Source organism: Semicossyphus pulcher, unplaced genomic scaffold, assembly GCF_022749685.1.
Source record: "Semicossyphus pulcher isolate SPU_LCO1_2020_fin unplaced genomic scaffold, fSemPul1.0.p SCAF_13, whole genome shotgun sequence".
Classification (NCBI taxonomy): domain Eukaryota; kingdom Metazoa; phylum Chordata; class Actinopteri; order Labriformes; family Labridae; genus Semicossyphus; species Semicossyphus pulcher.
In genome coordinates this window covers 28,244,951-28,389,129 of record NW_027211637.1, presented here as the reverse complement: position 1 = coordinate 28,389,129, position 144,179 = coordinate 28,244,951, and the positions used below count along the sequence as shown (strand labels likewise).

General features: G+C 42.0%; 4 protein-coding genes across 7 annotated transcripts; all 4 read right to left on the bottom strand.

Moving 5' to 3' along the window:
- Positions 1–25,036: 25,036 nt before the first annotated feature.
- On the bottom strand, positions 25,037–48,099 carry nfatc2a (nuclear factor of activated T cells 2a). 3 transcript variants are annotated; one of them, XM_069660421.1, is made up of 10 exons: positions 47,947–48,099; positions 45,100–46,030; positions 44,824–44,992; positions 41,438–41,640; positions 41,176–41,348; positions 38,216–38,356; positions 35,167–35,222; positions 34,891–35,050; positions 34,100–34,804; positions 25,037–26,903 (listed from the first exon to the last, which is right to left on the bottom strand). In XM_069660421.1, the coding sequence occupies exons 1-10, from the start codon at positions 48,002–48,004 to the stop codon at positions 26,848–26,850; spliced, it is 2,652 nt and encodes an 883-aa protein (XP_069516522.1). In that variant the 5' UTR covers positions 48,005–48,099; the 3' UTR covers positions 25,037–26,847. The 3 variants fall into 3 exon arrangements, with proteins under 3 accessions (XP_069516522.1, XP_069516520.1, XP_069516521.1); XM_069660419.1 differs by lacking the exon at positions 47,947–48,099 and adding an exon at positions 46,378–46,510 and having other exon boundaries at positions 34,918–35,050; XM_069660420.1 differs by lacking the exon at positions 47,947–48,099 and adding an exon at positions 46,378–46,510 and having other exon boundaries at positions 34,106–34,804; positions 34,918–35,050.
- A 10,797-nt stretch (positions 48,100–58,896) lies between these two features.
- On the bottom strand, positions 58,897–95,924 carry LOC138589874 (probable phospholipid-transporting ATPase IIA). Of its 2 annotated transcripts, none has more exons than XM_069660348.1 (28): positions 95,857–95,924; positions 93,039–93,183; positions 90,778–90,891; positions 90,583–90,691; positions 88,764–88,822; positions 87,821–87,872; positions 86,681–86,775; positions 85,729–85,809; positions 84,839–84,914; positions 84,318–84,394; positions 83,979–84,139; positions 83,743–83,885; positions 81,957–82,069; positions 81,055–81,264; positions 78,183–78,344; positions 76,439–76,531; positions 76,224–76,307; positions 74,693–74,863; positions 73,384–73,482; positions 70,814–70,903; positions 70,395–70,539; positions 68,644–68,708; positions 67,333–67,488; positions 65,601–65,665; positions 65,284–65,392; positions 65,125–65,182; positions 63,152–63,355; positions 58,897–60,742 (listed from the first exon to the last, which is right to left on the bottom strand). In XM_069660348.1, the coding sequence occupies exons 1-28, from the start codon at positions 95,922–95,924 to the stop codon at positions 60,606–60,608; spliced, it is 3,141 nt and encodes a 1,046-aa protein (XP_069516449.1). In that variant the 3' UTR covers positions 58,897–60,605. The 2 variants fall into 2 exon arrangements, with proteins under 2 accessions (XP_069516449.1, XP_069516450.1); XM_069660349.1 differs by lacking the exon at positions 95,857–95,924 and adding an exon at positions 93,331–93,374.
- Positions 95,925–98,943: 3,019 nt separating this feature from the next.
- sall4 (spalt-like transcription factor 4) lies at positions 98,944–104,826 on the bottom strand. Its single transcript, XM_069660683.1, has 4 exons — positions 104,659–104,826; positions 99,860–102,304; positions 99,474–99,775; positions 98,944–99,378 (listed from the first exon to the last, which is right to left on the bottom strand). The coding sequence occupies exons 1-4, from the start codon at positions 104,723–104,725 to the stop codon at positions 98,944–98,946; spliced, it is 3,249 nt and encodes a 1,082-aa protein (XP_069516784.1). The 5' UTR covers positions 104,726–104,826.
- A 34,781-nt stretch (positions 104,827–139,607) lies between these two features.
- Positions 139,608–142,688, bottom strand: zfp64 (zinc finger protein 64 homolog (mouse)). The gene is made up of 6 exons (XM_069659660.1): positions 142,667–142,688; positions 142,365–142,532; positions 142,125–142,271; positions 141,894–141,956; positions 141,557–141,808; positions 139,608–141,473 (listed from the first exon to the last, which is right to left on the bottom strand). The coding sequence occupies exons 1-6, from the start codon at positions 142,686–142,688 to the stop codon at positions 140,059–140,061; spliced, it is 2,067 nt and encodes a 688-aa protein (XP_069515761.1). The 3' UTR covers positions 139,608–140,058.
- Positions 142,689–144,179: the final 1,491 nt, after the last annotated feature.

The window sequence follows — 144,179 nt, the reverse complement described above, 5'->3', positions numbered from 1 at the left end:
GTGCGGCTGCAAAGAATCAATTTGAACTCGCTGCCATCGGCCTTAAACCTTCTATGAGGAATTTTAACCGGTTATATAGGAGACTGAATTTAACAATGAAGACTCATCATCACTTAAGAACGCATAACAGAGCATCAGGGAGAAGATTGACTTTTTTAATAGTACGTTTTAATGCCCGTTGCTGCTGTCGCTGCTCGGATCCGACAAAGTGATTTCCAGGATGCACAACGGAAGAGCCGGTATTACCATTTTCCCTGGCAAAGTTTTCTAATGAGAAATACATCAGCCAGTTAAAAGGAGACAGGATGAGATATTTTTTTAGAGAATAACACACACACACACACACACACACACACACACACACACACACACACAAACAAACAATCTGCAGGAGCAGCAAATAGATAAAACAACTTTGTTCCCAGGTGCCGCCGAAATCGAACCAAAATTAAATTTTGCTTTCAGGGTAAAATATCGCCTCAAACTTAAATCTTAACAAACACATTTAAGAAGTTTAATAAGGAGTTTATTTGAAACTTCAGACGTCTGCTGGAACTTTTTTATTGGCAGTTTCACGTCGCAGGAGGCTCGAACTTGATACTGCTTAACTTTGAGACAAAAAGTTTGGGAAGCATTCGTTTAATCTCTTGGAATGTGTTGTATGTTATAAACTTATCGAATGTATTTGAATGTTGATTCTTAATCTGTAATCATTTAAAATAATGTGGTCAGTGACAGTTCTTTACATCACTGTGAGGTGCAGGGAAGAACGAGTAAAGAGAAAAAGAAAAGTACAAAATCATACTTAAGCTCAGTGATTGAGTAAGTGTAGTTAGTTGGGTTGTTAGTGGTTGGGTTACAGATACCAGTGTTGACGCTACATACATTTTGCAGCAGCGGCCTGCCCCGATATTGTCGCTGCTTACAAAGCTTATAAAAAGGTGCAGATGTCATTGGTAACGCTCGATCGTTTTGATCGCTACGTCATTAATAACATCCCTCGTGCACACGCGGCTCACGTGCTGTGAGAACTGAATTGTGATAGAAAATATTTAACTTTTCTGACTTACTTAAAGGGACTGCTGATGAAGACAGTCAACAAAGCAGACAGACAGAGACACAGACCAAAGACAAAGTGACCAGATTAAAGTAGATTGTGGATTATAACTTAATAAAGTGAAGAAGAGAGTTCAAATAAAGTGTGGAAGTAAGAAATAAGCATCTACAAAGAGAGTAAGTCTACATGTCATGTGCTTCTCACAGAAGTCATTGATATATACGATTCATTAATTACAAAGCCTCAAATCTATGACATGAATTTGATTTGAGTATTTTAAGTCCACATTTGTACATCCATCTGTTACCTAGTAAAATATTTATCTACAGATATTGCGAGCTAGAAAGAAAAACTGACAAGCAGCCAATCAAATGCATCGCATCAAAAAACAGGCCAATCAGATCTAAGTGTCATGCATCACTTCAAAACAGCGGTGCCAAAATTTTTTGTTTAACCAGAAACAGCCGTTGGATCGCTGACGACAAAGCCACCAGACTCCTTTGACAAAAACATTTTACCTCGCAGAACACAGGACCTGCTGGTCTACAGCTGCGTCGTTACACGTCGTAGTTCGGAATCAGACTAAACCTTTAAAACACCACACAATAACACAAACAAAATAACCGATCGAGGCGGTCGACCATCAGCAACTCCCGCTCTCTGAGAGGTAGGATCTTACTCTTCAACAAAAGGTCCATCTGTCCTTATTTTGACACAAAACATGTAAACACAGTTTCATTTTAATTATAAGTGCGAGCTGAGGACCTTTACATTGTTCCAACTGTACAATCGTTCCCTCTCTTCCTTTTCAGTTCACGGCATAGGATGCATGTGTAAGGTAACCTTGGCAACATGTGTTTAGTATAACAATCAGCAGGTTGAGTAAGTAGAATATCTGAGTACTCTTTACGCCTCTGTTTAGAACACACTGATATCATTAAGGTCTGAAAACAGCTCAGAAACTAAAGTATGATTTCCACCGTCTGTAAAGATCCGAACCAGATTGAGGTCCAGGTGCCAGAGAGACACAGCTGTGTCTGTTTGTCTGAGATCACTCATAATCCCGACTCAGCCTCCGCAAACACAATCGAGTTGATTTGGCTTTGCAACTGTCAATATTGTAGCTTCTGTGAGAGCGAGTGCATGATGAAGATAACCTCAGTATGTGCTGGAATCAAACAGGAGCCGGATGCGTCGACAGTAAAGCGAGACGTGTTACCACGGAGCGGAAGAGTCAACGTATGACAGCGGGGAGCGTGTGGGAGGTGCCTGTGACCTCGGCCTATTTCTGACAGCTGACAGGTCGCAGTGTTTGTTCAAACAACACGCTATATTCATGAGATACACATGGGAAAAACACCGAATAGGTCCTCCATTAATAAGTCCCGTGCAATCACATCAGTATATTGAATTTCTTTGGTAAATCTCTCTGGTATTAAATGTCAGGGATAAAAAGTTTTCCTCTGATTATTTACGTGCTCCTGAAATGTTAAGTCGTCCACCTGGATGCTCTAAAAACCAGGGATCCATCTGAAAGCCTCGTTTGGCAGGTGTACTGGTCCATCTGCGGTGTGAACCAGTTTGGATAGTTACTAAAATAGGAGCTCATTTTGAACGCTCGCCTCTCGAAGTAATGGCTTATTAAGCAGCATTGTAAAGAGTCTGGTGAGCACACAGTGGGCTCAAAAGGCTTAAAAGCAGCCGGATCACACAGGCTGGAGAGGCTGATAAAGAGGCTGATGGTAGGAGTAACACCATTCATCTCATTCAAGTGCAGGGTTTTAAAATTAGCCTGATCAGGAGCAAAGAAGTGGTTTATTCTAACGGGCACTATCACACACATACACACACCTTTACTGACACCTCAGTCCACAGCTGTCATTCACACACCTCCACCTAAATCCCAGTTATCAAAGTGGAAAATTGCTCTTCTTACAGAATCCCAAGATATTCCACAGTCCATATTTCACAGTTAAACAGACCATGTGCTGCTTCTTTAATAGAAAGATTGAAATGCAAACTGGGGGAGCAGAAACATCTCAATCTACATGTAAAGTGAGATGAATCACATTGCACAGTGCAGATGAGACTCTGCCCCGATCTAAAGTCTGTAATTACTTCTGCACTTTGTCAAATGTCACCTTACTAACGGTGCATTTTTACACACTAATTTAAAGTCGAGCTGAAACAGCATTTCGAGAGTATCTAGCTTCCGTATTGTGACGTATCTCCGAGTGAAACAGGACGTGCAGGCGGGACATATCATTAGAGGGATTTGATTTGATCATTGAGAAGTGGGCGTAGACAGACGTTCTCCACAGCGCAGTAGCTAGCTAACTGACCGAGCGTTCTTGGTGCCCTGCAGCTAAATGTTGCAGATTGATTGGTTGAAATTGGTTGGTGCTAACTTACGTAAGCACACGGGAATTATTTTTTTTTTACAGGAAGAAAAAAATATCGAATTTTGATATAAGAATACGAAGATTTTCTGTATTTTATTTGGCCTATATTGTCAAATAGATGCACAATATTACCGGGGATGTGATCTAAAAGGATTAAAATGACATTTTCATTTCACCTCGACTTTAAGCACATCTCGTTAGCTTACACATCTTTAAACTTATCAAAACTACAGAAGGAGGTGAAAAAGTTACTACATATTACTCTGCATGAAAAATGCAATATATACCCTTATCAGCGGGGTGCTTAACAAACTAAAAGTACTATTTATGGTCTTACCATGCCTTTGCTTTTTTCTCCTACCAGCATTACTCTTTGCAAATTAAAAGCATCTGTCTTTATGATGACACTTTGAATGAATGTGACTAATGTACATTTATCTTCTGTTCTGCACTTAAAGTATGAACTATCATTAATCTGTCTCACTCATGGAAGAATGATGATATTGTTGTAACATTTTATTGAGTTAACTTTCCGTCTTTTGTTCAATTCTGCAAAACAATTCAGTGCCAAATATTCCCAAAAAACAACCAATAAAACTCCTCTCCCGATGCATGTCTAATTAATCATGGATGCACGATTCATTCAAGTGTAAGTGTCAGTTTGTCCCCCACAAACGCACCAATCGCAAGGTGTTTGCACGGCAGTGAGACCCCTCTACCTGTCACCAAAATAAAACATGTTAGAAGAAGGGATGCAGACCTATTCAGAGACAGAGTACTGTATCATCACACACAACAACACAGGGAGCAACAGATTTAAGCTCAAGAGGCGCGTTGGTTACACGCCGAGCATGAAAGAGGATATCTCAGTATTGATTTCAGCAGAGTTTAGAAAAATCCCCTCACACAGAGAACTCCCACAGTGAGAAGCACCGGGCCTTCAGTTTCACAGTATGACTCAGCACACCTTCGTCTCCTCTCACCAACGCTGTTTGTTAGCCAGGTGAGCAGACCTCTGAAGGTGAGAAGAGGAAGTGTACACGTTTCTTCCGTGTCTTTGAATGAGTTAAAAACAGAAATCAATGTCAGGAAGTCGATAAACACAAGCTGTTTATCGACTGAAGAGCAGAAAACACTCGGTTTGAAACACTGTCATGACAAGTCAAAAATAAATCTAAAGCAATGCTACTTTCAGGTAAAAAAAATAAATAAACGTTTTTTTGGTCAACATAATAAAAAAGCAATTTTGCTTTATCAAAAAGGACATCAGAAGCTTGGCTGTCCAGGGAGGGAGAGAGAGCCCGAGGAAACCTGGCTGTTATGTATTTCCACCCAGGTGCAGCCGGTCAGAAATCCCAGGTGGGCAGAGACCCCTAAAACAGCCTATGGCCCACTGATGAAAGCCTTTACATTTGCAGTATTACAGACTGGGTGTATGTGGCGAAAATATCACAAGCGGCGCCCAGTTAGTGACACGTTTTCCATCAGCCAGCAGTGGTTGGTCTGCCAGAGAGGGTAGGCGGAGCTAAGCGGCTGCTTTTCCATGGCCGTCAAACATACAACACTGTCTGGATATTTCGGAAGTGTGCTCCTGCAATTACCGTTTATCGCCAGAGGTGCCGCCAAAGAGAAGGAAACTGAAATCTTAGAAATTGGCACTTAACATTAAATATTTGATGTTTGATATTGACGCCTTTTGGTGCCAAATTTTTATAGGGACAAAAACCTTTTTTTACCACTATAATGTCTATTTTATCTTCTGTGTCACTGTTGCAATACAGAAATTAAGGTGCAAAATATGAAAGAATTCTTCCTGCAATCCAGCCTGAATCAGTCCCTTTGCTGGGATCAGGATAATCCTGATCGTTTGGATCAAAGTTATCCCAATCCTACTCAAAAGTTTTGAACAAACACATACTGGAGGTTTAAACCAGACAAAAAACACAACTGGATTAATTGATCTAATCCAAAATCTTCTCAAGATACGAAGCCTCCAGTAGCTGTAATCCGATCAGATTACTTCTGACAACTGGGCCGAGATGATTCAAACTCTCACTGTCAGTGTGCTGTACAGTCGGTGGCTTCTCAGCTTGGTAATAAGTCACACGAGACAAAAGCAATTTCCTCTGCAGTAACTGCTGAAGTACTTAACATGCAGCGAGAGCAACAGAGTAACTCCTGAGTTAGGAAATAATGAGAGTTAGAGAGTGCTTCTGCTCCCACTATCAGAAAAATAACACTGTTTAAATATACTACAGTGTATACAGAACTGCTGCAAACACGAGCAGAAATTATACAGCGAGATCAATCTATATAACTGCACCACGATGGAGAGAATACAATTATCTCCCTGCCTCACACAGAACAAAGTAGAAAGCACAGTTGGCATGGTATCCACATATCTGCCGCTTCAGTATCACACGTCCATGTCAAGAGTTCACAGGATATGATACCAAAAATAGCGACAGGTCTTAGCCTCACAGACAGTTTTTTCTGCTTTGGCTGCAGAATAATGATTTCTGTGCTCATCACTGTGTTATTAGTGTTGCTATTTCCACGGACAAAAAGCCTCCTTTCCTCCCCGCTTCCTCTCCAGAGACTGTTTGTTCAGTTTGACCTGCATGACTTCATCGTTAATTCCCTTAACAGGCTAATCTTAGCACTTAAATTGCTGTTAAAGCAACAATACCATTAGCAGGCTGATATACGGACTGGGAATAGATGTCTGCGTCTGCTGTTTATGCAGAAAAACCGTAATCCTTCTTTAATCCCTGTTTTACAAACTAAGCCCGTAGCTCAGTCGACTATAAATGCAGAACATTGAGTCTCCGGGACGACAGACCTTTTTCACAGAAGATATTTTGACTTATAGCATCAATTATCAACAATAGCTCTGTTCCACTGAGTGCTCCAGGAAGCATATGGAGCCATCTTTCTACATAACACACAACAAAAATGCTTTAACTGCCCCAAGTAATCACATTGTATCTCTTCATACACCTCAAAGTGCCAAACCTTTCCTCTTAAAATGTAATAATTATTATCGATCAGAAAGCACTGACAAATCCATCCATCCATCCATCCTTCCATCCATCAATCTATACCTCTTATCCTGTTCAGGGCAATGACTGTATATATAGATGGACAACGCGTCTCCATCTGCTCCCATTGTATGTAATTGATGCCAAAATAGCTCCTGTGATAGGCGCTGCCATCTTGCGATGGTGACGTCATATGGAGCCAGAGTCTGCGCAGTAGAGTTCGGTGAGTGAAGCAGAGGTAGCCACTTCCACTAACCCAAACACACACTTAACTTACTGAAAATAACAGCAAGGATCCCGCACACCAGCGTGTTTAACAGCAGAACAGCGTCTCTGTGTGGGTCTGAGGTTAAAGTTCACAGGTATGGAAACTTCAATGACTGTAGTGATTGTTTTAGTTACGTTTATACTCGCTGATCGTCCTCCGCTCTGCTCACCCGGAACTGATCGGCTGCAGGAGTCGAATTTGTCAACAGAGCTGTCAATCATCATTTTGACAGCATCAAATAACTAATTAAAAATAAACTTGTCAGAAAAATGAACACTTGGACATAAATCAGCATGATAAGAACTAACTATAATGACAGAAACCATGTTTGAGAAAAATTTGTCGGGCGTGTATTTTGATTTTATAGTTTGACTCATGTCCCATCTGTTAACATGGAGGAGGCGGGCTTTATGAGCTATACTGCAGCCAGTCAGCAGGGGGCGCCCGAAATGTTTTGGCTTCACTTTTAGGGAGCTGTCATGTCGTCCATCTTTTTATACAGTCTATGGTTCAGGGTTGTGGGGGGGCTGGAGCCTATCCCAGCTGTCACTGGGTGAGAGGCGGGGTTACACCTGGACTGATCGCCAGTCAATCACCGGGCTGACACATAGAGACAGACAATCTTCCACGCTCACACTCACACCTACGGGCAATTTTAGAGTCACCAATGAACCTAACGAGCATGTCTTTGGACTGTGGGAGGGAAGGGAACATGCAAGCTCCACACAGAAAGGCCCACTATGTCACAGGGATTTGAATCAGGGACCTTCTAGCTGTGAGGCGACAGCGCTAACCACTGGACCACCGTGCAGCCCACAAATCATCACGTGTTTCAGGCTATATTTGTTTTACAGGTGACCCATATACAGAGGCTACGGTTCTTGACGCAGCCTGTCTTTGCCTGTCTTTGCTGCATGTCAACCCCCGCTCCCTGCTCCCCATAATTCTTGTCTCTCTTCAGCTGTCCAATAAATGAAGGCGGAAATGCCCTTATAATTATCTTAAAAATATATATATATACATCAAGATAAATTGAATAAGTTGGTGTGTCCAGGCCTTGAGAATTGAAGCTGCTTGATTGGAGACTTTGCAGTGCTCTAAGAAGCACCACCAAGTTACTGAAAAGACTGTAGTTAAAAAAAGACGTGGTGAAGCCGACAAGCGTTTCCAGGCACCATTATACAATATCAACACACATAATGATTACCGACAGCTAAAGTTTCATTGTTATGATGGTCCCTGATAATAGGGACACATTCAGTAAGTATTAAATTATGTAAGACTTCAAATTAGAAACCAGTGTCTCTGGTTTTTATGCTCTACTGGATGTGAATTCTCCTCACTGCGTCTCCTTTAACAGCCCGAATAATTATAAACATTCTTTGTATTAGAAGAAACGTCACACAAATTAAAGAATTCAGATTCCTGCAGTAAACACACTGTTCCTCTAATCTTGACACACAGTGATAAGGAACTATTTTGTGTAAGAAAGCTTGGACTCCATCTGTGCAGCAGCTCTTTAGGTTCTCGTCCTGCTGACGCTGAGCAGCTGATGACCTTTGGCTTCACAGGGAGCAGCAGGACTCATCCCTACGGAAGCGCTGTCATACCATGGTTGGGGGAGTTGTGAAAATGAGGAACAAGTACTGTACATCTTCTTGAAAATGGCACGTCAGGCCACTCTGGTGCCGAGGTCAGAGACCAGAATAGCAGGAGGAGTGCGCTCATAAACACACCTGAGAAGTTCCTTTTAAGACCCAGCTGATAAAAGACGTCTGCAGCACAAAGTGCACTCATTCAGTCTCAAGCAGCATCCGGAGCTCTGCAGGGTCTGAATGGAGGTGTTTTTTTTAGAACTGCAGGGATTTTCATTGAATCATGAGGCCTTATTTTGAAGTAACTGTTGCAGCATTACCCCTCGATCCCACATGATCTGTCTCCGGCGCGTTCCGGGTCCGTCAGCGGCGCTGCTCATTTGGAAATCATTCCGTGATTTTTTGTACACTACCTAATTAAGAGTGTTCTTTTTTCGAGATTTCAGTGTGTTGATCTTAAAATAAACGGGAAAAAATGGGATTCTGTACCGGGCTGAACATGGTGTTTTATTTTGAAATGACCGGATGTGGAACGATCTGCTCTGTTGAGCTTGACGCGTGTTTGAAGCGGCCTCGGTCAAAAATAGACCCGGCGCTTATCTTTAGCGAAGCAGAGCAGAGACACGCTTCTGGGACACGCCGGAGACGGACCACGGCACGTGCTGTGGAATCACTATCATTGACTTGAATGGGCGCGATCGACTCCAGAGGTTGCAGCGCACACGAAACGCGCCGGAGACGGATCCTGTGGAATGGAAGGGTTACTCTTCATTTGCACAATCCATGGCGGGCCATCAGATATCCAAATTTGGGACTCACTTAAAGCAGCAGTTTCCAGGATTCCTGACATTCATTCTATTCATTTATTCACAGAGCATCAGACACTCAGGATGCAAGGTGGATATAATGATGAGCTGGTTGGATAGAAAACAGCTGTACACTGAATCCTGAGGATCAGAGCTGAAGACCACGGGGTTAAAGGAGCTTCATTTATTCAGGCTTTGAAGATTAACATGCCTGTGTGAAGAAGTGAACAGTCGATGGGGAGTGCGGAGGAAAGGCACGTGTATCTTAATTCTTGTTCAGTTCTTTTTGGAAGACAGCGATAGGTTTTATATCAATGTAAAAACACGCTTGTATAGCGATGAGAGGATTACCACTTGATTCTGCAGCATCCCTTCTTGCCTGATATCAGATTATATTATAACTCATTGCAGTCTGTTTCCAATGGAGTGATCGTATTTTCAGAAAGAAATCACAAGAAAAAATCTCGGGGGAACCGATGCCAGCTTTGCAAAAATACTGGTTTTGCAGGGATTTAAGAGACGAGCAGAAGAAACTACATTGTTGGGCGATATGGAGAAGATCTGCCAACTATGTAAAACAAGCATGTTCTGTGACACTCACTGGTTTCTCGTTAGTTCCCCAGCGTTGCTCATTAGTTCTGTGTTTTTTCCCCTCAAATGAAGAAACCGCTAATTCATGTTACAATGCAAAACCAAAGCAAAGGAGTGTTGCTTTTGGCTTTAGCGAGCTTCACAGCCAGTTTCAGGTGCTTTGATGTTTTGGTTCACTCACCATTCTCACACTGCAGTTTTCAAACCAAAACTATGTCTCTTTCAGAACATTTCCTTTATACGATACCTTTACAAGATTTCCTTTCGAGAATAACTTTAATACAAGTGTCATTTCTAAGTAACGGGTTTGAGACGGAACCTTTTGTCACGTTTATGGTAAAATAAAAAGGTAAAGGACCCAGGTGCGGACTTGATATTTAATTAAAAATAGAAGGCAACAAACAAAAACTTACTTATAGAGTCCCAATCCAACAAAAAGGTCAAACAAAACAATTAACAAATAATCCACAGGAAAAGAACGGCTGGTCAAAAAACACGAGGAGCCACAAGAAGCAAGGACACTGGTAACACTGAGAAATATACAGGACAAATGGCTACGACCTGACAGTGAGACGGGGGAGCACAGAGACTAACGGTGTGTCCGAAACCGCATACTATCACACTAATCATACTAATCATACTAATCATACTAACCGTGACGTAAAATTGAGTATGTCATGCGTTCTCATCTCATAGTATGCAATTTTGTGTTTGTTTGGCTAATCAGACACAGGTGAGACAATCAAGGGGCAGGTGAAAACAATAAGGGCAGGGCACATAATGAAACAGGCGGGAAACACACAAAGGCAGGAAGTGGACCAACATGAGAGACAAGGTGACAAAGTAAAACAGGGAAAGCCTAAACCATGAAATACACATGACAACAAGTGACCAAGAAAAAACAGGAAATAATATCTGAAGCCCAAAATACAAATGAAAAACATAACTAGAAAAACTCATGACACCTTTGCGCGAGAGAGCTCTAAAAACCCTCCAACCAACGGAGCAGCACAAGGCAAACAGAGTGAGCAGATAGCTGTTGAATATCGGAGCACTGAGCAGCTAAAGAGCCAGATATATTTCCATTACACGACTCCACGTGAAGTACAAAGTTGCTTCAAAATGTCTGAAACAGGGAATGAAATCTGCAGCTGCCACCTTCTAATTACAGGGAAACGTTGGCTGTGGCAGGTGCATTATTTTTCTCTAGTCAGGGGTTAAGATTATGTGATATACTCCACTTTTATGTGAGAGACTTCCTTCTCAAACTGTATCTTTTACAAATCCCCATCCAGCTGAGGAACGTGTGATCAGAAGCTCACAGAGCTCCTGAAGCAGCAAACATCACGGTGGTTGACGTCTGTTTCCGAGGTCAAGGCTGAACTTTTCCTCTTGTAATGTGACGCAGACGCACGTGTCACAAAGAAGAGACCGTCTGAAAGTCCTCTCTGGATTTTAAATGCGACCGTCACTCGCAGCGCCTGAAACACTCGAGGAGCTTTGCAAAATGATCCGCTCCTATTTAAAGAATTCTTATCGCAGAAGACAAGACGTAAATATCCTGCGTTTGAAGTTTAATTCAGTTTCTATGGATACCTTATTGTTGCTATGTGACAGAGTTGGAAGAGCAGTTGGAGCTTGTATGTAAAGACATGTGATACATATGTGCCCTGTGTTCATCACAAGAGGGAAACATGTTGCTTTTCACATGTAGATGACAACAGAGAACAGGGACATTCATGTTGCAGAATCATCGTCTGTTTCCTGCATTTTAAATGTCTATTGATGCTAAAGAGACTTTTGACAATATGTTATAGACTTAATGTAAATCTTTTTTCCAGAAATTATGGTTAGTAATTATGCTGATGGTGAGGATTAAGGCTGAACTCTGAATATGACCCGTTTGTCAAAGGGCTTAGATCCACTGAAAACCCAATTAGTCGAGGTTCGTTAATTTAGTAAAGCTGCTCCCTGCTTTTTTGCAGCCTCTTTGTTTTTTTCTTTAATCATTCTGAGTTGCTGTGAAGCCTAATCACAAAAAACAAAGAATTACACGGGTGAAAAAACACAAATATACAGAAAACTCTTCTCTTTTCTCCGTCTCTCTTCCTCTTCTCTTCCCGCTGTTCCTCCTCTTTTGAGTCTTCTTCCAGTGTGACGAGTCGGCGTCTGCTGCTAAGGTTTGCCTGCCCTGAAAACAGCCCTGACTCGCTCCACTAGACCTCTGAAGGTGTGCTGAGGTATCTGGCACCCAGACGTTAGCAGCAGATACTTTAAGTCCTGTAAGTTGTGAGGTGGGGCCTCCGTGGATCGGACTTTTGTCCAGCACATCCCACAGATGCTCGATTGGATTCATTGTCGTGTTCCTCGAACCGTTTCTGAACCATGTTTGCTGTGTGGCAGGGCGCATTATCCTGCTCGAAGAGGCCACTGCCATTAGGGAATACTGTTTCCATGAAGGGGTGTACTTGGTCTGCAACAATGTTTAGGTAGGTGGTACTTGTCAAAGTAACATCCACATGAACGGCAGGACCCAAAGTTTCCCAGCAGAACATCGCCCAAAGCATCACACTGCCTCCGCCGGCTCGCCTTCTTCCCATAGTGCATGTCTTTTCCAGGTAAGCAACGCCAGCTGGCCCTCCACATGATATAAAAGAAAACCTGATTCATCAGACCAGACCTCCTTCTTCCATCGCTCCGTGGTCCAGTTGTGATGCTCATGTGCCGATTGTAGGTGCTGCTGGTGGTGGACAGGGGTCAGCATGGGCACCAGTCTGCAGCTACACAGCCACATACACCTGTGTGTTCTGACACCTTTCTATCAGAACCAGCATTAACTCTTTCAGCAGTTTGAGCTACAGTAGCTCTTCTGTTGGATCGGACCACACGGACCAGCCTTCGCTCCCTACGCGCATCAACAAGCCTTGGCCGCCCATGAACCTCACACCGGTCCCCCTGTTTTCCCTCCTTAGACCTCTCTTGGTAGATACTCCCCACGGCAGACCGGGAACACCCAGCAAGAGCTGCAGTTTTGGAGATGCTCTGACCCAGGTGTGCAACCATCACAATTTGACCCTTGTCGAAGTTGCTCACATCCTTACGTTTGCCAATTTTTCCAGATTCCAACACATCAACATCCAGGACAAAATTTTCTCTTCCACTTTCACTACCCACCAACTGACAGGTGTCATTGTAACGAGATAATCAATGTTAGTCACCTGTCAGTGGTCATAATGTTATGGCTGATCAGAGTATTTATATATTCATGTACAGATTTTGTAAAGCTGCTGCCAAACAAAATTTCCTTATATTCTTTAATGCAATGACAATAAAGTGCATTCCCTATCCTATGTCAGTGTATAACTCAGCAGGCCTGTCTGTTGATCACTATGTCTTTGATTCTAGCTGTGCAAAATAACAGCTACTCTCTCGGTGCAATCTGTGCAGACTTAAGTTTGCTGGTTGGTAATTACCACATGAACATTTATTTAGACACACGGTGTGTACACTCACAGACCCTTCAACCCTTTCTATGCAGAAGTATGGGAACAAATATTTTATCACCATTCCTGCAGCTGTTTTGAGCAAAATAAGCTGGTAAAACAACCTTTTTAGATTTATTCACATTTCTATTTGAACGTGTAAATAAAACCAGGGTGGATTAATAATTCAACACAAAGTAAGCAGTAAAATGTCGACTGATCAAAGACTACTCCTACGGTTTATGGAGTTTGAAACAAGACTGCGCTGCAGAAATCTCCCGACTCAACGATGTCCACATATCATTATTTAACTTAATCATTTTGTACATTTCTCTTCATTCACACGCTACATGTTGTTTTGCTTCTGTGCTTGTTTTCTGGCCCGGCGAGACTCTCAGGGGATGTTGGCTCACGCTATTTGATTTCCTGCCAAACTCGGAGCCTCTGACCGTCATTAAAATGTGTTATTTCTTCATGTACAAGGTTACTCGCACCATTTGGACTCGGAGAGACGCGGCCTCTGTTGGATGTAAATGAGCTCTTGGACTCGACATATAAGTGAGACGCAGGAACAGGAGGCTCTCACTGTCTGTTCTCAACTCGGCAGATGGATTTATTTCGCCCCTTTTTTTTTCAAAGACAATATGGACTTTCTTAAAAAGCAATGGGCAGTTGGACTCGTAATGACAGAAAGGTCAAGATGGTTCATAAATACTTAAAGTTCGTTATAATTCTCACCTCAGACAGGGAGCACAGGGAGCTCCGTGCGGAGAGTGGAAAACATCCGAAGGCTGTGAACAGAAATACATGTCTTCATTATTTTTCTAGACAAGGTACAAGTAAATAATTTGTTAAATATTACCTCAAGTTTGGTGGTCGAACTGTATGTAACTGTTAACTCATATAATCAGATAGCTTTAGGGCAGAAGACTAAGGAACTACAGCCACAGACAAATGACCACAGAAGCTGTTCTTAAGACACAAGCGTGCCGGCATGCTGATTTTAAGCAGGTAATACTTACCTTTGACACTGCTGATGGAATGACAGATGATTCAAGATGGACTCTTTTTCGGACTCAAAAAATGCATGACTAACACTGGGCAGAGTTTAATGTCCAGTCCAGGTTCGATAGGTCAAACAGAAAATCGCTCACGAGGAAAAATGCTTGAACGAGGTTGCCTCGAAGGAACACTAAACAAACTGGCAACGAGAAGGAAGGCACACGGTATATATACACAGACAATCAAGGGGGAATAAGACACGGGTGAGTCCTATTGACACAAGAGGCGAGAGACACAAGGAGCAGGAATCTGGAAGACAGAAACTGTGTCCCACTCCAGGGGCTGCATCCTTCGAAGGACGTATTTGAAGGCCGACTGCGTCACACGCGGCGCGTCGAAGGCTGTCCCATTTCGAAGGCTCCTTCAACAATGCGTCCTCCTTTTCCCGGCCACAAAGGATCCATTCAGTGCAGTGTAAGTAAGTGTTTGGGGTTTCAACTCAATCAAATAGCTGCGATACGAATGTTAAAAATAACAAAAGCCACGCAACTTTAGATATGATAGCTAGTTAGCCTGCTAGCCACCTGTTGCTAGGCGACAGGAGCCTAGTTGGTGACGTGAGGTTAAGGACAAGCCAATGACCCTTAGTAATGTCTTCTTTTCAAGCAGTAATGAAACAATAATGACCTGATAGTTTGTGAATTCATAATTGATAGTTCATAAGACAGGTAGAGTTCACTCGTCGTCCCCACCAATGTTACAATGAAAACTACGCCCTTAGACGCAGCTAGGGTGACTTTCAAAATAAAACAGGAAATGACAACGTGAATATAAAGGGAAAAAAAGACATGACTGTGAAACCTGACGGACTGTGTGAACCTTTAAACAGCAGTGTGTTCAAGTGTACAAAAAGCAAGTTTCTCATGCAAGTTACAAGTTTATTAGTAAAGACGTTAACTATCAATTAGATGTGATCACTTTTATTGAAGACAGCAGAAGAATTTTCCACCAAAAAATGTTTTAGTTCCATGAAAAGAAGCTCCTGGGAGTAAAAGTGTCGAGTACTTAGGTGGAGCAGTGGCTTCTTTTCTTCTTTTAGCATGCAAACATATTCTACATAACTAAACACAGAGAAAAGGTGAGACTGATGAACCACAGTAGATCCATATATAGAACATAATACATGACGATGGAGCTAGATGAAACTTCAGGGTCCATCTCTGGGGACCAAATTTGTCCAGTCTGGATCAAAGTGTTGGACTGATCCCCAGAAACACACAGCAGGTATGGTTTAAACTTTTGAGACATTGTCCACACTTTATATGGATTTATCGTGAAACAATGTAAGCCTGTGTATGTGCTGTGTTTAGTGTTGATGTGTGTGTGTGTGTGTGTGGGACTGAGAGATAAGCACCATCGTTGGTCTGCGGACAGGAAGAAAGTAGTTTGTAACTGGTTTAATTTCTGAGATGAAACCACAGATGCCACTTTCCTTCTCCCCTGAGACGTCCCTGCAGCTGAGTGCTGCTGTAATGTGAGAGGAGCGCGTCATTTAACTTACAGGCAGCGCTGCATGCCGGACCACCCCAAACATCATCTCCATGACAGCGATTAGATGGTAACACAAGACGCACAGAAACACCCCAACGCCTCACACCAACAATACGATACTGCTTGTGTGATGTACAGAAAGTATTTGATGAGGTGAAAACAAACAGCCGATAATACAGAAGCTTTACAGATAACACAATGTGACTGAGTCAATGGTGAAATATAGTCAGGCAGAGGCACTTCATCAGCACTGATGCCGGAAAATGAAACCAAATTGAAATTAATGTTACATTCAGTGTTTTATAATAGTTTTATGATCACATAAATCATCCATCCAGCCATCATCTATATCGTTCATCCTGTTCAGGAGCTGATCCCAGCTGTCATTGGGCGAGAGGCGGGGTACACCCTGAACTGATCACCAGTCAATCAAAGAGAAAGACTCATACGGGCAATTTAGAGTCACCAATGAACCTGACGAGCATGTCTTTGGACTGTGGGAGGAAGCCGGAGCACCTGGAGGGAACCCACGCGTGCACGGGGAGAACATGCAGACTCCACACCCTACGTCCGAACCGGGATTCAAACCAGGAACATTCTAGCTGTGAGGCTACAGCGCTAACCACTGCACCACGGCGCATTATATGGAGGACCAAAGCTGCCAACCAAAATAAAGAGCTCTATAAATAAATTAGTATCCCATTAAATGTACCAAAGACAATATAAAATATAAATGTACTCTAGGCATTAATTAATATATAATATGGGGCGAATATTGATATTTCTTTATTTTTATTTATATTCATATATACATATATATATATATATATTTATCTTGCTATATCTGCTGACTATTCTTTATTCTGTTTTTCTTATTCTGCACTACGCAGCTCAGGGAGATGCCTCGCTGTTTCATTGTTCAGCACGATGACAATAAAGATTTGAATCTTGAATTTACCATTGTTTTATTGCCCTTTTTATGAATCTTCCATTCAGCTCAAAGTGCTTTATTTACAACAGATGTGAGCCTCATCGGCCCAAAAGGGTTGTTTCACAGTCCCTGGAAACTTGGTGCTAAAGGCCCATTGAGACTACATCAATTAGCAGTTAGTTCATTTTCTATTCACAGCCTGTACACCAACATTTCTGACCATGTCTAAATGTTTAATCAACGAGGTCGGCTTGATGATATCACAAGTCGAATTTGTAAAAATAAAATAAGGCAAGTGAAATGTAATCATTAACCGTAGGCACTTGAACTTGCGCACTGCCCTCCCTCATAATTACTGTTGAAGTGTATGTTTGTGCACTTAACCTGACCGTCCTTGCGCTGCTGCTCGATGACCTGCAGTGCTCTTGAGAGATTTCTTTAAATATACATATTCAGCAAGGACATGTGAAAGTCACGAAGGGATTGCACCCTGCACTTTTACAAATGAGCTCTTGATAAATGAGGCTTCCCTTTGAGTTGTTTTGTTGCTTGGTGTCATCATAGCTATTTATAGCTCCAGTGGTATGTGATATTAGTTATCAAGGACATGGACTGTAACCAGCAGCTTCTGCTTTTAAAGGAGAAAGAGGAAAGAGGAGTCTACAGCCATGCCAGTGGCTTGGGGTTGCTGTATTTTTATTTTTATTTTTATTTTTTACTTTTTAGGCCTTTATTTTTTAGAGAGGACAGTTGATAGTGGCGGAAATGGGTGAAAGGAGAGTGGGGATGACATGCAACAAAGGGCCGAGGGCGGGAGCTGAACCAGGGGCCACCGCCTCGAGGGCTGTAGCCTCTGCACATGGTCGTCGATTTAACTGCTGAGCTAAACCGGCGCCCAGTGAAGGTTTGATGAGCTAAATAATAAAGAATTAAAAGCTAGCACACTCACAATGACAATGCTACATCGCTGATGTTTAGCAGGTAATTTTTCACCAGAGTCAGCATCAAGGCTAAAGTGGCAGCTGTGGCTTCAAACACTCCACACTCGGAGAGGATGCCTGACTATCCAGTAACCATAGATGCACACTGAGAACAACCAAGCTCCACACAGAAAGACCCCAGCCAGCTTTGAACCCAGTGCTAACCACCACACCATCCTGTGAATATAAAGTGTGAGTATATATTACATTATGATCATTTTAAAGAAAGACCCTAGCAAGGGTGTTGTTTGTTTCACCAGGGGTTGGATTCAAACCTGCATGCGAATGTGATCTTCAATACACAGGATGGCGGATCTGTCCATTGGGCTAACTGGTCGGCCTTCCTTGAGGGGATCGTTTCGAGTTTGAGAATAATTGTCATGTTAAATGAAGGGGGATCATGATGGATGGTCTGGCTGAGGTGGGAATCAAACCACACTCCAGCCTCCAGCAAGGAAACCCAACTATCCAGTGCCCATAGATGCACAACCAAGCTCCAGACTTAATGGCCAGACACCAACCTGCTGCCCCGCAGCACGTACATGTTCAAGCATTTCCCTTACATTGTAAGTTTAAAGATAAAACTTGCAATATTTACCTGTTTAAGTATATCTATTTTCCATGACATGATGACATCTGAAAGAAAGAGCCAAGCTGGGGATTCAAACCCAGATCCTTTTGGCTGCAAGGCAGAGATGCTTACCACCACGCCTCTATGCAATCACTGCAAGGTTTACCGGCAGTATGTACTCTCCTATCTCAACAATGCAACATAACATCATATAAGATACTATATGTGTGTGAGGGGTGAGGCCATGATGCATATGGCACAATGCTCAGAAACTAGCATATTGCCTGCACCCACACACATACACCCACCTTTGATTAAAGAAAAAACAGTTCACACCCGCTGTGGCTGCTGCAAGTCATTCCGGGAAACACAGGAAATTACAGTATCGAACAAAGTTTTATTATAAGGCATGTTTACGGGAAATCTGTACAGTAGAAGGAGAAGAAATAACTCCAATAGAATAACTCCTCTTCATAATATCTGTAAGGTTATTACTACAATAAAACATCCGACTGCAGTAATATTATTGCAGCTTTGAAAAATCTCAATATTCACTTGTTCCATACAAACCGACGAGGTCTTTACAATATAAACTCTTTATATAACTCCAGAGATTTTCTATGAATATCCAAATTACTCCCCTGTCAGGAGTGGACCGCAGTGAGAAGGAAGCATTATGTAAACACGGCAACTCTGACACGGAGCCGCTGGAGGAAACTAAAGACATGAAGCGGCGTGTTGCCTGTGTTGTTGTTGGTGGTGGTGGGCGGCAGCTGTATTTACCTCTGCAGCCTGTTGTTTCCTCTGATTTAATGAGCATCAGGTCCACTTCAGAGCTGATGTCAGCGTTCACCTCAGAGCAAGAAGTGGCTTTTCACCAACTGGTTATAATAGATAATAAATAAACATTGTGACAGTTTGGACAGCTTGTACTGCTCTCTGCACTTGTTTTGTAAATAAAATGTTGGTGACAAAGTGCTCTACATGAGGACAATTTAACTTTGACATTGGAATACTAATATAAAATAATTGGGTCTCTATTGTAGCATGCTGTTAGTTTTCAAGGGGATGTTGGCCTAATTTATTGTCAAGTTAATTATTTCACAGTGTTACAGAAATATTGTTGTATTTCAAGTATATTTTTAAAAGCAATATTTACTTAACTTTGTTTCTGTCCCACTGTGTATTCTGTATATACTTTATCCTAATTTTAATTTACAGATTCTACATAATAATGTATTTCACAGTATTACAGAAATAGTGGCGTTTCGTAATGATCATCGTCATTACGCGATAGGTCAGTCGAACTACAAGCGTACTACAAACGGAAACCAGAAAGCTTGCCTTCCCGCACATCCGCGTCCCTGCCAACAGATTCTACATAGAAATGTAGCTTCTTATTCATCTCTACAAACAGACGTCTGCACGCAAGTTCAGCGAACAATCCTTTCTAGATCTAAAATTCAGCTTGAGATAAATTCCCTGACGCGGTGTCACGAAAGCCGTTCAGCATTAAGATTTCCCGAGTTCCTCGAACGCATCAGAAATGATCAACCCGACCTCCGTTCAACAAACGAGCATTTTAAAAGTAGTTTTCTTCTCCTCTTGAGGGCAGACCGGACAAAGCTTGCATTTGTACTTTTTACTAACCTGCATCATGATGTTGAAATTTCGGCAAAGGTAAGTCCCGTTAATTAAAGTAAATCACAAGATAAACGAGTTCTTTTTCTGTAATCAATGCAGCACTGGGAAAAGGTAGTCGTTTATCGCTAACCGCCGATGATGCCCCGGCATGTTCACAGGTGTGCACATAGGTTATATTGTCATCAGACTATAGCCGATGGGATCCGAGATTGAGTAAACCCTAATTTATTGAACTTATACATTTATTTGGGTTTATCCCAAGGCTAAGCTTTTTATAGCTAGCTGATGATCTAGTTAGCGAGCTAAGCTAACAAGCCAGGTATGTGGAGTGGAACGACAACAAATGCTAATTTTTGCAACATGTAAATAAAGTACAGCTGAAATTTTACTCACCGTAAGAGCAGGACTTCTTAGACGATCTGTCAGTATAAAAACACAGCAAGCCATGTTATTTGTACGACTTTGGCATTAAAAAACCTCCAACAGACTACAAAAACACAACAACAGCAGAGAGGTTAGTTCAGTGACAGAATTAGCCGAAGTGACAGCTAGCAGACCGCTAGCAGCCCCTCCTGTCACTCAAAGTACACACGCCCCTAATTATGCATGGTATAAAGTTATACAAACCCCCCTCAGCCACCCACATAGTTAACATGAGCAGGGTAATTAGCCATACAGAGTAAAACAGTTATGTAACAAGCTATGAACATTTGTAAATTAATTATTCAGCCCCAGAAGTTGGCCTTAAGGCTGGTGCATTTAAACTACAGTCATGTTGTTAATTATAAAATGCTCCATTTTTACACTAAGCTTAGCTAACTCCCCCCTCAGGCTGCTTCTCAGTAATGCCGACTTTGCTTTCAAAACACACAGTGTAAGAGCAGATGAGAATAAAGAGGCTTACTGTGTTTGTTAAAGCTGTTTTTGCTCTTTTGTCTGCTCCTTAATAAATATTTTAAGAGCCTCTTCATGATGCAAAAAAACTGGGACTTTGTAAAGGAAATAAATCAAGCTTCACTTTTATAATTTCAGGATGATTATGTGCAGACTTCTTCATTAGAAATTAAGTACTAATTGTAAAATTAAATAAGATACAGCTGAAGCATTAACAAAGCTGACGAAAGCCTACAGCTGTTTTATCAAAGAAGCTTTTGTGAGCTGCAGATACTTCTTTTATTAGATTCAATTTGCATCTCTGAAGTGACTGAATTTGCCAGTTCAGTGGTAAAAATGCACCGTGTATAAGTATTCCCGTTATTACTCCACAGAGGGAGCAGCACTTGTGTTTTATAATGGACTTCAGTACCAGTCTCTTGATTCCAGTGGAGTGCTGTTGAACATCTCCTTGTGCTTCTGATTCACATTCACAGTTTGTTGTCTCCCTCTGCAGGCTGTTTGCAGAACTCACCACTTATTTTAGTGTCCCTATTGTTTTAGCTTCCTCTAGAGGGCGCTGTTAGGCTACATTTTGGTCTCCAACATTTGGGCAAACTGCTTCTTAGTAAAGGCAGCCGAGTATCAGACAGTGCAGGACTTTGAAACATAAAAGTTAAGCCTGAAAACATAGCCAAAGGACAGTCAAGCCTGAATTGATTGAACCTTGAGATATAAGTCCTTGTATTGATGAACTTTCTGTTGTTAATGTTGTTGTCATTGTTGATGTTGTGCTACTAATTGGGAAGTTAGCATGTTTTGACAGTTTGTTGTGTCAGGATTGCTGTTTGCTTTGTTGTTTTTCTTATTGTACTTGTGTGAGGTTTTGATTTTTCTACAACTGATCTTTTATCTCTGTAACCTGCACATCCTCCACCCAGGGCCCACAGATGAAGAATAGTTTATATATGGTGGCCCTGAAGGTCAAAACACAACATTTCAGAAAATAAGAAGATTCACAAGATACAAAAACATTTTATAAGAAATACAGCAACAATTACTACGGAAGCCCTGAGCAGACATGCAGCCATACATTTTATTTTTCTGTGATAATGACTTCATTTCAGTTGTTTTCTCGAGATCTCAACTTTTTCATCTTGTTATCTCGACATAACTAAGCTGGTTTTCTTGTGATGACGGGATCATTTTCTGCCGATCTAGAAAACAGAACAACAGGCTGGTCACTGTGATACCACAGAGACATGCCATGCTGCCAAGTTGACCAAGTTTCTATGTTTGTTTTGTGCTTTTGCAGCTCTGAGGATACGAGTTATGATGTTACGGTGGTGAGATAAATAAGTCAAAATCTCAAGAAAACAACTGAAAATTACTTGTTATCACAGGAAAATTAAGTAAATAAAATGTATAGATGCATGTCCGCTAAGGGCTTCTGTAATTTACCAAGCACATCTAAAAAACAACAACAAAAAAAAACATTCACAAAACACTACGACAGTCCCTCATTTTCTCCTCGGAGTTGTTTTACCTAATTGTGTTTCTCAGGGTGAAAGTAAGAATATGTTAAAAACTTTGAAGTTTTCGGCTCCATTAAATGATTAAGATTGCATTCTTTTTCATGACACTTAAAACAGCATTCATCATTTCATCTTTATCCTTATTTGGAGAATGTTTTGATGCAAAGTGCTCCACCTCATAATTTCAATAAGACTCCGTACTTTAACAGTCAGCACCTGAAGTTCAGGAAACTGAGTCACGTCTCTGAGAAAATGATGCAGAGTTTTTAAAAGTGTCTGCAGACGGACAATGTCACCTTTCTTCCACACAAACAGCCTGTTATACCGCTGCTCTGCAGCTGACCCTGACACGTTTAATGTGTTTTTTTCCTTATTTTCAATGCTGTATCAAAACACCTGAGTAATGGGATGAACATTAATAATCTGAGTTCATTTGTGGGATTTAACTTCCTGCCCTCTGTGTCACGATGAGCTCAGTCCTCTTCTATGTTTTTAAACAACACAAAAGCGGTCTGAATGAAATGCCAAGCTCATCATGCATTTCATTCTTGTTTGATTTCTCACAGTAAATCTGTACACGGTCCGAGCTCATGACACCATCGGGCGCTAAAGGGCGCGTGAGTCATCGTAGCATATCTGTATGAGGGGGCTGTGTGAGACGGCTCAGGCAGAGAAGCCCACGTGCTGCTTTTTCACCCGTGATGATGTCATAACCAGAGACTTCCTGAACACAAGGTTCATTCACAAAGCCCTCCTCCTCCCGACACGGGGACCAAGCACCAAACAAGCTGTCGCCACGGCAACTACAGCCTCCGGGCATGTGAGGCCCCTTCGTGTTGTTGTTTGCTGTTTGAGGGAGGAAGGAGTTGGAGACTGTGTGTGTGCTGTACATGGACGTGTGTGTGTGTCTATGTAAGTAACACATGGTTTATAGGTTAAATCTGTAAATTTGAATGTTATATAAATTATACACAAACATGCTGTCTGTCTGCTGGTTCAGGGCAGGACAGCAGCACCTGATGAGTCACCGTCTGCTGTTGGTCTGCTAATTCAATTTTCCTCTTATAATAGATGGCACAGAAAAAAAGGCACATCTGAGCTGTCCATGCTGGACACACTGAGAGGACAAATACTCCTTTCAAAATGAAGGTCCAGCTTTAAAATGTGTTTCACTAAAGTATAAAAGTATTAGCATCAAAATATTCTTCAAAGTGCTCATTATGTCGAATGTCCCCATTTCAGAGTAAAAGTTTTATGTCCATCCCTTTGTGTTGCAGCAGGAAAATATGGCTCTAACTTTGTTTTACTTTTTAAAACACATTTCTCATTATGCATGTTCTCCCCGTGCATGCATGGCTTCCCTCCGGGTGCTCCGGCTTCCTCCCACTCCACTGGTGACTCTAAATTGCCCGTAAGTGTGAGTGTGAGCGTGAAAGGTCGTCTGTCTCTGTGTGTCTGCCCTGTGATTAACTGGCGATCAGTCCAGGTGTAACCCCGCCTCTCGCCCAATGACAGCTGGGAATGGCTCCAGCCCCCCAAGCAACCCTGTTATTTCTCATCATACTTCTGGGTAGTTTTTGGATTCCCCCCATAATATAATTATTTATTGATTGATTATATGTTATATTGTTAATCTGAATCGGTAAAGTAACTAGCTAATAAAGAGACAAATGTTGTGTCATAAAAAGAAGAAGTTTAAAAAGTCAGAAGTTAGAAAATGTAGTCTGCTACTTTCAACAACTGGCCCTCAGAGCCCACAAATATATATTCCTGACAGTGTTGTCGTGCTCGAGTCCAGGACTCGGACTAAAGCACTGATGACTCGGACTCAGACTGTTACTTGAGCATTGACTGCATTCGGACTTAGAAGATGGAGAGGAGTCGTGGGACTTATTTATTGATTTATTGATAAAATAAATTATTTATTATTTATTTTTGCTAATCTTCACACTAGTCTACGACTATTATTGGCATTGTAAACATAAGTATGTGTCTGTTGTTGTTCATGTAACAAGGACATATGTTGTTGTTGTTGTTGTAACAAGAACATATGTTGTTGTTGCTCTCTTTGCCTGTCTCTATCCTGCATCTCCTTCTCTCCCATTTTCGGCCCATCCATTCGAGGCAGATGTTCACTATGAGTCTGGTTCTGCTCGAGGTTTCTGCCTGTTAAAAGGAAGTTTTTCTGCCAATGTGCCGAATGTTGCTAAGTGCTACTCATGGTGATTCATGTTGGGCCTCTCTTTCAATAACATAACAAAGAGTCGGTCTAGACCTGCTCTTTTTGTAAAGTGTCTTGAGATAACTCTGGTTATGATTTGGCGCTATACAAATAAAATTTGATTGATTGATTTGATTGATTGATAAGGACTGTTTTTGAAGGTTTTGTAGTTTCAAGCAAGGTGGGTTCACTTTCGTGCACGTTCACCTGTCGTCCTGTTCAGCAACAGTCCCTGCCAGGATGCCTAAAGAGGCGCCTCGATTCGTGCATTTTGCTTTCAAAGATTTGACAGCAAATGAAAGCAAGAGCAGCGCACCTTGACTCGGACTCAGGTAATGGGGACTCGACTGGGATTCTTCTTTGGGGACTCGGACTTGAACACTGGGGACAACTCCACATGGACTCAACTACAGCACTGACTCATGCTAAATATTCATAAACTCATGACAACAACTGCAAAGAAAAGATGTATGAAAACAAGGACACTCATGATGAATATGTTTTATTTATTGCTACTTTAAGGATACAAAAATAGCATGAAACAGACTTTTTCAGGAGGCACAAGGTGTTGCAGACATGAAACATACAGAGAGATTTCTTTAGATAACAAACGCTGAAACAAAAATATAAACTATTAAGGGGAAACATGAAAGTTTAAGATAATGTGTCAGAATTCCCTTTAGAATAAGTTGTTATAAAACCAATAAAAGATACGATGATAACTGTAACATAATATTACAACATACAACAAATCGTTTCTATTTAAATCTACTTAAACTCTATCTTAACACTCATGGACATTTTTTATCAAATATTTACAGAAAATGGGAAAATATTTAATATAGATTACATTCAAGAAAAGTCAAATGCACCTGTGCTGAACTGGCTCAATTAGATTATTAGCTTTACTACTATTACAAAATAAAATCGTATTTTTCATCAAATAGGTCCCTTATTAAGTATTAAACATTGAGATTCAGTCTTACTGTTTTACTTCTATTTCATGTTTTCTTCACTTCCCTTTTGTCTCTTTACAATAAGGCACTTTGACGAACTCCAATCCAGTCAGTGAAACATTTAAATATTACAAAAATATGTTTTTAACTACTGCTTTTTTTCTTTAACGCACACACAAACCCCACACACTGTATTTTCCTGCCTTACAGTGTGTTTAAAGTATATGTTTTTTTACACTGGCAAGCATGAAGCTCCTGCATAGGCGTTTAGCTTTGAGTATACTGATTGTCAATATGGATGGACTCAAGTTCAACTATACGCAGAACAAATACACACAGTACACAGAATATTTTGCGATTAAAATTAAGAGCAGTACAAATATTATAAACACGAGTTGAAAAAGCGAGCCTTTAAATTTAAGCGTACAAAACCTCTCACCTCGCCTCACATGAGTCCGATTTTTAGAAACATTTTTAAATAGTTTTCAAAGCTGGATTAAGATGAAAATCAACACATATAAATCAGTTAGAAAACTGTGTATCATCTTTGGCAATATCACCTGCATATAATCCAATATATATTTATTTATGAATATAAAATGGTACATTATTCACATGATTCCACTATTATATAAAAAAAGTTTCAACACGGACCTCCTGTTTTTGAAAGCAGTGCATATCAGGAGGCGTCACAATAGTTCTTTATGTATTTGGTTAAGGCAGTGTGCGCTTCACTTCAATGAGAAAACTGCACTTTAAGATGAGATGATCTGCATGTAGGCATGTACAAGTCATTAGTTACACACTAAATACACACTTTGTGCAAGAAAAATGTACAAAGAGATGACACACGTTTGGCCACAGACATAAATGGATCATATTTGGACAGAATTTTTTGGTATTTACTTATTAAGCTTGAATTTTCTATAATTTTGAAACTGCTGCATGCTACAAAACCTTCATTCACAAGTCTAATTCCTTTTTTTGGTGTGCATCTTTTAACCCTTTGTAAAATAAAACAGAACCCAAACTTCAAACAGGAAATAAAAATGAAACATAAGGCACTTATTCCTCTTGATTCTCATAATTGAAACCTGTTAGGTTTGTCGCCGTGACATTGTGGGTCGAATGTTTATTGCGGGAAAACATCCAAAGCAAACACAGCAGCTGATATTCCTATCTCTGTGCGTAAAGCAAATGAGGAAGAGAAGGTCTGATTGTTGGTGGATGTGCGTCACCTCACTCGAAGGTTGAAGACTTTGGTGCGTGTGCGTGTCCGTCTGTGTGCGTGTGTCCGAGGGGGAGAGAGGGGGGGACACGTTTCCTGCTGCGGCCCCTCCTCTATGTCTGCCCTCTGGCCTGAACGCCGGTCAGATCCTTGCTTATGATCTCATTCACTGCAAAGCAAAGAAACAGAAGGATGTTAGACAGTGGCAGGATGTATTCAAGCCCTTTCAAGGTGGTGTTAAAAAACTTCCTCAGTGATTTAATTATTATATTTACAAGAATGTTGGTTGGACTCATAAAGGGCCGTCATGCAGCAGATAAAGGATGCATTAATGTCGTATAACCACTAGAGGTAGAGCTTTGCAGGAGCCTATGAGCGATTACTTCCTGTTTCTAGGTTGATTCTAAGTGTGTGTTTACACAACAACAGATGAGGAGGGGGGTGAAATGAAAACTTTCTGTGTGGTGGTTCTAAAAATAAAATAGTCAGTCTTGATGTGTCATGTATTTAAAATAAAAATCAATATTGTGATTCTCTGTATCTGCCAACATACATTTGCATTCGACAGTGTATTTGTTGTGTGAGAGCCTCTAAAATAACCCCTGTCACCTGAGCGGTAAAGTAAAGAGGAACTACCTGTGACTGTATGAGTTTGCTAATAGCGTAGGTGCTCACCTGTTTAAACACAGTCACGCTAGGAACAGGTAGCAGGAAGGAATGACGAGTATGTTGTAACATGCGTCTCTGCTGAGCTCTTTATCTGGAAGCCTACTGTGTGTAACTGTGTGTAACTGTGTGTGTGTGTGTGTGTAACTGTGTGTGTGTTTTTGTCCACTGGCACTCGGAGACATTGTGTGCTGGTGCCACTGCTTCCACTGTGCCTCGGGGAACTCATTAGGGTCGATGAGTAATATAAGTATTTCAAAATGGGCCAAAAAAGCTTTTTGCTGTAACTCAGTCATTAGAGGATGGCGTGTCTGTGATTTTGTAACCACGGTAACGGGCTACACTTTGAGAATGGGTTTTTCAACATATGTGTTACAATGTGAGGGGTCAGTAAGTAGTAGCAGTTTTTAGTATCTATATAGTTTTGCTGCGACATGTGTTTCACAGTGTGTTGTTCCTGTTTGGTTCAAGAGTTCAACATAATAGGAAAAAACTAAGGAAGGACTTCTCTGTAAGCAAATGAAGCCACAGCAAACAGATAACTAGCTTAGCTTCAGACGAGAAAAGAGATAAAACATGTTTGGCTCAGTATGAATGACAAATTTTGCGACTATTTTAGAGGTAGAGGGAGTTAGCACGTGTTAGCTTTATTCAAAGCCTTGATTTACTTAGTTGTGAGAATAAGATTGCAACTATTAAAATGTTAAATTAAATCACACACAGCAGCATCTCTAAGCAGACTATGTAGGTCAAAACAGCTAGCAACAAAATTAGCTTAAAAAGGAGGCGCGGTGATAGCATTGTCTGATTTAAGATTAGCAGTAACAACAAGAGGGTCAATGGATAGAAAATATTATTCTTTGTTGATGTGATAAAGTGCTATGACAACTGCAATGAAGTGTTTCGTAAGCTAATGAAGCAATCAGGCAGAGATTCCCTCCATGTAACAAACTAATCTTTGTCCATCTCTCTCTCTCTCTCTCTCTCTCTCTCTCTCTCTCTCTCTCTCTCTCTCTCTCTCTCTCTCTCTCTCTCTCTGCTTCTCTATCTGATCATTTGCAGATGTGAAACAGAAACAGCCCACACAGTGGCAGCTGCTCAACACTGAACACATTTTATGGCCCGAGCAGCATCTGAGAGTCGCAAAACTGCAGGAGCAGCCAAACTGGGTGCTCTGCTGTCGTCACAACATCAGCGACCCTGTTTATTTTAGTCTGTAGAGGAATCCCCTCTGACACCTAAGGCCTTAAAGACACTTTCATCTCCCCAGCGCTGCCACAGGGTTTTTCCTGAGTATAAAACACGCTCAGAGAAGCAGCAGGAGCACCACAGCGGGGCAACATACAGTGGGGCTTTACTGCATCTAATGAAGGGTTGGCACGGGCCTGCTATTTAAGGCTGGGCCCGGGGAACACTCGGGCTAGTCTGTTCAGTAGGTGAGCGTCTGGCTCCTGAGTTCTGCACCAATGAGCCGCTCTGTTTACCGACGTTTGGAGGAGAGAGAGACACACTGTACAGTAGCTGTCTCTGCACACTGCCTGCAGCAACCTGGACTGTGTGTGTTTGTGTGCCTCCAAGTATTTGCATGTTAATACAGTGTATGTGTTTGTGTGCAGAAGGGTGTACAGTACGTTCATGACTTGTAGATTTCGAGAGAGGCTGATTGTAATGACAGCTTGAGGCTGAAAACGATAGAGAGAAAAGAGAAAGTAGACGAGTGGACCGACAGCAAACCACCACTCTAACCACAGATCGTGTGTGTCAGTGCTCACATATTTCAAGTCTTCGAACAATGATCACACACCTACATGCACACAGAAAGAGTTATTGACTGTTATAGTCCCCTTTCTAATATGATTCCTTTCCGAACAAAGGTTCCCAAACTTTTCAGACCAAGTACCTCTCTGTACCACTTCCCACATTCCCACTTTCCATTGCAGATACCAACTATGTGAGCCGCCATTTCAACAGTGCATTCATCTTACTGCATCTAGCTAACGTTAATGTTGCTAGTTCATGCTATATCAGACAGCACGCCATGTCCGCCTTACATTTATTGTCCCAGGAAGCTGAATTCTAAATACCAGACTTTTCCTTCAGCATCACGATGAGGTTGACATTTGTAGTTTTGAGTGAAATATCTCGATAACCATTAAATGCAATGTCGTTAAAGGGGGGGTGTTATGCTAATTTCAAGCTTCATATTTCACCTGTGGAGAAGCTTAGCATTTAATACAAACTCCTCATTTTTCTCACACTGGTGCTCTGTGCAGGCCTTAACACAGCCTCTGCCTGAAACGACTCAGTCAGCTCTGTCCCTTTAAGAAACCCCGCCCCTACAGGCCCACTTTCAGCTCTCTGAAGCCTGGTGCAGCGTGTGGAAAAAACTGTGTGAAACCTGGCGTTCACAGCAGCCTGCAGACAACACACTTTTACCTACAGATTTGAAAGTTTGCCCACGATTAGTCATAACGTCCAACATTGTAACGTTATATATACGACTTAAAATGTGAAAAAGCATAACACCCCCTTTTTAAATTTGGTACACACATTGACGTCTCTCTCAGGATGAACTCTAATAAAACTGGTGATCAACTAACCCTTAATATAGCACTACCAACAGGTAGGCCTGCACGATATGAGAAAAATCTGTGATGTGTGATGACAGTTCCTTTTTTTTAAAAATTATTTCTTTATTTTTTGGCCTTTATTGAGAGAGAGAGAGAGTGACAGTGGATAGTGTCAAAAGTAGGGGAAAAGAGTGGGCCTGACATGCAGCAAAGGGCAGAGGGTGGGAGTTGAACCCGGGGACGCCACATCAACGACTGTAGCCACCGCAACACACGATTTAACTGCTGAGCTAAACCTGCTAAATCTGCTTAGCTAGCTCGGGCTTCATCTGATCGAATCAAAATGGTGTGAAAGCCATTATACCCAGGGCTCCATCCGATAGGTAACATTCACACAGGCTGAGTATGAAAGCATGACTTGTTTACATAATATAAATGTTCTTATTCGTTGCGATACATTCAGACTTTTGCAACGTGTTTATTGCGACGATCATATTGTGCCAACGAGGACATAGTGATTAATTGTGCAGCTCTACCATCAGGTCAACGTTCCTCTATGTCTTATATATTGATTAATGGAAACACTGTAAACCTGTGTTTCCTGTTACGTGCTAACAAGCTAATTTAAAGCACCGAATAGCTAAACAAAGATGAGCTTAAAATTCACATGTTAGCGTCACATAGCGCTGCTCTGCCTACGTGCAGCCTCAGAGATCTGCTCGAGTGGCTGCATGCTCTCACTCTTGTTTCCCCCCCCTTGTCTTGAAGTCTAATCGCATCTGAAAGAGTTACAGAAGAATTAACACACTTGTTGAATCTCATACCGTACAAATGTGCAGTGATGTAACGCACAAAAACATACTCAAACAAACGTACTAACACCACGTGTTGACTCTAGATTAAACGATATAAGTGTGCTAAATCAGTCGTCGTGTGCTCGTCACTACGGTTGTAGCGGAGTCTGGATACGGCTGAGTTGTGTATTTGATTAAGCCTTTCAAATGGGATGGAAGTGAGCTGAGACTAATGCGCGACCACGAGGCTGTTGCTGTGTGCTTTATCTCTGCTGCCCTGATCTCTACCTGCTGGAACAATTTCACCTGCTCCACTGCCTCTGGGCTTTATTCCACACCCACTAAATCTGTCACTCTCTGCCTTTGTGGGCCGTGCCAGTCGCTCTTTTTTACCGTTTTAACAAACTATGTGGCACTCAGGGAGCTATGCAAAATCATGGTGCTGCAAGAGGCAAGGCAAGCTTCCACAGGCCCCTTTCTTCAGTTATCTACCAGCAGACGTTGGGGCACACGCAGGAGGCATGGGAACTTGTGCGCGGGCTGATAAAAGCCCCTCTGCGTGGGCGAAATCATGAGCAAAGTACAAAATGAAATACCTGACTTTCATGTAACACTCCTCACTCAAGTTGACACAGTTCAGACACCTCGGAGATGTGACAGTTACCGACCACAACACGGTGACGATACCAGGATGTGGCTTCACCCCCATTTTTCTTAAAGCGACTACAAACTGAAACACACATCTCGTGAGTAATGTTGACAATCTCTATTCGGTGATAGCCCCAACTAAAGATGATTGTGTTGTGGTCTGGATCATATTTCAACACCTTTGCAGTCAAACTCGGGGGATTTTTTTTGACCATGTTTGTCTTCTCACCTTTTGAATGCTGGGAAGTCCCTCTTTTTTTTCCTCATTTAATGATGTGGGCAGGCGAGTTATCACCTGTAGGACCGATAAGAGGGGGGCGACTATCACGCTGTGGCTACAAATGCGTTATAAATATGATTTTAATATTCAGGGATTTGGTTTTAAAGACGTGCTAATCATTATAATGTAGTTTTTGGGATAAAAGGAGGCAATTATAAAGAAATAATCCTGCTGTTTCTTTTTATGAGATTTCCAGAGAAAAGGTAGTGTGCTGTTTGAATAAAAAATGTAATTGAACAAAGATGCCGAGGCAACTCGGGGAGCTGCCTGGCCGTCATCTCCTGAGGATGATGGGAGGATCAAACAGGAGGCTACGTTTCACTGTGCCTCCGGCTCCTTGTTAATTCAGCAGCTCACAGCCCTGTTGCTGTTTACTGCGGAGGGAAACCCTGCACGTCCCATCCAAAAAACACAAATTCCATTGCTGGCCTTTTTTCTTCAATTCATTTTTTCCACTGAAACACACACACACACAGCCCCTTCCCTTTTCCTGCGAACTTCCCTCCACCCTCCCTGCTATCTTACAGGGATCAGGCTGGATTTCTGGAGGAGAGCAGCTGCGAATAGGAATTTCTTGTGCCAGATTGGCAGAATCCCGCGGTCGGAAAAAAGGCTAATCCTCTAGTGGGTTCCCCCACAGAATCGAGGGGCGTAAGGCCAAGGAGAAGCCGCGGCCAACTATAACAAACAAAGAGGCTTTCCCCAGCTCTCCCAGGCAGCCCGTTCCACTGTTTGACAATGGTTGCCATGGAGGTTGTTTTTCACTTCATAACAGTGTCAACATGTCCGGGCGGTCAGGAGAGTGACACTTTTTTCTCCCTCCCTCTCTGCCCTTAAAGCGAGAGAGAGAAAAAAAACTTGTTTCCTGGTGTGTGGCAGTGCCAGATGAACCCCTGCGACCGGCACAATGAGCAGTGGACATGAAGGCAACCTCAGACTGCCTTTAAGGCTCACCTGGCCGACACAGACGTAACGCTGGAGTCGCTTCATTGTAAAACGTAACATAGTTTGGAGAACCTTTAACTCCAAAGCTAAGCAGAGGTTCACCCTGCTGCCTGCCGCTGGATGTGGCCTGACATTAATTCAGTCAGAGGCTAATGGGGTTGACAAGCATAAGTATAAACATATGACTCAGAATCCCTGTTATTTCCACCTTGAGTGGAACATAACTACACCTCCTGGCAAGGATTGTTTTAACAGTGCGAGCCTGTTCTGTTGGCTTTGTTCTGAGCGATACTAAAGCACATAGATCAAACCGGAGGGTGTGTGTGAAGGAGATGGAGCAGATATTGTAAATATCCTTGAATTGTTCTGAGGCAAAGTCGTGTCTCTGCTGGAGGGTCTTATCATCCATCTATTTGAAAGAAACTAAATAGCGTATATCCATCACTTATCTTCCTGTCGTGTTTCACCTTAGCTACACTCAGCTGATAGAGACACTCGGGCTGCTCAACAAATCCCCTTTTCATCATCATCGGGAGATAAACTGTGCAGTAAACACGTCGCCAGAGGTTGTCTGGAACGTAATGACTATGAAAAACGTGGTTCATTTTCTTCCTATTGATAGGATGGTGAAGATAAGACAGGAAATGTGGAGAAGAGAAAGGGGGGATGACAGAGGTGAACCAGCAGCCAATGTGGCGAGGACTTTTGTCTCTGTGTATGGGGCGCCTGCTCTACCGACTGAGCTAAACCAGCGCCTGGCTGGTACACTTTAACACGTCATGTATGACATGAGAGCAGAAAGCATGAGAGACAACGGAAGGTGAGCTGGTTAAATAAGTAACTAGTAAATAAAGGTACATAAAGGTTTTCTTTCTGATATTTTAAGTAGACAATTTGATTGTAAGTTTATCCGTTTATCCTGGGCCGGGTCGCGGTGGCAGCAGGCTAAGCAGGCTGACCCAGGCGTCCCTCTCCCCAGCAACTTTTCCCAGCTCCTCTTGGGGCATTCCAAAGTGTTCCCAGGCCAGACGGGATATATTATCCCTCCAGCAGAATCTGGGTCTACCTCAGGGTCTCCTCCCAGTTGGACGTGCCCAGAAAACCTCCACAGGGAGGCACCCAGGAGGCATCCTAATCAGATGCCCAAACCACCTCAACTGGCTCCTTTCGATGACACAGAGTAGCGGCTCTACTCTGAGCTCCTTACCCTCTCTCTAAGGAAACGCCTGTCAGCCGCTTGTATCCACAATCTCATTCTTTCGGTCACTACCCAAAGCTCATGCCCACAGGTGAGAGTTGGAACGCAGACCGACTAAAAAAAGCTAATTTGTATGTCATGTCGTCGTCACGATACTGAACAATGTCATCGCGCATCGCAGGTCTTTCTAATCATGCAGGCCTTAAACACTGAATGACACAACAAGCTCTCCCACTCACACAGAGTATAAAAGCATGAACTTACACTCACCATCATCTAGGTAGGCCTGGTCCAAGTTCTCCTCCTTCACCGTCACCCTCCTCTGCCCGTCTCCTGGAGCCTCCATCTGCCCCGTGCCCGGCAGAGCCCGGCCTTTCTGCTGCCCCTTCGGTGCGTACGGCTGCTGCTGGATCACGGTGGGATAGTGCTGAGGGTGGGGCACTGCCGCCTGAGCCAGCGGGGGCGTGGGTGAGTGCGCGGTGGCTGCTTGCGGGGAGTAGCCATCGCAGTAGATGATCTGTTGGCTGTCAGGCTGCGGAGCGGGGAGGGTCTGAGGGTCTCCTCCTCGAAGCAGGTGGTGGTTGGTCGGGGAGAACTGGATGATGGAGGGGTGCTGGCCTGCGCCGATTGGAGGCTGAGCCGGGGAGCCTGTGTGGACCAGGACTGACCGGTGGGGGTCGGGCATCATCCCTCCTGGCTGCTGATAGAGGCCGGGGCTGCCACTCAGGCTCTTTCCCCCGCGGGAGTAGACGATGGTGGGGCTCTGCTGCTGGAAACGTGCGTCTTGGTTTGGCAGGCTGGAGCTCAGGCGCTGGCAGGAGGCCATGCCCGGCACCAGGCCGTTGTCTGGATGGAGGACGCTGCGAGGGTTATGGAAGTAGGAATGAGGGGACAGACCCAGGATCTGAGGCATGGCGAAACCCATGTGGTCATCATACTCATCTAGAGGCTCGGTCTTTATGGATGGAGCTGTGAGGGTCAAAAAACGCTGTGAATCATTCATGAATATTTTCCATGTGCTCACGATAATAATAACCATCATGATATAAGCATACCACATAGAAGCTGAGAAGCAGTCTTACATGCCAGAGGTGTGTAGGTGAAATGCTGGGGCTGGCTGCGCTTCCTCTTGCCGTTGATGACGTAGAAGTTCACTTTGACGGGATGACAGGCGGACGTGTCCCTGTAGGACGGCACCTCCACAAACAGCATACTCTGCAAGACAACACTCTGTCACGTGCCAGAACTCACCTTTGTGTTTTAACTTCACTTTCAGATCACGACAGCGGGCGTGTTTGGTGTCTTTTTACATGCTGGTGTTTAATACGTACCGGCTGGCTCTTGTCTTTGTCCACTGTGGCCTCCATCTCCCAGATTTGCTGCCCATCTAGGAAGAAGAGAAAAGGCGAACTGTTAATGTGGGAAGAAGGTTGATTGTTTCAAGATGTATGGCACAGCGGTAAAACACGGCAAGACCTTAGCTTGCAAACTTGGAAAATGCTGAGTCCTGACAAATCGAGACAACCTTCATACATACGTTTTATTCAGTAGATTTGTAGCCAGCTTGAAGGCTGTCTCGCAACAAGTCTCCTTTTTGATGCACGTAGATATCATCTCGTTTAAAATAACTTCCTGTTACACCACCGTGCACACATACAGTTAGATGATCTGTAGTTTAACACTAAACATGCACAGCTATCCCCGAATCTGTGCTGTGAAGACACGCCTCCTGAACGCTGACTGAAACGTTAGCAGGGACGTGATGAGAGCTACAAGCTCCGTGTCTGTAACCATTATGGTTTCTGTTACATCACACTTCATCAGGTCACACTGGAGCTGTCATTCAGGTGAGTGGAGGAAAGAAAATGCAAACTCCATGTGTGCTCTAACACACGATCCGCCGTGCGCTGCAGTGAGATCTGCTTGGACGTTACTGTAGGTGGGAAACCCTCTGTCAAAACGGCTAAATCACAAACACATGTCTGAAATGAGTCAGCAGGGGGAAGGGGGATTCCACGCGTGTTGCCAGATTTTCTTCTTTTTTTCTTGACTTTTATGATCAACTCTCTCCACGTCTTACAAAACGTGATGACTACTGCTTTCTTGGCTTTAAGTATTTGTTTGCAGGGATACCCCGACGCTTGTTCTCCCTCTGGGGATTATTGTGTAACAAGTGGGAAAGGGGGGGAGGAATAAGCCGGAGAGAAAGCCAGAGCAGGCTCGACTTGGCCGGGAAAGCTTTCCTTTCCTCCGTACAACCCTCCCTGTCGGAGCACAAGAGCCAGGGGAGCTGCAGCCAGAGGCAGCTGTCTCTGGTTCAGAGGGATTTCACAGCTGCGCTGGTCCAGAACTTTGTGTCATACAGAAACTCTCCAAAACCATGGCAGTCCCACCTCGTAAGATTTCTTTTTCCGTCTCCGTCTTACTATCCATTACTGTGGTGTGTCGTAACAGAGCGGCAGGGAACCCCGAGCAGAAAAAAGGAGGAAAGACGACGGGTCCAACTTTTACTTTAGGTAGCCTGTGGAGTGCCTGCATTTAAAGCCAAGAACTCCGCTCTCAGACAGCAGTGGAGTCAGTGAGTCACGATATCAGACAAGCATTTTAACACAACAGAACCAAAGAGCAGCAGCTACCGATAAACAGAACTGTCTGTTTAACAGCAGGTGATACACACACACCTCACTCTGACATTAATCCAAAACAACTCTGGATGTGATGACACTTCACAGAGCTGTGCGTACAGACTGAGGGATTCAAGTTACAGTAGTGCGACTGACCTTTGGCCTTATGCAAGTGACACGAAAGCACTGGTTGACTATCCCCACATAAACGTGTTTAATGCACATTCACACGGGCCAAGCAAAAAATATCTCCCAGCTATGATGTCAAGTCTCTTTGCATCAGATGCATGTCATTTATCTGATAATCTGTCCAGATCAGGGGTCTCGTTCAGGAAGCTCAGCCGCAAATCTGGATTTAGTAGCTCGCCAAGAGGTTCACAAATCTGACAACATTAAATGCACCTTGAAAGCCTCTTATACGCAGATCCACCTCCTCCAATACAAAACAATAGGATAAGCTGATCAGCTGTCAATAAAAACCTAACCAATCACAGCAATGTTGCAGCAACCTCCATCGACAGGTCGGGTCAGTTATGCTGGATGCTAGTCGAGCTGAAGTGAGGAGTTCGGTGCTGTTAGCCTGTTCAGCCAGATTTATGATGGACAGTGAAGGCGGCCACGGCAAGAAAAAGCAGAGAACATCCTGTTTCCACGGTGAGTGGGAACGTTTTTATTTACGAATGTGAAGGACAAGTGTTAGTGCTTCGTCTGTGGTACCAACGTTTCACTCGACAAAAGAATCAACATGTGGCAGCAGTTGCAGCGCTGTAATGCAAGTATTTTTAAGTAGCTCTCAGATGAAAGAAGGTTGGAGACCTGTTGTTCAGATTTTCCTCAACTGGATTTGACATTGGCATTTCAGATATCTATCTCTGATATTTGCACCCAAAATTCTGCCAAAACTCTCTTTCATAAAGTTACACTAATTCTCGAACAGGAATGAGGCAGAAAAAGGGACAAGAAACAAAATATTTTGCATAAAAAACCCCTGAAAAGACCTTAAATCACCAAGAGGCAGAGTCTGTTTGTTGGAATATGGTAGCTAAATTGTCGATTTTTCACAAACATGGCCGATTCGCACAGGATTTAAGATCAATGAAAACCTGTAATAATAATCATAACAATAATAATAACATCTGCAATAATTACAATTTACCAGGTCCTCAAGTAAAAATAGTCCCCTTGCAAAATGGGCCAAAGCCATCAAATATCATCTAAATTCAAATATCAGACTGTTTATGGTACAATCTGTATTTCACTACCAAAAAATCCTTCAATCCATTTGTGTCAATCAGAGGCATCGACAAATGTCCCTGAAACAACGCTTCATTTGACAGCAGGGCTATTAATCACGTAACAACAGGCCCGTCTGAGCGGTGATAAGACATCATGGATGTCAGAGAGGAAGAAAAGGACAAAAGGAAGTGAAGCTGCGGCGTTATCATCTGGATCATGCAAATAACTCCTGCGGCTCCGTCTACACAATGACGGCGGTGACGTGTGAGAGCTATGAACTTGTCACACCAACATGATTACTTGTGAGTCACTGTTATCACTTGTGCTGCGTCCTTACTGTGACACGGTGTTGGGCAAAAGCAGAACCAACAGACGCACACAGACCATAAAGATTTCATAGATGCAGTCATGGGTTTGGTTTCCAGGCAATGTAAACCTAGACGCTGCCAAACATGAACATTTGCAAACTCTGACTCTTTCCCACTGATTGGAAGTGATGATGTGATTTGACGGCACTCACCCTGGGTTTTCTCCATAAAAATGACCTTGGAATCGGAGCTGAAGTTCTGCCCGGTCAGGATCATCTGCTGGCCTCCCAGAACGGAGCAGCTGTCCATATCCTGCTTCTCCACCATGGGAAGCTCGTGTGCTGATCGCTGGGCTGCCGGGACACACAGAGGGGTGGGGTGTTGAGTCTCTTTTCTGTCCCACTTTCCCAGTCATACACACTTTCTAGCATACGATGAAACCAGCTGTTGACTACAGCAGAGCTGAAATGATCATTGATATATATTTTAAGACATTTTTCAAGCAAAAAATGTGACAAAAACGACTGACGATCGAGAAGTTACTGTTCATTGTAATCTAACACCTTTGGTCTTTGCACAAAACAAACATTTGAAGCATCATCTCCAGTAAGCTGTGACGGGTATTTTTTTCACTGTTGTTTTGACATTTCGTTCACTACAGTAAGAACAAACATGCAACCTGCAATTTCTCACAAATGCAAAACAACCTTTTACCAAGAAGTGATGGTGTTCCGCAATAAAAGGTGACGCTGACTCATTCAATCTCTGCCCACGCTTTCAGTTTTAATACGCAGCAATACAAAACTGTCAAATCACAACCCGGGAGAGGTAATGAGGTTTGCGTTGGTAAATTTATACAGTAAAGGGCAGGAGAGGAAGGGGTGGAAACAAGAGGAACAGTCTGATGCAATGTGATAAAACAGCCCTGCAATAAATACCATGTACGGCATGTGAAGCTTCAAATCTGCCATTTAGATCTAATTATCCAAGTGTACAAAGAAGACAAAAATGATGCACATGACATCAAAAATATTCCCTTTGATTAAATTGGACTTTAAGATATAAATAAAAGTTCTAAAGACCGACTGATATTGAATTTTTAGGCCCAAACTAATGCCAATTTTAGAGGGGGAAAAAAAATCTCATTTCACGTTTTGAGCTGGAACTAATGTGTAGCTCTTCTTTGTGGATTGTGACACTGTGAAAGTACTCAAAAGGCAGCCCACGTAAGACTAGGTCAAAACCTAGCATGTGGCTGACCGCATCAGGTGAATGTGTGCTTCTGTGGGCAATGTGTTACAAGGACTGTCCTCATGAGGCCGATGACAACGTGTTTGAAAGCAGGTGCGTGCTGCGGACGTAGGTGAGGACAGCGGACGAGCAGTGGACAAGCAGCCCCGCCTACTCCCCCAACAAAGTATCCAGAGCCGTATAGACAGAGAGTCGCGTCAGTGGAGGTCCAACATGCTCCATGATCCGCCATTGCGATGTCGCAACTCTCTCTCTCTACGAAAGTACCGTCACTCACTCAGTCAGTTACTCTAGAAAAACTAAAACTAAACCATTAAGTTGGAGGATGCTCTGCTGGACAATGAGAGTGATGACATTTTTGAATCAACCTAAGCATTGTTTTCTGCATTATATGTTCTGTTAAAAAGTTTTCAAATCAGCACATATGGGAAAAGAAATACACCAATACTGATATATCGGTAATCTGTGGCTCATATCGGCTTGGTAATAGCGTACAAAAAATATATCAGTCGAGAGGTACATTCTGAGGGCTGTTATTTCTTAATAACAGTCATTGTTATTTCTTAATAACAGACCGTTGTTATGAAGAACAGACCGTTGCTAGGGATCTAACTAAGGGACTAACTGTAGTCGTATCAATCTTCTGACAGGTAAATTTGACGTTGGCTTGTTTAAAGAGGGAAAAAAAGAAAATAGACGAACATAGCGGAGAGAAAGCACTAAACGTTAAACGATTAAAAACTGAAGGCTACGACAGAGAGATCTACAAAAAGCCGTTTAATAAGCGGGATAATGTACAGTGAGCAGGTTGTTATTGCGGAGGAACCCCTCAGGGTGAGACAAGACCCCTCCGCTTCCCATCGGGGTCCTGCTCACGCTGTCGGGGATCCATTCTACGATAACACCCTGCTCACTAAACATTATCTCTTACACAATGATGACTTTGATCAAGCTGATTATGAATTCACATATGTGCACTAGGAAAGGGGAAGTGTATGTTAAGGTGTGTATGTCATGACAGTAGCTGTCAGTTTAGTAGACACACCGGACTGTAACAGTAGTGTTGTTTCCTCATCTTAAATTCACCCATTAGCTCAGCTGAAACTCCACACTCACTGAGGCGAGCTGAGGTGTCGACAAACAAACCCCCGTGACCTTTGAACAGGTTTGTTCGCCCTACTACACCAGCTCGAGGATGAAACGAATCAGACAACAGCAGCGGGGGCCCTGCCTCTTCAAACACACCGTCTGACACAGTCTGACAGTCTGACAGATGTACCACAGGTGTCATTGTAAACAGCTGCACGCTCCGTTGGTTCTCACTGACGCCGATTGTTCCTGAAGTTCATCATACGACAGACAGGAACAAACTATTGTTCTGCTCCTTCTGTGATCGGAAAACAGATGGGAAATGATGCTTATAAAATGACACATTAATCTGCGTCATGACTTTTTACAATGACAGGAGCGTGTTTCACGCAGCCTGTCACGACTGATGTGACGTCTTGACCAGGGTGTTGGTCAAAGCTTAATAAAAGGCCTTCTTGTTTGACTTTTGATGACACCAGCTGCTGTAATAACTCTGTGTACACATGCACTGATGTACCCAAACACAGATTTTACTACTCCGCACATACAAACAGGTACACACACACTCAAACACGCAGCGCCCACCTACTGGATGGAAGCCCTGGCTGCATAAAGATGTCTTTGTGTGCAGGAGTCTGGACTATCAGCCCAGCTCCAAACTCATTTGAATGTGGGTTCCTTTTTTTTATGATGTTTATTCTGCGTAAAGTTTGACCTCAACAGGAAGCACGCACAGGGATTAAACACACCCAGCACTGTGCCACTTTTAAAGAGGTAAAACAGCACGAGGAGCTTATCGTACTGTGAAAGTGATTAATGTGTAGCTGCTTACAACATTCGATGGGGTGCGAGGCCACTTGTAGAGAGACGTGCTGTCCTCCAGGCTGAGGTATGTGCACACGAAACACGAGGCGCACGCGCGTGTTTTTCCGACCGACGTCGGTCTCGCCCTTCCTCAGCTCGATGTCGGCGTTCCTCAGCTTCAGGATCCCGGCACAGTCGATTCTGTGAAAGCCAATAAATATGTAAGCCAACCTTGCAATGGAAGATGAATATGTAAAGTGGGAAGATGATGCATATTATTCTAGTCTTACATTGCTTTCATGTTGTTCTTTGGCTCCAGGGGGATCTCCAGGACTTTGGTGCCGTGGATGATCTTCTCATAGCTGGTGGTTGTAACAGTTTTGCCGGTGATGCGGTGGACTTGGTAAAAGGCGTGGGGCTTGAGGATGCGCTCGTCGGCTGTGCCGATGAAGATCTGCAGGCCGAGTGGCTCCTTGCCTCTGTAGCCATGTAACTGCAGAAACAAAAAATGATCATAAAAAACTTTCTTAAAGGCAGTAAAACAGAAATCCAGTGTTAAGGAAAGGTCTGAGTCACTGTTAGCTGGTTGTGGTTCTAACTCTGTCTTTCCAGATGTGCTTTCCCCCAGAGGTGGCTGATCACCGTCAGACCCACGTGTGTAAAAGCATGAGTTTCCCTCTTGAACATAAACCAACAAAGAGCTCACATCCTAGAGGCTACGTCTTCTATAACTGGACGTAGAATCTAGAAGTGGTCCTCCTATGTTTCACATAGAGAACAAGTATGTGCACTTGAGTATCATGATATTAAAGAGGGGGTATTATGCTGTTTCACATTTTAAGACGTTACAATGTTGGATGTCCAAACTAAACGTGGGTTTCAGATCTGTCGGTAAAAGTATGTTGGAGTAATACCCAGGCTTCTCAGCTCAGGCTGCTGTGAACGCCAGGTTTCACACAGTTTTTTCTACACGCTGCACTTTGTGACGTCACAAAGTGCAGCCTCAGCAGGTTTCAGAGAGCTGGCCAATCAGAAGAAAGTGGGCTTGTAGGGGCGGGGTTTCTTAAAGGGACAGAGCTGACTGTGATAGTTTACATGCAAAGCTTTTATTAATTTACTTATAAAAGCAAATGTGTATTTCCTGATCGCAATGTAGTGCAATGATGGGAACTATTTAATACAGGTTCTATGCAAAGGATGGTGTGTTCTTAAAGGAGCAGTCCGCCCCTGGAAAAAGCCACTGCCAGTCAAAGCTGGTGTTCTCTGTAATCGATAGAAGCGATAATATTTGAAATTGGCACCATAGCTGTGGAGAAAGTTGTACCAACAGCTCGTGGTTTCACCCATTCTACATTCCAACAACACCCAGCGTGCATTGCACCCCTCCCTCTAAAAGAAACGGCACAGCGAGAGACGCTGGAGTAAAATACTACCGTTTCACAGAGCGGTACAGAATCGGAAATACGACGAGTCTTCGTGTCTGCAGTCTACATTTCAAACCTGACGATTTTGAACGAGACACGACATCGGAGGCGGGCGTCCTTGATTGAGTAGGTGTAGTTTAGCGAGCTCCCTGGTTTTCCAGGGTCCAGTGGAGAAGCGGCTAGCGTCCTCCAAAGGCACAGAGCGACAGAGCATTTTTTTCTACCATAATGTCATTAGCTCCCCATAATAGCATGATAGGACTGAGGTTGAAAATTGGCGAACTGGCCCTTTAATAATATAAAAGTTTGCCTAAAAGTAGAACTTATCACCAGATACTGAAGAGTACCTCCTGTATCTTGATATGATTGCCGGATTGTTGCAAAAGGTGAAGTGAAAGAGACGGAAAAACAAAGATGCTACTTTTAACCTGAGCGGGCCTCCTGAGGAAACCTGCAAAAACCACGAAGCATCTAAAATGCTTGGTTTGGTGCACACACAGAGGTGCGCCACCTTTATCCTAGAATATGAGAATGAAGATGTTGCAGAGAGAAAAAAGAGACACGACAGGTAATGTAGTATTTCTGTTCTGAGTGACAGGAGTGAGTCTGACTGCTTTGTATGTCTTTCAGCTGTGTGGAGGAAAACTCCACACAGCATGTACATCAATCACCCTCTCAGAAATGATTATCTCAGCAGCTGCTGAATGTGAGCAGAAACTATGGCAACATGAACGAGCGTGCTGGCTCCATGTCCAGGTAGCTGACACACACAGCGGAGTGAAACAGAGGAAGCTGGCTGCAAACACTCAACAGGCCATGTGAGCGCTCGGCCGGTTGTCATGGCAGTGGCAGGAGCAGTGAGTCATGACAGCGAGCGGCGTTGGAAAAGTGGAGGGTACGAGGCTCAAAAGAGAGGGGGAAAGAGGAAAAACAGACAGAGAGAGGAGGAGGAGAGGAAGGGAAAGGCGAGGTAGACGAGGTGAAGGAGTGCAGCCGTGGCTAGCCAGGCCTGACCATCTGATTGGCCGGGCAGAACTGACCTCAGGGTGAGGCCTTTGGTGATGGGCAGAAAATGGAAGCGAGAGAAGCTTTCGTTCCGACAAATCTCCGCTACAACCAACAAACACAGCTTTGAATGTTGCGACAGCGACACAGAGAAGGGGAAGTCGAACCTATTCTTGGATCATACAGCCGCCTGTACATGTATGTGTCACAGCTCATTTCCACATGTTGTGTTGTCAGAGTTGTGACTGAAAGAGGAAAAATAAACTCTTTCTTTCCTGATCTGCAATTATCATAACCACAGTCACTTTTTTTTTTTACACGAGTCTAGAAAGGCCGAGTGTTTCAACACTTCAGGTCAACAAACCAGTGTGAAAGAGGAAGTTATGGACAACGTGAACACAGATCTGTTTGTGTGGTTAAAACCGGGGGGGAGGGCACACAGCAGCGGACTATATAAAGCTGCAAGTAAGCAAATCAGACGCTCGCTGACCTGAGTTCAATCCTGAGGGTTGTCATGAGGCTACGGGGCGGTTACAGTGTGTCATAGATGTCTACGGGTAGAGCATGCTTTTTGATTTGATTCATAAAAGTGATACGAGAGAAGCCAGAGGAACTTTTCATACAGCTGGCCCTGGGCAATAACAGCACCATCACTGACGGCACGATGAGTAAGAAATACCATTACATGCAAGCCCTCCCATCAGGGCTGCTCGAGCCTCACAAGCTGGACAGCTAGACGGCTAGAGTACTCGGACTTTTCTGGGCTGTAACTGCACCTGCATTGGTTTTGGAATTGTACTCCAGTCAATGCATTAACCCCCCCTAAAAAGCAACATGATTCTTCCTTTGCAAAACAGGTTGCCACTAGCAACATCTGTTTCAGAGCAGCAAAGAAGAACTGCACTGCTAGCGGGGAGTTTAACGTTAGCCAACGCTAGCAGAATATTAGCGAGGGTAGGCTATAAGGGTTTTCCAATCACACATTCTAACGCTTAATTTATTGGGAAATTAAAAATATATAATTTAATTATAATAATTGCTGCATAATAGCTACACCTTCAGTGTTCTGAGCAAAGTTACACAACAATGAAAGCAATCATGTCACATTCATGCAGGGTTAGCGGTGGAGCTAACAGCTGTTAAATAATAATAACATTGATTTTTTAAATTGCACTAGTGTTGGAGGTATACATGCTACATACTCCAGTCCAGGTATAGGAATGAATGGGTATTTGAATATCTCTAACCTGCACGACAGGATGTCCTCCTGTGGGGGCTTTGACTGCCCCCCTGCTACCCTCTGTCTCATAGTGAGCTCTGTGGTGCGGCTTGGGCTGGACGTCAATGTGGAGTTCATACTGGTCTGTGCGTCGGGGGATCGGCCACTCCAGCGGGGGGAGAGACGCCACAGGGATGCTACAAAACAAGGATACAGAAGAAGACATGAGTAATGCATCCTAAAGGATGGGGATGTGTTGTGTGGTTTGTGTTAGCAATAAGTCCTGGTCCTCCTCCTAATTTACCTGCAAATGCTCTGAAGCGGCTTGGACCAGATTGGGGGGATCACAAAGAACGGCTCTGCAACAGGTTTGCTTTTGATGTCCTGGTCGCAGGACACCAGGTAGTTTCCTTCTACGTGGTTCTCTGGGTACAGAGTGTACACCTGGTTGGACGTCTTGACTATTTTAGGGGGCACCATGCCGGGCTGACCGCTACCAAAACCATTCATGGTGTCCACGAGGCTGGTGTGTGTATAGTGGGCACCTATGTTGTGATCTTCATGGCCGCTGTGGGGGGATGGGCTGCGGGAGCGGTGCCCGGGGACCAGGCCCGGGTTCCTGTACATGTCGTAGGTGCGTTTGCCCTGCGGGGAGGTGGAGCGGGAGCCGGGTCTGGGGGAGGGCGAGCGGGGTCCCAGGCAGCCGTCCTCGGCTAGGCTGGTGCGAGGGGAGGTGCCTGGGGAGGTGCGGGGGGAGCCAGTGTGGATGTTCTGGAGTCGGGGGCAGAGGTCTCCGGGGTTCTGGCCACTGCTTGGGGACACACAAGGGGACGCCCAGGGGGAGTAACTCTCCGAGTGCCAGCTGGTGGAGGAGTTGCTGCTGGCGGGGCTCAGGCACTGGGGCTCACGGTAGGCGAGGCTGTCATGCCCAGGCACGGTGAGGGTGGGTCTGGGGCTGATGTTCAGGTGGTGGTTCTGCAGGGAGTCCCGGCCGTGGTTGTAGTGCTCACGGGAGGGGGTGATCTCGATCCGTGGGCTCAGGGCCAGGCCTGCAGGTCGGGTATTGTCCAGGTAGTTTCTGGCCTCCTGGTTCTCATAACCTGAGAGAACCTCAGTGTTGTGTTCACTGTAGGAGGGGCTGCAGGACTTGATGCCGTATGGAGAGGCCTGCTCCAGAGGGAAAGCCTGCTCAGACTCAGGACTGAGGACTTTGTGAGATGCAAGGTTTGGGTCATCTGCAGGGGAAAAAAATCACCATAAATCAGAATAATGTCCAATTATTCCAACGATAACAGCAATGTATCTCTATTCATTATAAGTGAATGTGCACCAGCAGCTTAATTTGTTATTTTCTACATTACAAATAATATAAATCACATGTCAGCTGAGAAAAGCTTCTTCCTGTTGACATGCTCTCTCACATGGCTTTTAAGTGGGAACATTCATCAAGCAAGCTGTCAAGTTCACTTCCTGCTTTTCTGTTTCATTCACATGAATAAACACAGCAGAGCAGATATTAAATTCCAGCCTACAAATAAACCATCAGAGTCCACCCAGGTTGCCAAAAGCCCCTCGGACAAACCTTGATCTCCTCCTGCAAAGTCGCTGCAAGGTGGCTCATATTCAAACAAGTACTCAAACTCCAGATCCTCATCGGGGCAGTTCACTCGACTGAGCTCTTCCTCCAAATCTTTCTCGTCGTAAAAAGAGGTCATCTGTCTAAATTTGTTTCCTAAACGACTCCTCGGAGTTCAAGCGAAGCGGCGAGGACGCGGCTCAGGTGCTGCGGCGCTGATGTGGATTTGGGGAACCTGCTGCTCGAGAGTCAAACGATGCATCGGTGAGCTGCAGGAGGTGAAGCGCACAGGTTTCCTGTTTGAGCGCGCCGCAGTTATTTTCAGAAAAAGGCGGGTCTATTTTCACACTGAATGTAGACTTCACAAGATTATCTCTGAGTGTGATCACGCCTCCGCTGCTCACTGATGCGTCTTAGATAAAAAAAAAAAAAAACACAGTGTAGCTCTGTTTTGATGAATTAACTGCCCCGCTCAAACAGATCACCGTGAGTGTTTTGGCAGACTGAGCAGCCTGGTGCTGCCCCCGGGTGTCTGACACGTAGCAGTGACACAGCAGGGTGCTGACCGGGCTCGTAAACCTGTCTGGCAACTGACAACACCTCCGCGTTAAAACAGAGTTGTAGGGACCATGTCAGTGTCGCGTGTACATACAGAATAAACGAAACATATAGTACACCCCTGACTTGGATCTTTGTTTCATGAAATCACAGCCAGTGTGCACACGCGCTCTCTTACAGTTCATAAAACACACACAGGTTGGGATTCCTGAGGGAATCCCCAGATTTACGCACGACGCAGCTCGGATCCTGGGGCGTTCCTCCCACCCACTCGACCAGCAGCATGTATGCTCAGTCAGCATATCATGCACATCATGTACCCAATAAAAACGTTCTTATTTTATGACTTTTTCCGGTAGTTTCACGTACAAACCTCAACTTTACGAATAGAGTATCGATAATGGTTTAATCTGGGCATTAAACGCAAACGAACCAGAACCAGTGTAACATACAGGACAGGATATAAAACACATGAGGATGGATTTAAAAGGACAGACATAAAGCTAGTTAGTGGAAATGTATGATTTACACCTACTGGAATATTTTAATGAGCCTGACTGGGAGTCAGATCTCAGTTTAATCACACCAAACAGCAATCAGGTGATTATGCTCTCTTGGCTCTAATATAAGACGCTGATATCATCCGGTGTAAGTTTGATATCACGTCATAACTTATATCAACTTTCTTTTTATAAATATCCAAAGTGTCTCTCCTGTTTGGCGCCGATTAAATTAATTATTCAAATTTTATAACTACAATCATGTTGTACGTAACATTGTACGTAACGGCTGTCTGATCTCCCACCAGTAATTAGGTGTTAATGCCAAGCGACGCGCAGTACGCCGATCAAAAGCGCAGCAGCGTGTCTCTCTTCCCAAACATCAACATCCCAACCGTCTCTGAAACGGTACCGACACATGACACAACAGCTCACATCATCACAGACTCTAACACTACGCCATCAATTAAAAATCAAATGTTTTGATTACCAGATAATCACAACACTTCAGCAGTACCTTGATCCATGGACCTCATGGTGTGGTACTGTGCCAGCCTCCACGCCTCTCTGAACATCTGGAGAAAAAAGCGAAAAAATACAGAAAAAGAAAAAAATTAATCTCCGCTAATGACCACAGAAGAAGAAGCTCTCCTCAGATCAAAATGTTGGAAAACAGACGAAAAAGGGAAAAAAACTTTCTGTACACGTTCAAAAACTTGAAGCTGCGACACAGCAGCTGCGCGCAAACTCCCTTTCTGTAACTAAAAACATGCAGCCGCATCAGCTCCAGCAGCGGGTCTGGTATGAAGTCCCTCTTCCTAGAGCTCTATAAGGATTACTTGAGTATCAAGAGCGGCTTCCTTCCCCGCTCTGGGTGTTTATAATGGTCCAATGCTGTAAAATAACGGGATTCCCTCAGTGTTTCCTCCTGTTTGTGCGCCTTTGCCATGGAAACCTGGAGCCGGTCCATGTCGGAGACTCAGGGCTTTCCTGCAAAGCCCCACACTCAGGAATCCATGACGTCTCCGGCTCCTGCGCCAAGGCATTTCTGCGGCTTCTCTCAGACAGTAGCACACAAGAACTTCATTGTGGGGATGAAGAAATTACTGTAGGACGCTGAGGGAGAGAGAGAGAGGGAAAGTAGTTCTAAAGCTTGATTACAGGATACACTACATGAAATTTACTTAACACAGTTTACTCGACTGTGGAAGAGTTCCACTTTTCTCCTCATTTGTGAATGATTTCAGACAATAAGGCTCTAAAATGTCAATTTGTTTTTCGTTCTGAACATGGAACATAGAGAATTCCATTGTTTCCATTGAGAGAAGCAGCTGCTATCTAATATTTCCATGTCCTGATGGAAATCTGCAGCATATTCTGATTCTTGAATGGAAAAAGGAGGAAGAAAAAAACCACGACACAGTCTGACCCCAGACAGATTCTCCATTGCAATATAAGTTACATAAGGAAGCATCCAAGGGGAAAAAAGTATGGATATTTTGGATGCCAAAAATACAGACTCACTTTTTCATTTCCACACGAAACTTTCAGGTCACCGAAACTTTAAACTTTAGAGTCCCAGACTCTAAACTCCTGTGAATGCCTCACATGCGTCTCGCTTGTGTAACGGCGGTGATGATTTTAGCCTTCAGCATTTCTGATGAACTGTCTCATACTGCTTTAAATCCAACACAGACCTCACTGCAGTGTTGGCAAACAATCCAGGAGTTAATCTTACACACTTGTCTGAGTCACGTCCCAGTTTATGTGCTGTCGTGTATATTAATAGCTCTCGTCTGTTGAGGTTCCCGTTTTAATTTCTAAACAGATGATGAGTGTGAAGAGACAACTTCTTAAATCACCCGAGCACCTAAATAAACTTCACGTGCTGCCTGGAGGAGACGTTTGAACGTGATTCATTCGGGCAGGGAGCTAATGTTTGTCCACAGCGGCTGCTTTACAATCATACATCATAAATTGAGGTGATCACACGGCAGGCTGACATTTACCCAGATTATATTTGCTTAAGAAGCAGACGCAGGTGTTTGGAACAGTAACAAGAGAAGCTGTTTTAACATTAACAAGTTCAGGTCAGGAGCCGAGGAGAGGAAGCTGTAGGATAAACCATCCACACCAGCCAAGTTAAACTATACATTCAGTGCCATGAATTCATGCCTGCCCTGGTGCCTTTAATTCTTACAGTGTAGATTCCAAAATAAAGAGTGAAAAAACAAAAAATCCACAGATGTATGATTGGATTTAACACAACCATAACCCCTTTTGAATTTATTCCAAATGGGGAAGAAAGTTTCCAAAGGTCCACAAAGTTCAAAGACAGAAGTGAACCCAGAGGCAGGACAGGTGAGGCAGGAGTGAAAAGTCTTTACCTGGTAGAATACAAAGATACAAACATCCAGACAGCCAAACAAAGAATCCAAAGGACAGAAATCCACATTTAATCCAAATTTTGGAAGGTTAAGGCCCCAAGCACAAAGACAATCTGACGTAGAGAGGGTGGAAATGGACTAAAATATACTGGGGAGGTGATGAGGGAGTAGGAAAGGTTAGCAGTGATGAGCAGGTGAGCTGATTCTACTCGCCTGGAAGGGTGGACAGGTGGGCGTGTCAGCATCTGAAAAGACAAGCAGAGGTCTGGGTCATGTTTAAATGCCAATTTAACACCATTTTGTTGCACGTGATCGGCGATACACACTCTCATATCCATCGGCTAAATATGAAGCTAGAGCCTGGAGGCGGTTAGCTTAGCTGCCTAGCTTAAAATAGAGTCAAAATGAGGGGGGGCAGCTCTGACAGAAGGGCCACTAGTACATCCAAGATTGTTAATTCAAATCGTTAATTACTTTCTTTAACTTTATTTTAGCTTAAGATGTGCAAGTAGACAGATTGCTAAGATAGGCTAACCTGCTGCTGGCTATAGCGTCACATTTACCGTGCAGACGAGAGGGGAGTCGCTCCTCTCTGGCAAGACAGTGGATGATCAAATTTCCTAGACTTGTCTACTTTGATGTAAAGTAGGTCAAATGTGCTGTGCCCATAAAATCGGGTAAAAAACCCCTAAATTAATAGAAAGTTTAAACTGTCTTACAGAGTAAAGGTAATTAGTGGCCTGAAGAAGAGGTGTCCCTTTGTTTCCTCTTCCATTTATCTTCTGATGTTCTCCGTTCCCTTTCATGCAGACTCGCAGCACATTGGAGCTTTTCAATGTCACAAATTAAAGTGTTTTAAAGTTTATTACGTGTCCCTTTTGAGCCCACGTAACAGAAACATCAGGGCAAAGTTCACACTGTCAGACAGACCCTGTAAGAGAGTTCAGTCCACTCAGCAGTAAACAGCACATACAGTATTGTGACTGTAAGGCCGTTTTCACAATGCGATGCGGTTAAAACTCACGGTTTTGAAAGAGAATCTGCTCACTACAGCTCGCTCTAAAATAGCATTTGTCTGACTGTTCAGTTTACAATGTTTAAACATAGTCTGTGGTGTGTCTGTGTAGATGTTGCGGCATGACAAAAAGTATTCTAGCGGTGAAGGTTTGTCTGTGAAATGTTCTAAAAGTGTTGTGAGTTGTCAGATATAAATGACCCTGGCCGTTGAAATGAATACAAAACACAAAAATATCACCGAGAATTTACCAAAACAGAGGAAGGTAGAGTTTCTCTCAGCACCTCCAACTCTGACGGGCTTCCGGCGCCCGGGTAAACAAGGCAGGACACACACCTCATTTAACACAAACAATTATTTCTGTCAGCCTCGAGGGAAACATCTTCACTATATTTCATGTTTTAAGCTGTCTGCATGGCCTCAATGACTGCTCAGTGCTTACATCACTTGTGTCAAACCCAAGGCCATTCCTAGGAAAAAGTGTGTACTAGAGAAAGGGGAGGGAGCGGGAGGGGGGTAATCACAGGATCTGTTTTGGATTGAGACATGGATTAGGCTGAGTGAGGGGAGCCTGTTCTCGACTTATGGGTGAACAAGGTGACTGTGATGCGTCTGTGAACCGCAGTGACCAGAGAGCCTTCGTTTGGGGTTACCATCCAGCAGCGACGGCGGCAGCCTCGTCCTCCAGATGTAAATTCCTCCACTGTTACGGAACACTTATGCAACCCAAATTATGAATGAGTAAATGAATACGGCACACGCTTAAGAAAGGAAAACCCGCCTGTGTCCAGACGGCCGACTTTGCACTTCCGTCTCGTTTTTTTTTCTCCTCGGAGAGAGCCCACTTTTTCCAAGTTCATGCAGTATTTTCCATCACTGTAAAAACAGCTCATTGAGGTAGAGTTGTCTGGGTTAGAGCAGTGCCCTGTTGGAGTTTTCCAAGTGTAACATGTGTGGTTGAGCTTTTAAACCCAAGCAGTGGAAGCTTGATATGGAAATGGTTTATTGTGTCGTGTCTCATGGAAAACTTACTAAGGAAATTCAGGGGGCAGTGGAGGCATGGATATTTGCCTCTATGTGGGTCTTCAGATCAGCTCTATTATACGACATTGTGCTTTCTTCCTTTTACTCTAAACCACATAATAATCCAAGCGGGGAAACTCGCCTTCAAATTTACATGGCATACAAAAAGAATTCCCGTCACAGTAAAAGTTCAGTAGTGTTGGGAATATGCTCTTTTTTTTTGCGGGAAGTTAGACGAGCTGATACGACACTCTAAATCTGAGCAAGCAGCAAAATCTGAGGCTGAAATGTGGAGGTGCCAAAAACTGCAGTTCCTCAAGTGGCCACTGGAGGCTGGCTCCTAAAGCGAGTCAATACCCATTAGGACCCATATTAAAAAGTGTTAAAGTTAAATAGGTCAAAAAACGGTCTCTACTTCTCTATTCGTGCCAACTGTACGGGGGTTAACTTTTAACAGCCCACCTGTTTCAGCCATTAAAGTCGAGGTGAAATGAAAAATGTCACATCCCCGGTAATATTGTGCATCTATTTGACAATATAGGCCAAAAAAAAATACAGAAAATCCATTCCTTCGTATTCTTATATAAAAATCTGATCATTTTTTCTTCCGGTAAAACTAAAGTTCACGCGTGCTTACGTAAGTTAGCACCAAACAATTTCAACCAATCAATCTGCAACATTTAGCCACAGAGCACCAAGAACGCTCGGTCAGTTAGCTAGCTACTGCGCTGTGGAGAACGTCTGTCTACGCCCACTTCTCAACGATCAAATCAAATCCCTCTAATGATATGTCCCGCCTGCACGTCCTGTTTCACTCGGAAATACGTCACGATACGGAAGCTAGATACTCTTGAAAGGCCGTTTCAGCTCGACTCTAACGTTGAATGAAAAATTGAGGCTTGCCACTTTGAGTTACAGCAGTGGGTGCTAGCAGTCTGATAGGAGTTACTGCAGCTAATTCAGTCACTGAATTTGACCTCTCGTCCGTGTTTGAGGTGTTGGCTGTTGGGTGTTATTTCTATTCTATCCAAAACACATAATAAAATTTGCTGTGAGGTTTATTGAACTAACTGGCGCCCATTTCATTTTTATGTTAGCACTCATTAGCAGGTATTAATGCTAGCTAATTTCTAAGTTCCATATTTCTTACACATCATCTGTGGCAGCCTGTGTATAGAAGTCTGGATTGTTGTTGCTGTTTCCTCGCAGAGAAGACAGCGGGGTCGTAGTGCTGAGAAAACTGATCGTGTTAAGTTACCTGGTTTGTGTCGTTCATGCGCCGCTTGCTCTCCCTCTTGAGATGTGTTCGACATGTCAAGACAACTACCACTTCTAACAGAATCTCATTCTGTGGGGAAAACACTACTTAAAGCTCCTGTGAGGAATTTCTTGCTGGTTATGAAACAGACTGACATCAATTCTGATTGCTTCACCGTTGTGCTAGCATGCTAACCGCCGGTTACCTTTGCGCTACCCGGTTTGAGGCACCTACCTGTCCAACAGAATGAAGGCCAACTCTGCATGTTCGCCGGTCTGAATGGGGCCCAGTTGCTACTTTAAACACACTCACCTATACGCTGTGATCGGCTCAGGGAACCACAACAGCGCCCCTCCCGAAAACGAAACAACAGAACAGATGCAGAGGGAAGGGTCTCACAAGGGTCTGCATACACACACACTAACACACATGTATAGAGGCCCGTAAGTGATAATTATATTTGTAAAGATCGATTAGGAAAATCCTACTTACTATACCTTTAAATAAGAGTGAACATAATATAGGATAAATGATAAAGCAGCAGAACAATATAAAGCTGTGTTATATAATTTCCAATAGCTGTTAGACATGTAGCTCTGAGACGAGCGAAAGCACCACTGACAGGATTTCAGTCTGGGTGCAGCGCTGGCATGTCATTGTGCAATAAGGAATCTTATTTCCTTCCTGCCACAACTTGAGATCCCTGGAAAACATTTCCCTCCTTTTTCCGTATTGTACCAATGAACTAATACTTTCCATCAACATGGAAACTATATACATCTACAGCGGGTGAAAAACCGCCTCCTTATGTAACGGGATTCTGATCGATACTCGAATGTTTGTAGAGAGAATTCGAGCTTTTTAAGTCCAGTGGAAAAGTGGCGCACTAGCTCATGGATTTTTCCCTTTTGAGCACAGCATTATGACATCCATGAAACAATATCAACCCCCCTGCTCGTCTACACTATTTCTGTCTCGTCCAGGTTTCCAATCCAGTCCAACAGTATTTCATAATCTTCCTGCTTCTATTATCAGCAAGATATTAATTCATAAAAGTCAATATTTGGTCGTCAAGACGAAGAACAAACGTATTTCAGCTGACAGAAAAACTCCTCCCTTTGAAAATTCATAACAACAACTGCCTGTTCGGCCTCAACAATGCCAATTAATCACTCGTTTCACCAGTTCAAAAATGCATTTAATCCGAGCAGCCTTACAGTGATGTGGGCGTTTTGGCTCGGTTGTTTTGGGAGGCATTAAGCAGTGTCATTAGAGATCGCAGGGAGAGGCAGGGAAACACATCTGCAGGCCTTCTTTAACAGCCATGGGTGCAAAGACAAATCAAAGCATTCCGGGCCCACAGAGCTATAAATAGTGCCAGAGGAGGGTGTGTGTTCATGCCCTGCAATGCTTCTGTGAGGGGCCTGTCATTGCCAAAATCCACTGTTTACACAGAGCAGGAACAGTGTGTAGTAAACAATGCATAGCTTGTTTATTAAAGGGTGTCGCTACTAATCATCCACCAAAGGTTTCCGTTATTTTTAAACAGCAAACTGCAGTTTAAGGCCGCATGTAATCCTACAGGAGCGTCAGTGTTGGTGTGAGTTTAGGAGCAACGTAAAAGTACCTTGTTACAGATCGAGGAGTGTTTTAAAATACATTCTAACAGAATTATACATACTTTGTACTCCTTACATTTTCCAAAACCAGCATTTACTTTCCCATTTGATGGGAATTATCAATTATTTTTATTTTGCATTATTGTCCCAACATGAAGACTAATTTCAGCCTGGGACAATAACATTCATTTGTGGCGTTAACATCAGATAAAGCAGGAGAGGCTTCATTAGGGTTGGACAATAATTTATTTACAAGTTCAGAAAGAATGAAATGTCTTCGTCTCCCATCGTGACGTCTTCAAGCGCTTCTCATGTAAATAAATGTCTCTCGCCGAATGAGGTAACACAATGGTGATGGAGCCTATGGCCCACTGATGAAAGCCTTTGCGTTTGCAGTGTCTGTGGCGACTTCAGTGGAAAAAATCCCAAGCAGCGCCCAGTTAGTGACTCGTTTTCCATCAGCCAGCAGTGGTTGGTCTGCCAGAGAGGGTAGGCGGAGCTAAGCGGCTGCTTTTCCGCTCTCTGCAAGTGTTGCGAGTAAACAGTAATCTACTATGGCTGAACAAACAAAGAAAAGATGGATGACTACAGATACAACTTCAAAAATAAGTGAAAATCCAAAGAAGAAGAAACAAACTCGACGCTCAGATGAAGCAAACAGTCTGAAAAGGAAAGCGACCGTCAGCGAGGAAAATCAAGAGTTACAACCGGAGCCAACCGTGGACGTCACACATGCAGCACTGTCTGGATATCTGGGAACGTTTATCACCACAGGTGCCGCCAAAGAGAACGAAACTGAGATCTTCGAGATTACAACTTTAAGGGGGCAGTAAGGCCGAGAGCAGGATAGGATAACCCTGATGGAGTCTTGACACTGGTGGTGGTGAAGGAGGGATGCAGAAGTGGACACTGATGAGATGAATTGGAGGTGATTGGGGTGGTGGAGGGTGACAGAGCCGAGAGGAGACACATTTAAACCTTTGACAGCAGCAGGATGATTGTTTGATGGAGGCTGTCAGGGAGAGACATAGAGAGCGATAGAGGGAGAGGGAGTGATATGACTGAACGGTTGAAAGTCTTCCTGCTTGAGCTTCATTTCACTCACGATAGTCATATTATGACGAAAATGTTGTGAAAGACGCATCGAAATGAGACAGGCGAGAAGGGAAAGCTTGAGCGTGGACACAGGTGGGTAGTGAACCTTTTCTAGCTCAGTGAAAGTGAATCAGTTGCTGACAATGTTGATGCTGATTCAGTCTGAGTGATTTCAGTTTAAAAATCTCCCAAATGTGACGTGAAAAAGTTGGTTGTCCTTCGGAGGTCTACTCTTTGCCTTTATACTGCGAGTACTTTTCAGAGCCTGGACTTTAAACTTCTACATCAGTACATGAATCAGTACTTCTACTTTTATCACAAGTATCTGTACCAACTCTGTTCATTCGGCCTTTAACTAATCAGACGTGACCTAGAAGCACGACAGACCTCAGTTCAGCTCTCTCTGCAGGAAACTGGCGAAGCTCCAGTGACCTCGCCGATGTGGTCGCTGTTAGCCTGGATGTTGGATTTGGATCTGCATGGTTCCATGCTATCATTTGTATTAACCGCTCCAGTCGAGACCTAGTTTGTGGTATATTCTGTAGCACATTTATGCTCGACTCCCTCTCTCCCTCTCTCTCTCGCCCTGTTCCACTGGGAGCAGCATGTAAGATGTTTCCGAGCTGGAAACAAATTCCAGTCTCCGAGTGCCAAAGATAAAATGCACCGACCTTGTGGTAATTAGCCTGGATTTGTTGCGCAACAGCCGTGAGCTACTTCTTTTTAAAGCCTGAAAATCCCAACCTTGTAAAATGCAAAGTAAATTTCAAAATATACTTTTGACTTTTGATTGGATTGTGGATTTGGCAGAGGACCAGCTGGGGCCTCCGTAGCTGGCTTCAATGAAGAGAGGAAAGACCACGAATGTTGATTCAGGAGTGGAATTTCACTTTTCATGGGACTGATTAGCCTAAATGGTTTCTTTTAATGGTTTAACTTACGCATTCGGGCAATGGAACAAGACAAAAAAACTTGGACATTCAGCGTAGTTTTAATTTGAACATGCAGGGCTGAGGTTCTCGACTGCGTACTGAAAAAAAAGGGGGGAAAGATTTTATGACTGAGAATAACAAGAACTAAAAACCCATTTCTGGGCTGAAACACCGTACACACTTTTATAACCTGTAACCTACACGGATAATTAAACTAGTTCCTTCTCAAAACTGTAACTCAAACCAACCGTGGAATAGAAATGTTCCATAGCTTTTTATGTATTGCTATTTTTCTGCTTCCAGTCTGCGTTGGTGGATTACCTGAGACGTGTAGGATGTGACCACAGCTGAAGGAGAGTGAGAGCACAGCAGCACCTCCAGGCATCAGGGACTCCCTCCTCTGGTGAAAGAGTGCCAAACACCCCGGCTCCTCCTCGTCCTCCTCCTCCGCCTGCTCTGTGTGTCCTGTGTAACTCGCACCTCATCAGAAACAGGACTGACGTGGAACACAACCAAACAAACCATAATTGTTTTTGCATGCAAATTGTTGCGGAAAGATTCGGTGCAGACTCAGTTTCCATGTACGAGGGATGCCCTGGGAAAAGGAAAGAATTACAGTTTGTTTTATTCACAAAAAATCAGCTATTCTTAAAACTACAGCCACATCATGGGATACCCTCGGTTTAAATTCCACTGTGCCCACTAAGCTATCGCGGGCCACTTTAAGCTCAACCGGCTTTAACTCTATAGTTCATGAGTGGGTCGTTAAACCACATTAAGAGTCATTATTACATTTCGTGGCTTCGTTTCATAATATTTATTCATAAAACCTCAAAATGTCGTCAGTCTTTTAGATCATTGCAAAATCTCGTAATCACTTATTATATTATAAAAATGGTTTTCCTGTTATTTCAGCTTTCTCAACCCTCAGTCTGTTAACAAACTCAGCATACAAGGACCACTGCTCCCTGGAGAACTGAAATACAACCATCATGACAAATATATTACCCTTAAGTATTGAGAATAATTAAGTTAACACTGTGATACTTTAAATTAGGATCCATAGCAAACATTAGCGAATTAAATAGTTCCACCTTTTAAAACTGCTTAGGAAGAATTGGGTGATTTTGACAGGGATTCCCCAAGATCCAAATACACGGGCCATCCATTATCTATACCTCTTATCCTGTTCAGGGTCACAGGGGGACTGGAGCTGATCCCAGCTGTCATTGGGCGAGAGGCGGGGTTACACCAGGACTGATCACCATCACAGGGCCGACACACAGAGACAGACAGCCTTTCACGCTCACACTCACACCTTCAGGCAATGTTAGAGTCACCAATGAACCTAACGAGCATGTCTTTGGACTGTGGGAGGGAACCCGGGGGAGAACATGCAAACTCCACACAGAAAGGCCCTCTGCGTCCGAACCGGGATTCAAACCAGGAACCTTCTAGCTGCGAGGCGACAGCAGCCCTACATACAACGTCAACAGGAATACATTGATCGACAACAGAAATGTGAATGATCGAGTACAGCACCTGTGAGCTTTTTTCTGTGTTGTTTTTACCTGCTTCCATCAAGCACTTTGTAACCTTGTTCAGAAAAAGTGCTATATAAATAAAGTTTAATATTGTTGTTATTTAATTAGTATTAATCTAAGGGTAAGTCTGGTAATTTTCTGTTTTTCTTGTTGTCAACAAAACCAATGACAAGACCAAAACCAGCTCCTGACAAGTATCGTCACGTATACAAAGCCTGAGACAGCTTAGTATTGGGTGACATTTTCCCTTAATATCATTTAATTGCAGTCAAACCCAGATACACCGTGAGAGCACAAAATGTGTATCATTCCACAGCTGAAAATAGTCCCCTACAAATAAAGTATTTCCTCCTGTAAGAAAACGACGAGTTTCCGGCTTTTGTAAAAATTGACTGCGTCATAATGAAACTATAAATTCTGAAACCTGCTCATAAAGTTTTTCTTTTCAACACGTGTTTGGGGCAAAATAACACGTTTGGTCGTTTCTGGAGACTTCTTAACAATGAGAAAGATAAAACACCGGCCTTATCTTTTCAGCTGTTTTCACACGCAGCTTTTTAAACGCGTCACACGGAAAATAACGTCGAGCAAAAGTAAAGAAAACATGAGATTTATTAATCATCATCACAACATTGACATCAACACAGTTCTCCCTTTTTGTTTCTGCTCATTTGAGTGTGATCAACACCGTTAAATAAAACATGTTAATAAATTAAAAAAACAGGTTATTTACAAGCAACCAAACCGTCTTAGCATCATTTTATCCCCATTACAACATAAAAATATAAATAATCAGTTGTACAAAACAAAATTCTGTGCAAACAGCTCGCTGCTGAATTCAGTTTGGATTTAACTTTTAGCTTAAAAAATGATGACTTATGGCACCCTGGTCGCTCTGTTTTGTTTGACACAGTGAGTTTCATCTCACTTTCAGTTTTTACTTTCTTTGCAAACAAATTGAAGAATTGTTTGAACTTATTTGAAATCAGTGACTGTGATCATGTTATTCTGTTAGTTGTTGATTATTTACAGTATTTTCACAATCACACCACCGGTGACATGAAACATGACGAGTGTTTTCCTTTCAATGTGCAGTAGTAGTAGTAGTAGTAGTAATACTTATTGACAATATTCACATTGTATTTGACTGAGCAGAGGTGATTTCATCCCTTTTTTTCTTTCGCAGCTGAACTGTGGAGGTTAGTAGAGGTGAGAAGTGAGGGGCCCTGGGTTAGAGGACATGAAAGAGGGGGCAGCTGGACTCTGGACGCCGGGATATTTTCAGTTATGGCTTTAGGTCACTGTTACAGTGAGTCATCATGCAATGCTGAAGCGTGGTCGGCACTGGCCTTGCCGAGCAGCCACATGAGAGGCTGCACATTCTCCTGCGGACGCACAGCCAGGCGGGAGCCCCCGGAAAAAGGTTTTCAGCTACAAATAACCAACACTCCTTTGTGGCTGTTTCGACCGCGCTCCACAAACACTAACAACTCAGGGTCCGTACAAAGAGACGAAGACAGATTTAACATCAGACATCACGGATCATGCTAAAATAAACAACCGCACCACCTCCGCCGTGTCGGGGCTGTTGCATCGCAGTGACGCATCAACAAATACACAAACCTGCAGACGTGTTTTATGCAAAGTCTAGCCAGTAAACTTTTGTTTTTTAACCGTGTAATTCTCAAACCGCATTTAGAAGTCGGCGTTTAAGGAGAGTGTGAATCAAGTCCTGAGTGAGGATGCTACGTCAATCTCGGCGTCTAACAATGAAAACGACTTTGAGAGTGAGTTTCCAGCCCGAATGGCAAATTTTCAGGACTGGCCAACTTTTCCACTCACTCTCCTTCATGTGATTTTAACATTGTTAAACAAGCTTGACCTGCAAGATTTACTGAACTGATTTGAAGACATAAAGGATAAAAATCCCCGTGTAGTAAAGTTACATATTTGCATTTCTTATCAGGACATTTTGTGTTTTTTGTGAGTGAATTCTGAGGACAGCTGACAATAATAACGTCAGTTCTACTAATTTAACCAGCAGTATTTCTGCACTTAGAGAAATCATCAGTTAGTCTTTGCATTAAAACATTTAGCAAGTTAAAGTGCTTCTTCACAAACACTCTCAGTAAACATCCTGTCCCTGAAAAACCGTCCGTCTCTCACATTTTCCAAGTCACATAAATTAAAGGGTAGAAATCCGTGTTTGATTCTCAGGTCAAAGCGCAGGCTCTGCTGGATGAAGACAGGAACACCTTTCCGTTTTCTCGCAGTAAATGAGGCCAGAGGCTCTTCTCATGTCCTTAAGAGGTCAGCTTGGAGTAGTTTGGCGGGGAGAAGCGTCTGCGGAGGTACTTGAGGATGTAAAGGGGCAGACAGCTCACCAAAGTGATGACGGTCACCTTCCACAGGAACGATACCGTAGTGATGAAGTACACGTCTGTCATGGAACAAGGATCAAAGGTCAGAGTGAGGTCGTAGGACACAAACACACATCTATTAATCATTTACAGGTTCAACGGTTTTATCATCACTGAGCCTCGACATGTTTCTTGTTAGATATTTAGGTCATATTAAACTTTGGTTCTGGCTTTTTCATCACATTTAAGGGATAAACATGCCGTAAGCTTTGGAGCCACGGTACCTATAATTTGGGGCTTTGAGGGCAATAAACAGGAAGGATGACGTTGCCATGGAGGCAGAGAGTTAGCTTCGGGCTTAAAGGGATAGTTTGTTCTTTTGAAGTGGGGTTGTATGAGGCACTTATCAATAGTAACTGTACAGACGGGGCCGAGAGTACCACATACACTTAAACATTTCAGTTTAAGTGTACGCTGTATTTTATTCTTGTCACCGCTTCATCAGACGGCCCTTTCCCTCCGCACTTTGTCTTCACGTCTTTCAAGGGACGACACTCCGCCTGCGTACCTGCTTGGATCTCAGGGTCTCACTGTGCACCACATGTGAATAGACAGGCACACAAGCGCTCTACTTATGGTAACCATGGAAACGGCTTCTGTGCACTACTGTATCACTGCCGGTACAACTGTATTATCTCTAAAGGCTACAACAACTAGCTAATTTAGCATAGTTGTAACTAAACCGTTACCAGCTAACATAACGTAGCCTAACGTTACATAATCATCCAGTCTTGCGCCGATGCTCTGCCACGCAAAGGCCCTCCTGTTAATGTCCGGGTAACTGTTTACAAAGTGGTTATATATCTCCGGGAACTCACTTACAGGAAGGATCGGTCTCTCATCCATTGTGATTTTTGTGGTTACTACTGTGCGTCATGTAGGAAAAAAAGTTATGGAACTTTCAACTCTGGCAGCAGGCGGACGTGCGCGTGAGACGAGTATGACCGCGACAATTTCACGGGATTGCACCCGCTTGTCGCTCCACCTGTCAGATTGACGGTGCCTCCCTACCTGCCTTCTCGCCTCAATCGCCCCCCTTCTGAAAAGACCTGAACTCTGCACAGCGGCCCTGTAAACCTACGCATGCAGCGCACCGTTTGGGTCAGCGGCTTGTAGAAGAGGCAACAAATAAAAGAAAATACAATATTATGGAAACGGCAAAGTGCTGTTCTGCATAGCTTAGCTTCAGAGTAACTAAGTACCTCATATAAAACCCCACTTCAAAAAACAACCTATCCCTTTAACAAAAATAAATGTCTGCCAAATTAGTTTTTAGCACTTCATTAAAAGCAGCAATCATTTGATTCTTTAGATGCTGAAGAAAACTAAGCGTTCAGATTCTTTCAGGAGCATCATTTTTCTGTGATTTCTAATTGGACACTTTTAATTTGGAATAAAAAAGATGGATATCATGTCTGTGTGTTCAGGTTTGACTCTTTTATGACTCCAAGAAGAGCACTTGGCTTTGTGTGAAAGCCTCTGCTGTAGCTCTTACTATTGATCGCCCAACTGAGACTAAAATCTGGCTTACACTGGCCTCTTTAACATCAAAGAGTGAATCAGTGTTTGTAAACCTCGTGTTAGACTATCCATCTTCAAAATGAGTAATAAGCCAAATACAATTTTTCTAGGGAGTCTGGGTTGGAACCATTTCAGTCTCTGAGGTAAGAATACAGAATAAAATAACCAATTACAGCTTCAAATTCAAACACATTTCCTTGTAAAAATGTCCAGTTATGTGTGTAAACCTGCACACGCATATGAAGAATAGCCTTTAAAGCTATTTCAGTCTGACTTCAAGAAGAAGGTAAAGTGTCCAAAAAGGGTACGCTTGACCGCATGCCAGTCATGGCCCTCGGTGGTTCAAGATTGTAGGCTGAAATTGGACCTCCACACCCCACATAAAGCTGAAAATAAAGGCTGGGAATTCTCTCGGTTAGAGGATTGTATAATCCAAGAGTCTTAATTTGGCAAGACTAAAATTGGCTCTGATTTTTCGCTGGCTCAAGTAAATTGAGGTGGAATAGCCTGAAACATGCAGACTGTAATAGAGGGGTAATAACACCAACAATACACCCTTCTTCTAATGTTTGATTCTGTTTCTATGTAACACATCTTCACTGTGATAAACACATGAACCCTGCCAGTCCACAGGAAACTAACAGGACTGCTGGCATTTCCTTTTTAATACTACACCAGGACAATTTGTCACTGCACTAACCTTTAGCCTTCCTAGTATCCAGCTTACTGCACACCAGAGGCATAATATGAATAGGTCCCCCTCACTGCTGAATGCTGACGTACTATTTCAAGGTCGGCAAGGACACAACAACATCAGTGAGGCTGCAGTAAAACTGAAAGCATCTGTTGTTGTTGCCTTTTGAGAGGCTTAAATATAAGTTTATGAACATGTGCTTGCGTTCACTTACCGATGAACTCGTGCAGGAATACGAGCGAGGCGACATAACAGGCCAAGCTGAGCAGCTCGCCGACGATCATGAGCCAGTGCCACGTCTGGATGGTCAGAGCCACCATGAGCAGCTCGGTCAGGATCAGAGAGGTGAAGGAAATGGCAACGATATGGACGAACTCCGACTCGAAGAGCAGCAGCGCCCCGTACATGATGATGCTTCCTGTGGAGGTCAAAGAGGAGGAAACTAAGAGTGAATGCAGCTTTAAAAGTTGTGCAGCAATTCATGCTCAACATGAGGAAGGCTGAGAATTAGTGTGTCATTGCTAGTGTGTCAAGACTGCCTCACTGTACTTGTGTGCATATAACACATTAAAGACTTGATTCCCCATCCAGGATCTTCCCCGAGGTTTAGTTTTTGTCTCTAGTTTGAATATTTATTCTTGCCACTTGATAGTGACAGTTCTTTAAGGGGGGGTATTATGCTAATTTCAAGCTTCATATTTCCCTCTGTGATTACTGTGGAGTAGCTTAGCATAATTTACTGTTAAATAACTCATACAGCCTCTGCCTGAAACGACAGCTCTGTCCCTTTAAGAAACCCCGCCCTGACAAGCCCGCTTTCTTCTGATTGGCCAGCTCTCCGAAGCCTGCTGAGGCTGCACGTTGTGACATCAAGGCTGTATTCGAGATGGCATACAAAACTAGCAGTACGCACTGATGTTGCTAAAATGTAGTAAGCAGTTTACAGTACGCCAAAAATACCCGGATGTTATAATAACTTTATTTATATAGCACCTTTAAAAACAGAATGTTTTTAAAAGCAAAGGCAGGAAGATTAAAGAACTTTCAACAATGAGGCCAAACAGAGAGTATTGAAGAAATCTCATCAAAAGGCAAGAACTCAAGTCAAACACCAAAGGTCAACAAGATTAAATGCAAGTTAAATGTTGGACTGATTTCGAAAGAATCTCCAGTATGCATTGGACCAGTCTACCTCGCCTACTGTATCCCATAATGCAAAGCACTGGAACGTCACAAGGGCAGTTGAAATGGCAGACGGCAGCAGCATTTGACCAGAAGGGGGCGCTATAGCTAAAGAAGTGGCGGTTTGCCTCCGGAAACTGGCGCCTGCCGTAGCGTACTGCCAAATACATTTGAACAGCAGCGTACTACATACTACCACCGAACGCAGTATGTAGTATTTAGTATGCGATTTCAAACACAGCCAATGTGTCACAAAGTGCAGCGTGTAGAAAAAAACAGTGTGAAACCTGGCGTTCACAGCAGCCTGCAGACTGAGCTGAGAAGCCTGGGGGTTACTCCAACATACTTTTACCTACAGATCTGAAACTACACCCACGTTTAGTCTGAACATCCAACATTGTAACATTATATATATGTCTTTAAAAAAAATCTACGACCTTTCACAGGCACAATCATATACCTGAACTAACTTCTCTCCCTTTACCATACGATAGAGAGGGTACATAAGAGGAAACTGTGAGTGAAGTGATACCAACATATAGAGCAGTGTTTGAAAAACCAACCCTCATCACTTGGCAGTAAAGTAGCTCAAGATTAGCTTCAAAATGAAACCTTCAAGTCTTGACAAAAACTGATCGGGGCGTAGCTTCTGATGCCTCCATGAAGGCCTTTTCATTGCAAATGGTGCATGTCGGGAAGGTAAGCTTTTTGATGAAGAAAATCCTCACACAAAAACAAACTCCAAACTGTAACAGATCAAAGATATCTATGACACATTTCTCTTTGTTTATTCATTTCGGCCCATACTGGACATCTGATCTTCATCTCTGTGTCTGATGTGATGCCGTGTACATCTGTAGAAGACTCAACAACAAAACGTGGTCTAACAGACTGTTTGAATGTTCCACAGAAATGACTCCTGATCAGCTATGATACAAGTTGTTTATACGTGAGTGTGCTGCATTGTGCTCTTGGTTATTTTGAATTGTTTGGACTATTTCTTACCTTGATAGATACTTATTAAGACCCATATTAGAAACGTCTTGAAAGACAGCGGTCGACCCTGTGGAAAGAAAACATCATGATTACTATTCTCCATATGTGTGTCTGTGTTATTATATTTGCCTGTACTGTTACAGTCAGAGTGTGCGAGCTCTTAAATACCTTCAAGAGATCTTTATATAATTCTGGATATAACATGGCAACCTCTGATTTAACATCTTTGTCCAACACCAGGGAGAAGACGGGGAACATGGTGTAGACGGTGGAGTAGCTGAAAAACAGTGGTGGGAACATGGTCCAGATCACATGGCACACAAGTTTCACACATTTCTTTGTTGCATTAGTCCAGTAGTCAATACTTTCACATTTTCCCCCGTCTCCATTTCAACAGTGCTTTAACACAGTGGAAATGCCAAGGAAACAAGAGGCAGCCAAATGTTCTCCTGATAAGTCATCGTGTTTCACAGTTTGTATCTCACCCAATAATCAGGAATCCTTGGTAGAGTGGGACCGAAGCGAAGTAGAAAACAGAGCAGAAGACCGCCTGGGGAAAAAGGAGAACAGGGGTCACTCTCTAAATGCTAAGCCCCGGAGGCCATTTTTAGATCGCAGAAGAACAACACATCAGGTTAATGTGACCTAGTAACACACAAAATGAGAAGTAACCACACTTTGAATAATCAATTAGCTAAATCCCACACATCAAATGCAACACCGCAATCATCCCCACTCTACCGCAGCACCCTGCCGGAGAAAGTCTCTGACTAATTCTAACACGTGTCTTTAACATATGTATGAAACCAAATTGAGCTGTCAGGCTGTCATCCCGGCGGCCCCGCAGCAGACAAGTCACAGCTGCGGCTGTGGTTGGTGTTAATGTGAGACATACGGAGGAGGGCCTCCCTGAAACCCCAAAGTCCACGCTGCAGTGAGTCACGGGCTGTCCCTCCACGGCGGGGGCTGAGGTTGGACTGGAACATGGGAACTGGATTGGGGACGCTGTTGAGTGTGTATGTGTGTTGGAGGGGTGGCTCAGAAGGGCACCACGGGCTAACTCCTCTGAGTCATCGTGCACCCCACCCTTCCATGACCACCCCTGATACGTCTCCCTGCCTCGCCTCGATCATTTTCTGCTCACATTTAGATTTTAAGGTGTTGTGGATAAACATAACCCACATCTCCCTGCCCACACCTTAACATAGCACTCATTCTGTTTGGATATTTTTAACTACTTCATGTTTGCTTTGGCTTCAACGTGCAAAACTCTTTAAGCAGAGAGCAAAACAGATTTTATGAATCCTCAACTTTAAAAACAAAAGAGCAAATTACACAAGCACCTCACAGAAGCACAGCTGGGTACTAAACGTTATAGTCACTGAATCAATATAACACAGTTGCATCAAAAGCAGCTCTACTAATTACTTGCATATCAAATGTACAGCTTTAGTGTCTCTGGTACAGTAGAGAAAAATTATGTTTTTATGTTATGAGCTTTCCAGCATTGTATTACTCTGTTCTAGATGATATAACTTGGGACCAGTCTGCACATATACAGCTTTTTTTCAGTTTTTCAGCCTTTATTTATCGGACCCCTAAAGACAGACAGTATAGAAATATGGGGAGGAGAGAGAGGGGGGTGACATGCACTAAATGATCAGCAGATCAGGAGTCGAACCTGCGAGCAGTGCGATGAGGACTGTAGCCTCTGTACTGAGCTAAACCAGTTCCCCCCAATATATATATATTTTTTAAACTTAGCTATTCCAATGTGTTTTGGCCTCAAACTGCTTACGGTTTTTGGAATAAATAAATAAATAATACATAATAAATGACTTTTTTTAAAACTTGCAATGAACACGTCCCTGAATGTGCATGAATGTAGCATTTACTGTAGTCTTGCCTTTAAAGTCTTTAAAGTCCCTCTTACTCTAGATCCATTAAAAGATATAGAGCAAGACAATACTCTCAGTATGAAGGCAGTTGGTTACTGTTTGACAGCAACAAGAATTATATGCATTTAATGGATTAACATATCGATGGTAGCGATGCTCAGATAAACACAGTTTGTGGTGTTTTAGGTATATGCTGTATTTTGAGTGCAGCATTTTGTGGTCAAATTTTTAAAATTTGATGATCTGTTGTGAAAATTGCATTTGGAAAATATGTGCATTTTAAATAAATTATCACATGATTGATGAACACAAACTCTACCTGCATGGTGCTGATGCACAGGCTCCTGTGGATGACGAACTGGCTGAGGGCTGCAGACCTTTTGTAGCTGTTCCGACCGTGCACCATGAGGAGACGGCCCAAATGTTTGAACTGAGTCACCGAGAAGTCGGCGGCCAACGAGGCCTGCTTGCCTTCCTGTCCAACACAAAGAACAGAGGGCAGTGAGGACAAACTAAAAGAAGTGTTTGCTGACCTGAGAAGCTGAGTGAATATTAGCGGAGTTAATCATACAGTGACAAATACACAGCTTGCTTATTTGGAAAAACAAAATTCAGACTGAAGGTGGATAAAACTCCCTGCAAGCATGACATTAGTCAAAATTAATAAACCTTCAGGCCTTATATCAAAACATTCAAGCATGCACTCAACAAATTATTCGATTATTGTCCAGATTTTTCTCTTAATTAATCAATTTATTGTTTGGGCTGTAGAATATCAGAAGCTTGTGAAAAATATCTAAAGCCCAAAATGACGTACTCAAATGTCTTATTTTGTTCAGACAAGTCCAAGGCCCAAAAAATCTGACAGTATTCACTTACAAGAACAGGAGAATTTAGGACATGTTTGCCCCCCAAAAATACTTGATTGTTTCGATTCAATCATCAGAATTGTTCATAAATTTACTGTTGATAAAGTTGTCCATTAGACAACTTATTGTTTTGAATCTAACAACAATTTTCCACCTAAAAAATGGTGGATTATGTGCTGGATATGTTGAAAGATCCTGGAGTCCTGTAGGAAAAATATTCCCATGCATAACCCCGAGTAAAATCACAAATTGTTGATTTTACCCTCCAGTTTCTTCTACAGATTACACAAACAAAATATAAAGTGTTATGAGTTAATTAATGAGCTTTACAGGAGCTAGTCAAGAGCTTTTTTTAATCAGATCCTAGTTAGCCGATTCCCAATGTTTCCAGTCTTTCTGCTAAGCTAAGCTAATTGTCTGCTTTCTCTGCCTTTATCTGTCACCAGCAGATTAAAGAGTTCTCTACAAGCAAGAAAAGGAGTAAGCTAATTTCTTGGACGTGTGTGAAGTCCATGTCTGACAGAATTGTGAAACGTACAAGAGGCAGGCTGAAGAGATACCATTACTTTTACTTGGGCACAAAAGCATCCTGTCATTATGTTTCCTCTACTCAGACAATAGATGCTCAAAAAGAGGAATCATCTGTGTGCTTGTCTCTCTGCATGTCTCTGAACATGAGAGAGATCTTGACAGGAAACACAAAGCGAAAATCTGTGAGAGCGGCACGTCAATGTGCAGGGATGAGATGGACAGAGTCTTACTTTTCCCTCCACTCCCACGCCACAGTCGGCTTCCTGGATCATGCTGACATCGTTTCCTCCATCCCCTAAGAGAAAACAAAAGCCACGGAGGTGTCAGGATTCACATCAGTGACTCACCAAAACAAACTCTAACTGAGGACTGAAGACACTCCCTTAGTTTGGCCTGATTGTGAGATAAGAAGCGCAGCCAAAGTAAGTGAAATGACATATCTGTTTGGAATTTAAGAGATAAAGGCTGAAATAAGGAGGCTGGGTGGTACAGCTGAATGAACAATCATAGTAACAAAATATCTTTCAAACAACTCAGTTACATCACGTATAAAGGGTCAGAATGATGTTAAATTCAGTGACTTCAATAAGAAGCTCAATAATTGATCTAATTAGTTTGAAGTTACACGTTTTAAGGAATCAATTCAGCCTGTGAACCACAAAAATATACAAGCGAATTTTAAGTTGCTCTGGCTGACACACCTTGTTCCCAATCCAAATCAAAATAATATCCATCCGGGCTAATTCAGGTCGGGCCAATCACCACTATTTTTCCAACATGCAGCAGGTTAGATTCAATGGCTGACTGTAAAGAGGAGCCTCGTTCGAGCATTTTGTAAACAACCAAGATGGCTGAAACATGTTTTAAGGAGGATGTAGAAAATGGAAAGAAGACGTTAGTTGACGAGCTAAAAATAGATCTTTGACAATAAAAACTCTGATGACATGTATGTTTTGTTTTCGTTAACGAGACGAGATGAGACTAAAATGTTAGAGGTCGGCTGTCGGACATTCGAAATTTAAATTTAAAGCCTTAAAGCTGTAATCTCGAAGATCTCAGTTCAGATTGTGGGAGCACACTTCCCAGATATCCAGACAGTGCTGCATGTGTGACGTCCACAGTTGGCTCCGGTTGTAACTCTTGATTTTCCTGGCTGACGGTCGCTTTCCTTTTTAGACTGTTTGCTTCATCTGAGCGTCCAATTTGTTTCTTTTTCATTTTCACTCATTTTTGAAGTTGTATCTGTAGTCATCCATCTTTTCTTTCTTTGTTCAGCCATAGTAGATTACTGTTTACTCGCAACACTTGCAGAAAGCGGAAAAGCAGCCGCTTAGCTCCGCCTACCCTCTCTGGCAGACCAACCACTGCTGGCTGATGGAGAACGCGTCACTAACTGGGCGCCGTTTGTTATTTTTTATCTGAAAGTCGCACCAGACACCCAGTCTGTGATACTGCAAATACAAAGGCTGTCATCAGTGGGCCATAGACTCAATCACCATTGTGTTACCTCATTCGGCGATAGATAGTGACTTAACGGACATTTATTTACATGAAAATCTTCACAGTGAGAGATAACGGATCTCATGAAGTTGGTTGTGAACTTTCTCTGTTAACTCAGGCTTCCTGCTTTAGGCTCTGTGCACGCTCACAGAAAAAGGGGCATTTTCTTCCGCAAAAAATCGTCTGTCTGCTTCAGTCAGACTGTTTAAATGAGAAGAGATGATGAAAAGTTAGGACCAAACGTAATCCAGTGTCCTTAAATGCTGTGTCCTCATCGTTCTTTTACTGTACGGATGATCTGCTGAAATTTAAAGTGTTCATTTTCGTGTTCAAAACTGGACTAAAAATGGTTTGAGTGTCATCGACTAAAACTAAACTAAAACTATAAGGGTAAAAAAGACTAAGACTGAGACTAGATCTAAAATAGCTGCAAAAATTAACACTGCCCCTCATGAAAAAGCTGTTGCTTCTTTCCACTCACCTACAGCACAGGTGAGCTTGCCTGTGCGCTCCTGCAGCAGCCGGACTATCTGAGCCTTCTGAGTGGGGGTGCATCGGCAGCAAACCACAGCGGGACACTGACACGCGAGTTCCATGAACTCATACTCGTAGTATTTCAGACAGACCTGCAAGAAAGCCACCAGAAGGTACAGGTGAGCAACTGAGACCACCAAATATAACTGATCTCAGCTGTACCTCTTTAACACCTCAGCTTAAGTTACAGTTGAAGTTCTGCTGCGGTTCAGAAAGTGACTCTAACCACAGATACCACTTCCGGAGATGCTTCAGTGGCAGCGATATTATCATGCGTCACACAGAAAACATGTCAGGGTTGTATAAAGAGAAGCGTGTCTGTAGGAGAGTTAGACACACACACACACACACACACAGATGCTTTACCTCAAGCGAGTCCCCCGATATCACCAGCGCACAGTCGTGTTTTCTCCTGAAAGCGTTGAGCTCCAGGTGGGCTTCCCCTCGCGTTGTCACCTAGGGCAAAGGCAACCACATTTATAAACGCACACATATGCATGCAAGCACAAAGAAAGCACTCAGTAACAAGCGATTATCAAGATGACAATCTGTCAGCCTTTGTGTCCTGATTGTAATCAGAGCAGCAGCTTTTAAGAATGGCTGCTTGTTTTCCTCCAGGTGCAGTAACAGAAAACGTTAGGGCGAATAAATACGTGCAGAAAAACCTGTGACAATATGACTGAAATATATTGTGATATAGTGATTCTGACTGTGAAAGACTACTCACTGCATGTAACACCTTTGGATCATTCTTAGGTATTATGTAAGTTAACATCAGGCCATAGTTTAAACTGGAAGCTACGACATTCATACCAAGCATATGTATATTTTAACTACATTGTTCTAGCTCCCGAATTTCTCATGTTATCTTAGCTATGTTAAAACCACAGTTACATTTAAATCTCCATGAAATGGAACAGAAACAGCTTAACAAATGTAGTAAAATTACAACTACAAAAGTGATGTTCAATGAGCTGTGGTCCATTTTTATGAACCATTTACAATTTTGATACTTAAAAAACAGAATTTTGTAAAATGATATCATAATATAATCATATCATTAAGACAAAAAGGCAATAAGGCAAAATAAATTAATTACCCTTCTACCAACCGAGCTGCGCACCAACAAGTGAAATACTGTTGTGACTGTATTTGGTGTATTTACAAGGGTTAGGCTAATAAGTCAATATGTTTAATAAGTTGGTAGTACATGTAAAACAGTAAATTTAAAAAGGATTGAGTTAAAACAAGACTGTACATTTCATTTATATATTTGATTTGGTGAAGTGATAAGAACAGGAGATAATTTAGAGGCCAGATGCCTGAAGTTGTGTTTCAAGGACTTCATTACCCATAATGCCATGGCGGACGACGGAAGGGCAATGTTGAGAAGTTATGCAAAACTCTGTTAGCCGCAAGCTGTACTCTTCGTAAACACAAGCTAACATGTATGCCACCTTTTTTATTTCACGTCTTTTAAGTTCAGAGTCTCTTCTCGTCATTTTTTAAAGTAGTTGGATTAAGCAACAACAAATATTTACCAAGCTATTCCATTTAAATCTTTGTAACACTTCAACAGTCTTTCAGCATTACTTTGAAGTTAGTAAGCTAGTACAGAAGAGCTTATAACTATATTGACATTTAAAAATGTTATATACAGTAAGTGGTTCACATTTTAATGTAATTGTAAACACATAATAGTGCATTCATTCATTAATTGCTCCCCTCTTAGGGGCACTTAGAAGTGAAGGCTGGTGTATAAACAGGTAATTAATGACAATAAAGTAAAACCTGTTGTAATAATACAAAATATTATTTGTGTAATAATTCATTTGTTTATGTACCAGTAGTTAGAATTAATGCTAAAGAGGGAAGGTTCAACTAAACTGGTCCCAAAATCTCAGTTTGAATGGCAAACTGTGAGATTGGAAGCTTAATCCAAAAGGCAACTGGACTTGGTTGAAGCTCTTAAAGACGTTTCATCTCCCATCCGAAAAGCATCTTAATTCTAAACTGACTGGTGGACGGAGCTAGAAACATAAGCCAAGAATCAGAGGCTTATATTTCTTTCCAGTTGCCCTTTGGATTAAGCTTCGAATTTCCATGACCTGGATGACTGAGAACCTACACGGACATGAAACTGTGAGATGTGGAAACACACTGTATCTTAAAGTCACCTGAGGATTTAAAAAAATGTGTCAGATTCAAATATAGAATAAAAAATTCTCCAAAAATGCAGCTCTGACAAGGCACGGTGTTAATCTGTCAACAAGAGCCAAGCTCTGGAATGAATATCCTTCAACCGCTGACTATTCATACGTCAATCCAGATTGGGCCATTGGTGGCCACCAGGAAACTAATCCAGATGTATGGGTTGCAGGCACAGTCAGCACTCCCCCGTCCATTGGGACGGAGGTTTTCAAGCCGTGCCAGCCATTGTTATTCTCTTCCAGTAACCGCAGTTGTACGCAAGTTGTAACCTTCCTATATGGCAGGCGCTCCTTCTGCTCTGGCACGGCTCCAGAGGGGAAGGCAGAAGGGGACTATCAAAGCGGGAGGGAGAGTCCGAAAGCTGCAAAACAAATTAGGAAGTGAGCCCTGTGCATGTTCCCTCTGGGAGTGGTTCAGCTGGTTTCTCCTCTATGTGTGAGGGAAGGCCTGTTTGTTCTCTTTGACAGTGGCTTGGATGCTTTCACTGGTGGGAGGTGATTTATTCAGCTGTGGATGCTGGCTCCGGCTGCATGCGTAGTTATGTGGGGCTGTACGACCACCAGCTAATGGGCCTTGGTCGCTCAGAGGATGGATGCCGGTGGGTCGGTGGGGTCAGGAAACTGTCAGAGCTAAATTGAACTGCGATGAACCCTGTGAGGCTAAAATGAACCATTACCCACTTCATATTCATGTTAGAGGAAGAAGGGTCTTTATCCACCACTTACGGGTCTGAATATGTGGATGTCCTGGTTGCGGGTGATCAGGTGGGCGTTCTTCGCGGTGCATGTGGCCGTTTCCAGCTTGTCTCCTGTCAGCATCCAAACCTACACAAACACCAGAATGTAACATCATTTTTAGTTGCAGCTGTTGTTTGAAGAGAAACTAAATTCCAGGGATCAAACAATCACTGTTTTAAGCAACGTGTAACTGCTTTATCTGGGTGCCAAAGTTTGTGAAATTATCTTATGATCAATGTTTACTTCAGTGTAGTAGTTGTGCTTCAAACTGAGGACAAACACCGGGCATCACATTGATTGGTTGCTCAGTGTTTCTTGTAAAAGATGGTGGATTTACCTTAAATACAAAATATTTCCGATCTTTCTGGGCTCATTCGATCAGCTCTTAAGTATTCTTCAGATTTTTTTGTTTTCATTGAGATTCAATGGAGATAAATAGGAATTTAATTGACAAAGTTGGCAGCTTGTTATTTGTTTTATTAAGAGTTATGGAGTATTTTTTTTCTGGGAGGATACAGATTTGATACCTGAACACCTGAGCAAATAAAGCATAAACTATTTGCACTGCAAGATACACAGAAAAGAGTTACGTTCATGTTCAGGATGAAACATCCCTTTAAATTAAAAGAATGACGGAGAAAATCAGAGCGGATATTAATGCAGTGACTGTCCGTTTGTGGTGACAGTGCATGAAACCAAATGCTCATTCCTAAAAAAATGTGGTCATATATTATATATCAGCCCCCTGCAGTGTGCAGACCAACCACCAGTTAAGGGACGAGACCGGTCAACCAGATAGAGCAAAAAGAGCAGCTCGCTGTACCTTTTTGTTTTTTTACTGTTGTCAGGGCAACCACCGAATCATTAGCTGTCATTAACCTAAACGTTATATTGTAAACTGACAGACTGCCTCTCCTTTCATCCAATTGGACAATGAGAAAGAACAGCCATGACGTCGGGCGCTTTACTGCTTTGAGTTTAAGTTTTTTCAACTCGAGGCCCTCGGAGCGTTTCCTCAGAGGCACACAGAGCGGAAAACGCGGCACTCTGCAACGCAAAAATCCTCTCAGTGAAAACAAGGACAAAAAAGCCCCCAGCTGCTGAAACGCGTTCCGTCTGATCGGGCCCTAAGACTTTCTTTATAATCCTTTCTTATTCCCTGTGGTCTTTTTTATACTTGGATGAGGCATGTTATTGTAGAAAGACATAAAAACACATGTTCTTGTGTTGTTTGTATGTTTTGTTTTCTTCGTTTTGTTGCTACTGTGAGCTATGAGGCATTCAGCCCCCCTCAGACCTTGATTCCTGCATTGCGGAGGATCTCCAGTGTGGGCCTGACATCAGTCTGGAGCTGGTCCTCCACCCCAGTCAGACACAGCAGCTCCATCTCCATCTCCAGACTCTCGATCACCGTGGCCACCTTCAGAGAGCGGTCATGGACGCTGAGCTTGGCCTGGACGTAGCGTGCCTGTGGAGCAGGAGAGAGAATTTCAGTTGTTGAAAGAGATTATTTCAGTATAAATGAGGTGGAATCAAGGAATAAGTCAGGAAAAATATTTCTTGAAGTCATGGTTAACACATGAGCTGTGTCCCAATCCACGGGCGCCAGGCTTCAAAGCAGGCGGTCGATGGAGGATGCGTCATTCATAGCCTGTGTAGACCGTTAAAGCCGAACTGAAATGAGATGTCCGGTCTCTGGAGGATTTCCTACTTGCTTCACCGGCTGGTCCCGCCCTTACCCTTGCGTCACCAAACGCTGCGCCTGTCGCCTAGCAACAGAGAACTAGCGGGCTAACTAGCTAGCATAAATAACGTCGAGTAAGTTAGCCTGTTATCTTAAAGATAATTTGTTTCAAGGGCCCTTTTGTTTTCTTAAACATGTATCTCTAGCTATTTGATTGAGTTGAAACCAAAAACTTTACATTTACAAGTGTATTCCTCCGCCACGTGAGAGTCCACCAACTCGTTTGAATTGGTGCAGAATGCATCTCAGGATGCATTGGGCCGTGAAGGATGCACCCGATGGATCCTTCGCGACCCGGGAAAAGGAGGACACATTTGTCAGCCGCATCTGAAGGAGCCCTGGAAATTTGGCAGCCTACGGCGCCCTTCTGTAACGCAATCAGACTTCAAATACGGCCTTCGGAGGCTGCAGCCCCTGGATTGGAACACAGCTATGGTGGTATAAAAAACTGCAACAAGGATGCCTCACATAGTGTACATGCATGAGCAGAATCTGTCCATCTACACAGTGATTAAACACTGTGCAAACTAACATATATTTGCTAACAAGCAGCCCTGAAAATGACCCATGTTTTAGAAAATACAGAACAGACGTGATCAATTGGTTAACGCCCATCTTCAGAGCTCCAACTCCAGGGCAATTTGAGAGTGAGATAAAGCAAAAACAATTTGAGCGTGAGTCATACAGGAACACAAACTCAGTGTGTGACTCAGTCGGTGACTCACTGCTGCCCACCAGCTCTGCTCACACAATTATACACTTCAGTCAGGGGCCTGGGGCTGAAGACTGCAGGGGGAGACAGCCCTGCCCTGCTCAAACAATGAGTGGGGCTTGGGTGTGTGTGTGTGGGCGGGTGGGGTGCATGGAGCGGACCCTCTAATTACCCAACAACGCACTTTGACATTTAAGAAGACTGAACATGTCTGCAGAAAATATCCTTCAGCAGAATTTCAGTGTAATATGAGCTTAAAGTTTCCTACACACTGTTGACATCTCTGCAGTTTTTATCTGTGACGGCTTTATCAAACACGAGCCAGGAAAACTAAACGTGTAACTACTGTAAGGCTTCATCTCCTGAGCTTACTTCAAAGTCTTGATACTGCTCTTCTGTCAGGGATTTCTTGGAGACCACCAGTACCCTCAGGCCTTCCCTCGCCATGTTTCCGCACTAGAAAAGAGTCAGCAACATCTGGATTCAGCATGCTATATAGTCCATTAGTCTGTGAATAATTTATAACAGGAATAAAATCACTGTTAGTACATCTTCATCATGTCTTATGAAAAAAGAAGGAAGTGTACCTCCTCTTCCAGCCAGTCATTATATTGGACGATGCCTGCCATCACCACATCAGCACCCTTCATGTAGAACGTGATCTCTCCTGTGGATTCATCCTAGAGAACAGTTACACCAAAGGTTAGACAAAAATAGGATAATACATACCCACGTCTGTTCCTCTCTGAAGGGATTTCCAGCTCATACCCACGTGAGCCAAGGTGCACGTGCATTATTTGGTGATTTTTTTCTGTTGCCAGGAAATGCGTGGCTTATTTTGGTATTCACGAGGGATTTAAAAAAACTTTTGAAAATATTATCTGAAGGAAGTCGAGTTTGAAAACCTCAGGCTTCCTGAGCTAAAGCCGGGCCAATACAAATAAAATTAGTCATCAGACTTAGTCAGAGGTTATTAAAGGTGAGGTTTTTCTCAGATAATATGCTTTAATACCGATCTGATTTTCTGTTGTTTGTCTTGTTGTTAGAGTCAGTGTAAAGCCCCAATTGGCCTCCTAGCAACAAGCACTGACCCACAATGTTATTGCAAGTAATACTACTTACTAATTAAAGGGGAAATTCCCGTATTTGTAAACCTTGGCCCCTTTTAACATGGGGTTTAAAAGACTAATACATACCAGAGAGATGGACCCTATTGTTAATGTATGATGCTTCTTTCTAACTAGAAATATCTGTTACAAAGCTCTCTACAAAGTCACCAGACTCCACTGACAGAAACAGGAATTTTAGCTTACAGAAAAACTGGAGTTGCAGGTCTAGTGCTGCTTCGATGAGTTAGTTTATTTGTTTTGTTGCGTGACATCGGTGTTTCAAAGGGTCAACATGGATCCAACGCCAAATAACTACACAGACAAACTAACAGATCGAGACAGTGGTAGATCAGAAACTCTGCATATTCTGCAAGGTATAATTACTGTATTTGTGAATGGAGTCTGGTGGCTCTGAAGAGAATCCTGTTGTGGCCATTTGTGGCAAAAAGGCATCTTACCTTAAATAAAACCGGAAAATTCTGTGTATAAGAAGCACTTTTAATATTTTTTGTGTCTAAAAAGTGGGCTGCGTCCTTTATACCGGTGCGACCAATATATCAGTATAAAATGCAGGGAGAGGCATCACGGTATTGAACCCAGCACTATAAGCTAGCGAACGCTTCTTCCCGGACATGCGCTGTACCGGACATGCAGCCGCCACCCTAACAACAGTCAACGTTAACGTAGGCTGAGCAGGATTGCAAACTCGACATGGTGAAAACAGATGGTCGGCTATAATTTGTGAGTGTTTTGAAAGTGTTTCAATTGAAATAAAATTTAAATTCTGTTGAAATATTTTGTATACAATTTTTTATTAATAAATAGCTATGAAAAACGGTTTTCTCTCTGGGATACCCCCAAAAACAGACTGTGTGTTATATTCCGGCTTTTACAGAAGGTCTATTTTTAAATGTAACGGGGCTTTCTGTTGTCTGACAGTTTCATTAACATCGTAGCCTGTCAGTTGCAAAAACAAACATACTTTGATCGAGTGCATTTGCCCTTAAAGATTACGTTTTAGCCAATTTCAAGGATGCAATTTAGAATATTTGTGTACCTGTTGGTCGTGAAGAAACAAAATAAAATAGGGCTCAACTTTATTTATACAACAATTTCCCTTCCACTAGGAAATAAATTCAGCTTCTTTGCAAGTGATAAGAGAGCCAAATACGCACAAGTATTCACAAGTATTCACAAGTAGCAAATCAATCTCAGCACTCACTCGCACTATGATGCCCATTCTCTTGCTCTCATAGGTGAAGGGGAATATCTGCAGGATGGTGAAGTTCAGTATTTGGCCAGTAGGGGTCCGCAGCTGTATGGAGGACTGATCTCTTCCCACCAGAGTCAGACCGACACTCTCAGTCCACTGCACCAGCGACACCTATCAACAACACATTGTAAAGGCATGAAGGGGAGTTCATTTAAACATATAAGTGGATACAGAGGCTGGAATATTTCTCCAATAGACGTGTTTAATGTTTTATGGTGTTAATAAAACATAATAATCATCCAGATACACACAGAAAGAGAGAAAAGTGATCACTTCTTATGGTTTTATTATTCTTACTGCAAAGCCATTAAATCAATATGATGTTCCATTACTGGAATTACAAAGAAAACAGTGAAGGCCACTTTGGACAGAGCAGGATGTCAGGGAGCTCAGTAACCATTCAGCCTTAATCAATAGCTCGAGCATTTTCAGCACTCAGGAGTATTGATTGATAAATGAGGGAAATGTCCGTTTCTGAACTGAAAATATTGTTATTGCTCGGTCGTTTTCTGAAGGACACAACAGATGACATCCATTAATAACACGACACTAACTGTGTGTGTGTGTTTGTGGGGAGAATGAGAGCGGAGACGACATTGCCCAATAACTTCCAGACCTGATCACAAAGCTAATCTATCATTTATTTTCTGACAGGTCTAATAGCAGAGCGGCCAAATGGGCACAGATGAGGAGAAACAACAAAACTCTCCACTTTCAAACTCTGATTTGAAAACCACCAATTTTTTCGGTTTTGGAAATGACTTATTTTGGAAACAAATGACCACGTAGTCTGGCAATGCCTGGCCAGGAGGGCTTTTACCGTCAGACAAGACTCTGACTACCATAATGTTTGTCATCCAGGTTGGGAAATATGAAGTTTGTACTTAGTCACAGTCTGCAAATAGTCACTGTGGATCTGGCGGCCACCACAACGGCAGCACCACCTTGTAATAGCAGATTCTCGGTAGGCTGCAGATTTCTAGCCGGACTGAGAACTGCTGGATTCAGTTAGTTTGACTCAAGAGCTTCTTTTATGAGCTGTGAAGTGATTCAGAAACGAACTCTCCTTGGTGAATCACACATAATGTAGGTCACCTTTTTGTTTTACTCATGCATAGGATGATTCTGATTACAATATGTGACCTATTTTAATTTACCTTTACACATATTTAAGAAATTAAAGTAAGCCTTGACAACATTGGTAAAACTTTACATCTTACAGTCAGTGACATTGTGTCCACGGTGCTCAAAGCCAAAACCAGATCTATATTAAGACTTCCTGAAAGCCGTCGGAAAGCAAACTGAATCTTGCCCTAGATTGAGCTGATACAATGCACCTTTCAGGGCTCAGCAACTACAAGAAAAAACTGTTAAAAGTTTTGGTCAGTGTGACCTAAAAAAATAAAAACGGCTACATTTTCCTCCAACAATATCAGCCACAGATCTTGATTCAGAAAAGATGCACTGCTCGCTTAAAATGTGCTAACATAAAGGAAATTCAAAAGGTTGTAAGTGCAATGGGCTGGGGAGCACATTAAGGAAATCCGTATTTATGCCTGCAGGAAATGAATCAATTCCTCAGCACGCTTCCTGATGTTCAAAGAATATGTAAACTGATCAAGGACATCAATTTGGCTTGTGATTGCTGCTCTTAAAGAAAAAAGGCAGGAAAGATACTTAAGATAAAAGAGGTCAAACTCTCAGTCTTTAGACCAGAAGTCTGCTTTCCTGTTAGGCCGAACATGTTTGTCATTTTGCTAAAGAAGATTAATTGAATATTTCCAAACAGGTCAAAATAAAGTAAATGTAGGTATTTTCCTGGTTGTATTTAAATGAGCAAAATTTATGGCTGTTTTTCCCTCAAAAAAAGTAAACTTGTTTTAAAGACCCGCTCCAGTGAAAATCAAGTGTTTAACCTTGTAAACATCTCCATGTGGAGTTCTTCATGTGACATATCAGGGACAACATGAGCAGTCATCTCCACGGCTGGGCCTGTCTGCTTTTAAACTGCAGTGTACCAAGGACAGGCTGAACAACACGTTTTCAGATTGGCAGGTTTGAGACGTCACAAACCTAAGGAGCCAATCCCGTTAATGGACGGGGTGAAGCTATGCATATCATTATGTGTAACCTATGGCAACCACTTCGGTGATGCGCGAGCCAGCTATAACCGTCATTGTAATTTTGGCAAACTCACTACTGACTACTAACATTAACGTTACTACTGATTAATACATTTCAAGCTAGCTAAGTTTCAACAAGTTGCCACTAAACGATGGCGGAGACGTGTTTTGTTTTTGCGACGGAGGGGACGGTTAGAAATGTGCATAGTGGGCGGGGCCTATACAGATTCTGGAATTTTTAATGAGGGAAAAGGAGGAGATGCTTTGGTAGTAGTAATGAAGTAATTAAACATATTTTGCAACACATCTTATAATTTCAAGCAGAGCATTTTTTTATGTCTTAAAACATGACTGGAGCTAGTCTTTAGATATTTAGCTGCTGGATACAAGATGTCATCTTCATCTCTTTAAGTCTGTTAGAAGTGGATGTGTGCTGAGGGTTTTAAGGGTTTTAAGGGTCCACATCACACTCAAGTAATTCAAACTAGTTTTGATGTCACAAATAAAAATATTACTCCTACGTACAAATCTTAAACTCAAGGTGTATAACATTTTCAAATGAGCCAGTGCCCTGTGGACTTAGTTAAACCGAATTGTCTACTAAGAAGCATTTAACCCTTTTGTTGACAAAACTACCACAAATGTCACAAAACTGGAGGAGCACCGATGCACGCTTGTGTATTGTTCTGTGTGGCTACCTCATCTGGGCTGGACGCCTGGTAGACTCTGCACGTGTCTTCATAATGCTGCTCAGCCTCTGCCTGGTCTGTCACACCGTTGGCCTCGTACACGGGCGTCACGTTGTGCACAAGGGCGATGGCTTTCACAGCCTCGTGAACTCTGCTGCTGATGGTTTTGCGGACCTTAGTGGCGGCTGGAGCCCTGGAGGCTGGAAGGTCATGGGTGGGCTGACGAGAAATACAGAAAGCATTGTGATCAACAGAAGGGCGTACAGGAATCAGAGAAGAGCTATGAAAGCCTTTTGTAACGGGAGTCTTCTGTTGTGGTCAAGGTTGTTTTAAGAGTGAACAGCTACTGTGGCCAACAGGACTAACAATCTGTACTGTGCAAGAAAAAAGGAGCTAAAAATCTCTTAAGGTAGAACGAAAATTAAACAAAGATATAAACCCTTTAACCCTTTTATATAACAAAGGATCACTAACTGGAGATGTGTAGGTTTAAGTCTGACCCATCTCAATCACTGCTGCCACAGTGGCCAGTAAACATAACCAGATGTGTAAAGTAAATATGAACACTTTGCCTTTGCATTGTGGCCTTGCTATTTTTAGAAGGCGGCGCGTTCCAGGGGTTAATGGTAGCGTCATTAAAGAAGTCCGGTCAGTGCTTCGCTTGTGGGCTAATCCTGTTTCCTGCTTCACTAACCTCTGGTGTCAAGGGGGACAAAGGGTGTCATCTGAGGTCAGGAAGCATTCAACCAAACAATAATCACAAACTGATATGTTTCTTACAACAATGCTTCTGTCTGTTTGTTTTACCCTCAGCAAAGATTTTGGAATTTAAAACTTTTTGTGTGTTTGTTTTCTTAACGCTGTGAGTGATGTTTTTAACTTCTCTTTGACCGTTGCATGTGTGCTGTTACCTGCGTGTAGGCGCTGAACACATGGCTCTGCACTTCATCCATCGAGTCCATCCCATACGCCACAGTTCCAAGATGGAGCCGTCTGAACACCATTTCATTTTGAGTTAGAGTACCTGGTAGAGATTACATCACAATTAATACAACTGACATTTATTTTCAAGATAAATTGAAGCATAATTGGATACATGTGACCACAGGTGACGTTAGCTGGTATCTACCAGCTTTTTGCCGGTATCACGTGCGGTTGTCCGGCAGGTAAGATATCAACGGCCAAAATGTCCGGTGGGAAAATATGCCAAATAAGTAAATTATTAAGAAATTAGTAATGACGTATTAAATAGGCTATTGGGTTCATTAAAAGATGTGTTGCCAAGACAACTTAAATATAAACTAAAACAGCCTTTGCCTCAAATGTTAAAACATCAACTGATGGATGGGCGGAGATGGACAGCGACCCATCATTTGCATCTCAGCACACGGCGAGACGCAGTGCCGATGATGACAGCGCTGCATGGCTACGGCGGGTTGAAATTCCACTCGGCCTGTGAAACTATGATCCGGGATTTCGGGGAAATCTCCTCTGACTGGGCAAAGCTGGCCAGCAAAATGACTGCGTCGAGCGTGGCTGCAGAGGGCGGATTCTCGCTCCAGAAGCGGATAAAAACAGCCCTGAGACGCCGCTTCACTGAGGAAAAAGGGTCAGAACTTGCAAGTTGTCTGAATGGGTTGGATGGCTTCAACTGTGCAAGAACGCAGAGCAGTTCCACTCAGCCGTGAACTGACCTAAACAGCCGTTTACCTTATTTGAAATTACTTTATTCAACGTTAATGAAATGCAAAGACATACTTTTAGGATGTCTAATGTGTTAATTCATGTCGATTAATTAATTAATTAGCTCTATATAAAAAAAGTCTAGTGTAAACTCTGCATGTGACCCTTTTGGTGTCAGATATGTCTCTTATAAGGCAGCAGGATTCTAAGCAAAGCCCTACAACAAGGATAGCAGTCATATCAGGGTCAGTAGTATACAGCTGTTGGTTAATATATCGCACTGGTATTAGAGGTTATTCCATTTTGACCAATACTCAATACCAGGTGTCAGAATGTGTACGGTAAAGAACATCTCTATTTTATAGTTTGGATGTAAACTAACGCTTCCAGCATCGATATCTGTGAAGGTTTGTTCCTCTCTTCACAGGTCGGGATTTAAAAACATTAATCAGTAACGTTAAACAGACTCTGCATGTCACATATGGTGACTGGTCAGAAAACCAGAAGCCTTCTCTTCAACACATAACCTCTGTATCCTCACACTCATGTTAAAAGCATTTTCCGCCAGTATATCACAAAGACTTCTGGGGCCTTGCACGTACATTAGCCTGACCTGCAGACCCCGCCGGCCTTATCACGCTCTGGACGGGGGAAATGGCCGATCATTTTATTGGGCATGAGGGCTATAAATCTGACGTGTAACACCTCGCGCCTGAGGAAGTGCACCGGTGGAGGTGTTGTGCTTTAGAGGTGTGTACGGATGAGGGAGTTTGGGCTTTTTTTATGATTTAAGGGTCCAATAAGTAGTAGGTCTTTAAGAGCTGAAACCCCACCAAAGAGCACAGCCCCCCAGGGAAGGAAATGACTTAACTCTGTCCGACTGGATACTTCCTTAGCAAATCCCCTGCACCGTAACCTCTCATTTCAGCACTCCACGTGATTCTTTGGCCACACAAATAATGGCATTTTAACATCAAGTGTGCTGCTTTACACAGGCAGTCCATGCAGTCTAACCTGTTTTGTCAGTCAGCAGGTAGGAGATGCGTCCGAGCTGCTCAGGTATGGTGCTCGCCCTCACCATCGTTCCAGGGATCTTGGAGTCTTTTTTAATCATCCAGCTGAAAACCATCTTTCCCATATCCAGATTGACACGCAAACTGCATCAAACAATAAACAGTGTATGAGTGCTTTTAACTTCCCACATATAGATAAAACTAAAGGACTTTGAAGTAGGGAATCTGAAGCTGCACCTGATTGGCACGATGTGAGAGAAGAGCAGCAGGAAGCGAAAGATCTGGAGGTACCAACGGCCAGCGAAGTGCTGCAGGGCCACCATGACCAGTGACACCACCACCAGGGCCCCAAACAGGATCTTAGTCAAACAGTTCACCTCCAAGTCAAACAAACCCACCTAGCAGGAGAAACAGAAGCAAACATTATTAGTCATATCAACAGAAATTGTCTGTTTGCGTACAATATGCGGATCGAAGTAAATCAACAAATCCATTTAAAACACTTTAAATTCAAAATACACTGAATACATCCTCATGCAAGCTTCATGCTGGTCTTCAGGCTTCACACTACTGTACCTTGTGCCTTGGGTTGGAGGTGTTCATGACACTGCGCAGCTCCCTGCCTGTGTAAATCACAACCCCCACCACTGTGCCTGGAGTGAGGGAGAGAAAAACACATAAAAAAGCTGCCTGGGGTCAATTTAATAAAAGGAACAACATAAAACAAACTATGTCGAGAAGATGTTTCCCAGACTTATAATCTTGACATGAGTCGACTTTTTCAACTGAATGAATGTCATTAGGAATATAGGATGCAGATTTCAAAGTGCCTAATGGATGACATGTGAAAGCATGGCTTAAAAGGGATTAAGTCTCCTGTGGAGGACGAACACTACTTTACCATTATTGTTACCTGCCCCAGAGCTATTTATAAATGTCTGACTGCCTCATTATTTCCTGTGTGTGCATATGCGTGTGTGTCATCAGATCAACAGTTGTTAAGGAAGCAACGCTTCAGCGCAGCTCTGCACGCTTAGAGCGAAGGCTGGTCCTGGCTACTTCCTGGCTATTAGCTGCACCACCTGTCAGATATTTACCAGAGGCGACAACGGTGCTGGCCCACAGGGTGTTCTCAATGCTCAGACTTTCATTGACGGGAGGGTCCCCATCTTCCTGTAACGGTTGAGACAACAATTAAACAAAACAATGAGGGGAGATGGAAATTTCTCAGATAATCGTTATCTTTGTTTAACAGAGGTTTTGTAAACTGTCGCAGCGTTGTTAAGCCCTTTTTCAAACATGGGATCTGAAACATTCTGTTTATAAACGTTAAAGTGATGGAAAAAAAATGTTAATGTTCCTCAAGGCTTTAATCAGACATGGCAGGACATTTATGCAACGGCTCACAATGCTGTCACCACATCGCATGATATTTTGCACCAAGTGCATGAGTGGGAGCAAAGACGGGCCAGCATTGAGTTACAAATGTGAGCTGTAGGAAGATGTTGGTGCTTATTATTACTTACATTACTTTCTTACAAATTAGTTTAATCATTACATGCCAGAAGAGGGCAAATTCTCGTTTCAATTTAAATCAGACAGTGCACAAGCGTACAGTGTAGGCCAAGATGTTAATGTGGGTATGTAAGGCATTTAACTAGATATTATTTATAAATCCATTAAAACTGAAAATACAAATTATTACTGTGGTAAGAAGGAGTTTCTTTAGTCCTCTTTTACCTCAGTCCCTAGTTTTATTGGCTGTTCTAATATCAAAGGAATTTCATAGTGACTGTTTGTCAATCTCTGTGTGTTCTTTTGCTTGTGTTTTTAAATAAAATTGAGGCCACTGTCGTGTTTAAAGTGGCACAGAAATATAACTTGATCATTAACCAGACTTTGGACCTTGTTAAAAAGTGAGACTAACATGTTAATTTGCCATCAGTTTTACATAAAAGGCTGCATGAGCAGTAAAATAAAAACTCACCCTGGTGAAAGTCCCAATAAAGTTATGGATATCAATGTTTGGTTCTTCTACGTACACGTACGATCTGATCTGTAGAAGGTCCTGTGAGACATCAACAACATGATTAAGGATTACTGACACAAATAAACGTATAAAGAAGAAACTGGCTGATGAAACACTATCGAGCTCTCTCTGCACCTCTTTTGGGCGACAGATTATTTACATTCACATTATCGTTTACAGTTATGCAGCGGCAGTGTTTGCTCTGTTTTTTTTTTGGGTTGTATATTGTTGAGGCTTTGCTTGAGGCTATAATTAGTAGACAAACTGCTATGACACATTCGAAAATAAATATTCCTGACTTGTTTGACAAATATGGCAGTTCTTTATATTTTTACGAACGTGAGGATCCTGAGGCACATATTGTTTTCTCTAAAAAAACATCCTGTTACGAGGGGCTCGGAGAGCGACACATGACAGCAGCAGCACAGCTTGGAAAAGCAGCAGTTGAGGGTTGAGTTGAACCCGGGGCGGCAACTGACAATTATTTTTTACAGCCACTGAATCTGCAGATTATTTCCCTTGATAAATCTTTAAGTCTTTGTCGTTGTCATGTTAAGTCTGAGTAATATCCCGGAACACAAAGATTTATTATCAAAGAAGATTTAGAAAAGCAAACAACTGTCACATTTGACATGTTTGGAAATCTAAAAATATCTGTACAAATATCTGCCTTAAAAAAAAGAAGCTGAGTTAACAGTGAAGAACTCTTCATAAGGAAAAGGCCTGAGGTGAACCTTTGACCTGTCAGTCATTTTGCTGAAGAGCAGGCCACCCTGCACTCACGTTATACTGCTGCTCCGTCCTAATGAAAGACTCCTCTCAGACCAGCTGCAGATATTCACATATTCTTCAGTTTGTATTTCACACAGCTACATCTTTACCACCTTTCTGCTGTGATTCTTGGACTTACGGCAGCTGTGGGCAGTCTTTGTGTGCAGGCCACTGGGAGGCGTAGTTTCCAGTCCGTCTCTCCATCCAGCTGGTCAGTACGCAGGAAACAGGAGCCTGGGGAGGAGAGGACAAGAGCTGCCACTGATGCCTGATGGAAACACATCCACCCCTAGGGGGCAACAATAGATTGGCTTGTATTTAAAGAAGGCAAATCATAATCTTTATTGTAAAAATCTCTATATTTATGTTCCAATAGAAGGCTACCGTCAACTATTGCTGTATATTTTTGGTCTCATCTGCTCCAACTTTGTAAAGAGTCATTTAACAGGGGGTCACAAATGAACAGCAGCTACCTCTGTGAATGGGACAAAGCTGCACATTACTGTTGGGATGGAAGTGGAGGCATTCACCCAAAAAACCCATCCCCCCACTGGCTTGCATGCGTCATCCTGCCCAGAACGCCCAGCCCTGGCCTAGGCTCTTCATAATTGACCTAATGGCCTCCACATGGAAGAGAGATAACCCTGCTCTATTTCCAGTAAAACAAAGCTGTTGTTTTTCTTCCCCCAACAGGAAGATGCAACAACAACATGCATCCAGCTTCTCTTACAGAGTCACCTTTGGGTGTGTGGAAGCTGCACATAAAGCTCTCCGTGTGATCAGATGTTTATGAGCAGTGCCTCAGGGGGTTGTTACTTTGACTGGACTTAAGTGTATTTTGTATATGTGCAAATAAAGGATGCAATGCACATCACGTTTTATCACCGATAGATCTCCTCTTAATCCATATTTGATTATTCAGATGAGGCGTCCTTCGCTCACGTCTCCTGTTTTCTCTTTGAATTTGATTTTTATGTCCCTCGATTTTACTTTTGTTATCTTATCATTTGAAAGACAAACTTGCTCACGTACGAAGATGAAGGGAGCACGATGTTTTGTCTGCAGTCTCCATTTCACCTCCACATTACATGGAGTAGGAACTTTGAGTGATAGTTTAGTACTGGACCCAATTACAATTTAGACATTGTAGGACTTCCTGCCCTGGCTCAGGGCTAATCCCTGCATCTCAGCGCCCTTTTAAACAAGTCATTTCCCCAGACAGCCAGCCTGGCAGCCGGCCTGTTGTGGAGATCTGGATGAATGACCAGCAGATGTTTACCATTTCTTTCAGAGGTCCTTAAAAAGATCATGTCAGCAGGAACACGCTGGTTCTACAAAGAGAAGGGCAGAAAGAAAAACATGACTTCAACATCACTTCCTGATCCTTCACTTCTCCTCCTTCCCCTCAACGTCTCTTTAAGACTAAAAAGACTTTTCATGCGCCACATTACCAAACAGCCAGTCAGTCACGATAATAAAGCCCTCCTGCAAATCATCCTGCCGTGGCCTGAATGGGACCCTGACAGGGTTTTACACTCTGCCAGACGTGGTCTCTCCACTTCACGAGACAAATTCTGCATTCAACTCATGTGGACAGCTTCTCAAAAACTGAACTCTGCATGTGGCTAAGTGGTCGATAAAGTCTAATAAAGATGTATTAGTATGGCTTTCTCCAAACTCTGAAGCTCTCTTTGTCTACTGGTTTCACCCCTGCTCTGTATGAATTGTAACCCACATAACTCTAAATCACTCAGTCATATTAGTGAAACGTGAAGGACAACATGTGTGACCTTTCCTTCAGCTGCTCTTAAATGAGTGATTCAGAAAGAAGCCCTCAGTCGGAAACTGAAGACAGGACTCACGTCTCATGTTTCATGCACAAAGACCTCAGCAGATTGACTCAAACTAACTTAGATATTTGCTGCAAACTAAAAATGGGACTTGAAGTTGGAGAGAGAAAAATATCAATACATGCAACATAATTGAATTTTTGTTCAAGATCTAATTAAAGGCATTTTAGGTTCACTTCTGTTGTGCATGCATTGAGTTTGACAGGCCGAGGCTCAGCATTGATCACAAGATTACAAAATCTTTACTAACTCCTTTCACCTCAGTCACCAGAGGAGCACACGAGATTAACAACCCGCTCATTATTGGCTGTCATATAAATGGCAACTTGACAGCTCTAAAGCACAAAACTATTCACATCCAGGTGAACAAACCTTTTCCACGATTATAAGATCTCCCACTTGAATCCCGCTGCTTTTCACCTTCACTGTGCCTGCAAAACAGAACAAATTCAAAAGGTTAATGAATTGTTTAGTAGGTTTGTGAATTGTTTGATGGTTGCATATGCTCAAAATATGTGAAAGATTCAATCTCGAAGATTTTAGTTTTGTTCTCTTTGGCGCCTCTAATGAAAACGATAAACTGTAATTGCGGGAGCACACTTCCCAGATATCCAGACAGTGCTGCATGTGTGACGTCCACGGTTGGCTCTGGTTGTAACTCTTGATTTTCCTGGCTGACGGTCGCTTTCCTTTATAGACTGTTTGCTTCATCTGAGCATCGAGTTTGTTTCTTTTTCTTTGGATTTTCACTTCTTGTTGAAGTTGTATCTGTAGTAGTAAATTACTGTTTACTCGCAACACTTGCAGAGACCGGAAAAACAGCTGCTTAGCTCCGCCTACCCTCTCTGGCAGACCGACCACTGCTGGGTGATGGAAAAAGCGTCACTAACTGGGAGCCGCTTGGGATTTTTTTCCATAAAAGTCGCCACAGACACCCGATGCAAATGCAAAGGTTTACATCAGTGGACCATAACCTCAATCACCATTGTGTTACCTCATTCGGAGATAGATAGGGACTTAACAGACATTTATTTAAACGAAAATCTTCAAGATTATACTTTTAAATTCATAATCACCAACCCTGTAAGTAACATTTTCAATAGATACAGACCTGTCTGTTTCAAGCACTTTTTAAATTATTGTACAAACAATTGTACAAAAAAAAAAAGGAAACAAAAACCACTTCAAGTTCTCCTGTGCAGTTTAAATCAAGGCTGACTTCTAAACACTCGTGTCCTCTTTGGGTGAGCTGTCGTCCCGCATGCCTCATCAGTCACCCCAGCGAATTTAGGAGAAGCAATTTTCCTTGCAGATTTGAAAAGAATGCCGGGGGAGTCGAGCCTTTTCTCTCATTTCAGTCGGAATGAACGGGCAAAATTGTTTGGAAGAGATCACTGACCCTTGACCCCTGCCGTGACCTCTGGGCTTTGCATATGTAAGACATTAAAGCACATTAATATTGCTGTGCATTAGGGTTCAAGAGACTTCACAATAGTGCGCTCCTCCACAAAGCAGCTAAAAGATGAAGCTTTGATAGATATAAGGAAGTATTTTCATGCCAATATCACATCTGTTGCTAAACACAAGCTTACAGCTGCTACAACTGGTCAGCACAAATTGCCAAACTTCCACTACTTTGATTATTTTCTTTATAATATATCACAAATATCTGAATATAAAAATAAAGGAAGGATTTGAATACAACTCCTTCAGCAGTAGGAAATCATACCAAGCATTGTTTACATTCTGATTTGTCTGACTAAAATGTTTAACAAAACTAAAGTCAAGAACTTCATCTAGTTTCTTCCAATGCTGGAAAACAACGCACCGAGTTCTGACGTCATAAAGTTTCCATAAACCACAGTATATGCACGGGGGCCGCTATCATGGAGGCAACCAGTCATTGTGTTTATGGGTAAAACAAGCTGCCACATCAAAGGAGCAAAGTGATGGAAACCACAAGAGGTCTCCTGCTTTTTATTGCTGGTAGCACTTTATACCAAGGCCTCTTATGTACACTTTTACATCTCTGCTTTGAATTACCCACCATTTCCCCTAGCCCCAATAAGTTTTAATAGGACCAGCCTCCTACAGTTAATACACAACGCCGATGCTGGGAAATAAGCGACATGGTTCAGATATCAACACGGACAAAAACAGAACTGATGCTGGTCAGGCTTCTGTTTCTCACCTCTTGTTGAGAGCTTGCTGTAAATCTGGGAGTTTACTTCTTTGTCTCGAATGTAGCATCTTATCTCTTCTACTGCCTCTCTGGTGATGGTGATGGTCAAAACAAGACCCTGGAATGAGAAGTGTCAAAATTAAAAAGTTCTCTCTCCTAAATTAAAAAGTGTGTAGGAACTTTTACATCCAATGTGTCACATACCAACGGGACCCAGTAGGTGTAGAGTGCACCTAAACGGAGCTCTTTCACAAATTGAGAGCAGGCCAGGAGCAGAAAGTACAAGTTGAAGAAGTACTTGAACTGATTAAACAGCACCTGTGAACACAGAGCAAAGAGTTATTGTACATACATGTATGACTGCATGCTGCACTTACTGCTAAACCTTTTTAAAGGGTCATAACTGATGACTGATTTTAAGATTATTCAACCCATAATTGAGACAATTATGATTTGGTGACCTGTGGAAGAAAAGTCACTTTTAAACATAATAATAAAAGAAATAAATAATAAAAAAACAGAATTAAGATTGACATAAAACCTTTGTTTTGGTTTAACAATGTTTCTAGCAAAATAAAAGTTTAAATTTCTTTTGACAGGACCAGAATCTCAGGATAAAATCTTCTATTACAGTTTAAAGTAGTTCTGTATGATGAAGGATATAGACATCTATCATAATAAGAGCTGAAACAATAAGACCATGGTCAGAATATTAAATTGTTTTAGGGCAAAAATGAGGAGAAAGATTCACTGGTTGTTGCTTCTCAAATGTGAATATTTTCAATCGTTTTAGTCTTTTTTTTAGATTGTTGGTTTTGCAAAACATGCATTTTGAGACTGAAGGTTTTAAGAAATTGCAGTGGGTGTTTTCCCAGTTTTCTGCCACTGCATTGAACAGACAATTCATTGATTCGTTGAGAAAATAAATCAGCAAATGAATCCAAAATTAAAATAACTTGACATTGCAGCCCTACTGATAATCAGGAAAATCAAAAGAGAAGTGCTTATGTGTTTAATAACTTGGCAAATAACAAAACACAGAACAATAGCTGCAAAAATCTCCATTCAAAGTCAATTTTGTCCACAATGATTTGAAGGATTTTTCCAAATTGGCCTTACATGCTCAGAAAAGGGAATAACTGAATGTAAAAGTAAAGGACAATCTCCTTTGACTGTAGACAAATGTAAACAATCTGATGATACATTTTGAAATATCACCCATGCCTATTAAAGACAACTAACCCCTAACAGACATGGGACAATAAAGCAGTGAGCTACTGTCTTAAAATTAGCACTCACGCCACATCTTTTGTCAGTTTCATTACCACCTGCGTGCAAAATGACTACCAAGGGAAAACTTCCTCCTCACGTTGCGACGGCTTCTCTGAGGGAACATGAAACCATGCTCAGAAAGATTAAGAGTGCAATATGTTCAACTCAGAAGAACTTCTTGGCATAAACAAAGTCAATAAAGAACAACTACATTTGCAATGCAAAAAGGCTTTGCTCTCGTCTTTGGCTTTCCAAACAAATCTGCGCCACATGTCTGACTTCATATACAAAAAAACTCATAAGATCTTAAGACAACTGAATGTCTGCAAAGCAAATAGATATGGAAATGAGGCCGGGAAAATGTGAGGGTCAAAAAACACACAGCTTAGTAAATCCTGTCCAATGTCACATCTGTCGCTCTGACGTTGTTTGCTTTTAAACATTTTAACACGACACATTCCTCAATATCTAAATGACAAATGATCTTGTTATACTGCCAACATAAGAAAGTAATCAATATTTATTCCACAAATTCACCTAACCAGCATATTATACATTCCTTTGACAGTAAGAGTAAACCTGTAACCAGCTTCAGGTGTCTCAGCATCCAGTGGTACAATACAGAGGTCTGATTATACGAAAGAAATGAAGTCTAAAAACACAAATAAAATTCATATTTGATGCATGAGATGTTGAGCTGAGACACTTCAAATGGCAGAAAGTTGACTATTTTGAAAACGGATTATTGTTAAAGTTAAATGTGAGTATTTCCTGATCAACCCTCATTCATATTATTGTGAACTGAATCTAATTGGGTGTTTAACTGTTGGCCAGACAAAACAAGATTTATAGACCCCACCTGGACATATAGGCACATATTTGTATTTTTATTTATAGACTTAAATATGAATTGATTAATCTGGAAAACCACTGTCGCATGAATCAATAATGAAAATAGCAGCCCAACTGTAATCCCCAAACGACAGGCTTCAATGTCTACACCACATTATAAGCAACACTAAGAGGTAAAACATGACAACCAGGATGGCAAGACTCCCTGGATTATGTTTGTCCTGATGGATAAATGTGTGACAAGTGGCAGTGAATCGGGCTGAGAGAGGTGGGTGGTGGTTTTTTGGGGGGTTAAAGGGAGGGGTGGGTTGTCGGAGCGGTGACCTTTGACTGACACTTACCGCAGGCAGGAAGGTGAAGAAGTTGTACTTCTGGTTGTTAATGACATTCCTGGGGTACCTCTGCTCCCTTTTTTCTGGGTGGCCGAGCCACACGGTGCGGGGACGGTAGTCACCCATGCCGCAGCATCTCGACCACGGACAACACCTGACAAGAAAAGGCGAGGGGGAGGGATGAAGAGTTTCAGATGAGATCTCAACAATTTCTTCAGACAAAATGCAGAACAAACAGACTGTTACATAGACAAATAAAAAAAATTATATCAGATTTCATTGTTTAATTTGGGCTATTTACCTTTAGAATAAAGATCTGTGCAGTACTGTGTGACATGGTCATAGTATCAGCCCAGTTTTTAATGAATGTCTTGTCACATCTCTCTGTTATTGTGTCGCTTGATGAAGATATAAACCCGCAGAACAGAACGGGCTGAGCTAAAGATCTATGAGATTCTGCCTTACAAGATAAATATTAACTTCAAGAGGAAATGGGTGGACACTCCTTTGCTAAACACAAACAAAACATTCCATATCAATTGACCAAGAGCCCAGAAGCCTACTACTGTGCTTTGTGAGTTATAAAACACTAAATATAAACTGAACATACGTCAAACTAATGTAGATCATCTATTAACTGCAGACAAAATAGTTCCGTTCAGAGACGGGCTTAAAGGAAACAATAATTTTATGACGGATGACTCAGTTCTTTAAATGCTGTTACAAGAGTAACAGCTGTGTGAGAACCTGCAGTGGATGAGGCATCAAATACAAGGTTTCTTTTTACGTCATTTGCTAGAGTTAAGCTGAAACTGTTAGTTGATAAAAAAAGAAACATAATCGACTATCTATCTATTTTAATAATCAATCATTTATGTCAATTTGTAGGTGAAAATGATGGTTCCAGCTTCTCCAATATGAGGACAGCCCTCTTCTTCTATAATAACAGTGAATTGAATATCTTTGGCTTTTGGAAAAAGGTAACCTTTGCCTCTAATGATTGATGAGTTTTTATTTTATAGTTTTTATTATGATTTATAGACACACATAATCTTTATTTGCAGCTAAGACGTAATGCTACTGTTCCTATAAAGCCAACATTCGGGGACAAACTAAACATATTGTTAATACGGCCCACGTATGACGAGATAGTTTTATCAGAATGAGAACAATTAAAGTGAGCTTTCTCATTTTAAAGCATCTCCTGTTATTTGTAATCTTGAATAAAATATTTCTCATGTACTTCTACTAAACCCCATGAGCCTCCGAGCCTCGTTTTACATGGTGCAATGAAAATAAAGATATTCTATCAATTCTATTCAACAGAGACAGTAAGAGCGTGAAGTGCATCCTACTGTAGATAAGGGCTGAAAAGTAGTGTTAGGAAAAGCACAGGTGTGAATAATCAAATGAATTAGACCGCTGAATTAGCTGTGGAAGTTTCAGGGTCCTGGCATTGTGCATGCTTGCTCACTGTCGTAGTTTACTGGGACATCATCTTGGGTTTAAGTATACAGTAGCGGACATTTTTCACCATTTTCTGACATTTAATTGACCAAACAACTAATAGCTAATAACAAACAACTTGTACAATCAACTTTATGGTCATTTTGGAGTATGAAGTTTGTGTTGCAGTTAATGGTACTACATTATACAGAGAGGGGTTTCCATTACTTAGCCTACCGTCTGTGATATACAACTGAACTGCACATTTTATTATTTATAAAAGTGGGGCTTATAGCAGGTCTTTTGTGTTAAGAGTGCATTAGCTTTAGCTAGGTGGTGTACCTAAAAAACTGTCAGCTCGATGTGTAGCTATCTACGGAAGCCCTTAGCCGACATGCATCCATACAATTTATTTACTCCATTTTCATTATCAAAGGAAAACAGAGTAAATAAAATGTATGTATGCATGTCCGCTTAGGGCTTCCGTAGCTATCATAGGGTGGACTGGTGAATTGGATGCAATAGGCCTTTTTCACAGAAGACTTTTTAGCATATCACGGTAGGAAAAGCAGGTGTTTATAGTAGCATTAATGATGGCAGTATACGATTTAGCTGCTTCCATTTCATGGTCGTGGTTGTGTGAATGCTGACTGCCTGTCATGGCTTTCTCAGACATCTGAATAGAACAGAAACGTTGTTAAAGTTATTATTAAAACCTGTCAAAATATCTGCTGTACTATACAATAAAGTGCACATCGAGCAGCTAGGTACAATATGTTTGCACTATAGCAGCAACATTTGAGATGTTGAGTGTCTGTTTTATGTGTTTATGATAGGCAGTGACATCACCACGATAGCCTGATCAGACAATTGGCTGCATGTCAGCACTCAGTCTGCCCTTCATCATCACACATGAGGCCTGCCCCTTGATGTGCTGGTCAAAATAAACCTGCAAAGCATCATAAAGTCTCTATGTGGTTTAAGGACGTGGTTCTTTTCAGGTCAGGGCCTGCATTTCCGTGTGGTTTTGGCTCTTCGACAGCGTGAGCTTCATTCAACCGAGCAAATATTGACATGGGCGTCAATTGCACTTGTTCCAACTGCTCCCCGGAACAAGATGCTATACTGGAGCTTTAGCTAGCTTATTAAAAGCGAATGTGAATTGTAACATCATTTGTAATAGCATGTATGTGTCTGTTAGCTGTTGTTTTGCCCCCCTTATGCTATTTTCTCCCTAGAAAACCGCCACCGTTTAGCTAGTTACTGATACAATTTCGACGCGCTTCTGTAAACAATTAAACGGCTACACATCAACAGCAGCGCACGAGCGCAATACATTAACAAAATGGCCTCGTATTTCTGAGCTGTTTAACGTCCTTACCCATTTCTGTGTTTACTGTCTTGTCTTTTCGGCCGTCTCACGGGTTGTAAAGGGATATTGTCGGTCATTCCTGCAGCTCCTGGTAGCGGGTGGAGGCTGTAGGCAGGCAGCCTGGCAGTAGCGGTACTGGGCGGAGGCTTCCCAGCTGTCACTCACGCAGGACGGTTCAACAGTCAGCAGGATAGCAGCGCTGCTGGGACAGCCAGCCTACAGCATTACAGCAAGAGGACTTAGCTTAGCATTAGCAACTAAACCAATAAATGATATCATATTTTTAATGTCTGCCGTTAGTGTTTGTTACATAACTGAATATTTATTTTAATATGACATGTTGAAATAATTATAAGTAGGGAGTTACATTTTGTTTCACTAAATGATTAAAACATCATATCATAGCAGTTCTTGTTTAGATTATTTCTTGTAATAGGTTATCAGAGGCAACATGGGGGGTCTGTTTAATAGGATACCTGCATTTATATTTAGTAGTTTTGAGGAAACTACTTGGTTTTGGGTTCTGCACTAAAGTACACTTGTATATTATTCTACATTATACTTCACATCCACTTAATTTCATTTGATTTGATTTGACGTGTGCAACACAATCCAAATACAAAAGTGGCAGGTAAGATGTTTCTAATATTTTTAGCTCTTTGTATATGTTCTGAGTGGTGGACATTAAGACACTTCAATATATTGCAGTTAAATAGTCTAACCACTGGCAAAATTTAGAAGGGGTTTGAGTTGACTACAAACCAGCATTGCTGAAGTGTTGTATTAGGCGCAGTTGAGAATTTGACCAAAATCCGACAGCTCAGTTGGATCAATAACATGTATGGGATAAAATTTGGTACAGCTTTATAGATTTCTTAACCTTTTTAAAACAGGTGTAATAGTGTTTTCTGAAGGAAATAGAAGGGGAGAGATGGATGAATGTACACTACTGTAGTTCAAGCCAAAACTATGACATCAATCTGTAATGTAAAAGAACACTGGTCTTTATTATTTGAATCGGTCACCACAATGAAAATCAGATGATACTTCTAGTGTTTTTTCTGTCCTGTTCAAAGTGTAGCATGAAATTGAGAAAGCTCAAGTTGCCTCAACATAATCTTAATATTATATCCATGGTTGTATTTATTATAGCGTGTAATATACATAATACACCGTGTAGCCACTTGTAGAGTTGTGTATCAACAATCAACATTGTAATGGAAAGGCCACTGTATGGTTGATAGACTATGCACAGAGCATCCTTCAGTTGTGGATGCAAATAGATTTTTGTTTGACATGCAAAATGCAAGGGATTAATGGCTTCTGGTGGGTAATGACAGGAGAAAAAAAATACTACACTAGAGTCATCTGAAGGTGAATTGATGTAAATAAGGAATTTTATGTGAATTGAAACTTTACTTGTGTTGGCATAGGAATATGTGGGGGGATGGGTACATTGCAGGGGCTAAATCAACGCTATCAAATAAGCTTTCAGCCTACTGTATGTAGTCCTAACTCTGATTTTATTCTCTGTTATGACATCAAATAAGTAGGGCAACAATATCTTAATTGGTTAAGTAATGACAGGAAAATATTGAAAAAGTCACCCTGATTTTATTCTTCAAAATCAGAAAACATTTAGGTGAAGGAAACATTTGAAAAACAAAAAAAACATTTACATTGTAAACAGGCCAAATTGGCTCAACATTACTTGAATTGTAGAGACAACTTGAAAGCAGTTTTGACATGGTTTGCTAAAGAAAGGCACAACTTGGCAAATGCATATCGATAAGGAATGTACAGCAGGGGCATACAAAGAACTCTGACCATTCTGAGTTGTGTAAAGTGTCCAGTGATACATTCATTACTGTTCAACTCAGCAGGTTGAGAATGAAAAATCTTATCGCGTACTCAAGAATGTATCGGAAAATGTACAGAGCGTTGCGTTGAGCGTAGGGGGGTGAGGAGGACAACTAAAATCTAAACGAGGTAGAACTTACCCCCTAAACTCAAGCATTTGTGAATTATAAATAAATTAGTGACGCTACAAATTGATAAGATAACCTAGAAAAAAAGACAAGCTATATGGATGTTTCAAACAAAATCCTACAGGAAGGAAAAGTAGACAAAATTGTTGATTTGCCCTTTCCCTGTTCAGCATTACAATAAAAAGCAGTGAAATGTAATCGTAAAATGTGAATGTAGCTTCAACCTGAAGTAAAGTGCAGGCATGAGAACATAAAGCTAATAGCCTCAGACCTCAGCCAACTAAATTTGACACGGCGGATTTACAAGTAGAATTTGGTGACTTTTGTAAACAGATGAAAATATGCTACATGGTAAAACACGCCGATATATCCATCTAACAGAGCCTTCTTAACAACCTTGTGGTGCAGTGAAAAACAACAGTAACATGTATAATTTGGGTTAGGCACTTGTCATGCGTCTTCGCACCAATGCAACAAAGATGTTTTACAATCTACACTATCCAAAAACTGATAACTGAACTGTTGATATCGTAGACAGGACACTAGAATATCTGTTAGCCTGATCAAGAGCCCCTTCAAATGAGACATGCTAATGACTGAACCTCTACAAAAATATACAATGTCATAAAATCTATGGCACACAATGGGAGGGAAAGTAGTCATTATAGATACATACGGTTACCTACACCATTCATGTCTGAACACAGACATGGTGTCCTTAAAAAGTCATGCCCTGAATTTTTTCCTATTAAAGACAAAATCCTTCAAAGTATCAAGGTGTGAGTCAGAATTAAAGCAGTTTCAAGTAAGTTATACATTCAAACTTCTGGATAGACAGCAAAACAAAACAAAAAAGTCACAGGAAAAAAAAAATACCCGCATATATATTTATATAAAATAAAATACAACTACAGTAGTTATATCATGTTCAACTAAAAAAAATAACACTTGAGAATCATTCAGATCAGGAAGAGAGAGAGAGCTGCAATGAAGTTACTGGAAAAGTCAAACTAAGCAGAATTCTACAAATTTTTCTCTGATTGTACCTCAGTCAACAAAGAGACATTCAAAAACTGAGCTCAGGTAATAAATCAATGGCTAAAGAAGCCTAATTAACTGCAATTTTACCCTCCTCCATGAAATGTGGGAACTGCGATTTTGGCACACTGTCTGAGCTGTTTTTCTCTATTTCGGCCAGGGTGGCAGGCAGGCCAGAGTGGGATCCATCCATCTTCATGAGGCCTCCAGTGGAGCCAATAAGAGGCCCGCCAGCAGGGCTCCCAGGGAGAGGGATGCCACCGCCCTGGATGACAGAGATTTCATTGGTCTTCATGGTCAGACCACCACTGAAGGCAGCAGCATACTGGTTCCACAGAGAGGGGTCAAAGTTCATTTGTGGAGAAGCCAGTTCTTTGGGTGGTTGCATCATTTCCGGCAACATCTTAGCCTCTGAACTCATCGCCATCAGTGCCATGGGGTTATCTAGAGACAGACGCTGGCCACGCCGGGACGAGGTGTTCCACATGTGAGTGCCAATATGTACCTAAAGACAAGAAACAACAATAATTAAAATCTCATCCTACATAAACGTCTAGTGGACTGATATGGACTTTTTATCCCTTTCAGACAATAACTTACCTTTAGATTTCCCTTGGTGGTGAACGCCCTGCCGCAGATGTTGCAGGCAAAAGGCTTCTCCCCTGTATGAGTGCGCTCATGGATCTGCAAGGCGCTGGCAGAAGAGAAGTTCTTGCCACAGGCATTACACACATGCTGCTTGGTTGATCGCCTTGGTGCAGAGGAGATGGAGGAGGGCATGGCTGTTCCCTGAGGCATATGGGAGTTGAACAAACCATGAGGGCCCAGGGGATTCTCAGGAGGGATCTTCATCTCGAGACTGGCCAGACTTGATGGCATCCTCATGAAGGGCATAGTTGGAACTGTTGGGGCGAGGAATGGATAATTAGATCAAAGCAGTCAACATGAAAGCTTTCAAAAAACATTTTGTTGCTGAATATACCCACCATAGTCTCCGTTTGTGAATGGAAGGCCAGGTTCTTCTTTGATCGCTTTTGGGGTGAAGCTGCTGGATGCTGTGAGGTCAAGGGCTCCACCTGACTCAGTGCCACCGTGAGCACCACCATCAGACTCTGGTTTTGACAAACTGCGAGCATATTCATCGGCAGCAGACTCAGGAGACTTGGAACTACTCATATTTGTGTTTACTGGGGAAGTGGAGTGAAAAGACATGGCGGAGTCAGATACAGCAGGACTGCGGCCATTCTGATACTCCAGTTCCCTAGGAGCTGAAGGGGATTCTTTGGCTGTTCCCTCGCTTTCTGAAGTGGTGCTAGTCTGCCGCTTCAGCGCAAGAGCAGAGGTGAGATTCTTTAAAACATCTAGGCTGGAAAATGGGGCAGGGGCAGCATTCTTCTGTGGTTGTTCCTCTGAGGCAGGTTGAAGGGAATCTACTGTGTCGTTTGGCTTCTGGGAGTTGAGCTCTGGCTCATGATCCTCCATGCTTGTTTCAAAACCATTGGTATCAAGGGGCATCTCCTCTGGAAGAGAAGACTCCATTGCTTCTGCTGCCTCAAACTGGTTTTCTGGCATGGGGGTGTTGGGGATCTGCCCACCCATGTGCATACGTATGTGCTGCTGCAGAACCACAGCGTTTGTGAACTTCTTTTGGCAGATAGGACAAGAGTGCTGCATTTTGAGAGGGGTGTTAGCTCTGTGCACTCCATAATGGGCCTTGAGGTTCCCTTTGGTGGAGAATGCACGGCCACAGATTTTGCACTTGTATGGCCTCTCACCGGTGTGTGTACGGTAATGCATTTTGAGGGAGCTTTGGCAGCTGAGCACTCTATGGCAGATGACGCACTCGTTGGGGTCATTGGTTCTCTTTTCCAGACCATCCACCATCTGCTGAAGTTTTGCTGTTCCAGAGCTTTGTTCTCCATTCATATGATGCAGTGCTCCAAGTAGTTCTTTAGCATCCTTCTGACTGTGATCCAGTCCTGTCTCTTGGCCAAACATATTAGAGGGAACAGAAGGGGAGCCATCACTTGCTGATGGGGACGGTCTCTGAGAAAATGGGTCCCCAGCAAAGCTGTCAAATGTCTTCAATCCTGGAATGGATGACGGGTGGAATCCGGCAGCTGGGTGGCCTAGCATAGGCTTCATTTCAGTCAAATTTGATTCATCTATGGGCATAGACATGCCAAAGGGAATGCCACTGCTGGTAGGGATATTGTCAAAGTGTTCTGGCACAGGATGTGGGTTCATGCTGATGTTAGGATACTTTTCTTTATGCCTCTGGAAATGCACTTTGAGGTTTCCTTTGGTTGTGAAGCGGTTTCCACAAATGTTGCACTTGAAAGGCCTCTCGCCAGTGTGAGAACGCAAGTGAATCTGAAGAGCACTGTCGTTGCCAAAGGTCTTTCCACAGTACTTACACTTGTGCTTGTATAATGAGTCACCACTCTTTGTTTCTGGTGGGAGGCTCAGCATCTTTGTCTTCACCTTTTTGGAGGGCTCAATCCCTGCTGGGATACCATTGAAGGTGCTAGGGAAACCCATGACACCTGGTGACTGTGGCAGTAGTGCTGGTAAACGGTTAGCCAGATCTGGAATGCCCTTCAAAATGTCTGTTTTAGAAGTCACTGAACCCAGTCCTCCAGGCAGAGAGGTAGGAATGCCAGTGAGCGGAGGTAGTTTACCTTGCTTCATCGTCTCCAGAGACAGGCTCTGACTGCCGGTCCTTTTTCCTATCAGAGCAGCTGCAGCGGATAATTGTTGAGAGAGATGTGCACCGAGGGCTTTCAGAGGGTCCATAACTGCCCCTACTGATGACTGGAGACCCTGTGGAGTCATCATGGCTATCTGGATTCGAATCTGTTCTGTGAGCTGGATTTGCTGTAGCTGCTGTTGTTGGAGGCACACCAACTGTTCCAAGATCATGGGGATGGTCTGCAGGGCCTCCTGGGATGTGTTCAGAGATGGGCTACTTGAAGAGTGTTGGGAGACAGCCACTTTAGTGTCTGCCATAGCTTCAAGAGTGACATTTGAGTCTTGCATTTTGTGTGAGAGATGCAAAGTCTCAGGGCTTCCAGACATTTCTGCCTGATCATGTAGTCCCGAGTCCTCTGCATGAATGCTGGACGCTTCCTCCGTTCTTTCCAGGTGGTCTGTATTGACATTCGATAAGGAATGACTGCTGGACTGGCTGTCTTCGTGGTCACTGGTGAGGCCATCAAGAGAGCCTTGTGAGTATTCCTCAGACGCGTCATTGCCATCACCATCTTTCATGATGACCACTTGCTGACTTTTAGTGCAATTTTTCGCGTGCTCGAGAAATTCTTCTTCATTAAAGAATTCTGCACAACACTTGCTGCAGACTCTGGTCTCGTCCATTTTGAACCTCTTCATTTCATTTCCAGTCTCCTCAGCGTGATCATCGTGAAGATCACCTAAAAAAAAAAAGAGGAAAGGATTCAAATTAATGCTCTTTGTACAATTTTAACAATGGCACCATTAAGATTAAAAACGTTTTTTGTATGATCAAAATAATATACTTAACATTTTTAGCATAGTCTTGGATAAAAGTTAGATTGATGTGTTTTCTGTATGATATGGACTGTTGGATGTCTCCTTTCTTCTGTCTTGCATTGAACAAAAATTCAACCATGCACTATGTAATTTTGGTCCTACCAGTTTGATCATTAAAACACTTGAAACATATCTTGTCCACTACTTTTGGCATTTGTTTTTGAGGCTTTAATTTGTGTTTATTGGATAATCTGGAAATATGTACCCCGCTCTGCAACTGACTGCACTGGGCTTTTTAGGGACTTTGGATTTGACTATTGTCCACAGGGCCAGCAGAGGGCAATCATCTACCTTTGACATTACCCAGAACAATGTCCAGAGAGACAAAGAGCCATGGGCATTAAATTACAGCGTTTTGGGAAATGGACTACCAAGCACTTGCTAAAACTCAGATCCATTTCCAGTGCTACATGTGGGGCAAAACTTTTGACCACTGATCAGCTTAAACAGGTAAATCCAGACTCCACAAAAGCAATTAGATCTATTTAGACTCGAGGTAAGGATAAAAAAGGTGATGAAATGAGAAGGTGAAGTTGAGAATGCAAAAATGGGATGAAAAGAAAAACATGAGGGGGCAGGGTGAATTTTAATGTTGCTACCTTTAAGCACTTTCACAGCTTGTGAAAGCCTGTAAGTGCTCCAAGTAGGCATTTTAATTTGTCTGCTAACCAAGAGGCCATTTCACAACTGGGTGTATTGTTAAATGCTAATGCCTCAAAGAAAGGGGGTAGACCACCTGTTTGCATTTGCCCAGGGAAACTGTTGGACTTGTTAATTGCTCACCAGGAGGCATTGAAGCGGCGTCACACACACAAAAAAAGGCAGCAAACTGCATTACATTCTGATCTATGAGGAAACAGTCAGCAACACTCAGCCACCCACATTTTCCCACCATACAGTCCTGCCTCTTTTATCTTGATACACTTATCTTGAACAGAGGACACAGGGGGATAGCTGAGGAATATTTATCTAAATTCTCTTTCCTCTCTTCCAGTAAAAACTTTTTGGTAATTAGATAAAAATAAGGAGGCAACGCTCTAGTTTACCACTTGACGGCGCATGACCTGTATGTGATCACCGTTAGAAGGGTACATGACACGAGGTCAGGCTAAACATTCAATTCATGGGACTTGTGTGGCACACAGAATATGTAATCCTTCATCAGACAACAATCTTTTGATAGGCAGGTACAAATCTGACTGCTAACGCGGCGTTTGGAGAGCAACAGTTCAAAGTTTCCTAGTCATAAGGTGAGGTCCGCCGGAGCTTGCATATGGCACCACCAAAACGCACCCCCACCCAGTCAGTCTCCACAAAAAGGCCACTACTCCATCCCCCACCTCTCCACATATGTACGAAAGGAAACAGTCATGCATTAAACTGGGGGATTTATTGCCTTTAGGTCAGCTTACTCCAGAGTCACATTTCATACTGTTTTTGGGGCACCTTTGTTTAAAACTTCGAATTTTTGGCACTCAGTTGCGCACAAACTACACCAAAACATCGACAATCCAAATATAAACATTGTTACATTAGAGACAGCTAAATTATACGCAAAGAATCATGACATTTAAACGACAACAATTTTAACAAAAAGCATCTAAATTCAGTTAAAGAAGTTTGAAGATAAGCAGTGATATCAAAAGTGATTCATCGTGATAAATGAGACCATTTAGTAATTTCTAAATGAAAAGCTACACGTTAAACAGATTGGCATTCATCTTTTCCCACACAACTTTTTTACGTATGTCGACAACGTATCAAACAATCAACAGGTCAATACACGCGTCACTGAATCAAAAAGTTTAAAGGGATTCATCGACTTTAGTTTTAGCACGAAACCTGCAAGTCATCGACTCGGGCTGAAATGAGTCCAACATTAAAACAATATAAAAGATACAACTAAAGGATGCGACTCGGTCACTTTATCGCTTGACCTCTCTCATAAGAAAAAGAGTAAAAGCGAACAGTGTTACATTAAAAACGACGCTCGTGGAACACCTGTATTGTGTTGAAAATTATTACTCAATGTGTCGCCTTTTTCTCCTCCTGGTCAGTTCAAGCGGACAGCAACAGGTCAAAGTGCGGGAGGAACAATGTAACAGGCAGCCCCCAAAACTTTGAGATAAAATGTCGATAGTTTGCAACACGGCATGGCGGGGCTACGGGTAAACTTTTTGGGAAAGCAGCTCCCATATCTCGCGTGTAAACTTACCATTTCCTAACGAAGCAGGCTCGTCGGAGTTGATGTGCTGCGGCTTGGCTTGCTTACGCCTCGACATGGTGCAACCATCAGGGGCAAAGAGTTGCAAACAATTTTCCTCCGCTTCTTCAACAAATTCTTCAGGCTTGGAAAATTAGCCCCTCAAGTAGAAATGCGCATGTCACCGTAATTATTATTATCAATAATGCATTGCGATTTATCACGGTCCCCTGACAGCTGATTGGCTCCAGTCCAAGCGCTCACACATTATTCAAATGCGCTCCCCATTGATGAGCGGAGCGGAGTGGCAGGAGGGGGCGGGAGAAGCCCTGCGAGTGGATGGACTGCAGGATGGAGGCAGGGTTAATATCAGCAACTCATCGCTCTTTTCCTTGTTCATGGGAAGAAAAAAAACCTATATTGCCACCAACAGACCCGGGCGAGAATCAGATCAGTCCAACAACATTGTCTTAAACGTGTTGTCTACTTACAACTTGTGGTACTAATACCTAAAACACAGGACTTTTACATTTATATGTGTTTAAATAGTCTCCTAATGAACCTACTTGTTGGTATTTATTTTATTTCCCAGCAGAATACACATATACAGGTGTTTTTTCCCATCTTGTATGAGTAGGCCTGTAATGTTTCTGGCTGCTTGCTTGCCAAAACTTTCCAGAAAATATTCTAATAGTCTTATAATAGTCTTTATCCTGCTGTAGCGTCACTGTAATGTATCTGTGATTTCCCTGTAGGCAAATGTGATGCATCTGTGCTAAAGACAAGTCAGTCCCTAGTATCTCATCATACTTAGGTACACTTCTTGTAATATTTCTTAAGATATTTTTGAGATTTTTGGGACATAATAAGTAAACAAATATTACGTGATCTCAGTTTATTAGCTGTAATAGTCAATTTAAACTCCAAAACAGGCGAACGTTGAAGCCTTTTGTTGCAGGAATGCAAAATAATTGAAGATACAAACACAGACACAAGCATTTATGATGTAGCTTAACAAAAGACATTAGAGTCATCACAGAAAACAGAACAAGAAATGACATTCCTGTCATATGCAGAATATTTCAGAGGATAGTCACAGTTTGTTTGTGTTCTTCTTTTTACTGTGTGCCTAAGTTTTATTGGTCATGTTTGCGGGCACATACAAGGAATTTGACTCCATAACTCTCGATGTGCAGACAAACAAAGTGACATGCTACACGTAAAACAAGGACAAGGACAAGTTAGACAAATGGTAACACAAACACTGGCACTACAACTAAAGCTACTATATACAGGCCTATGGAGACAATACAAGTTATATACATTATCTAACACTTGTAGAATGAAGACAATAGTGTGAGAGAGAGCGCAAAGGTGCTGAGGTGAATATTGTTACATGGTAACTATATATACACAAGAGGTAGATGGTTGTAGTATTTACAGCGAGCATGAGAGCATTCAGGGAAACGTCACAGAGTTTGTCCTTTGTTTCCTATCTTAAGGACCCCTAGATGTGCTGTTACGTCACCAAGACATCAAACATTTTGGTGCTGGTTTAGTACTGGCTGAATTTGAAACAAATTTCATTTCTAAATCATGACGAAGATGCTGGAATGATGCTTCACACTCACCTGATGGGCAAAAAGGGTTAAGGTCAACATAAGAGAAGAAAAGAGATGACAGAAAAGAGAAAAAGTTTTATAAGCACAGGGATCAACTCCTGCAGATTAATAGTGGACTTTACAGTATAATAAAAACGCTTTGAGGTGTTTGAGGTGGTATTGTTGTGCATGAATGTCAAAATAAAGAAAATAAGAGTCATAAAAATAAAATGAAAGAGCCAAAAATGAAGGGGTGTGCAGTCGGTTTGCACAGGAAACATAACCTGTCCTCGTACTGAACTAAATATTCAAAACATGTACATTACGCAGGAAAGAACATACAGTTGAAATGTGACAAACCGAGCTGTGTAAAAATGCAGCAGTACAGGCACCGAGGGAGTCTGTGAGGTCACAGAGGTGTGGGAAAATCCATTTTGGATTCAGATTTCCAATCCAAATGATGCACATTTAAAAACAACAATAGTTGACCAAAGTGCTTTGCAATCAAACATACACGCCATAAAAATAACACAATAAAACACTAAGACCAATTTAAAGACAACAGGACAATAAATCAGTAAAAAGACCAATAGTAAAGGCAAAGGAATAAAAGTGCGTTTGAGGCTTGATTTAAAAACAGGCAGTGTGGGGGACAGCCAGATTTTTTTTACAGACAGATTTGTAATACATGAGAAGCAGAAGACGTCAAAGAAAGATGTTAAACATGAAACTGTCAGAGAGCGAGCAGAGTGAAAGGAGTGTCACACGCTTGTGCAAAAGAGAGAGACACAGAAGCTTTCTTGGGACAGTCATTCAGAAACTATTAGACAAGGAAGGAAAAACTTGTGTGTGATTTGCAAACATTTAAACTTCAAAGGAATTTGGTCACAAACTGTAAAAGGAAGAATGAAATGAGCGTGATCATTTGAAGAGATTTGTGGGAAATTTCAATAAAAAAAGGTCAAAAAACCAAAATAAAAGCAATAAATGTGACGTTGATGGGCCATATTAAAAATGAACTCATCACTTTTGCTGCTGGTAACTTGTGATGAACGTGTGTTTTTATTCTGAAACTTTGCACGTTGATTTAAAGACAACAAACTGGTAAAACTACATAAAAAAGTGATGCAAACATCAGCCTGGAGTACAAACTGTGGTCAGATGCAAGGTTAGTTTTACATCAATGATTTAAATGCACTGTGGGCATACTGAAATAAACTACAATATGCATAGTGATAGTGATAATGGCCCTATTCCCATTCTGTTTGAGCCTCAGCATGTGTTATATAATGCCACAGCTGATAAGTGTGAGACAAAGACTAGCCAATATATTCAGATAAACAAATGCCCTTAAAGGGACGGGCTGAAGGTGAAAAAAAAGGGGAGTGCTGTCTAGACGCTTTATTGCCCCAATAAGAAACTATGCTTGAATACGCTGTTTCTTCCCCGTTCAATCCAAACAACTCAAACTGTGCGCGCTCGTAAACGTGCATGTGTGGGAACCAGAAGGATATCAGACACATGAGGCGCACTGCTCAGAGATTAAGTAATGAATGTGTACAGTAAATGAAAAGCAGCAGCGATGTCTGATAGAAATACATTTTACACAATGAGTAAGGAGGATGAGAGTGTGAAAGAAGCCGATGTCTTCTCACTTGTTCTGTAGAAAGTGATGAAGCATTATGTGGACATTTTCCTCTGCCTTTTGTGAGCGCCTTCGCTGTTTGTTAGCTGCTGAGGTCCATAATGATCATTTTGTGCTGGTCAATGTCAGTAACGTCCTTTTGCAGAAGAAAAGATAACAACTGTTAAAGTGATGTGAAAAGCATAACACATCGCACGTCCTTGACCAAGCCATGCAGCCTATGTAACAATAGTGAACATCGATTGGAAGCAGTTTTTCAGCCTGTATTTTCTATAACCTGACCTTTTCTTCTGATTCCCTCCTGAGCTGACGCGCTGCAGGATGAGCAGACATTGAGTTCCTCAGATGTGTCATTTGCTTTACGACGACCTTGCAGTGCACAAACAATAACAGCCAACAACAGCCCGACACTTGCTGAGGAATTGTGAAGTGAACATGTGTTTTTTAGGACTCAGTAAAAGATGAAAGGCACAGAGTGACCTGGGAAGGATGGGACATTTCACATCAGTGTGACGATCTTGTTCAAACAAGACAATTTCTTTATGAATAGAGGCCGCTTTAACCATCAAGGTCTTTGATTTCATTTTGGACACAACGACCTTAAAGTCCCCCCTCTGATCAGAAATAAGCTTTGCTTTTTGTTACTTCATTTGCATGTTTGACCTTCACTTTGCAAAATTTTGTTCGTCAGTGCGACCCAACGACACTGCTTTTACAACCACAGCAACTATGTGCACGCAAAGTGCATGTAGGAGAAGAAACGTGATAACTGTTGTGACACTATTTCAGTTTGGTCAAGTTTAGGCACCAAAAGTTTTCAGTCAGGTGTAGAAAAAGACTTTGACATCATTTATAATAAGTGGATATATGAGTACAGTTATACATACTGACGTTACATGTGACGAAAAACTGCAAAGTCGCAAAGTTGTTAAGTTGCATTCCTGCAAATTCACGCATAATCAACCAGTTGCCACAACTTTTTCTCGACCTTGCTAGTTTACCCAATCATAATCAATCACCAAACTCACTTCTTTGATGTTTAAAATATTGATCCCCTGACGTCTGAAGGCATCTTTTACTGTATCACCTTCTTGTTACAGATATCTGTGTCATCGTTGATTTCAAATAGTCATTGTACAGTGAGAAAGTAATCCCCCTGTCTCATTTCAATTGTTTTATGCTGCCACAGCAGCGGTAATAAACAGTAGAAGAGCACAAATGTACGCTTAAATAACATGAAGATTCTCCCGTGCGCATATGGATTGGATGTGCACTTGCACAGAGAAATTAGCTTTAGCTTGGCTATTGACTTTCAGTTTTTACACATTTTATTTGGCGTCTTAACACAGAAATCGACCTGAAGTGATGTCAGAAGACAAACAGCTCGCTCAGCCAATAGATGGCTTTATTGGAGCGTTTGTCCCGGCCCCTGACAGTGGATCTGTTATGTGTTAAACAGAAAGAAAAACTGGCATCAATCACAGAAAACTCCTGGAAGGACTGATAACTGCTTGTGTGGTTTGGGTTCAAATAAGCACATATTTTTTGTGACACATAGCGGACACGGCGTAAATTAGATTACAAGGCAATAAATAAGAGATTCGATGTCGACTTCAGGTCTCACTAGAAAACTTAACTCAGTTTCCCCTGACTGCCACGCCAAGTGGACATTTTTGGTTGATTTTTATGTCCACCACAAAAAACAAATCCTCATTGACTTACCCTTTTAATGTTTCTGTTGTGCATCAGAATCAGGTTTATGTGAATATAACATTAATGCAACTCTAACACATTACATTCCCCCACCATGAAATGTGGTCTTAAAAAGTCTTGGTCTTGTTTTACATTCATCTGCAGAGGAAGGACCTTAAACCTGAGTTTAAAATGTGTAGCCGATTTACCAGCCCCATTTTATGACATCACACCTATCATGAAAGCCAATCAGGGCCTGGTAACGAACGGTAACTCATGTTGATGTGAGAAAGTTCAGAATCATTGCTCTACACTTCAGGCGTTAAGGATAAAGTCGGACTATATTTGGTTATAGAGGTTTGTTGGAGATAAAAGTAAACCAGCCACAACATTTAAAAAAATCTGAGTATCTTCACATGTCCTCAAACATTTCTGAAGTGGAAGAACACACGCTGTATACACACGCTGTCTGCTATGTACCAGGGTGTTAAACTTTTCATAACCTTTAACACTCATGGTGACATTTCAGTATAATCCCCAGCTCTTTGCATTGAATCACACGCATGACAAGTGTTAGACTGCAAATAATTAACTGCCAACTGGAGAAACACAAAGACAAAAGAGCATTTTCCTGCAGAGACAGCCAGGCGGTTCATTTCTCACCCTCTCAGATCTTCAACAGTGGGACAGCACAAACACCGTTTCTATGGTTGAGCAGTTCTGGGCTCATTGACATGCAGGATTTCTCCTGAGTGTATTTCCTATATCCTGTTTTATTATTTTATCCTCTGTTGGTTTTCTTCAGGTGCCTCTTAAACACATTTCCTCCCTTGTAGTCATAAATAACGTCATTAAACTGGCACAAAGGACAAAGGGAAAGTTTTTCATGCAAGACTTGACTCCCATGGAGAGGGGTAAGCAATGCTGAGCACAAATAAAAACAGGCCAGCTGACCTTTTGTTGTTACCTGTGTCCCGTGTTTTTTTCCATTCAAATTAGTCATATCACAACAATCAATGCGCCTCTTTCAATAACAGCACTGCTAAGACTATAGGGACATTTTCCCTGCCCCCCTTTGTTCCCAGTGATTGTACAATCAGCCAAACATGGCATTATCTAGCAAAGACAAGTATAGACGCCTGCAGCAATTACTATAGTGTCAGAATGTTTTCATTATTGATCAGCAAACAGCCTTTCAAATGTGCTGCTTTTCATGAACACATGTATTTAGTTCTTTTGTTTGGTAACGGCAGCCTAGAATAGAGACCGAGGGCACGGAGGTGAAAGGTATTGGATGTTTGTCTGTTGTGCCAATATTGTTGTTTTCCCCATTCAGTGTTCTTTGAAAAGCATTATGAGTTATGCAGCATGCGGCGTATACCTGCCGGTCAACTGGTTCCCTAGATGGAGACATGTGGACACGGCATACATATGGTGTTTTTATATAACAGAGTGAAACCTCGTCCGAACAGTCAGAAATGTGTTTTTCTTCTTTTAAATTTGAGTTTAAGACGTGCTCACAAGAAATATTATCTGACAGAACAATCACATTTTTTTTTTTAAATAAACCTGAAATCTCAAAAAAGACAAGTAAACAAACGTATCAGACACAAACTGTAATTCAAAAAAAGAGATATTTAACATCTTTCAGGAGGCGAAAGAGTATCAAAGAATAACAAGAGGTTTTTTTTTTTTCTTTTTTAGATTTTTTGCCTTTTATGAAAAAACAAAATCATAAAAGTAAAAGTAAAGGTGAATGTTCAGTATAATGACAGATAATAGGGAAAAAATACAGGAGATTTTTTTTTTTTTTTTTAAGTCATAATGTTGAAAAAAAGTTGAAATGTCAATAAAGCAGTTATAATATGAAGAGCAACGCCAGAGTTTCAGTTTCCGGTCAAAAAAAGTAATTTAGATGATTTTTTTGACGTTCACTCCCCAGAAAAAAAAAATTGTACAAGTAGAAACTAAAATTCCAGATAAAAGAGAAAAAAAAATAGAGGTAAAGTTTGAATAAAAATGTAATGTAAAAGATTTTTGACATTTACTCCCAAGATGTAGAAAGTTCAGTATTAATGACAGAGTCTAGGAAAACTTTTTTTTTTGCTTTTTGAGAAGAAAAAAGTCAAGAATAAAATCAAAATGTTGAGGATAAAGTTAAATGTATGTATGTGTAAGTGTTACTTCCAGGTATATACTGTGTATAAAAAAAAAATTAGAGGACAATTTTTTAAAATGTTTTTTCTCTTTTGGATTTTGACAAAAAAAAGTCAAAATGTTTTGGAAAAAAACTGAAATAAGTTGTAATGTCAAGGCTGGACTTTTAGTACAAGTGTCAGCTATAAAAGAGTCATTCAGAGGACTTTTTCTCTTTTTAGATGAAAAACATTTTTGACATTCATTTCCAAGATGCAAAAAACAAAAAGTCCTCAGATTAATTTATTTTATTTTCCTGGCACGTACACTGAAACTTCGACTTTATGCCTGACATTATTGCTTTATTCTCAAGATGCAAAATAACATGTCCACAATATTCTTCCGTAGATCATGGAATATAACTTGTAACTGCACCCACAATGACAAATTACAAAAACCAAATTCAACACACTCATTTGCATGTTAAGTGTCCAGCCGGAAATGGTTGTAACACGGGGGTTAAACAGGAAGTATAAATGGCTGTGTCTTTAAAGTATATCTGTGTCTTTAAAGATAACAAGATGGCTGCACGTGTGTCTCACACCGCTGGCTGAGAGGTTTGGGAGTTGTGGCTGGAGGAAATTATGAGGCACAGCTTCACACAAACAAACACAAACACTTAAAATGTAGACGCAGATAAAACATTTTCTCTTCTATATTAGATCTATGTGTTGGATGTGTGTTTATTTGCAACATTTTCTTACAGTTTGTGACATTTTTAGAAGGTTTATATCAACAGTCTAATATCCTGAGTGTGTGATCTGTGTGTGTGCGGGTGAGGGGAGAGATCGGTGGCCCACACATGGCTGTAATTTGATGGAGAATTGCCCAGTGGTTCCTGTGCAGAGGTAAACACAACCAATAGTCAGGCTTTTGTTATTGCATGACTATGACAACTGCCTCCATCAATAAACAATAGAGTGTTGGAGGGGGTAACAAGGACTCACTGTATGAAGAGAACCCCACTGTGTCCACTTCTCACCCTCTGTTCTAATCAGCGAAGCAGCGTACGATGAGTCTGCACAATAACGAGCCTAAAGCGATTACCTTAAAACGCCCACAGCTGTTATATTTAACTTCTTTTAATTCACACATTTCTACATGATTATCAAGATGATCTTTTGCGCACAAAGAGGTCAAACTTGAAGAATTTGAGACACAATAAACAAAGAGATAGGGAGAGCTCGGCAGTCACCGTCAAGCTGTGAGTCAACAGGGGGCCAATCCTTCAAATCTGAGATGCAATCTGGGCCGGGGTCATAAACATTTACAGGGTGGGAAGTGCTGAGCGGAGGGCCTGCAGGATCTCAGACCTCTCTCACTTCTAATTAGCTTATGAGAATGCACTTTAGTCATACAATAGAATGCTGCCAACTCTTGTTTTGGAGATTTCCAAGTGTTAATATCCGGGCCAAAAATCAAATTAAAGCACTGGTGTAAAAGCAAAATCCATCAAGTTAAAAATGGCAAAAGAATGGATATGTAAGGCATTCAAAAAACCATGAATTAAAACATTTCTGCACTTTAAATCTAACAAACTACTTCATTAACATCTAATAAGTCAACGGTGTCGATGAATGAACTGTGTTATTGTTGTGGTTGGTTTATGGTGCAGGAGGACACATGTTGTGCTCGTTCACGCTGATGGATGAAGTTTTGTGGAGCCAGATGGTGAAGTGAGCAGAGGAAAGTATGGGTGCTGAAGAAACATTCATGATTTTAACACAACTGTCTCAACACTACAACAGCTTTTGAAATGAAGCAGAAACGGTCGCCAGAATATTGATTGATCATATTGACACAAACAAAAAATGTGTAAGATCAAAGAATATTGAGTTACAGTCTCCATAAAAACATAGTCTGACATTTGTAACGTCTGTTTTGTGATTACATTTTTAAAATTGAAATAAAACTGTCTTTTGAGAGAATCTAGCTTCCTTATCGTGACATACAGGATTTCTGTTTGAAACATGATAGGTAGGAGAGTCATAACGTTAGGCAACATAACCCAAGGCAACAGTTAGTGTGACATTCTATGAATGTTGTAACCTACAATTGTCCAACTTGTTCTCATACCCAGGTTGTCAAATATATTTGTCAAATATATCCGCTTTCTCAAGCCCCCCCCTTTCTGTATTTTAAGCCCCTTTACACTGCCAGTACAAGGCGGGATTATTACGCCTCTTACGCTTCGTCTTCTACGTAAAACGCACCTAGGCGGAATGGTGGGGCGAAGTCGTTTCGCCTCTGAGCCGGCATTGGAGGTAGTAACAGAGGCAAAACGGTGTCAGTGTTTTATTTACCGGGCACACAACTTTTTTTTCCGCAATGGCAGAGCGCTATTTAAAAAACACACACTGGGTTTTTTTTTACGCCTTTGTTGCACAGTTGGAAGTAAAGCGGCGAAGGCGTAACAGCGGAGCTTCGTTACGGCACTGAGGTGGAACCACAATGTAAAAAGGGCTTCATACAGACGCCCACGATAGCGTCTGCTGAGCTTCGACTAAATGACCTCCATCTGTCTCAGGTAAGTCCGCTCAATAGACTCATGAATGTGTGTTATACCAATTAAAGTGCAGTAGTTTAAGTACAAACAGTAAATTAAAAAAGTCTGCATTGAGGGGAATTTGATTTGAAGGATGTAAAAGTAGTCAAACGCTACTTAGCATGTTTGCTAGCTAACTAGCTAACGATTGAATCTAAGCTCTTTGCCACTTAAAGTTTAAGCTACATTGATGGGTGGATGTCATGATATAAATGGTTAAAATGTGTAGATTCACAAGATTGTATTTTGATATAATAATACAAAGAATGAGTTTTATATATGTTCGTGGGGCATATTGCTTTAAGTGTGCACACTGGAGGAGACCACGAACGCTATCTTAACAGGTTAAAAAAGCATCTTTTGTTTCATGTTGGCTTAGACTTGTCACTCATAGATGTACAATAAATACAAAAAGGAAGGATCGATAATTTTAATCAATTTTTTAAGGCTTAATTGAGCATCAGTAGGAACGTTCAAAGGCACATGTTGGTGCTGGAGGGTAAAAACTTCCCTGAACACAAAAGCTGCACAAAGCTCTTGACAGTGAATGTGGTCGTTCTTCTGGAGGCTCAAAGACCATCAGACACCTGGTGGGGTTTTTCAGCTTCGTCAATGTAGTTTTACAGCCGCCATTGACAAAGACAGCAGCAGACCTCGGAGGTATTGAATGCCTTCTGTGAGCGCTGAAAGAAATGTTAATCCTCACATCCTCAACAATATTTAGCATTTAAAATCTGCTCATATTTAGTGTCGAATAAAAATAAATATCACGTGTTGTTGTTACTTTGTGCTCCTGAAATTAAGTCGTTTCATCTGCTGTTTGTTCCAACATGCTGAGGATTAGATTGATGAGAGATATCTGAAATTTTAAAGAGATGTTTGCTTCTTTTTTGTCAATAAAGTTCAAACAATCAGAGCTCATTCTACCATGAGAGCAAGGACATGGTTAAGAGTGTATTATGGTTCTTATAGCAACCAAAGAAATGGCTCCTCTGCTGAACAATGGTCAGATGGGCCTTGGGGAGGCCCAGTGGCAACCCCCTCCCCACCCACATCTGCTGCCCCCACATTCAGACTTATGGGATGTTCTGCCGATTATTTTCTGTCCTGCTTCCCCTTTTCAGAAGTGACAGGCTGGGAGAAAGAGAAAGAAATCTGGAGCTCTGCCTACATCTGTCCAGGAGCTGCGATGAAGCAGGAAGTAACGAAGAAAAAAACAACATATACGGCTCCTATAGAAGGTATTCAAATCAAAGTGTGTGACAAAATGTGCTGTGCAAGGTCTACAAAGGCAAACAATCCCAGAGAAAGAGGCAGAAACATCCAGCTGCATGGGCTGTAAATAATAACATGCATGCATGGCAACCGGGATGGTATGCAGAGGTAGAATATGTAAGCTTCTGGGACCTTCTTTTTGCTTTTATTGGTGGAATATAACGGGACATAAACACAGCAGGGAGCAGAGGCAGACAAACATCAACCAAGACTATTAAACTAGAAGATATTTTCCAACAGGTAAATGACAAATCCGGATAATTTCAGGATGTTGCTGACTGTGCTGAAATAATGACAACCTCACTCTCCTCTCTGATGTGAAATAAATGTTTGTGAGGGTGTTTTACTTTAAAGGAGGCAGAACTGTAAACGAAGAAGGAGAAAAAAATCCTACTCCCTCTTTGTCCTTTGATTCCTCATGGGCAGCAGACACGGTGGAATCGGATTAAAGCCACCTGCCTGTGTGCAAAGCCACCTTGCACACAGAATTAAAGAGTTGCTTTCCTATGTGGTGGAGGAAAAATTTAAGCTTTAGTAAAACTCACATTTGAAAACAGCACATACATGGGGTGTAATTTTTTACTGTATATCCTGCCCACTTCACCAACAGTGTCAAAGAAGAGCCCCTTCTACACTGCCAGTTCAAGGCGGGATTATTACCCCTCTGTAACGTTCCGTCTTATATGTAAAAGGCACGGAGGCGTAACAGTGCGGCGAAGTCGTTCCGCCTCTGAGCCGGCATCGGAGGTAGTAGCAGATGCAAACCAGCGTCTGTGGAGCTGGCAGGGCGGAACAGCGACGTGCGTGTGTATTTGAAGCATGCGCTGTTTGTTTACACCTCGCACACGTTTCGCTTCTGCAGCGCCGGAACACGCACTGGGGCGGCTTTACGCTGCCGTTGCTTGGTCCAGTGTGAAATAACAAAGGTGGCATGAGGACGGAGCTTCGTTACGGCGCTGAGGCGGCACCGCAGTGTAGAAAGGGCTAAAGATCTTTCAGCCTCAGGTGGGCAGCTCTGTCTGTTTTTACATAGCTTCAAAAGGGACATATTTTAGCTATCCAATTAATTTTCTATTATTCGAATGTGTTTTTGATTCATGTTAGTAAAGTTTGTTTTGTTTAAGGCCTTAGCCATGATTGGCTGACAGTATTTGGAGTGCCCCTCCCCCACGTGTGTGATCCCTTGTGGGGGGAGCGTCCACACTGCAACACTTTTGAGAATGTTTCTTTTGCTTTACTTCAAGTTTTTTGGAATATTTATGTTTTTACTGCAAATAAAATTATAATTCTGACTTTATCAAAGTTACATAAAGTACTGTAAATAAAACCACAGTTATTATTTAATCATAGAATTTTAGAATTATGACTTGAATTACTGCAGACTTGATTTATGTAATTTACCGGATTTCCCCCCAAGGATAAATACAGCCTTCTGATTCTGATTCTAAATCTGATTGATTTACATTATAGTTACATATCTTTACATGTTTAAAATTCATTACTCTGATTTTAAAGTCAGAACTTTTACTTAAAATCAGGCTACAAAGGGAGAAAGTGGGGCCCTAATCCTCTTCCTTAGGTATATCATATTATAGAAAAAAAAAAAAAATTCATGGAGGTCAAGTTGTAGTCCTAAATGAGAAAAGATAAAATTGCCTCGAAGGGACGTTACCATCCAGATTCTTATAATAAAAGACTTCCCTAAAAACCCTTTAAAGGATAATTAAACCCAGGAGGAGCAGCAGAGGAGGGGTCTCCCTCCCAGGATGGACAGACATGCAAAAGATGTAAAGAATACGTCTTTGTCACGAAGTGTCCAAACTTGTACGACTAGTTTGTGAGCTCTCCTGATCATTAACTTCTCTCCTCTCAGGTATGCATATGTTTAGTTTTCCCTCTTTACCCACACAAGCTAAAACCTTCCTCATACAGAGTGACCGCTGGTGCGTTTACAGGCAGGAGGAAAAAGGGGGGAAAGGAAGACTTCTGTCCGAGGAGGGTATCCACACCCCCACATCCATATTGATTAAACAAATTTGCCACAAATCATTTTACAAATGCCCAGCGGGGGGCTATAGAGGCTGGTGGAAATACCCCATTCAGGCTCTGTCCTCCCCCGCAGGGCTGAAGCCTCGACTCTTGGCTCGTTTAAGCGTGCTGACAGCCTCTGATCCTCCGGCCATCTGCAGGGTGGGCTGGCCAGCGCTCAGAGGTCTTTGTGCTCCAAACTTTAGGAGATTTAACAGTGAAAAAAATCTGAAGGTGAAGAAGGACCCCCCTCCCTCCACAAACCCATGATTCTGCTTCATTTACAAGACACACAAATCAAACTGTGAAGGCAACAAGGCACAGGGCAACATATATTACAGAGAAGTGCCTTATGAGGAATAAAAAGGATTTTCACATTAAAAGCACGACTTAAACGTATAGTTGACTTTCTCTCCTCTCATTAGCAGGAGCCTGTTGTTCTCTTTCAGTGACTCACACACATTTCCCGGCCCTGGCTCCGCCTCCTGCACCATGCTTCTCTTTGTGAATGAAAGTGGGTGGAGACAGCCAAGAGGAGCGTCTGTACATGTGTGGGTGAGTATTTATGAAAGCAGGCGCGCGCGTGTGTGTGTGCGTGTGTGTGTGTGTGAACATGTGCTGAGCCGTTGCCCTGCAGGGGAAAGTAAACAGGCACTTTGTACAGACTTTATTAAATGTAAACACAACAACATGAATTTTTTTTATAAATTTGCATAGTTTTTTATGTCAGTTGATCCTGGGTTGCGTTTGTTGTTTGAGTTTGCTTTTCAGATCACATCTTATGAGTCATTTTAAACACCGTTTGTTGGCCCACTGATGGTTCTATATGTCGCATGCAGCCTTTTTAGGATTGAATCTAACACAAAAGAAGAGAATATAACCAAAACAATTCACCAAATCATCCATGCCCCTCGTCTACGTTGAGATCTGAGCAGGCATAACAGATAAAAATCCTCATAACCGATGTTTTCTCATCTTATATTGCGGCCTGCACTGTGCCTGTTTTGGCTCCGTGTGTAAGCGGGGCCGTCCCTCCCCTTCGTATAACCTTAAACACATGGTCAGCTCCTATTATTTTAACTGCTTCCAGTGACTTCAGATCTCTCTCGACCTCTGAGTGCAATCAGGAGACGGCCGCATTAAAACAAGCAGGCCGGCCACAGCTTAGGTTACCCCGGCTATGGAGGGTTAGATGCTGCTTTAAAAGCTACAAACGTGCGTAAATGATTGACCAGAGTCTCTGGAGAGAGTTTTCAAAACCTGAACACATTGAATTTTAATAGTGAGGTGACAGAATGTTTACTGAAACGTTTTTGAACGTTGATATTTAGGTTGTTTTGTATGTTTTTATTACCTGGAATATGTCTTTTTGTGTGTTTTTTTAAACAAGGCATTTACAGGTTCTACCTTGCCCAAACACATGCTTTTATATTTTCCTCATGTGTTTGTATTTTTGTGTGAAATAAGTAGACTAAACTAAACTCAATCAATTTACAGACTGCTGCAGAAAGAGCCTTTTAAATATTTTCCACAGTGAGTGGTCCGTTAAAAGGAAGCAGGAGGAGATCTTTATTTAGAGAACCCTACACATGCATGCAAAGACGCACTGCTTCGTCCACAGGGCACAAACTAAAAATGTTCCTCACATTTGCTTTAATGTAAAAAAGGAGAGAAATTGTTGCATTTTGAATCTTTAACAAGCGTGCACACGGTGAATCCGGCTGTGCAGCGGCTTTAAAGCTCCTGTGTTTAACCTTTCCACATACGTGTCTGGAAATGATCTTGCTCCTGCTGCAGAAAGAGCCTTTTAAAGCATTTTCCACAGCAAATATTCACAGCAAGTCGTGCGTTAAAAGGAAGCAGGATGAGATGTTTCTTTACAGAACAGTAGACCTACTGCTTCGTCCACAGGGGCCACCATCGTCGACACAAACTCAAAATGTTTCTCGCAGTTGCTTTAATGTCTTGCTTGAATCTTTAAGAAACATGCATGTTGTGAATCCGGTTGTGCGGCGACTTTAAAAACTCCTGTGTATAACCTTTCCACATACATGTCTGGAAATGATCTTGCTCCTGTTCATACAGAGGTCAAAGCTGTATGATGGGTAGGCTCAGAGGGAGCAGCTGATTTCTACAAACAGGTAATGCTTACAGCAGCTGTGTGAGAGGGCACCTACTTCCTGTTGAACCACGCACATATCGTAGGTTTTTCATCGTTCATAAAGTCAGATTTGTGCACAAACAAACAAACGTCCTGTTTTACGGAAGCTCATATCAAATGTTTACGGTGAGATCCTGACTCTGCTCCTGTACGGCTCCGCTCATGGACCGGCCCCTGAATGCTTCCCCAGAAACCTAATCCAACAAAACAGCCCATCGCTCATAAAGACGCCACATGAGTGATGTGAGCGGAGCGAGTTATAGCGACCCAGGGACACACAACTCTTCTCCTTTTCTCAAACGCACAAAAAATTCCTCTGATTTGTGCTCATCTGTGATCTCAGGCAGCTGTCACATCAGGTCCTTGACGGCGTTTATGAAACCTGTTCATACACAGGTTTAACATGAGCTGTAGAAATGGCCGAGGTCTGTTCGAGAACAGAAGAGCAGCAGCTTTATTCAACAACAGGACGTTCATTTCATTCTGCTGTCTGATTGCTGCTATTGACAAGCGGCTGCTTTGAGCTGCAATGACGTAGAATCAATACTTCTTTCTTGTTTGTTGCTGCGGAGACGAAGGACTGAGTCAATAGTGAGCTGATGGAGAGGACAGCTCGCTGATCATATCTGGAATATGTTTGGGGTAAAATATAAAAGACCTTAGGTATGGAGGTCAAAGGTGAAAGAAAAGACATAATTTCTTTCAGCTAAATTAAAACTACTGCAGATGTTTAGCAGCCCCGAGCTCCACACACACCCCACTGTGTGCCATTTTTTTTCCTCCTACTCGGAAGTTACAGAGGCTTCGTCCTGCGCACAATGAGATAAATATACTATGCCGCTCTTGCCTGCAGATTTTTCTCATAAAAAAACCCTTTGATAGTTTAGCCATCTGGCCGGAGCCAAAAAAGTCCTCATAAAAGAGGCCCGAATAAGGTCAGGGGTCACTCCCTCCCTAGGTCAGGGGCCCTGGAAGGTTGTTATAGTGGACTTTACTAAAGTTGTCAGCTCAGATCCCCTTGACAAATTAAAGCACATTCTTCTCTTTTTAACAAGTATTCCGTTACAGTCGGACGTTTTCTGAAGGAAGTGTTCATACTCGGTTTCTCGTGTGGGGAGGAGAGAAAGGAGAGAGGAAGATATGAAACATGAACTCTCCTTTGTGCTGTTTGATGGAAGATTAATTCATTAGATAAATCTCAACCTCACAATAAACCAGTGAGAATTTATCTACATCTTGTATTTTGTAACAATAATTGATCAGCAAATTTCTCTCATGCACAAGATCTAAAACCATTATCTATATGTGGACGTGTAAACGGCCTTTACTCAACACATAGTACATTAAAGGTGCAGTGACAGCCTGTCATTAACCCTGACCTGTCTGTGTCTCCGTCCGATCGTCCAGAGGATGAAAGGCTTCGGCTGGACTTATCACACAGACGCATTTAGCTGTCTGCATGTCAGCGAGTGGAATCTGCCTGTTAACATGACACAGACACTGTGAGTTTCAGGTATGAGGCAGAGGCTACAGACATTTAAATATAATGAGTTGTCGTTCAAGCATTAAAACAGATATTGTATTTTGGAGTTTCCTGCTGAGAGTTCGATGAGGAGATCGTCAGTCATGTATCTTAAAGTTCCTGTAAGAGCTAAATACATATGCTAATCATCACCTCTACATCAGCATTCTGTCGAAACAAAGAGAAGAATACATTTTGTTGGTATTTACGATGTTTTAGATTTCAAGTCACTGGAAAACATAAAATGACTCCTGCAATGCTAACTTTGCGTCCAATGAAACTCTTATGTCCCTCTGGCATGATGCATATGACCTTCCAGCTAGCAAGCTAGCAGTGCTAGGTCTCTGTTGTGTTTTTGTTTGAAAGATCTCACATATTTGCTTGTCTAAATGCCAATCAATTTCCATGATAAGTGCCTCCCAGCTTACAGTTAAGGAAATATTAATATGCAGAATCAAAAAGCTTAACACTAAGGCTGGAAACAGGTTTAAACAAGATTATAATGTTCATTGTTTAGCTTTAGATGTGTTGGAAGGCACACTTAGCTAACTTTAGACAGAATCATGCTAGCTGTCTCCACCTGGTTCCAGTCTTTATGCTATGCTAGGCTAACCCGCTGCTTGCTGAGCCTAAAATCTGCCCTATACGGACCCTACATGAAAAGGTAATGTAGGTTTGAAAGGTTTTGTATATTAACATGTTTGTAGCGTCCATGTTGTTCACCCATTACGATTTAAAGTCAGAAAGAAAACTTCCCAATTCGGAATAAGGGTAGCCAGCTGCTGGGGGGAGCTTCAAATTTACCGTACAGACATGATGTTTTTTCCCCAACTTTTGGCAAGAAAGAAAGAAGAAGAAACATCATATTGACGGTTGACAAACATCTGAAAATTGATTTTAAAAAACATGATCTAAACGGATTCTGTCAGGGCCCAGACTGAACTAACATCACAGATGAGGATGGAGAACAGGAGTCGAGGGATGCTACATCTGTCTTTACACCCTCTGACTCTCACACACATGAGAATGTGTTTGGTTCCACCCCACATGCATTCAAAAAGCCATCTGAAACAGTCAAACAAGCGCTCGGCGTATGACAGCCCCTATGTGACGGCGGGAAGGAGCGCACAAAGAGAAGTGTTTTTTCATCACACAGCTGCTCGCCTGGAAATTTGTCTTGAGCTCATTGTCTTCCTCCTCTAAAGTGTTAAAGCTCTCGCTGCATGCTCCAGTCGCTTCCTAAGAAAGCTGCTGCTGGATGATACATGGGCACCAGTGTCCAGTTTCAGGGGAAACGGTGGGAGAATTGGTTCGGGACGATGAGCTCCATTAAACACCACAGAAGAAGAGGAGCAATCAATACTGCACAGGCTACAGGTGGGGTCTCACACAACTGAAGTCACAATTCTTCAGTGTTAAAAAAGTGTAATTTGAGAAGAAGAAGTTTGAGAACATAAAAGATCAGCTGAATAAAAAGTTGTAATTGAAATCTGAAACATTCAAACTGCACGTCTTCATCACTGCCTCATAAACCCAACATGCCCTCTTTTGCCCCTTTCTCAATGAACTGATGATGAAAGGTGACGGGGGGAGAAAACACTTGAAATTCCACGCAGACAAGAATGCAACGTCTCCAGTTTCTTATAATCAGCATGACTATGGAGGGTGAAGATAAACAAACACTTTTTTTCTCACAGAACTTTTTTTTTCTGCCTGAGGGGTCTCAGTACGAGGAGGGGCTTCATCACTGACCACCATTATTAATCTTTGCTAATCGTAGGCTTCAACATTCAAACGTCCCACAGCGGCTGGAAACTACAACTTGAGAGAGCGGGAATCAAATCTTTTATAAACTTTACTGAGAACTTCCTGAAAATGCAGTTAAAGTGTGTTTAAAGGAATAATAAGTAGATTTTCCTAGAAAAATAAAATATATATAGACTTTTACAAATATAATATAAATCATCACTTATGGGCCTCTATACTAGAGATAGACCGATTTTCAGGGCCGATACCGATACTGATTATTAGTAGTCAAGGAGGCCGATAACAGATATTTGGAGCCGATATTCATTTGCACTAAAAGTTAAAATATTGGCGTCAAAATTTTGAATAATACAAACTCCAACACTTAACTTTGTTTAAATGCCTTTAAGCACATGTTTATTAAACAAACAAACAAAAAGCGCAGGGAGTTCCCAGGGTCAGCAGCATCTCTTAGAAAGTTAACTGAAAATTTAAATAAATAAATAAATAACTTCCTGAAGTTTTATAAAGTAAATAAAACAAAGTTAAATCAAATTTGCAAAGAAATGAACTCTTATCAGTCGTCAGATTTAAAAAAATTAAAAATAAAAAAAAATAAAAAAAAAATAAATGTAAAAAAAAAAGGCCGATGCCGATATGCGTCAAAATGCCGCATATCGGCGCCGATAATCGGCCTGGCCGATAATTGGTCTATCCCTACTCTATACATATGTTGGTGAGTGTGTGCAGACCCTTGTGAGAAACTTCCCTCTGCATCTCCTCTGTGGTTTCTGGGGACGTTTTCAGGAGGAGCGCTGTTGTGGTTCCCTGAGCCAATCACAGTGTATAGGTGAGTGTGGGAGTGGTTCAAATTAGCAACTAGCCCCATTCAGACAGGCGAACATGGCGAAAGAGCGATGCAGAGTTGGCCTTCTTGCTGTTGGACAGGTAGGTGCCTCAAACCAGGTAGGACAAGCTAACCGGCGCTTAGAATGCTAGCGCAAAACTAACTGCTTGTTAGCATGCTAGCACAAAGGTAATCGGCGCTTGGCATGCTAGTGCAAAGGTAACCAGCGGTTAGCATGCTGGCACAAAGGTAACCGGCGGTAAGCATGCTGGCACAAAGGTAACCAGCGCTTAGCATGCTAGCGCAAAGGTAACCGTGATGCTGTTGGTGTTAGCTCGGCAGGGTGGGCGTGTTCTCGCACGAGAGAGTGAGAGTGAGCTTCTTGTGACAAAGAACCCAGGAGGAGGGGCCCAGTTTGAATGTGTTGTTGACAAAATGCAAGGAAAAATCCTACTTATTAAACCTTTAAATATACAATGAATGAATAAATATCACATACTTATGCATATGCAGATAACGATACTAAAAGATATAATATGCCTGTGCAGATATTAACAGAAGCTCTAAGCGGACATGCATCCAAACATGTTATTTACTCTGCTTTCCCGTGATAACGAGTTATTTCCAGTAATTTTCTCGAGATCTCGACTTATTTATCTTGAGATAACGACGCTGCTCCACCATTACGTCAGGTGATCATAACTCGTATCCTCAGAGCTGAAAAAGCACAAAACAAACATAGAAACAGACTTAACTGACCTCATTAGTGTGGACAATGGCAGCATGGCATGTCTCTATAATATCACAGTGAGGAGCCAAAATGTTCCGTTATCACGAGAAAACGAGCTTCGTTATCTAGAAATAATGGGCCAAATTAATACGTTATAATGTGAAAACCAGCTTTGTTTTCCCGAGATAAATAAGTCGAGATCTCGAGAAAACAACCAGAAATTATTCGTCACCACGAGACAACGGAGTAAACAAACCGTGAGGATGCATGTCCACTAAGGGCTTCCGTATGTGTCAATAACATTTATAATAAAATATATTATATTAATAATAACATAGATGAAAAGTGTACATGCCTTAAGTGTTACATCACCATATTTATTTTATGTATATTTTTGCTTATCAAGTGTTGTTGCACATTCTGTATATTTGCATTAATTAATACAACATTAATATGATCTAAAATAAGAGTTTGACTGTGATTAGTTATTTTGCAGATAATTAATAAAATAAGATTGTAAAACATTTCACTTTTATCTTTTTATTTCATGATTATTTGCAGAGGAGCGAGTGTGTAACATGTAAACCCATGCCATAAGATAATTCAATGCCATGGGCCTTTAAAATACATAAAAAATAACAACAAATCCACAAGAAATGGTAACAAACACAATCTCGACAACAAAAACATACATCGAGAACAAAGAACTCAACCGTATTACAGACTGATAAATATGAGAAACATGAAATAACACAATAAACACCATAAAACGAGACGCACCAAATGAGACATCATGCCTGAGCCCTCTTAAGAAACAGTTTGTTTGACACGATCCACTCGCCTGTTTGATAACTTCATATACAGTACATTAGCACATATTGAGTAAGTATTTGCTTACAACGTCCCGTCCCCCTCATGTTTTGTTTGCCTCTGTGCTCACATGCACTTAATTCCTTTGCGAGCACCTGTTTTGCTCTTTCTGACGCACATCTCTGAGCTTTTCGTGCGCAGCGCTGGAGCCGGCGACACGCCTGCAGTGCCCATAACACAGCTTGCATTCCACGTGTTGAACAGTGATGGTGTCCTCGTTTAAAGAGGAATGCATCACGGTGGAATAATTGCCCTTACTCCTCTCTGGCCACTTAGTTAAAAGGGATTCAGATGGTTTGGGATCTCTCTCTCTCTCTCCACCACCCCTCCTCCCATGGGGCAGGGGGAGGAGAACACGAGGGGGATGGGTGTGTTTGACTTGGGAGAGCTGAATTTGGAAGGGGGTGAGAGCATTTACATAAAAGGGCAAATTTTTTTAGCCTCCATTTTTCACCCATAGAGAGTTTCTGTGTGATAACCCCGAGCTGTAAGCTACAGCAGATCCTCCTCACATCAAAACCTGGTGATGCTGCTACAGCCGTCATTCCTCAAGAGGTTCCTTTAAAAACTAAAGTGACCACACAACAGACACAGACATTGGATTAAAGTGGCGTTTAAGAGGTCACATGATCGCCTTGGATCACGCCTCGGCTTCTTGTCACCTCTGGCTGGCCGGTCTGGCCGGCTGCTGGGAGGTCCAAGAGCTCCACGCTGCATGTTTGGTGGGACAAGCGACCGCATGTGGCCGGGGCTTACTGAACCCTCACACACAAAAACACACAATTGTTTAGTGAATCTTCAACCAGCAAGCAGAGCTGGTTTTTGAGTTTTGCAATAATTGCTGCATGTGATATTCGGGGAAAAATCTGTTTTTGAAGTCTTTGCGTGTTTCGCAGCAGGCCTGTCAGTCAGGTAATAATTATTACTGCCCAGCCACATTCCTAGCTAGATGTTTACTTGGACTACAGTACAACTGCTGATGGTTCACACGACAAGTGTCTTTATGAAGCATTCACATCCTCTGTTAGGTCAGTCAGGATGCTTAGATTATCTGTGACTTGCTGTTAATGTGCAAAATGTCTTACTGTATGTGTGGTTCTATCATTTGTAAACATTTACCAGACGTTGGTCGTGTTAAAGAACTTTTGTGGCTAAAAATAGGCGTGAGTTTGCCTTTTATCAGAGGTAGAGCACCTGGTGTAAGATGATACAGAGTAACAGCCCATGTGATCATGAAGTAATTAATGTAGTGTCCGTATTCTCACTTCTGCTTTGGTCTTATGTCCTTATTCACTGTTTTATTCATTTTATCAGCATGGTATGTTTGTTATAACCCTTATAAAAAATAATGCTTGGTGTCGAGCTGAAACTGCATTTCGAGAGTATCAAACTTCCGTATCGTGACGTATTTCCAAGTGAAACAGGACGTGCAGGCGGGACATATCATTAGAGGGATTTGATTTGATCGTTGAGAAGTGGGCGTAGACAGACGTTCTCCACAGCGCAGTAGCTCGCTAACTGAGCGAGCGTTCTCGGTGCTCTGCGGCTAAATGTTGCAGATTGATTGGTTGAAATTGTTTGGTGCTAACTTAAGTAAGCACGCGTGAAATTTAGTTTTACTGGATGAAAAAATGATCTGATTTTGATATAAGAATACGAAGAAATGGATTTTCTGTATTTTTTTGGCCTATATTGTCAAACAGCTCGACTTTAAAAAGAATCAGATTTCGTCTTTTGTGACACTTTGATGTTGCTGCAACATTTTAGCTGGTTGAAAAGAGGGCGGACATTTTCAGGCGTCTCATACATTCAGCACAACTTCTCCGGGGTCTGGGACCCATGAGCAAAGAATTCTGGGAATTCTAAAGACTAAGAAAAATTAGAACTATAATCAAGAAGAAGCATATTACTGTTGCATTGTTCTGACCGGACCTGGTTTTATATTTCACTATATGTTATATTTTGTGCCATAATGATCTGTTTTTAAGCGTGTAAAGCACTTTGAATTAGGGATGCATAATATTATCGGCATCTGCAGACTACGGCTTGAAAATGACATATCGGCATCGACAGATATATCATTCTTCTGCCGATGTTTTCTGCTTTCATTCTGCCTAAATGCTCGATGATTCCCTAAAAAAAGAAAAGAAAATGTTACAAACAAATAAACCTGGCATTTTGTACAGAACCTAAGTTTAAGTTTGCTCATATTGCCCAGTGAATGTGTACATTTTAAAAAGCACTGTTTTATGTTATTTCTGCACTACCATAAGAGTAGGCATGATATCAATTCCACGACAGGGGAGGCTTGATGTTCTCTGCACTCAGGTGGAAAAAAACGTGCCAAATATATCAGTCACGATAAACTTTGAATTGCTCTGTGTATGAATGGTGCTTTATAAATAAACTGGCCTTGCCACAAATATACCCAATTCAGGAAGAAAAGTCGGTTTTTAAAGGGAAATTTTTCTCTTCTTAAATTACATCTTAAATCTAGCAGTGAAGGTTTTGCATAAAGGTGTTTGATATGTGAAAATGGTAGGTATAAGAAGCTTCAGTCAGTATGTTTGGCTTTCATTTTAATTATATTCCCCCATGTTATTTATTTGTATTTTTTATGTGACTCCTGTGGGGAAAATCGTTAATACAGACTTAGATAAAGTACAATGTCTAAACCAACAGTTAAATCCTGCTCCGTGCTCACCTGAGAGGCTGATATGTCTCATTCATTTGATGTAAATCCTGCTCTCTCTGTATCTGTCACCCATTTTATCACTCGCCTGTTTCCAACATGTGTCTGTCATCTCTGAGCCCGCACCATCATGCTCCTGTGATATTGTCGTCCCATTGAGCCCGCCCTGTGTTTGCCACCCCAGCCCCCGCCGTGGGGCTAATTAAAACAATTTCAAGGACAAAGGAGGGGAGCCCATTGTATCACACAACCAGCAGTGCAACGGATACGGTGCCAGAGGGGCACAGTTGTCAGGGATTAGCGCCCCTTTGCAGGCGCAGATGGATATATCAGCCTCCCACCGCCGGTGATGAGTGTCTGAGTGAGACAACTGCCTTTAAATGAGCTCGAGGAATGTGGATGCAGTCAGAAGAGTTGACATGAAATAATGAGGCAAGAGGACGGGGCTCGTTTATGATGAGACATTTGATGAGAATCTGTTTTTCAAGGCATGAATGGAAATTTAAGAAACAGTTGTATTGCACATTATGTTGCTTTCAGTCATACTTTTGATTAAGTGAAAGAAACATTAATGTAAGAATAATATTTTCTATCTTCATGTTTTGCTGAATGACACCACAAAAAAAAACCTCCCAACACCCAACTTTTTTCCACATTCCTGAGCCATGCCGAGCCGAGCCCACCCCCTTCCCAAAGCAGAGATCTGCTGGTGACAAATCTTCAAACCAGCTTCCTCTCCTTCCTTTCAACTCCAATAATGGCCCAATGAAGTGCAGTCTCTCTGTCCTGACTCACATCCTCTGTGCCATAATATTTATGCTGCCGCCCATTTAGAAGCTGCTCCCATCAAATCTCTGTGTGAGTCACAGCGCAGGCACCGAACTGCCTCGCTTCATCCTGACTAATCGTCTGAATATTACACAGGAATAATAAAATATCAAACTCAAGCCCTTCCTCAGTATGACTTTCAAAATAAAAGGTAATTTTCCTCCACTAATACGGCCGTCTGAGCTGAAGCACCTCTAATCTGTGCAGGAATCTCACAGGCTGAAGTGTTGACAGTGAGCGTCTCTTCATGCTTTTAAGGCGGCGCTGTTATCTCTGCAGCCAGGACGGACTTATCTCACAGGAGGAACTGTATGTGAGCAGAAACAATAGGCCTGACTGAGTGCATTCCCTGGGAGGTGTTGGGTTACACGGGCCTGCTCTGTTTAATAGATGATATCGGTCTCTGCCAGGGGATCTTTATCACTCTGCTGTTTTGAGAAATGGTGCATCTTTCATAAACTAATTAATTATCAGGCGTGGGGCTGTGTTAACAGGAAATAGCTGGAGGGGTTGGGGTAAATATTTTGCAGGTTCCTGCACAGATGTGCATCTTTTTCACTCAACAGATATTTTGCTCGTTTTATATCTATTTTTATACTCAAATCTAAATATTTTATAGTTTTCATTTAACATTTATCTTTTCTTACGTTTTAATTACTTCTCATGCTACTATGTACCCATGTGTCTGAGCGGCAGATGAAAAAGTGTATGTTGTATGTTTTATGTATGCACAAAAAGGCATGTAAAAGTGACTTGGCCATGAAGGGAATTATGTGAGTTTTAGGTCAGACACCAACAAGGGCAAGATGAGGTAATAGCTGAAGATGTCATTTATAGTCTGCAATAAAAATATGCCATAAAATTTGATCACTTTTATCTACAATCTTCAAGAAAACTGTAAGAAATCTCATATTTAAAGAAACCAAATCTCCTCCATAAGTAAGATTGTACAACACAGGCCACCATACCCCCTACTTGATTTGAAAAAAAAGCCCCAATAATGCAATTATCCTAACAAAGAGAATGGTAATCCACAGGCCAGTATGAGAGCATGGGTGGGATGCATCTGTAATGACTTGAGAATGACTCTGAGGAATTTTCACACCAATAATCTGCAGGAGAGCCAGACTCAAACTCTCATTCATTCATCTGCTCGTGCTAATCTCTGCGTGGGGCAAACAAAAACTTTTAGCATTCAAAAACAGGCCGCAAACAAAAGAGCACTTCCTCTGCTGCAGCCTCAGATTAAAATGTAAATGTTTACAATATGATTGCAGACCAAACCCCATTCATTTAACTGAGTGACATCACACACTAAAAGCTCACTAGCTCCTGTAAAGTTTGGCCTACAGGTCTAAAACTTCACACAGATACAGTTAGTATGATGTTAAAGGTATGTGGGGATTTTCATACTTGTAATATTAAGCATGGCTGCAATAATACTGACCAGAAACGACCCTCTGCAGACAGACCAAAAACAAAAACTAGATTTACCTTCATGTTTGAGCTGACGTAGTTTACTTTGTCTTTCTGTGTTTCCTTTTACATGCATTTTGGCCACATAGCTCTTTTGTTACAAGTGTTATTATTCGACAATTGAAAACTAAATTGTAGTTTTTAAAAGGGGATAGACGGGTTAAAATCAAAGGGGTAAAACTTTCCCCAAAAAGCCATTAAACTCAGTTTTGTTTACAGATACTGGATTTAATCCGACCACCAGCAGATTCAGAGCGAGGGCTGGGTTTACGTATGCATTTACAGGCTCTAAAATGTTATGATTTATATGAACTAAAAGCTGCACAGATAATTTACAAAGCACAAAATAAGTTACTTCCAAACTTTATTCAGAGGTTGTTTAAAATTAGAGACTAAGAGGAACAGGTAATCTGAAACAAAACAAAGGTAAGGACACATTTAAAGCAGAATAGAGTATCTGTCAAAGGGGTAAACCTGTGGAACAGCTTTGATACAGAATTAACAATGTGTTGTTCACTTCAACAATAAGGTGATAAATATACAACCAATATATGACGATTGTTTTTGCTTCTTACTTGTTCAGTAGGAACTCTTTTGGGACGTCAGTTTTCTTTTCTTTTTTAAATGTTCTGAACTTTGTTCTGCTTTGGTGTGTTTGAACTAAAGATACGTAATGAAACGGCTGCCTAACAGAATATGATGCGTAAAAATGGTAAGCATAATAAGCCCTAGCTTCAGCCTACGCCTTTTTAAATGTAGTTATTTGTAAGTGTTTTTCTTTTTGTTTTGTTTGTTTTTTAGGGGGGAGATTTTGTTGACGCAGACTGAAATAAATAAATAAAATATGCACGAAAATGATTGACAGAAGAGGAGAACCAAAGAGATTATTTTTGTTCACGTTTGAGCTGATGGAGTCTTTTGTTTCAGCTCAGTGCAAAATGAGCACATCTCCACAAACGTTAGCATGTTGCCTTTTATATGTGCATTTTTCCTTACACTTCTTCTCTTACAAGCTTTTTTTTATTGGGGTATACCAATGACAAACTTGTTAAAATGGTGATTTTCAAAGGGGTAAAATGAGTGCAAAAGTCCCCAAACCAGCTCTTAAACAGAGTCTGTATTCACAGATATCAGGATGTGTCATACCCTATATGCTCGAAGAAGACTTACAGAAGAGGACGACCGAAGACATACTGTTTCCCTTCTGTTTGAGCTGATGTAGCCTGGCTTGTGAAGCTTAGCTTTAGCATGTTGCCTTTCAAACGAGTCCTCATACGTGCATTTTGCCTGCACAGTTCTTCTGCTACAAGCTTTGATATGTAATTATGCAAATGACACAACTGATAATGAAACTGTGATTTTTAAAGGGGGTGAAAGGGGTAAAAATCCCCCTAAAAGCCATGAAAGCACAGTCTGTATTTACAGATATCAGGATGGGACATTATCAGGCCACCAGCAGATTCATAGCTGGGGGTGGAATCAACATATGCTAATAAAGCAGATGTCCGCACTCTTCAACACATTCCAGGCAGCCTATAAAAACAAAGCGTCTTTCTTCCCCAAGGAGCAGAGCCCCATCTCCGCCTGCCTCCAGCAGCCACAGAGCTCCATATAAACATTTAGTGATATAACCTGATGATCCCAGCCATGCTCACGCCCGCCCCGCCTCCGTCTCTGACAACACCCGCAGAAACCTGATCCCTGCAGAGCACATTTTGGGAGCTCTCTCTGAGTGTTGTTTGGTCAAGGTGTGGGTGCTCTTCTGAAAAACTTTCCATGACTGTGGAAGTTTCGGGCCGAGTCTCTGCGTCTCTGCCGTCCACTGTGCCCCGACTCCCGCTGAATTCATCAGCCATTGTTTTCTCTGCACAGGCATTTATGATGTCACTGCAAACATAAGCTTTGTCCTCAGATGAAGGATCAGCCAGGGTTCGTGCCCTTGTGGGGTCAAACAAACAGCAAATATGGACAGGCGATGACTCAGATCACGGGGTCGGGTGGACATTATGGTGGCAGTGGGAGAACTTCATTTAAAGGGAAAGAGAAGAATGGGCGACAATAAAGATGGAGGCGTGATCTGATAAAAAGAAGTGACTTATTTAACATTCTCCACATCACTCATGCTAACAGTAATACTCAAAAAAAAAAGCTTAATCTTATCTCCCCTGCCTGCCTGATCACAGCCCCCTCCCTCCACCGCTCCACCCCCGAGAAACACACCACCAACCATATCAAAATGAAAACAAGAACGTTTCCTGGGTCTGACTCTGACTGAGCATCAATGTGCTGAATCATCACCACAGCTAAAAAACAATATAAATATATATATACAAGCGGTAGCCACTAATTCACCTCACAAAGTTAATAGTAGTTTAGTAATATTTATTTATTTCTCAAAGGGTCATATGTGCAATAAAAATCTGTCAATGTGCAATAATCTCTCACCACAGTGCAATAACCTAATACCACAGTGCAATAACCTAATTTAGTTTAATCGAACTAAATACCAGGTCAATTACCCACTGTTTACTTGTATATTTTCTAAGAGTGTATATTTTATATATTTTGTTATCTAATTTTGTTATATATATATATATCGATAGATATATATATTTTGATCTTTATTTTTTACCCTCTGTGTGCTGATTCTTTCCTATTGTATTGTACTGTATAAGCTGCTGGAGACTGAATTTCCCAGAGGGAGTCATCCCAAAGGGATCAATAAAGTTGAGTCTAAGTCTAAGTCTAAGTCTAAGTCTAAAGGCAAGATACAGTGGAAACACCTCCGGCCACGCTGGTGCCTCTGCATCTAGTCTTAAGGATTTTATCACAGATTTAGTCTGCTTCTTTTTGTAATAATTCGCCTTTGTATGTTAGGATCATGTATGTTCTTACGTCCATTGTCCTTTAATATGTTTATGTGCTGTAGTATGCTCCCTGGTGTTGTCTTTTATGTACCATTAACCTGCCAGGGACTGCAGATGAGTAAGTACGCATGTGTGGCTAAACCTGGCATGTTTACATGATGTCCTCATGTTGATTAGTAAGAGTTGTCCCTTCTTTCATAAAGTAACATACACACAACGTTTGTTAAAGTTATAATCCCAAAGATCTTAGTTTCGTTCTCTTTGGCGCCACTTGTGGCGATAAACGGTTATTTTAGGAGCACACTTCCCAGATATTCAGACAGTGCTGCATGTGTGACGTCCACGGTTGGCTCCGGTTGTAACTCTTGATTTTCCTGGCTGACGGTCGCTTTCCTTATTAGACTGTTTGCTTCATCTGAGCGTCGAGTTTGTTTCTTTTTCTTTGGATTTTCACTTCTTGTTGAAGTTGTATCTGTAGTCATCCATCTTTTCTTTGTTTGTTCAGCCATAGTAGATTACTGTTTACTCGCAACACTTGCAGAGAGCGGAAAAGCAGCCGCTTAGCTCCGCCTACCCTCTCTGGCAGACCAACCACTGCTGGCTGATGGAAAACGCATCACTAACTGGGCGCCGCTTGTGATTTTTCATAGTGTTACCTCATTTGGCGATACATAGTGACTTAACAGACGTTTATTTAAATGAAAATCTTCAAGACTATTACTTTAACCTTCTGAGTATGAAGGGTAATCCATAAAACTCACACAGCTTTTCCAATTACTCAATATCCAACCTTCCTTTTTCCAGATTGCATAAGACTGGATTTGGCTGCAGCAGCGTCTGTGTGCATGAAGCGCTCTGAAAGAAGGGAAGGTAAACAAAGATTTAAGCGCACACACACACACGTCCGAGCACTCACACTCACTGACACACAAAACAATGGCTTGCATCTGTAAAGATCAGATTTCCATCGTGTTTGTTTTCTCAGGATAAGGCATGTGTGAACAAAGAAAATATTTTGCTTGCTCGTCGCCATCTGTTGAGGCCGAGGAATTTCTGAAATTGTAAAAAGGCTGCTTTTGTTACGCAACAGCTTTAATTAGGTCAATATTTAACACTGACAACTGACTGAGACAAAACAAGTATTAGTTTATGAGTCAAGTCTCACCTTAAACTTTTAGTTTGTATGAGCTCCTTTAATGTCAACACAATCCGATATATATTTCCTTTACATAGATCATTTATCTTTAACTAAATTGGCCTTAACTTTGATTTTCATGTCATATGTTTTTTACTATTTATCCTGATTTTTCTGTTGATGTTGTTTATTTCGTCCTTTTAGATTGTGTCTGACTTTTATCTGAAGTGGGTCTGTTTTTACTGTTGATGATGTCCTTGTGCATCGTGTCGTTTTGTGTGCTCCTGCTGCAAAACAAAGTTCCCCTTGTGGGACAATAAAGAAAATCTGAATTTCTTGAGTCCTAAGTTTCACCTAAATAGAGCAAATAATAAGACTTACAGACTGTTACAGGAACTACATGAAACACTGAATGAGCAGTGTTTGGTAACAGGACACATTTAATTTTGTGGTAAAACGTTCCATAATCCTGTTTTATAATCCTCCGTGCTTAATCCAGTTTAAGATGATGAGATAAAGGAGCAGTCTGTAAAATCATCTGAACTATTCCAGCAGTTTACACGGGTAAGATAAATGATTGAATGCTGAAGAACAATGTGATCGCTCCAAAAAGGCTGAGTGGTGATAAAAACAACACAAAAAGTGGCTGTCATGCACTGCAGATGATGAGAATGTGCACAGAGAGAAAACACAAAGCAACATGCTGACATGAGAGAACCATCAGTGTCACCAAACTGAGCATCAAAAATACACAACAAACCCTGCCTCTGATGACGCCACACCAACACTTAAACATTGTTCTGAACACAACTTGCATCCCACAAAATATGGAATAAAAGAACACAATCGAGCGATTGTTCCCGCTCGAATACATGGCACCGTGTGCACGGTCCAAACCACGCACACATTCATTTGTTTTGGGTTAGTGGCACAGAAACAGGACGGGGAAACAATGGCTAAATGTCTTTGTTACTGAATCACAAAAGCTAGCTGATAGCTGGTTATTTGCATTCACGAGATCACACTCAGCAGCGCTCACTGCTAAATGCTGAAGCCCACGTCGTTATAAAGGACATTGTTATAAAGGCAGTGGCTGTGTGTTGGGGAGCAGGAGATACTGTAGCATTCCTTTGTCCATTAAAGGACTTTTATGGGCTTTGGCGCTCTCACTGCGGCCGTGCCTATTGGCTCAAAATTATACTTATTTTTCTGCCCCCTGAGGACTGGTTTTAAACTGCTGCTTTCAATCAGAAAGAAACAACAAAAGAGCCTGTCAGGGTAATGCTTCCTGACAACCCAAGATAGACAAAAAAGACAAAAACAACACCCTAAACACTCAAATGAATTCCCCCGAAAAAGGTGACAAAGCTTTAAAAGAAGTTAGAAGGAACAAAAGTGTCTAATATGTAGATTTACGCTTTCAACTGGTTTGATTAAAGAGGAAAAACGCTTAAATAATCTAACAAGAATCTGCCCTCAAGTTCTGCTATTGATCCCACTCGTGGACACAATAGCCTAATAATGTCTCAGCAAATAATCACATTGCATTCAGAGAAGCAATTTGAAGGGCCTCTTCTGATCAAATAGCTCTATCATCTTGTATTTCTATCACACACACACAAAAAGAGTCTAACAGAGACAAGATAAAAGCCCCCCCAGTGTTCTCAGAAATCAAAACTCACTTAAGATGTCAATAGTGTCACAGGGAAAAGATGCCTGCATTGAAAAAAACCCCAAATCAGATCAATACTTTACCAATCAGTTAATTTCATTAAAGCATTCAAAGCCATTTACTGGTGGGAGAGTAAAATGTACACGCACAAAGCAAAGGTCAGGAATCTATTGTTGAACAGAGACAGATTGTACCTGTGAAGAGCAGTGAGCGATTTAACCAGGATACTAAATTCTTTTATTTACAGCCCTTTGACATTTTTTAAAGTACCTTTTTGCTAATGCTCATGTGTTGCTCTATTCCTGGTTGTTTTCCTTCTGTCACCTGGCCCTCTCTGGATCTATTTATGTCCAGAAGGAATGCATCACAACTTACGGTTTCTTTAAGCAGCTGTGAGTGGAAATTGCTTTTTGGGGAGACATTTATGACCCCATTCAAAGGCCGACTTCTCAAACACAGGAAGGAAGGAACTTAGAAGTGCCATACAGTATCAGGAGGACGGTTTGAAACTGCTGCTGCCTTTCTGAAAACACAATCTAAGTAAAGCTTTCACGACATAATGCATGCTATGTTTTTAAACCAAAAGTGCTTAAAAAAATAAGCGATTTGGCATATCCCTACAAGCAGTTCAAGCAATCCCAGCACACATGTGCAAAAATAATTTAAGATCTGCATGATTCAAACATTTCACTCCCCCCCAGCAAAGCTCTAAAGATGTTGTAGTCCATAGAAAAAGCACTCAATGATGTCACATGTTGAACAGGAGAGGGGGAGAACAGAAACGGGCTCTCCTCCTCAAGGGTGCTCAGGATTAGGGCCTGGAAGTCTGCTAGATAATAGATCAAAGAGATACACCAGAGAGCACTTCTTGCGTTTTTCCTCACATAACGATCATCTTCATACATAATGGAATTTCAGGTGCTTTTTGTAATTCCACCTGAAGATCAGAAGACAAGACTTTAGTCCTGGAATCACACACAAATGTTCAAAAGGGTCAGCGCCGACACCACGGATCACTGCCGCCATTATAATATCAATGTGAGCCTGAGTGCAGGTACTGATAATACAAGCGCATAATCTATCCCGGTTCACACCCCTCAAAGAATCCCAACAATATGGAAGCTTCATATTGCTTCATGTGCCTGAAGTTGTGAAGGGTTTGTTTCGTTATAAAGTGAGAGCAGAATAACAATCAGAGTATCTGCTGACTGGAAGGACTATGTTAATTTCTCATTTAATTTCTCATCGAGTTTAGAGTTGGAAGGCCATAAAGTAAGGAATGAAGGAGACTTAAAGCATTAAAATTGTGTAGCATGTTTGCAGCTAATTTTAATTTCTTACATATATTGGGGAGTTTACTCAAAAACTTTTTGTATAAAATATGATGCAATGTTTCAGAGACCCTTGTTCATTAAGATTTAAACCCACCCTCTAACTCATATCTGAACATGTCTTGTCTGTCTTACATCAGAAAAGCTACAGCTAACAGACTGTTAGTCTGATAGTTAGCTTAGCAGAGAGACTAGGAACAGCAGGAAAAAGCTAGCCTAGCTCTGTCAAAACTAATAAAATCAGCCTACAGGTTCCTCTGAAGATCAGTAATTAAATTCTGATATCCTTTTTTTTTGTTTGAAATTGAAGTGTAAACATGACATGATGCAGTTTCACTCTAATCTCCAGTCAAAAAAAGGCTAGGTGTTACCCTCTGTTCTCTCTATGCTTAGCTAACTGGTGTGCTAGCTATTGCTTCATATGCAACAGACAGAAATGAGAGTGGTATTAATTTTTCTCATCTAACTCTTCACATGAAAGCGAATAAGCTGTCAGATAAATTTAGTAAAAGTATAAATATAGAAAAAGGTACAGTATAACCCTCAAAAACACATGCTACAGCCAGCCAACAGTTAGCTAAGCAGAAAGCTTTGTAACAGGAGGAGACGGCTAGCCTAGCTCTGTCTAAACTAATAAAATCAGACTACAAGTACCTCTGAAGATCACTAGTTCAAATATTTCTTATTTAAAACTGAGGACTAAAAATAAAAAGATGTAGTTTCACTCCAGTCAGAAAAAGGCTATGCGTTTCCCTCTGTTCTCTCTACACTTTTCTAACTGGTGTGCTAGCTATTGCTTCAAGTGTAACAGACAGAAAAGAGAGCATTGTCAATTTTCATCTAACTCTTTACAAGAAAGTAAGAAGTAAGAAGTAAAAGTATAAATATAGTAAAAAAGTACAATATAACCCTCATAACTACATGCTACATCCAGCCAACAGTTAGCTAAGCAGAAAGAATGTGAAGGAAACAGCTAGCTCTGTCCAAACTAACAAAATCTGCCTCCCAAGCTGACTTTGTAACACATTATTTTTGTTTGGATTTATGTCCGTTTAAAATCTATGTTTAGAAAGACAAGTTGCAGTTCTACTCTTCCTTTCTTTAGTTTAAAACAGGCTAAGTTAGCCATTTCCCCTCTGTTCCATCTGCGCTAAGCTAACCTAGGTGATGGCTAGAGCCTCATGATATAACAGCTGACCGATTATCAAAATCTAAACAAGTAAGAAAGCAAGGGTGGGAAAAGAAGGGGTGTTTTCTTTAAAATCTTCTCCTAACTGTCTAAGTTGCTAGAGGCCTTAACTTTTTGATAAATGTAGCAGAGTTAAGAGTACAATATAACTTTTATAAATGCAGAAGCCAAGTAAAAAGTCATGAAAAGTATATCTACACTGTATTTTAGTCCAGTACTTAAGTTGTCAACCACTGCTAGTTTCACAGCAAGAAGTATAAGGTAAATAAATGTAAGTGTGTAATGTGAAACATCCAATGGGGTATTGTGTTATTTATCTATTAGCTGTGAGTACCATTTACTTTTACGCAAACTCCCTGCTTGAAGCACAAACTTACTCTGAGTGAAACTTCAGCGCAGGCAGAGTCATTCAAACAACTTCTTCTGAGTTTTTGGCCATGTTGAGGCAGAAAAAGTAGTAGCCTGCATCAGAGGAGCCATTAGTGCTGAGGGACGAGAAAGAAATCAATGGTCAACTGTTCATAGGAGACTTCTATTAAAAGGTGCAGCCTTCACTCAGCTAATACTAAGTGCTGCAGTCTGAGTATAAAAATGGGCAAAAGCAAAACAGGCACTTTATTGAAAATCTATTGGGAGAGGGACTTTGCTTTTAGAAAGGAAGACCTTGATATGCAGCCTGATGTTTTCTACAATTGACATCTACTTACGAGATTCAGATTGAGGACTTGAAAATATTCATTTCCTAAAAAGCTACACATATAGAAATATCAGAATCAATCCCACAATACAGCAGTACTACCAAATTTCAGAGTAAACTTACCCTTTGATCGTATCACTCTGCTGCCACCTAGTGAACAAATAGGAGAAATCCATGGAGCAAATACACTCTTTCAAGTTTAAGTTGTGTCTGTTTTATTTCAGTCTTTATTCTGCCTTTTTTTATGCGCCATTGCCTGTGAACAAACCATTTTATTTGAACAATTCATTTCTTTAAAATAGGGTGCAGTTTATTGTTGATGCCTCTAAAAATTAAACTTGAAAACAGAGCATGTGAGATGATTTCCATGTGATTAACTCTCATATTCAAAAGTTATTCAGTTCTAAACATGACCACTATCTTGATTCAACGACTGCAATTATTAATTATTCTAAAATCTTAAAACTAAAACAATAATGTCTCCAAAGTCATCAGTATTGTAACTTCAGTGGTTGATGATTAAATTGATAGCAACAAAAGCTGACACTAATAATGACCTACACATACAGTACGTAATCTTTAGGCCTAAGAGTTCTTCCTGGCATGAATTAGCTTATGATGCAGTTACTGTCTTTATATTTTCAGGTAAACACACCGAATCCTTCACTCATTCCAGTGTGTGTGAATGAGAGTAGAGCGTGTGAGGAGAGAGCTGCTCTATTGCACTCTGCTGAGGCTGAGTGGACACTATGAGAGGAACGCCGTGGATGACCACATTCTGACTGCTCAGAGTGATGTTTGGCACCAATAACGCAGTCTCTTCACACTGTAAGGCACTCTCCTGAACGGTTATTGTCCCTGCTGGCTTGGAGATGTCCTCCGATTGACCGCACACCATGTTAGGTGGAGTCATCACCATGGCCGCGTTCCCTTCTGTCACCACTGTGACCTCTGTGCCGCCCTCCTGGATCAGCGCGTTGAGGCCCTCCAGCTCGGAGCAAGTTGTGATGAAGGTCTGCGTGCCGCTGCTGGAGTCCTGAGCGGTGATGGCCGTGTGCAGCAGCGCCTGGTGGAGCGCGTTGTTGGTGTCATTTGGAGTGAGCTGTGTTAACAGAACCGTCTGGGGTTCAAGGGTGGCTTCTGCAGTCTGGGAGGAGCCGAGAGGTTGCATAGGCGCTAGCAGGTTGACTTGTTGGATCATGGAGTTGACTACCATGTCCTGGCTCTCTGGGCTCAGCAGGACCATGTTGGTTTTAGATTGAGCATCCACACCAGCTGGGATTAAGGGGTTCTCCTGGCCCAGAGGGTGAGATACAATGATTTTGAGCTGAGCGCTGCTGTAAGGAGCCATTGAGTCAGACTGGAGAGGAACTTCAAGCTGTGCGCTGCTTTGCGACGTGACAGGAACCAAGTTGACTGCATCACTTGGGGCGGAGAGCTGAAACTGCAACACATTCTGAGCGTCTCTGTGCTGCTTCTTGTGGCTCCGCAGGGAGTCTTCCCTCACAAAGGAAGCATCACACGAGTCACAGCAGAATGCACGAGCTGCTTCTAGTTTGGCCCGATATCTGGATCGGACCGGTTTTGGAGAGTCACTTCCTCCGCTCTTCCCTCCTCCTCTTCCACCTTTTCCCCTGCCGCCTTTCTCAGGCTTATCCGAGTGGCATTTCTTCTTGTGGATGACGAGGTTGCTGCGCTGCTTGGACGCAAAGTTGCAGAAGTCACATTTGAAGGGCCGCTCCTCTGAATGGATCCTCTCGTGGACTTTGAGTGCCCCCTTGCTGGAGCAGGAGTAAGTGCACTTGGAACACTGCATGGGCTGAATGGGTTGGTGCTCTCGCGTGTGCTGTCGCAGAGCAGTCTTGCTGGCACACTGGAAGTCACAATGCCTGCAGTGGAGCGAGTTCCCAGTACTGTGTTTGATCTGAATGTGAGATTTCAGGTTGCCTTTCATGGCACAGCGGTACTCACAAAATTCACACTTGTAAGGTTTTTCACCCGAGTGGATCCGGATGTGCCTCTTCAGGTCTGAGTTGATTTTAAACTTTGCATCACACTGTGAGCACTGGAAAGGTGAATCCCCTAGGAAGTTAAAAGAAGAAACACCCATTGATTTTCAATGCAGTCAACAAAACATCATCAGTTTCTGATTTTTGACTACCTACCAGTGTGTGAGCGGAGATGAACGGTGAGTTGGCTGGAGTTGCGGCTGGCGTACGGACAGATCTGGCATTTAAAAGGCCGTTCGTCGTAGTGGATACGCAGGTGCTTCTTCAAACTGCTGCTGTCTGCTGCTGCATAAGGACAGTGTTTACACTTGTGCGGCTTCTCGCCTGTGTGTGAGCGGCTGTGCATGTTGAGCTTGTCCCGACGACTGAAGCGCTTGTGGCACAACTCACATTCAAAAGGCTTCTCACCTGTATAAAAATAGAAAACAAGTCAATATCTAACTCTTAAGTACTTAAGCAACATTGAATTGTTAGTGTAAGGGCATTGACTCACCGGTGTGAGTTTTCAGATGCCTCTCCATGTCTTTTTGGCCATACTGCGTCTTAAAAGTGCAACCTGTAGATAAAGAGAAGTTTGGATTTTACAAGGTGTGTAGTCTGTGTATTACTGAAAAGTTAATCTAAAAGTGTCCTAAATAAATTAAAGCTAATGACAAGGGACACAACTGGCAGGAAGTACAGAAAAAGCAATGTGTTACAGCCATAAACTTCAAGAGGCACCAACCTGTGAAACAGCAGCTGTGTCTCTTTGAAGTCAGGGCAGGTTTTAATTTTTTGGAAGGTGTTTTCTGTGCTTTGGTCAGGATCTTTTTGACACCTCTCCTTACACAGGTCTGATAGGTTTCCTCGAAAACAAACTCAGTGCTGGGATCTGAGCAGGACAAGAATATGAGTGTATGAGACAAGCAAATTGTAACATCAGGTTTGCATGCAGATTATTGAAACCAGAAGTACTGTGTTGTACCTGTGAGAGAGGCTGTTGCAGTTGGGGCTGATATATCAGAGGGGGGCAGGGAGCATCCATTTTGCTTATGAGCGAGAAATACCTCAAAATTGTTATACTGCTGCTTGCAGAAGCCGCAGATGTGGATGTCTGGGCTCACCTCCACCACAACATGTCCTGCAGCGACTTCTGAAGGCAGAGAACAACAACACAAGAGCCCATGTATATAACAGGAAGTTGTATTTGAAACTGACACAAAATCCTGCCTGAGATATTACAAACAGGGTCTAGTTAGGAGCTTGTTAACATCAGCCTTCCTTTACCTTCGGCGTTGAATGTTGCCATTTTTCAGCTTGTGTTGCTGGAGAATCAACTCATCCTCTGGCTCCTCAAAGCCTACGCGACGTCCACCATGTTCCTAACAGCACCGACTCGCGCGAACGTGAAGCCAGCACAATTATTACGCATTTTAATAGTTAAAACCTACCACAGTCTGGATATCAATGGCCATAACAGTTTACTTGTCTCACAACAACGATAGATCGATTTTACGACAAGCAAAGTGTGGTTTACGGCAGCGCGAATCAGCGTGCGTTTTGTCCGGGTGACGTCACATGTTGCTTTTAAGGTTCTGGGAAAAGAGAAAATTACAAACTCTGAACACGGATGATAACACGATAAATATGCGTGTTTTCATATTATATTTCTATTCTTGACAATAAATATTTTTGGTGTGTTACAAATGTGAAAAAAATGATTAACAAGGGGCATATTGATGAGTGAATGACACTGGAGTAAGTGACTTGAGGTATTTACGAGAACCATAAACGCACCATTACCTTTGTTGTGAGGAGTAGGATACAACCGTTGTTCCACTTTGCCCTGGAACTCTTATTGAATTATTTTAAAATAACAGAAGCCCTACACATATTAAACTTAAACATTTAAACAGCTCAGACTTAGAGAAATTGGGGCAAATTGAAAATTGTCTGTGTTTTCTAAGTCTCTAAAAAGCCCTAGCAAGACCGTTGACAGTAACGTTAGTGCCACCTGTCGTACAGTAAGTGTAATAAAATGGGCCACAATGGCCTACCATTCATACTCAAACTATTTGTTTGTTGAACCATATAAATAATATCTCATTTAAACCGACTTTGGCACAAAAAAAAATCCACTCTCAGCTAACATTTTGCTAAATTGTTTACGGAGTGCCTGTGGGCTGCAACGTTAGCATATTTTAGAAAATACCGTTAGCACTTCCTGTGGTACCAGAAACGTCTTTTTAAAGTGTCCCTCTTCTGAAAGGTAAGCTTCACATGTAGCAATTGTTGTAGGGCACTTAAATATACATACACTACCATCTTTCAAGTGAGGGCAATTTACTGGGTTGTTGGGGTGAGTGAATGAGAATGCCTCTTTTTTATGCCAGAGCAGTTGTGCTAGTGTGAATAAGCCATGAAAGTGACTGACATACAGCTCCATTTTCACTGGCAGGTCCTTAACTGCCTGATTGCCACTGTGAAGCTCAGGAATTTCCTTACGCTGACTTTCCTGCACGGCAAAGGCACAGGACTGATTCCTTCCCTGCTGAAACAGCAAATCCTGGAGACAGACAGGAGGTGTGCACACACACGCAGACACACACATACTCCCTCTCACACACACAATGCAGGGCCTTTCATGGCCTGCCCACATGAATCTGACTGGTTGATTACTGCTGTCTTTGAATCTGATTCTGTCAGGAGTGTCCCCGTAGATTCAGATAAATGTATGGTAACAGTTTATGTCATATTAGGAGGAAAGTACTGTTTTCTTTAGGCATTTTGAAAATTGATG

What these genes read in the sequence shown, in the direction of transcription:
- nfatc2a (XM_069660419.1), bottom strand. Translation starts at nt 46,510, where the DNA reads ATGACCTCTTTTTACGACGAGAAAGATTTGGAGGAAGAGCTCAGTCGA. An exon ending in CTTTGCAGGAGGAGATCAAG is followed by an intron (nt 46,031 to 46,377) that starts GTTTGTCCGAGG and finishes TTTCCCCTGCAG; the next exon opens with ATGACCCAAACCTTGCATCT. An exon ending in CACCTACACACCTCTGGCAT is followed by an intron (nt 34,805 to 34,917) that starts GTAAGACTGCTT and finishes TGACCCTCACAG; the next exon opens with CTCCATCCATAAAGACCGAG.
- LOC138589874 (XM_069660348.1), bottom strand. Translation starts at nt 95,924, where the DNA reads ATGACCGACAATATCCCTTTACAACCCGTGAGACGGCCGAAAAGACAA. An exon ending in CAGCAAGCTCTCAACAAGAG is followed by an intron (nt 88,823 to 90,582) that starts GTGAGAAACAGA and finishes TCTGTTTTGCAG; the next exon opens with GCACAGTGAAGGTGAAAAGC. An exon ending in TGTTCAGCGCCTACACGCAG is followed by an intron (nt 81,265 to 81,956) that starts GTAACAGCACAC and finishes ATTTCTCGTCAG; the next exon opens with CCCACCCATGACCTTCCAGC.
- sall4 (XM_069660683.1), bottom strand. Translation starts at nt 104,725, where the DNA reads ATGTCGAGGCGTAAGCAAGCCAAGCCGCAGCACATCAACTCCGACGAG. An exon ending in ATTCACAAACGGAGACTATG is followed by an intron (nt 99,776 to 99,859) that starts GTGGGTATATTC and finishes TCGCCCCAACAG; the next exon opens with TTCCAACTATGCCCTTCATG. An exon ending in CCACCAAGGGAAATCTAAAG is followed by an intron (nt 99,379 to 99,473) that starts GTAAGTTATTGT and finishes TCTTGTCTTTAG; the next exon opens with GTACATATTGGCACTCACAT.
- zfp64 (XM_069659660.1), bottom strand. Translation starts at nt 142,688, where the DNA reads ATGGCAACATTCAACGCCGAAG. An exon ending in TGCAACAGCCTCTCTCACAG is followed by an intron (nt 142,272 to 142,364) that starts GTACAACACAGT and finishes TGTCCTGCTCAG; the next exon opens with ATCCCAGCACTGAGTTTGTT. An exon ending in ACACAGCTGCTGTTTCACAG is followed by an intron (nt 141,957 to 142,124) that starts GTTGGTGCCTCT and finishes CTTTATCTACAG; the next exon opens with GTTGCACTTTTAAGACGCAG.